The 112941-nt window shown below is 41.7% G+C and overlaps 14 protein-coding genes across 19 annotated transcripts in view; 6 read left to right on the forward strand and 8 right to left on the reverse strand.

Annotated features, from left to right (window-relative positions):
• Nucleotides 1–7649, reverse strand: part of pdgfbb (platelet-derived growth factor beta polypeptide b) — an 11568-nt gene extending 3919 nt beyond the window's left edge. Inside the window, exons 1-4 of the mRNA XM_029509503.1 lie at nucleotides 6796–7649; nucleotides 1744–1840; nucleotides 962–1018; nucleotides 17–210 (exon numbers count right to left, since the gene is read on the reverse strand). Coding sequence (XP_029365363.1) covers nucleotides 17–210; nucleotides 962–1018; nucleotides 1744–1840; nucleotides 6796–6858 — 411 coding nt within the window. The 5' untranslated portion in view covers nucleotides 6859–7649. The remainder of the gene's footprint in view (nucleotides 1–16; nucleotides 211–961; nucleotides 1019–1743; nucleotides 1841–6795) is intronic.
• Nucleotides 7650–25949: 18300 nt separating this feature from the next.
• tmem150b (transmembrane protein 150B) lies at nucleotides 25950–28006 on the reverse strand. Its single transcript, XM_029509284.1, has 6 exons — nucleotides 27942–28006; nucleotides 27407–27466; nucleotides 27154–27221; nucleotides 26728–26855; nucleotides 26462–26639; nucleotides 25950–26161 (listed from the first exon to the last, which is right to left on the reverse strand). Exons 1-6 carry the CDS (start codon nucleotides 28004–28006, stop codon nucleotides 25950–25952), a joined length of 711 nt encoding a protein of 236 aa, XP_029365144.1.
• Nucleotides 28007–28792: 786 nt separating this feature from the next.
• On the reverse strand, nucleotides 28793–34570 carry adsl (adenylosuccinate lyase). Of its 2 annotated transcripts, XM_029508495.1 has the most exons (12): nucleotides 34346–34570; nucleotides 32012–32215; nucleotides 31746–31790; nucleotides 31400–31479; nucleotides 31099–31270; nucleotides 30952–30998; nucleotides 30734–30824; nucleotides 30548–30617; nucleotides 30246–30393; nucleotides 29758–29938; nucleotides 29171–29347; nucleotides 28795–28991 (listed from the first exon to the last, which is right to left on the reverse strand). In XM_029508495.1, exons 1-12 carry the CDS (start codon nucleotides 34487–34489, stop codon nucleotides 28905–28907), a joined length of 1446 nt encoding a protein of 481 aa, XP_029364355.1. In that variant the 5' UTR covers nucleotides 34490–34570; the 3' UTR covers nucleotides 28795–28904. The 2 variants fall into 2 exon arrangements, with proteins under 2 accessions (XP_029364356.1, XP_029364355.1); XM_029508496.1 differs by lacking the exon at nucleotides 29171–29347 and having other exon boundaries at nucleotides 28793–28991.
• Nucleotides 34571–35373: 803 nt separating this feature from the next.
• LOC115048162 (GTPase IMAP family member 8) lies at nucleotides 35374–41576 on the forward strand. Its single transcript, XM_029509479.1, has 6 exons — nucleotides 35374–35875; nucleotides 36689–37244; nucleotides 37890–37987; nucleotides 38163–38294; nucleotides 38509–39099; nucleotides 39286–41576. Exons 1-6 carry the CDS (start codon nucleotides 35845–35847, stop codon nucleotides 39357–39359), a joined length of 1482 nt encoding a protein of 493 aa, XP_029365339.1. The 5' UTR covers nucleotides 35374–35844; the 3' UTR covers nucleotides 39360–41576.
• A 1853-nt stretch (nucleotides 41577–43429) lies between these two features.
• Nucleotides 43430–46298, reverse strand: atf4b (activating transcription factor 4b). Of its 2 annotated transcripts, XM_029508482.1 has the most exons (4): nucleotides 46146–46298; nucleotides 44978–45442; nucleotides 44669–44844; nucleotides 43430–44626 (listed from the first exon to the last, which is right to left on the reverse strand). In XM_029508482.1, exons 2-4 carry the CDS (start codon nucleotides 45336–45338, stop codon nucleotides 43832–43834), a joined length of 1332 nt encoding a protein of 443 aa, XP_029364342.1. In that variant the 5' UTR covers nucleotides 45339–45442; nucleotides 46146–46298; the 3' UTR covers nucleotides 43430–43831. The 2 variants fall into 2 exon arrangements, with proteins under 2 accessions (XP_029364342.1, XP_029364341.1); XM_029508481.1 differs by having other exon boundaries at nucleotides 43430–44844.
• Nucleotides 46299–46518: 220 nt separating this feature from the next.
• On the reverse strand, nucleotides 46519–52425 carry LOC115046994 (pollen-specific leucine-rich repeat extensin-like protein 2). Of its 2 annotated transcripts, none has more exons than XM_029507603.1 (11): nucleotides 52292–52425; nucleotides 51161–51244; nucleotides 50941–51081; nucleotides 50699–50854; nucleotides 50201–50311; nucleotides 49596–49685; nucleotides 48629–48757; nucleotides 48405–48491; nucleotides 48115–48154; nucleotides 47908–47962; nucleotides 46519–47680 (listed from the first exon to the last, which is right to left on the reverse strand). In XM_029507603.1, exons 1-11 carry the CDS (start codon nucleotides 52295–52297, stop codon nucleotides 46936–46938), a joined length of 1644 nt encoding a protein of 547 aa, XP_029363463.1. In that variant the 5' UTR covers nucleotides 52298–52425; the 3' UTR covers nucleotides 46519–46935. The 2 variants fall into 2 exon arrangements, with proteins under 2 accessions (XP_029363463.1, XP_029363464.1); XM_029507604.1 differs by having other exon boundaries at nucleotides 51161–51305; nucleotides 52292–52343.
• Nucleotides 52426–53941: 1516 nt separating this feature from the next.
• Nucleotides 53942–57514, forward strand: napsa (napsin A aspartic peptidase). Its single transcript, XM_029507606.1, has 9 exons — nucleotides 53942–54102; nucleotides 54287–54455; nucleotides 54770–54893; nucleotides 55405–55523; nucleotides 55703–55902; nucleotides 56114–56236; nucleotides 56437–56581; nucleotides 56665–56763; nucleotides 57353–57514. The coding sequence occupies exons 1-9, from the start codon at nucleotides 54035–54037 to the stop codon at nucleotides 57512–57514; spliced, it is 1209 nt and encodes a 402-aa protein (XP_029363466.1). The 5' UTR covers nucleotides 53942–54034.
• A 691-nt stretch (nucleotides 57515–58205) lies between these two features.
• On the reverse strand, nucleotides 58206–63439 carry mief1 (mitochondrial elongation factor 1). The gene is made up of 5 exons (XM_029507605.1): nucleotides 63300–63439; nucleotides 62890–63043; nucleotides 62585–62765; nucleotides 61652–61923; nucleotides 58206–61508 (listed from the first exon to the last, which is right to left on the reverse strand). The coding sequence occupies exons 2-5, from the start codon at nucleotides 63034–63036 to the stop codon at nucleotides 60669–60671; spliced, it is 1440 nt and encodes a 479-aa protein (XP_029363465.1). The 5' UTR covers nucleotides 63037–63043; nucleotides 63300–63439; the 3' UTR covers nucleotides 58206–60668.
• A 3099-nt stretch (nucleotides 63440–66538) lies between these two features.
• On the reverse strand, nucleotides 66539–71672 carry LOC115047264 (uncharacterized). The gene is made up of 4 exons (XM_029508072.1): nucleotides 71229–71672; nucleotides 70713–71117; nucleotides 70347–70444; nucleotides 66539–70124 (listed from the first exon to the last, which is right to left on the reverse strand). Exons 1-4 carry the CDS (start codon nucleotides 71670–71672, stop codon nucleotides 66539–66541), a joined length of 4533 nt encoding a protein of 1510 aa, XP_029363932.1.
• A 4740-nt stretch (nucleotides 71673–76412) lies between these two features.
• Nucleotides 76413–78007, forward strand: LOC115047370 (thiosulfate sulfurtransferase-like). Its single transcript, XM_029508252.1, has 2 exons — nucleotides 76413–76995; nucleotides 77715–78007. Exons 1-2 carry the CDS (start codon nucleotides 76413–76415, stop codon nucleotides 78005–78007), a joined length of 876 nt encoding a protein of 291 aa, XP_029364112.1.
• Nucleotides 78008–78483: 476 nt separating this feature from the next.
• On the forward strand, nucleotides 78484–80708 carry LOC115047369 (3-mercaptopyruvate sulfurtransferase-like). Its single transcript, XM_029508251.1, has 2 exons — nucleotides 78484–79080; nucleotides 79588–80708. The coding sequence occupies exons 1-2, from the start codon at nucleotides 78492–78494 to the stop codon at nucleotides 79884–79886; spliced, it is 888 nt and encodes a 295-aa protein (XP_029364111.1). The 5' UTR covers nucleotides 78484–78491; the 3' UTR covers nucleotides 79887–80708.
• A 1078-nt stretch (nucleotides 80709–81786) lies between these two features.
• LOC115047157 (SUMO-conjugating enzyme UBC9-like) lies at nucleotides 81787–86813 on the forward strand. Its single transcript, XM_029507919.1, has 7 exons — nucleotides 81787–82087; nucleotides 82386–82471; nucleotides 82628–82711; nucleotides 83660–83732; nucleotides 84363–84472; nucleotides 84722–84801; nucleotides 85101–86813. The coding sequence occupies exons 2-7, from the start codon at nucleotides 82406–82408 to the stop codon at nucleotides 85162–85164; spliced, it is 477 nt and encodes a 158-aa protein (XP_029363779.1). The 5' UTR covers nucleotides 81787–82087; nucleotides 82386–82405; the 3' UTR covers nucleotides 85165–86813.
• Nucleotides 86814–90889: 4076 nt separating this feature from the next.
• On the forward strand, nucleotides 90890–97532 carry il2rb (interleukin 2 receptor, beta). 3 transcript variants are annotated; one of them, XM_029508286.1, is made up of 10 exons: nucleotides 90890–91019; nucleotides 91913–92007; nucleotides 92152–92296; nucleotides 92427–92493; nucleotides 92730–92820; nucleotides 92979–93124; nucleotides 93484–93658; nucleotides 93828–93933; nucleotides 94018–94096; nucleotides 95108–97532. In XM_029508286.1, exons 2-10 carry the CDS (start codon nucleotides 91920–91922, stop codon nucleotides 95849–95851), a joined length of 1641 nt encoding a protein of 546 aa, XP_029364146.1. In that variant the 5' UTR covers nucleotides 90890–91019; nucleotides 91913–91919; the 3' UTR covers nucleotides 95852–97532. The 3 variants fall into 3 exon arrangements, with proteins under 3 accessions (XP_029364146.1, XP_029364148.1, XP_029364147.1); XM_029508288.1 differs by having other exon boundaries at nucleotides 93828–93894; nucleotides 93979–94096; XM_029508287.1 differs by having other exon boundaries at nucleotides 90947–91024.
• A 7644-nt stretch (nucleotides 97533–105176) lies between these two features.
• On the reverse strand, nucleotides 105177–111187 carry LOC115047265 (all-trans-retinol 13,14-reductase-like). Its single transcript, XM_029508073.1, has 12 exons — nucleotides 111046–111187; nucleotides 110087–110269; nucleotides 109740–109878; nucleotides 109482–109584; nucleotides 108316–108511; nucleotides 108005–108202; nucleotides 107058–107177; nucleotides 106811–106949; nucleotides 106599–106708; nucleotides 105810–105976; nucleotides 105413–105572; nucleotides 105177–105325 (listed from the first exon to the last, which is right to left on the reverse strand). Exons 1-12 carry the CDS (start codon nucleotides 111185–111187, stop codon nucleotides 105177–105179), a joined length of 1806 nt encoding a protein of 601 aa, XP_029363933.1.
• Between the last annotated feature and the right edge of the window lie 1754 nt (nucleotides 111188–112941).

Consider the following 112941-nt stretch of genomic DNA (forward strand, 5'->3'; position numbering starts at 1 on the left):
TTGTGCAGTTATTTACCTGCAAGTATCTTGTATGTGTGACCACAGGGACACACTGGAGGGCCTTGGTGTTGCAACAGCCAGAGCAGCGCTGCACCTCAACGCAAGGCGGCCACAACATGAAGTTGGCGTTGCTACGGTCCAGCATTGCCCTGGTGATCTCCACCACCTCTGTGCGTACTTTACATAGAGCCTGCTGGGCCGGCTGGGCATCTGAGGAGGAGTATGAGTATGTGCATGAATTTAACCAATTTACTGTTTTACACAACAGAGTCTATGAATTACACATCACAACTATCCTCCACTAAAACCGGAGTTGCCTTAACACCTGAAACACAAGGTAAATACATTCCACTGTACTTTACAAATGTGTATGGCTCAATAAGCTTTTCTGGGGTTGGTACACACAGACACATATAAAAAAGTAGGAAAACTTTACATGAAGATTAATGTCGGGCCATTAGTGCCAGAGGGAATTGCACAAAGTCACCCAGACTGCTGGAGATTGATGGCTAATAATTTAGACATTTGCTTTATCATGATAGTTTCAAAAAGGTCAATGGGAAGGACTTTCCCATAATCACTAAGTCCATACTTTTCACATAAATCAACTCTGAAGAAGGCCTACTGAAGACAGCCGCTGTCCTACACTAATGAGGATGGAGCACTTTAACATTCATGGTGAAAATCAGGAATTCTCCATGTCAGCACTGCAACTGTCCATTAACCTATTTTTGAGCTAGAATAGGTAAATATGTATCCTCACAAACTGATGCATGTATGCTCAGCCATGCCGCAAAGAAAGCCTTTTTTTTAATAACTAAAGAAACCACATGAGGGTAACACAAACAATGTATCACTGTGTTGCACACCTCATCAATACACTGATATTGTGAGTACAACAAGAAACCAGTTTTCTGACAGTGTAGAGGACCAAAAGGGGAAGTGGGAGGGCTTGGCTCACCAAGGCTCCTTGGTAGTCTGTGACCTCCATTGGCTGCTGAAGTCCCATCTTCCTCATCTGAGACAAAACAATAAACAAATACAGCGTTTGACTAAACGTGGCAACTGATTAATGCACAGTCTGTTTCGAGCATGCGCTGTCATATTTTATACAAAGGTCTTCTAGCGCCCCCTGCATGTGAGAAGATAAAACACGAGCCCAGGCCAGGAACAGAGAGGCAGAGAAACAAAGAGGGTGTGGGGGTAGTTAATGTCACATGTGACTGATGAGAGCGTGCATGTGAGCATACACATGGAATGAGTAATTATTGTTATAACCCCAAACATGCGCTGCTGTTGTTGGTTGTCATTTCATCTTTGTCCGGCCACAAATCAAAAGATGGTAAAAACTACAACCTGAAAAATCACAGGAGTTGGAAGAAAAAAAAAACACCCGCTGCAAATTCTTGGATGAAGGTAAAACGTGCCACAAGATTTTCAGGCACACCATAAGTGTCTGGGATTTGGTACAAGGCCCATTTTCAGCATTTTTAAAATTCTGCAAATGTAGAAATTAGCATTTAGATATATATATATATAGTAGTGCCCTAGTCTATGCTGACATAAGTTTAAAACTGGTTTATTTAGTTATGGTTAATTATGAAGTTAAAAGTTATTGTGTTTATGTTAAGATTTAACATGTTGAGACAACACAACTGTTTGTTAGGGACCAATAATAACGCCCAATCCTGAATCGGGTTTCAGATTATTTAAGCGATAAAAGTAGAATGGTTCGATCTTTACCTACGGAGTCAGAGAGTAGCAGCAGCTGAAGGTCCTCTATAGAGGAGATGGGGCTGTTTCTAACCAGCTCCACCAGGGCTGCAGGCAGAGGGTCCCCCTGAAACGCATGAGACATAATATAACAATGCTCCAAACATGAAGATGACCCATAAACATTACAATATGCTTCAGCAGTGAATAAGACCACAAGAATAGCTATTTAAGAGTTTCCCACCCTTCTGCATCCTGCGAAAGGCGTTAGAGTTTTCCAAACAGTTCCTTTGAGGAAATGGAATAACACTGCAACGCTTCTACAACAACCACCTCACAAGTGCTTCAGTGTGTATAGTTGCTGGACTGAGGCACAATAGATGATCAAAATAAATAAACCAGGAATGACCAAACATTCGTCGATGAGAGCAGTCGACCAGGTTTTGACTGGTAGCAAGAAAAAAAATAAAGGACTATACCGGTGTGGAATCATTTAGAGGAAAGGACAGCTCAACAAGTTAGCCGTCACTCTTCAACTTCAAGCACACGTGATTACCTTTTCTGGACGGTCACGTTATTCTAAATACACAATATAACAATTAAATAACTAATGGCATGAATTAACAAATGTAATAATTATCCATTGTGTCAAGTAAGATCTTTTATGATACTCCTTGAGGTTGTGACCAATTTGTTTAAATTTAAAGGAACACAGAAATGTTTTTCCCCATCATAGCTTTTTACAAATGGATGAATATTTTTGAAATATTTCAAAGGGTCAAACTGAGCCTCTGAAAACTGGGCACACCCAATGAGTTGAAGGCAATTGAAGAATTTAAAAGGGCAAGACAGCATCAACCTTTTCCCACATGCACTGAACTAATATTTCAATACTACCACAAGCAAAAACAAGCCGCGGCTCTGCATTGTCCTCCTATGGCTTGACTGTGGATTTAACCCCCCCGAGTCATTAATGGGCAAGAGATCTTGGGGGGGGGGGTGGGGGCATTAACCAAAGCAGGCACACAATGGTCACTAAGAGCAGGGTGAATGACTATTGGTCTTGTGTCCTCTCATCTGCTAACATTTAGGGGTCAAAGGAGCCAGGAAGGAGTCAGGAAGTGGGGGAAGGAGTGATACAGAGAGGAATAGAGAGAAGAGGTGCATCTGAAAAAGGAGGGATAATAGATGAATTAAATACGGGCTGAAATGGATGAGGATCAGACATGGGTCGACACACTTCCTCCCACTGGTTTAACTGTGCGGGACATGCTTCATTTGCTTTGCCACCTCACAGTAAGACGAACCACTGAAGATGACTTCAAATGTGACCTGGCCTACATCAGTTAACGAAATATCTACTGTAATTCACTCACACCATTTTGTTTTTTGTTTTGTTTTGGTTTTTTTTTTAGAATAGAAAATAATTTTATAATACAAGTCCAGTTGGGCGGACAATACCAGTTAGGTCCTGAAGAAAAAAACAATCCCTGGTGGGAAGCACGCTTCAACCAAAGGAAGTAGCCATCCATGCATGAGCATGTATTCTCAGCCTGCCCATACTGTATGCCACTGATTTTCCTCCATTGTTGGTTGTCCTTTCACGGAGTCAAATTATCCAGCAGGGAAATGCTTGCTGTATTACACTTACATCTCCATTGCAGAATTGTCAATGCCCCTGAGGAGTCATCAGGATTATTTCCTTCTCCGCCAACGGAGCAAACCTGCCTGCTTGGCTAATTGTGTCTGATGTTAATAATAGGATGTGTGCCTTTGTTCACAGTGGTGCCTGCTGTCATGACAATTTGTGTCTAAGCAGGAAATATTAAATAAACACTTTGGCTCTGATAAACAAAACAGATGTTAAAAGATTCAAACTGCACAGACAGTATTTTTAATCAATGACTTTTGATTAATTCAATTAATATATCAAACGCTATGTAAATAAGAAAATTCAGGAAAGCCTACGTTAATGTTGCGTGTTTTGTGCGCCCAACAACAGCGCAACCAGGAAGACAAAAAAAGTATACAAAATGTCACAAATGGGAATCTAAAACTGGAGAAACGTCAGCTTTTTTGAAAAACGTGGATTATCAACAATCATTTTTATTTTCATTTACATTGATTATTGTTAACATTTCCATAATCCTACCAGCATTTATCACAACACCATAAAAGGTGGCAGTGGCAGCATCTTATCATCTAACGCTAACTCATCCTTCCCTTCGAGAAGCTGTAGCCTATATAGATTTTTAAGAGCTGATAAATTGCCAATAAAAAGGCAAATGTTAACTTTTGTATCAATAAAAGATGACTTCAATGAGTCTGCTATTATTTCCCTGAGCAGGGGGTGTGATCGAAGTCTATCTCATCATTCACCTACATCTGGAACAGTTGATCTTTTTTCAAATAATGGGCTCCTGATGATGAAGCAGAGAAAACAACAGCTGTTGGATTAGCTCTCATGATGTTAGCCTTTGTGTGTATCTACAGCAACACACAAAACACTTCTGCAGCACCCCTTCTAAGAAAGTGTCCTGCATAACAGAGCTGCTCCATATAATAATAACCTTGTGGTGTCCGGTATAATCTTTGTTGTTTTACATGCTCCAAAACCCCACATTTTGACATAATCCAGAACTTATCACCTGAAGCAAGTTCCCATTCCCTGCGGGTCTATCGGACACGTTGAGGAATGCCAGGTACAGACGGCGGCGGCTGCAATGGGCAGGGGAGGAGAGGGAACATCTAATCATACATAATTAGAGGCTCGGGTTTGCTGTTGGCGAAGCAGCCGTGGTAGCACATGTGTGAGGCTACACCTACAGTCACTGAAACGGCGCCCACACGTGCATGATACTGGAATTTGGACTTCATTAATTCCTTTGTTGTTATTTACTTCTGAGTTAGAAAGGCGCCTGGCACAATTAAGGGTAATAAGGAGTTTGTGATGGCTACAAGTGAACGTCTGCATTCCTCTTTGGTGGTCCGTGGCTGGATGTATACGTTCATTATGAGCAGCGCTTCACATTTGAGTATAAATTTTAATCATCGCTGACTCTTGAGGCGAGATGCGCTTTAAACACATTCCTAATGATAACTTTTTTTAAAGGACATGATTGAACGTACAGATTCCCTGACTAGAACTTTAAAATTAGACATGGGGGAATTCCTGCTCATGTACCTCAAAGCCTTTGTAAGGTTCTCCCTCCGAAACACGTGCCTTGTCAAAGTTGAGCTTTCTTTTACATGTGGTGTCTACAGAGGCCGTAAAATGAAAAGACAAGTTGACGACAGGAATTTAAAGCCATCCATCACAGCTATGTTTCGCAAAATCTGCCTTCATGTAGTCATGGTGATGGTAGACTACACATAGCACTTTCTCTTTCTTCAGCTGATTTAGTGAATGAAAGGAGGAACTGAACCACTAGTGACAGCAGTTATAATGTTTTATGACTCAGGAACAGTCCCCATCCTGCAAGTTCTGTGTTTGTATGTCTTTTCCCCTTTTTATTAATTTTGATTTAACTGAGAGCTTGTAGTTTCCAGCATGTACAGACGTTACTCAGTCCTGGGGCCAAGCTATATCACCTCATCTGAGCGGATGAAAAACACTCAGGCAAAATGGTTGTGCCCTCATTTCTGAGTTGTTTAAAATATCCACTTCCCCATGACTGACCTGTTAACTGTGTTTAGACTCCATTTAGTGTTACAAGTCACTGAAATGGTTGTTTCATTGTGGAGATGAATTAACAGGGTCAGACTTACAGATTAAAATCTGGACGGAGGCAGAAAGAAAGATAAAATCAGATTCACTGTGCATCACAATGCAACCTACAAAACAAAACCTACAATGCAACTTCATATAAGACAAAAAAGGATATGAAATTTGCAGGTTCAGAAGCCTTTCTTTCTGCATCGATTCAGATTCAATTTGTGTTTTTGACTGGCAAAAATGGCCAACACTTCTTTTTTTTTTTTTTTTTCCCCAAAATTGCTTCACTTATCATCAAGCATCACTTGACCTACACAAGACCCTTGGTTAAGTTTTGTCTTCCTGTTTGACCTCAAGCAGTCTGACTTTGTCAGTTTATCATGCTTCTAGATTTCACAACTGCCTGTTCACTTCAACAAGTTTTTAATAAAATATTCAGACAGATTTGTCGCACAGTACAAAATGGCATCAACGGTGCAGAAGTATGTCAAAGAAGGCCGAAACATCGGTAATATGAGTCTACATGGCCATGTGAGAGACTTGAAGAAAGCGTGTTTGCCTTGAAATGCAGAGTACTCCTTGCTCAACATTTAAAAACTCACAAAGTCAAGATGACACTCGATCGTCATTGTGTTGATGCCTGGTAAATATTTTACACTACAACATGCACTGTTGTCACCCAGATACATCCAAGTTAGATAAATATATATAAAAAAAAGCAGTGCCACTTCTTCCCCACTTGTCAGCCGTAACAAACATGTGGCCTCTGCAGCGGGATGTTGCAGCACGATGCCGTTCACTGCCTGATGTACGGCCTCTCGCAACATCTGGAGCAGCATCCATGAATGCATCACTTAAGCACGTGGAGCATCCAGCTGCAGAAGAGCCTTTCATGGCAGTTTCTGTTTCCTGCCTCATCACCCACAGAGGAAGACCTCTGCATGTGTCTGCCTCTGGGCATCCATTCATGAGGCCAGTAAATGGGAGGAATAACAGTTATTTTCTGCAACGGGGTCCCCCCTCAGACACAATGAGGGAGAGACTGGCTTTTATTATGGGAGTAGGGTGAGGCAGGTGCATTAACTCCAAACTTTAACACACACACACACACCTCTGGGTCTCAGGGTGGTCTTCACCCGCTGCTGTTTTAGCTCTGAACATGCATCTTTTTACTTTGCTACTTACAATTAAGGTCAGAAATGAGCCAAATAGACGAATAAATGTTAAAGCGAAACAAAAGCACATATTCATTAACTTGTTTGGAATTGTTTAAGTGGTCACAGTAGTGCATTGTTCTATCAAACCTCCAGTAAAGCCTCACGGTGTGTCTCGGTGGCTTTCTCACACCGTGATTGATGCGAACTCACCTCGGCCACGCCGAACCGCAGACATGCCGCCAGCACGAGCAGCAGCTGTACCCACGAGCTCATCTTGCTGCCCAGCCTCGAGCCTCTTCGACGGACCGGGCATTTATGGAAGCGCGGGAGTCCCTCTCTCCTCGGCACGGCGAGCGGGGGGACAGCGGTCCACACCGGTGTCCACACCGAGGAGGAGAGGGGGGGAGGACAGATAGGAAACCACCGACCTCTTCTCCTTCTTCTTCTGCTGCTGCTGCTGCTGCGTAATGTTCAGGCCACTTTGCGCGCACGCGTGCGGTTTGGGATAAAAACGCACAAATGAATATTAATTGGAGTTTTCTTTTTTTGTCTGTTTGTTTGGTTGGTTGGTTGGTTAGTTTTGTTTTTTGTTTTTTGTTTTTTTTACATCATTTCTAGGTCCAAACTTCACAAGGCAAAACTATCCAGGAGATCAGGGAGAGACAAAGTCAAGTTGCAGTTATTCCAACGGTATCCCGGTTTCTTTCAGTGTGTATTCAATTTAAAATCCACTGGACTCGACCGTCCCCGGGAGTTAACGCGTCTCTTTAACCGTGATGCGTCCCAGCAGTCCAGGAACTAACGTCTCGGGTCAGCTCGGTAGTTGGAAGGTCCTCTTCTTCCAAGGAGTCTTATCGCTCGGCCAAGCGCTGTTTGGCTCGGTGCGCCTCAGCCCTGGAGCCGCCTGATTACGCAGCGGCGGTGATGGTGGTGGCGGCGAAGGGAAGAGCAGATTTCCAAGAGCGAGCTGTTGGTCCGCTGTAGACAGTATCTCTCTCCCGCCCCCTGCCTGAGGAATGGGTGATAATTTGCGCACACAAGTCCACAAACAACCGCCTCGCAGCTGCAGCCCTCAGCAAACGTGAATCGTTTATGCATGTATTCCTGAGACTGGGCCAACTTCTTCTTGCCCCCCCTCTTTTTTCCCCTTATCATTTGAATTTTGGTTTTTGCCACATGATCTGGTTTGAAGCATGCCAACACACGGGGGGGGTATGATAAAAAAAAACAAACAAACTAACATTGTAAACATTGTAACATTTCTATTTTCTGTCACTTTATAGGTATAGTTCTCATGTTGAACTCATTGTCCTTCTCTGACCTCTGCTTGTTGATGTTATTCATACTTACACAAGGCATATAACAAAGAATTCAAAATTTGCTCCATCATTATAGACTGTTTACTCATTAGTGCAGTGTTTCTGTGCAATGATTACTTTTCAGAGTTTCACTTGAGTAAAATGTTTTAATTCCAGACTTACCATAGCACAATATCATTTATTTTGGTACATTAATAAGTAAAGTTTATAAGTTTATGCTTTGATTTTACCAAGGCACTGTCATACCGTGTGGACAAAACTCCTTCCGATGGGTAAATAATTATATTAATAGGTGTAGCACATTCTGCTCAGTGAGTTGTGAAGACTGAAGCCATGCTGGCAGGTTAAAAACTTTAAACATGCTATCATAAACTTGAATTCATTGTTGGGTTCAGGTAAAGCAAAAGATGCTTTAAGCAAATTTGACTTCTTGCATAACCGGCCTTTGTGCAGCCATTATTGCTGGAGAGGTCACAGGGATAGTTGCCATGCCAACTGACTCCTCTTATTACCTCAGTATCACCTCTAGCCAGGCTATCAGGAGGCAAAATGTGTTTCTAAATATCACAGGAGTTATTCTCAGACTCCTGACCTTTGACGGTCACTCGTGTTTAAGGAACATTTTCGAACAATGCCTGACGGTGACTCTGCATATGTAAACTCAGCTGAACCAGGTCAAAAAATAGCTTAGCTGCCAGCCAGCCTGAATCAAAATAACACGAATCATTACATGACGAGGAGAAAGAGCAAGAGCGTTTTTAGTCATGTAAACTGTGTTTGAAAGGTGAAGTAATCGATAAACTCTTGCATTTCTGAATATGAAGGCATTTTATAACAGATCTTCAAAAAACACTGTACAGTCGCTCTGAAGAACATTACTTCAGTCAGTAAGCTCTTTTCTTCCAGTTCAATCATGGCCAAGTGAATAATAGGATACCATTGTTTTTCTAACAAGAGTCAATGGAGGAAACAGCGTGAGCTATGGAGCTATATTTACACTGTGTTTCATTTTTGCACGTTTGGTCAAGGCCACTTGCACTATGGGATAACAATTTTGATTTGGGACACCAATGCAAGACAAAGCTAAGGAAACAGCGGTGATGCCAAGTTGAATAAATGATCATATCCAAAGTTAGTGCGTATATACTGTGGATTTAAATTACTTATCTGTCCATTTGTTTTCATAATAAAAGAAGCTTAATGTGTGTTTTTTTTTTTTTCTTGAGCAGAAACCACAAGCTTAGTGTGACATTTGACTGGTATCAGCTTTGTGTGAAAGACAGCAATAAATCAGGTGCTCGTGAGTATGTTTTTCCACTTTCCTGTGTTACCTTTATGTCTGTACACGTCAAAACATTTTTTATTTTATGCTCAAGTTTCAGCTGAGCATTTGGTTTCTGAGAAAAGGAAAGGAGGAGGAGAAGGAAGAGGAGGATGAGGAGGCGAAGGAAGGGGAGGATGAGGAGGGGGGCAGCAGGTTCTTGACTAGAGGTAGGGATTTTCCCACAAAACCTGTATTCGTATATATCAGAGTTTCTCTCTCACGCTCTCGCTGTCTCTCTCTCTCTCTCTCTCTCTCTCACACACACACACCTGTGAATGTAACAGCTCACCATAATCTCACTCAGAGGTGGTCATTCATCATTCTCTGGAGGCGATAATCGAATAAGAAACATTCATAAAGTTCTGCACACGCACCTGTACCCGTGTAGCTAACGCTCAGTAGTTTGTGTATCCATATGTTTGTGCTTTCATGTATCTTAGGATATAAGTCATGTGCATGCAAATGCAGAGTGCAATTACACATGAAGAGCAATGACACACATTAAAGCATACTTCTGTTCAACAAAATCACAACCCCCCCCCCACATATCAGCTCGCACACGCACATGCTCAATGTCCCAAGCTGAAACCATTTTCAACCATGAATGGAGAACAGAGGTCCCTCTATGTTTAACAATCAAGTGAGAAATGACAGCACTTGCTCAAATATTGAAGAGCTTTTCAGAAGTTCCGGAGAAGGTCACAGCGCCCTGAACTAATCCTCAATTTGAACAATGATGGCATTTGATTTCACACATTTTTCCAAAGTTGGCTGAGCAGCTTCGGTGGTTAATTTGACGTAGTAATCGCATAGCTGGGTCCTCCTCCTAAGGTCAGCTTTTCTAGATAAAAAACATGGAGCTACTGTATTTTTATTGTACAAAGAACCATGGACTTGTGTGCACGAGCGCTATTGCCTGCCTGTATGTGTGTGTGTGTGTGTGTGTGTGCAAGCTGCAGATGTGGGCATTTTGCTGCTGTCAAATGCATCAGAGTCAACAGGAGCGAGTTGACCCTCGATTAGTTGTGGGTATAGCCTCTCCACAGCACGTGTCTCGGAGATAATAGAGGATGGTGTAGACCAAATGGACTAATGGGAAGCCATTAGTTGGCCTCTCAAGCCTGGAGTTTGACCGTTCAGCCAGGTTCTCAGGTTTCACAATCCCAGAGGTGGGAATGTGGCTGAGTCCGATCAAAAACAAAGTGAGCAAATTTAGACACATAGATGAGTTTGTTTGTATTCAGGAAATGAATAAGCACAAAAATGTCCAAAAATTACTATAAAAGTTGTCTGCGTGGTTATAGCAGCTCAAAGTCTTCATCCCTAAGAAAGAATCTGTCAGCAGCAGCTAATGGATGAGTCGGAACGAGAGAGAGACGGACACTGAAGAATTGTTGGAATGCAGTCTATTGAAACAAGGACCAGGAAAAAAGAAGATATAGAAAAAGCAGATAGACAGATGGAGAGAGACTGACAGAGAGTGAGACGCTGAGACATGACAAGCGGCAGAATAGGCTGCAAGACAAAAACAGTAAAAAGTGATTGTTGCTCAAAGAAAAAAAGAGATACCAGTCATTTTGAGGTGGAAAGATTTGGGACTAAATGCCGGATAGAGGGCATTATGTTCAAGAGTCAGCTGTCAGTGTCCTCTCTTCGAAGGCCCAGATTGGACCAGCTCCAACAGCACTCCGTCTGATGTATGCTGCTCTCCATGCCGAAGTGAATTAACACGCGGAACATTCTCAGAGCTGATGTGGACTCTCCCAGGTCACACCCTCGATAACTGCACCACCATGTTCCTCATGGTAACATCAACATGTTTGTTGAGTGCAAAGGAAATATCTTATCTTCTTGAGCGTATTACTCCATACTCGCACAAGTAGCATGCAATGCACCATTTAACTAATGCAGTCCTGATGCACTGACATGTAGTCTGTTACACACATCGCCTACTTTTATTGGGTGTCACTGAACACTGAACTAGTATTAGTATTAGTCAGGACATGTTTTCTGGCTGGACTGATCAACAAACATAATCCATACATTTGATGCAGTTTCATGTAAGAGCAAAGACTACTGATCTCATTATTAATATTTGTATGTAAATGAAATATCCCATGTTGGATCACCTTATACAAAATGTCTGTTTTGGGATTTAATTGGATAATTTTTTTGTATTAATTTGAAGTTTGTGTCTTATTTGGCAGGTTTCTAGGCTGATAATATGACATGTGAATGCAGAAAAGACAGACTGGCAGTACCTCGTTTCTTTTCTATTCTTTCTTTCCTCGAGCTTTGCCAAAATGGGGCAAAACTAAACAATTCACTCAGTGTCAGCATTTCTTTTCTATCTTGTTTTACATCTGCTGGATGAGCACGCTGCTGACGACGACACTGTGAAGACAGTAACAGATGCAGAGAGGATGGACCACACCACACTGTAGAGTATAAACACCTCCATGAGGAATGCCTGGTTTTGTTCAGCTCCAAGCGTCTGTGTATAGCAGCATTCCTCTGCCAGCCTCCCCTCCCTATCCTGGATCTCTGGGGGACTTCCCTGCTCTCTACTGTACCAAAATCATCTAATAAACACCATGTGGGCCTACTATAGGCTAATTAATATTACTGTGCACAGGGCTAATGAATTACCTCTGCCTTCTGATAGCTGGATTCACTATTTAATTCATTTTCACTGCGGCGGGTCAGTTTTATGGAAGATTACTGGAGAGGAGCCGACACTAATGGCTGACTCTGAGCATTTACTTTTAAACATGCATGCGTGAAGTTGTCATCATGAGCCACACCGAAGGGCACTGAGCTACTTGTTGGCAAGCAGTTGAGCTTACAAAGCCAACTTTTAGTGACCAATATGTATACAAACAATGTATTTCTTTTTTTTTTTCATCATACTATAGTTGGGATTTTCATCCAGAAGTGGCAATGATTCCACTTATTTGAAATTGATTACTTCATTGCTCCTGAGCTAATGTTACTGAAAATAATCACTGGATAGTAACTCAAAGGTATTGTATCGTAAGTCATTCTTTTATTTTTCTTTTATTTGTCAAACAGTGCCTATAAACATATGTTGATGGTGGTATTTTTAAGAGTTCATTTAATTTTGTGCAAAACAGGAAAACACGCTGTGGTATTCTGTATTGCAGGGTTCTTATGGCTTGCCTGTCTGTATTGCTTAGTGAGAAGGTAAGAGTCAAGCACGAGGGTGTAAAGATTCATGGCATAAAAATAAAATTGGAGTATAATTAGACTGGGGGGAGCGGGAACAGGATTACAGGTGTATTCCAACGGTCAAGCTAAAAATGCCCACATGAACTCTGCCTCTCTTTTACTGCAAAGAGGCCGACCCGCCTCCCACTCGTTCCTGTTTACAAGGTTGCTTCCTGATGATGTTGTGCTGAGTGTGTCATTGTCCATCATCTGGTATTCCTCTCAAAAATGTATGTGTGTGTGGGCATGTGTGTAACTTCATAAACTGATAATGCCCTTATTAATGACAGAGCCTGCTGATTGTAGATCTTGGATTGGCACTTTCCTCCTCAGCTGCCAGCTGTCCTGTGTGTAATTTACAAAGGTTCACATCCTGGTACTAAAGGAATGATACTGCTCTATGACACACTCAATTGGCAAGTAGGAAATTGTTTATTAGTGAAATGACACAAATGAGCAATTACAATATATCCCGACAATAAGAATAAAACTCTTAACTTACACTACTACAGTTTTTATGGATACAATGTGTTGAAAATTGTTACAGTCATTCAGGCTTCTGTTCTATTTATTATTTTTTATGTTATTTAATCACAACAACAAGAGAGACTGAAGTGTACATGTGAAAATTCACCATCAAATCTATGTTCTCTTTGAGTATGTTACTGTTATATATGTTATTAGCAGACACAACACAGTTACTCATTATTAGGTTTTTTTGTTTTCCACAATTTAAAATACAGAGTTAACAGTTAACAGTTCTGCCTTGTATCTTCTGTATTAGGTCTATAAAGCCAAAAATAAACACTCCAAAGATCTACTGAACAAGACAGAAAAGACAAGGTCAAGGCAATTCTTGTAACCCACCCAGGTTTGACATCTTTGTAATTTGGTCGTGCTTCTCTTTGTTGCTTTGCCATGCAGCTGCTCACTGCGAGCTGAAAATCCTTGGAGTGTCATAAATTACACAGATGTCAAGTCCTCCTCAGTGATTTTTGGAAAGCTTTTATACGGAGTGAATGTGCACACCTGCGTTCACAACCACACAGACAATATAATACACAAATGCATATGTGTGCGCACTCACATAAAGTGCATACACACAAACATACGCACACATGCAAATGCTCGACCATCAATGCATGTAACAGACAGTGTAACAAACACACACTGGACCTCTGTGGTATGTTTTAATGTGTTGCTTGGGTTGGGGGGCTGCAATCAAAGTGAACAATCAGACAGGCCCAGACAGCACAGACATGGTGCACAGGGAACACTAAGCAAATAAAATAAGTGCATCTGAAAAAGGCCTTAAATATGTGAGTCTTACGTATTTGCTCATTACAATTATTAATTACTCATTTTATGGACTGGAGTTTGTGAGGGAAGAGAAGTAAAAGAGTTGGGATGTTGGGAATTCTATTTTGTTGGGCGGTACACTTTTATATATGAATAAGCAAAAATATAGTCACACAGATATGAAATTACAACTGCAAAAGAAAAAAAAATTACACTTTTAACAGGCTGCGACCCAACGGCAGTGATGAAAAGTGTCCGAAACTATAATGATGATGATAAAATGGAAAAATCTTACTTTGTAAATATCCACTATTGGGACACAGCACAGGTAAGCAGAGGGGAGGAGGAAACTTGTAGAATAAAAGGGCATAATGGTTTAAAAGGGGAGGAGAGGAAATGAGAGGAGTGGTGCTAAATGAAAGGGTGAGAGCGAGGTGTTAGTGGTTAAAGAGGTAGGGAGAGTGGAAACGGGGAAATCCAGGCTTTACCTCCCAGAAGACAGCAGTGGGAGGGGTGGAGAGGGAGGGGGGCAGCCATGAAGACCAGCAACCAACTCTCGACTGCCTGTGAGGGTCGTGGAGTACAAAACCGCTTGGCGTCCGCTGCAGCAGTGATTTCCAACCCCTCCTACTTCAGATACAATGAAAATTGTGTCTGAAAACAATGCCATGTGCAGAGACAGAGTGGGAAGAAACTTTGGAGTGGCCCAGTTAAGCTGCATGGCAGCCAGGGAACTGTGTCAAGGATGTGATGTCTGGATGACAATTGACCAGGCATTCTTTGTGCCAGGCCTTGTCTCTTCGAGCAGGGCAGTTTGCTTTGTGACAATCTGCTCTTTTGTTGTTGTCTGATAGAAAATAACAGCAGTCAGTCCATCACAATTCAATGTTTGTCTCAAAGGTCTTGTCTCCTGCCATTATAGAGGTTACAACAGTCTGTCTGTACACAAAGTATTTCAGCTGGCAGTGCAGACTGCACCAGTGCTCACATTTTATGGTTACGAAACACCTGTAACACAACTCAAATCATATTTTTCAAGCTCAGACTCTACTGTGATCGTGTAAAGGCTTCCAATGGCTCTGACTTACAGCTCAGTACTGCAGCTGGACACTTTCAGTATGGAATCATAATGTTTCCCCTTTTCTGCTCGACAAAAATATGGCTCAGTTGTGCCCCCTGTATCCCCCAAGGGCCCTGAGGGATCCCTACGGGAGTTCCAAAGGGTCTCCAGGTGTACAATAACAGTGCTGTGAGTACAACAACAGCATAACCATAATAAGTGTAGTTATTATCAGTAGTAAAAATCAAATAATTAAAATTGTAGCAAAAAAATGGCTGGCAGTGATAAACATGAATGTGAAATAATAATAACATATAATAGTTTCTACATTAGTTTCCACACAAGAATTATTTATTACACCCAGTTTCTCTTTTGGCCAGGCACAGTCCAGTTCTTTATCCCTGTTTCCAGCCTTTGTGCTAAGCTATGCTAGCCAGTTTTTGGCTGTAGCATCACAGTAATTCACATGAAAATGGTGTTAATTTATTTGTCTCCAAGACTATTAATAAGTATGTATCCCAAAATATTGGGCTAACAATCCAAAACTACACATGCTGGCTGTAAATATCTAGAGAAGAGATATTGATCTGCTTTGGCAATGTGTGCATGTGCAGTAAAAACAGTGGGACGTGTGTGGGTGTGCAATATTATATATTATTTCTTCCTCTCTAAAATATTTTCTGCTTCCCTAAAGACATTTCCTCTTTTGTTTTCTGTTTAATATATTCAGTGCAACAGTGTAATGCTGAGAGCACGCACATTTCATTGTACATTTGTACAATGACGAAGAATCAAATCTTGAATCTTGACTCGTATCAATCCTCTTCTCATTCCAATATGAACTAAGTTAGTTTCCTCGGAAAACTCTGAAGCTGTATTTATTTTGGAAGCACAGAGCGATCAGATTCTTTTAACTTCTGGTCCCAGCCAGCTAAATTATAATGATGCTACACTGACGTATGAAGCGGAACTCTCTGCCCCGGCCGTCTTCCTGGACTCAACATGGCTTCGACAGCAGCTGCTCCACTTCTGTCTCTCACTCTCTCTTTAATTCCCCCTCCTCATCCTGCCTCCTCTCTCCCTCTTCTTCCTCTTCCCTCCTCTGGGTTTGTTTGTTCTCCCTCAGCTCCCAGGTGTCTTCCTGCACAGCTCCATGTTCCGCTGAGCAGAGGGCTGCTTAAGCTCCTCTTCCGTTCTGACTCAGGTACACTATGCTGATGGCTTCCACTGGCTGCCACACAAAACGCACAGATCGATATACAGATCAATGTACACAGTCGTGACACACTGTTCACATATTAAAACCCAGCCTGCCGCCACCAGGACCCGCATACACATAGAATTGTTAAATTCACACACAGACATAAATTGCACAATGAACATCGAAATCTCACACACACACTAAGTTCGTCATACATGCGCACACACACACACACACACACATACACACAGCTACTTCACTTTTTCTCCCTCATCCAACAATAACACAACAAACCTTGCTTCCTGTGCGTGGGGGAACAATAGTAGGATAACTTTGATGGCCAGAGCTAGTTTGTTGTAGGTACTCCCTTATCAGCCCCAACATCACCAGATCAGCTATAGATCTTGTCAGTATCCTACTGGATGAACAGCTTTATCCTAACCCAGTGCCAGGATGTCAGGACATTTGGACATGGAACTGCACTAGGAGACAGGCCAGGATAGCATGGCCTGTCTCCTATTAGCAGCAAATGAGTACAAGAGTGCATTGTACAATGGGGTCCGTAAGTTTCTAAATTATAAAAGTGTATCATAATGTGACAAGATTATAGAATATGGTACAACAATATATACTACACAACAGTTTCAATTCATTTGATGGATGTCATGTAGTGTCTTCTTGGGTTATATATGTTATATGTGTTATATATGTTATATTGGGAAACGGTCATCATAACTTTAGTAAGTTCTAACATTGCTTTACACGCTTGAATATATGACCTGTGAACCTTTGCAGACAAAATACATTCATCCTGGTCAGAGTGATTAGTTTAGTTTGCACAAATGTCAAATGTAAGTCCAATATGCTCACACATACTCTCAAGGTTAAAGAATACATTTGCACAGGAAACACACACAGAGTATGCACAACTCACAACACTAATACATCATGAAAGGGAAACGGCATGGTTTTTTTGGCATCAGCATGAAATTAAACACAAACAAATAAAGCTCACAAACTTAGCAACTAAATAAACACAAACACACTGCACATCTCTGTCCTTCCCTCATTTCCCCATTTGCTGTCTCACTCGCTCCATGAGTATCAATACTGCCATTGATTCAATGGGCCACAGGCGTTACCGGGGTCAGAGCTGTGTTGGGATATCAGTTGCCCCTGGCAACATCTCCATTGGTCTGCCCCCACATCCTACATGCAACCCCTGTCTCTTTTGTCCATGCACTGCACTGTACCACCAGTGATGCACCGAATCCGTGTGTGCGTGTGTGTGTGTGAGAGACCAACTGCATGTGTGTTCTGCGTGGGAGAAAGGAGGCGATGAGTCATAGCACACATACCACCAGGACACAACAGCTCCCCCTGTTGCTGGGGCAGGGGAAGCCCCGGAGGTGTGGGTGTATTGTCTGGGAGAACAGAGCTGCCCGTGACATCATAGGATGTCTCGCTCCTACACCAGTCAGCGGAGAAGGTCGGGGAGGGGGAGGAGGGTGGGGGCCGCACCAGGTGGAGGCAGTGGTTCTGTCTTTGTGCCTCTTTTTTTTTTTTTTTTTTTTTTTGTTAGTTTGTTTTGTTTTGATTTCTTTCTTTCTCTTGTTATACAAATGCATGTGCAGCCTACACGATGAGGGTTCATGTGAAAGCAGACGCTGTCACTCACTCACTCTGAGCTGTGCTAAAGCTCAGATAACTGCAGCTATCATCAGCTATGAACTTTTATGAATGAGCCTCACTGTTAAAAGACTTTTTTCTCTGGGATTTAGCAAGACCATCGACTGAGACATGATGCCAACAGAAGAAAATTCCTCCAATTCTGTGTCATCTACTCGCGGTGGGTGACTGTTGCTGTGACACAATATTGACACATTTGAGAGACCATATTCCTTCTGAACGGAAATATGTATGGAAATAGTGTACTCTTCTTTAAAATGTGACTTACTGACAATACACAACAAAAGTTTGCGAAAGCGTTTTAGTTTGTTTGAGTGAGGGAACGTGTGGGTGCAGAAAATGAATTCTTAAAGCGTTCTTCTGTTGGCATCTTTTTTTTAATGACGTCACATCATGTCTGTGTGCTCTCGTGCAGGAAACATTAAGCATTAAAATCACAGAGTCTCTCATCGACAGCTAAACTTGCCAGGATATGATATGAGGAAATATGGAAAATCGTCAGCATTGAGTGTCCCACACTGTGGAGACGGGTCCATTAAGTGTGAAATGGCGTGTAAAACTCCTCAGGTCTCTGTACCTTTGTAGTATGCCAACCTGCTTCTCTATAAGAAAGACGCATACACAGAATTGTAGTATAAACACAAGGGCAAGACATGCGCACATGCATCACATCATACGCTCACTCTAACACATGCACATGTGCACACAAGCAGCTGGGAGAGGAAACTGCAACACAATGATAAGGTCTGAGAACACAATGGGCTCAGCAGTGCACAGACAGAAGCCAGGACCAGTTTAGCTCTGAAAGGTCAACAAGCCTCTCCAGGCTTTCATTCAGTTCCCCCAGTTATTATTGTTCAACATTATAATGATTACTCTGATGGCCTTTATTTTGCAAATGTGGGAGCCATCCGGAAATACCAGTGAAATATGAAAATGCAAGCCAGACCGGAGAGGAGAGGGGAAAAAAGGTTACTTATTTTGGAGGGCGAACTTCTTTGACGTCAAGTTTCCCATGGCCTGTCCCAGGCTTGGGTTGGACTTCAGGTTCATCAGCGATCTCTGATGAGCTGCCAGATCAGTGGACATCTTTGTGAACATTCTGCTGACAGCAAAAACAATAAGAAGGAACTTTAAGTTTTTGGTTCGCAATCAAAACGTCGTTAACCAGGTCTCTTTATTGAAATGATCCATTTTTGATAGCAGGCGACACCAGAAGAGCTTTTCCAGACTAAACCTTTTCATCCACTACAAAGTTCTAATTATAATTATAATAATGTAATTTAATAATGCCACATTATCCCAATACAACTTGGGGTCCAGACCAGGATGCTGTGGAATGTAAACACCTTATCCAAATTTCTGAAATGTCCCGTGCTACCAGAGATGGTGAGAAATCAAGACCGTGCAGTCACATGATCAGAAACCAGGAGATTGTTGTGATCATATAACTCATGCCCAATGTAATCACCCTGCTGTGAATATAATCAAAGGCAGGACGTGGGTCAAACCAGGATAGGCATCCTCAGGTTATTCCTCACTAGGTTTCATTGTACACTGGATTTTACTGGGATACAATCATATCCTTCCTTTGTGCTTTTGTAGGTCGCCATATAGGCTTCTTAAAAATGCTTGTCAGGAAATGAATAATAGCTTGCGGGATGTTTTTTGTTTTATTTAGTTTTTTTTTTTCTTCAAAAAATAGACCATCTTTTAAAATTTGCAATGTAATGCAATGAATACGCAAATGCTTTCCCTGTAAAGGTTTAATCATTTGATACCGTTTGACTAAGGAGTTAATGCTCAGTGAATGTGTGTTGGAGGTTTTAAGTTTGGAGTAATTGTATATTGGACCATGATTTGCTCCAGGCAGCTTGGGATTCCACAAATTCTGTAAATTTGTCAAACTTCCATCGCACGCTTTGAAGTTCAAACACAAAAGTAAAGTAACAAAAAGCAGAAACACATTTTGGAGTGAATTTTCATCATGAATGAGAAACATTGCCAATTTGTCATGTATTGTGAGGCGCTAATAATGATGTCTTTGTTGTCTCACATCACACAGTCCGAATCTCTACTGTAACTCTACTGCTACTGCAGCATCAAGACATCAATTCAGCCCACGAGTGGCGCCAACCTCCAGGGTCGTTCTGAGCACATGTCTGACTGATCCTCAAAGCAGTAAAGGAGTGGACCAAGTCACAGTGCGCCTCAAAATGTCAAAGGCCTTATATAATCCCTGCATGTATTTTCTGTCATGACACACCACCTTTACCCTTGTCCATGCTGTCAAGTCTTCCAATGAAACAAAAAGGTCAAGACATTAGAGAGCAGAGAATGGACCTGGCAAGCTTGTCTCGCAAAAGGTTAGTGAGGACAGTGGGAATTCACAGCTGGACTTTTCTCATGGCTTCAGTGCCGATTTATTAATCGTATCGCAGTTTTGAGTTATCAGCAAAGTTATGTGAGGGTTGTGAAAAGTGTCAATTCGTTTTATATGCCGTATCACCATTAAAGGCAAAACAAAACACAAATAATCAATTCTTTAACTAGTGAACATGTAAACATGACAAAAAAAAAAAAAAAAAGATTTTGAATTCATGTTCCATGCCAATAAATGTGGCCTCTGCCCAATTACGTGTCCTGCCCCCCCCCCTTTGGAAAAATGTTCACTGATGCGCCAAAGCAATGTCAACCTCTGGGGACAAACAAAGCTAAAGAAATTGTTTCCAACATCTAAAAACAGCACGATTAAAAACAGAGAATCTAGTTAATAGCAACCATTTCTACAAAGGCAGCAGTTTCTCATGTCTCAAAAAACTTCGAAAGCCCAAATATAGTTCTGCTGCAGAGGGTTACATGTGAATTCCTTCTCCAAACTGGATGAGAAACTGTAATTGAAGAGGGCGGTTTTTGTAGCTTTGACAGTGATACTTTCTACCATATGAGGATATGTTTGTCCATGTATTCAAAAGCAGTAATCTCCTCGAGACAGACAATTGGAGCCTCGTGAGACCTAATGACTGTTTGCAGGTGTTGAAGGCAAACAGTCACCTGTGGTTATGAGAGACAAAGAGCTTCTTCACTTTTAGAAACATGTATGTGCGGTGGACGGTGTGTATCTCTGTATTCATGTCAAGTGTGACTAAGCAAGAAAGAGAAATAAAAAAAAAAAAAAAAAAAACGGTGCACAGAATGTAAAGAACTTTATTTGCATGTGATAAACTACTTGCTTATGCTTCACTTTATTCTTCTGAAGCTCACAATTGCTTGATTGCTTGATTGTGAGATTGAACTTCTATCTTCTAGAAAATGAAAGGGAGCCCAGAAGCTAAAACATTCTATAAAAAATATAAAAATTCACATGGTCTCTGACATTCACAAAAATCAAGAAGTCAAGCAAAATTAAAAATGACTTTGTTTAATCTGAGTGTGCTGTTCTGGTTTATTCTTTTGGATTTCGTATGAAAGCCTTTTAGACATCAGGAATTAAGGCGCACATTGACGGGACAGATTCAGGGATGTCCCCTTGTGCACCAGAGCACTGATGGGGCTCAGGAAAGTGTTAACAGATAACAGGTGTCATTTTAAGATAACAATAGATGGTAGGCATTTATCTAATGTCATTAATGCACCATTCAAATTCCTGACAGCTGGTTAAGAGATCTTTTTCTGAACAACGATGTCTATTTCTGAAAACTTCAGAAAAATCTCTTTCTGAATCATGCTGAACTGTGTATAGTGGAATCTCAACTGCAGGCCGCACAGTTGAAGGTCAGAGCAGCATTTACTAAACGGCCTTTGCATGGAGGTGTAAATTAATAGGATTGCAATGGCGTTTATTGGACAGCTCGTGTTGTATGGCCCTGAACAACAGCAGCTCTTAATAGAAGCAAAGATGCAAACAGTCTGAGTGTTCGTGACAGCAATACAAGGACTGTGGCGGGAGCCTTTTAACAATGTGGTTAGTAATGTTTATGCTCTGCTAAATTAACTGGCTGCAGCTTCAAATTTATCGTGCAAACATGATAGTGGCACTCCTTTTTCTCATCTACTCCCCCCCCCCGAAAACGTCAAACAGTATCTGACTCATCACCGTGAACATAAAGCCACTTTGCATTTCCCTCATGAGTTTCTGGATGAACTACCAGACAGCTGGAATTTCAGCACTTGGCTCTCTATATTACATGTATGTGGAAACCCTGAAGGAAGGAATATGTCTGTGAGTGCGCAAATACATATCCAACAGCTTTGCATCAGTTGGCCTGCATGCTAGTGGGAAGTGAGCCATGCTTCTTTGTGCTTTTCGCTCGCCCGTTAAAAGCTAATTCCCCCACCACCACCACCACCACCTTCAGCGCCCCCCACCCCCAACTGCCACCCCTCCTCCTTCTGTGATCAACAATAGTCTATTCTGTGCTGTCCCGTGCGAGTGGAGACACACCCAAAGCCAAGGCCACGGCACGAGGGGAGATTGTTGGGTGGTGGCCAGCTGAGACGGACAGTGGCTTGATTCTCGTCTGGGACCATGGATCCTTCTCTGACAAGGGCAGAGACGGCCTTATCTTTTCAGCTGCAAAATGGTCATTTAGCAGAGTGCTTCCCCAACCAGGGGTATTTCTGCAGTTGAGGGGCGTGAGGAAAGACAGAGAGCTCAATCAAATTTAAAAAACACTCATCTATAACACATTTTTTAAGAATATATCACCAGTATGTGCTGCATCAGCAGTTACACTTGGATACTTGCATGTGTTCAGTGTCTAAACAGACAGATAAAGGTAATGGAAGGATGAGTTATTCAACTAGATGGATGAAAATGAAAAAGATGACAGAAGGAATGAAAGTTGAAATCACTGGTAAGTTATACGAATAAATAAAAATGATGGATAGTTGATTCAGCTGAAGTTAGCTAAATTACCCAGTTTGCTGACAAAAATAAATCAACCAATCAGTGAAGAAAAGGTGTAAAAGTTATTGGTCAATAGTTGAAATAGGCTGAAATTTAAAAAGCTGCATTGATGCATTGATCAGCAGGAATGGGGTTGAAGCGGCTAAAGAATTGACCAAAATAAATACATACATGGTGTAAACGTAGCAGATTAAGAATTACAAAAGGTAAAGAAAAGGTAATAATAGCGAATTTAGCTAGGTGGTGAGAAATAATTGATGGATAAATGACTAAAGTCACTCAGGGAAAAGATTTGGTTGATGTTACTTAAAGGTAAAATGTGTTCACTGAGGAAAAATGGCTGGATGTCAAAAAGTAACGTATGTGGTGGATAAATGTCCAACACTGGCCCTTCACATCGCAACACTGCTGACAACACTGACAGCTAAAATGAGCACATCTGGATCATAACAGTGAATATGTATGCTGTGCTACAGCTCAGTGTGATCATCTGCTTTGGTGCTGGTTATCTTAAAAAAGATCCCCACTTCCTATACACATATCACATAGGTATGCACCAAAGCTCGCCCACAGTACATGCCCTGATCCCAGCTGGGCCACAGACTGAAGGTCATTCTATCGACCCGTTATTCTCTATCATGACAATCTGTTCCTAAATGCCACAGCTGGAGCCCCCCACACACTCTGCTGCCTCCTCTGATAAGGGCAGACTCTCTTCATTGTCTGATAACGTAAATATGACACACCAACACACCATCTGAGGGTCCCTGTCTGCACCAGCCAGCCTAATTATATAATTATCCCTTGTCTGATTGTGCCTGTGCAGCTGAGACGAGGGAGGGCCTTTGTGTGGCTGGTGGAATGCCGTGTGCTTGGCATTTTTCAGCAAAAGGGCAGCTTTCTGGAAGAGACTGCCAAAGGAGAGGAGCGGAGGGTGAGATCACGGCTGCTGGTGCCCACTCTTCTTTCTCTCTCTTCCATCTCTATCACTGAGTTCATCTCTAAGGTCGGTCTCAATGAGCAAGCTCTTCCACTTGTCGGCTATTCAATCTCTCTTCTGTGCCTATCAATCTCATCTTGTCACTATTCCTCTGCCACACTAACACTTGATGGCCCAGCCACACTAAGCCTTCAAGTTTGGCAAATTGTCTTGCAGATAAAGTGGCCTTTCAGTGTGGAATGCACAGGATTTGGCTTTCCAAAGATAAGAGCTGACAGGGCACACTGTTAAAGAGAAGCCGAGCTGAAGGTGACCACTCCGATGTCTGATAGCGGACTTGGAGGCGACCGCTCTGCTGCATGATAGGAAAGCTTTGCTATTGTTTCAGCGCAAGAGCTTTTGAGGGGATAAGCGAAACGAAAGCACGAGAAGGTGTTAGGAGAGATTACAGTATAGGCCGAGCAAGCATGGCTGCTATTGCCTCCCACTTGAATGAAAGTCAAGAGTAACAAGGCCGGTGTCAGATAAACCACGTTCTCTTGAACTACAATAGAGGATCCAGACCTTTTTCTAACATTTACATCAAGGGCCTCCCAGTCTTTGCAATTTAATGAGTTTTACTGCTTTATCAGAAGCCCTTAATGCTCACTAATGAAAACAGCAGGGTGAGGGGTATTTTGGCGCCAAAGCTCTCCCTCTGAATTCCTCTGTATGAGCTGCTGCATAATTCAAAACATTTTGTCCTTTCAACAATAAACAAATGCATGTTTTTGCTCAGGAGGGTAGACTACACTTTCAAAATAAGCTGAAATAGTCATAAGCTCGGAGGTGACTTTGTCAAAAGATGGCTAAAAGGTTTTTAAGGGTTTTTTTCTTTAATTTAATTTAATTTTTCTTTCTTTAATGGCCAAAATGCAACTTTGGCAGATCAAAGTGACTTTAAGATTATGTTGCCAGTCAGCTGAAGTAAACAAGTTTATTAGGGACTCTGGCATTGTGAGCAGAATCCCTTCATGCTGTCCGTAGAAGAAACACTGGTAACTAACAGCGGTGGAGAAATTCCCATAGAATTCCAAGCTGTCCGTCTGATCCCCGTGCCCGTTCATCAAAGCCCCCCCTCTGGTGATCACACAGCATGGAGTATGTGAAAGAATGCTGTTGGGACATAGTGGGACACTGGGGGCCCAGTATTCCCATCTCAACCTTTCCCTACACGCCCCCATGTAATTTTTTTCATGACATCAGAGGAGGATGCAAACAAAAGTGAAAATCTGATCAAAGTGCGACCAAAGACAGTGCCAACAGACCCAGAGACAATATGTTTAAATAAACCAAGAACTTGGATGAGAGAGACAGTTGGAGTACTGGAGCCAAGAGTAGGACCTCTCCCACTGTCAGCATTGCTATGAGAGCGTCATTGTTTTGTCCATCTCAAACAGCCCTGACAAATTGCGCTGAAAGTAGAACCTCTGTCTAAACTACAGGCATCTTCCAAAAACATGCTGGCTCAGTGCCAGAGCAACATTTTCCCATCAGAGAGATGATCATCGCGCCACAGCGTCCCTGCTGGCCAGCTCTATTTCTGAAGATGTGAGAGGCATCTTCAGCCTGTGGTTCATAATAATCGCAGGAAGCTGTGTCAGGACTAAATCCCAAGATGAGCAGTCATAAGAGTCGTATCACAAAGTTTTTAGCAAAAGTTTAGGGCATGGAATCAATAAAAAAGCAAGGAAAGGATTTGTCTTATACGTTATGTCATGGGGAAACTTTCCTTTCTGTTCTGCTAACCCAAGATTTCCTTCACACCTCCATCCTCCTTTTCTGTTCGCTTCCTCTGGTGGATTAACCAGCTGACAGGTGGAGAGACAGGCTGAGAATGACCAGATTTTTCCTGGTATTCACTGTCTAGGCACCAATCATGACATCATGTGAAATATAATAGAGTGCAAAAAATACCACGCTGAGAAGTGTTGAGGGGATTTTACTCGGAGGGGAAAAAAACATCAGAAGAAATAACAATACATGCATGAATAATTTTGACACGCTAATTCACACGAAGCAGAGTGAATGACTGTTGAATGGTGCCACCATGTGTTAGTAGGTAATTACTGCTACACAGGACATGCAGGAGTAAAGTAAAGTAGAGTAAAGGAGAGTAAAGTAAAAACAAGTAAAGGTACTAAACTTCTTCATTTAAATGTAATAAAAAAAAATATAATAATGAAAAAAAAACAAAGAAAGGATTGCTCAGAATTAATACAGATTTTCAAAAAAAAAAAAAAAAAAATCATACATTTATGGAAGCAGTCCAAGAGATACATAAATATAATCAGAAACTTTGGGAACTGAAAGACACTGTACGTGTGTGTGTGTGTGTGTGTGTGTGTATGTGTGTTCAGCTGAGTGTATTTGCAACATAACTATTGGTTTTGACTAAGGTAGGGCTGCAGTCATGGGTCAAAGCTTGTTTCTGGACTGTGAGGTGGTGGCAGTCAATGTGTCTGAGCTCAGCTGCAAAAAGGCCAAACAGGCAAAAGAACAACATGACCAAGGCCCATTCACACACAGCAGCCCAAGAACGATGACCTGTTTGGGACAGAACGGCCACTGCAGGAGGGGAGCGCGGTCAAGGAAGAACTCTCAAAATGAAACAAAATGAACTACAACCATATAATAATCTGTTGACGTTTGAGGATGAAATTCAAAATAAAATAATTAAGTTGAAATTGAAGTAAAGTAACGGATTAATAAGAAATGATATAATTAGCTAGTGTTTGTACAACAGGCACATGTCTCAAATGAAACTGTCAAAAAGAAGTTATCTTTGCTTGCTCTTCTCAATCAACTTACCTTGGATTTCGCATCAACCCCTGATTTGACATTAATGCATGCCGGAAGGAAGGATACTAAGTATGACCAGGACGGTGGAGAGGATGCAGCAGGTTGCCCTGGCAGGCCCCACCCAACATCTGTCCTGAGACGGCTCAGCCCTATAGGTTAGAAACAGCTGTGTCCAGAAGTAGGCCAGGCCAAGGAAGAAAGCCAGGAATGCTCCCAAAAGGTGAGCTCCCATCAGCACGGATTGCTAAGTGAAGAGAGCACAGAAAGTGGCACAATCATCAGAGGATAAACACAAATCGTTATTTTTCATTTCTTAATATGTAAGCCGCTACCTGGAAGTTGCCAATGACAGAGATCCCAACTGAGGCAATGAATCCCAAAACAATGCTGGCAGTGTTGGCCTTTCCATGGTTTCCGTAGTCCCTGACCTGCTGGAAACGGATGGCCACAATCCATAGGGCTGAGAGACAGAGAGAGACACAGGCAAGAAGTTACACAGAATTCACATTTAAATAAAGTAACCAAATTACAATTCAGCATGAAAGAAATAAAATTCACCAACAATCAATTTCTAAAACACAAATATAAAAAAAATAAAAATAAACAAATATCAAATAAATGAGTCAATCTGTCCATAGTATGAGAGAGGAGAACAAATGTTAATGTGAGAAAACATGAAAAAATGCTATAATTATAATATTGTTTAATATAATATACGTTTATAAGATTATTTATGTATCATTATATAAAGTCATTACCTAAAACAGAGCAGATATTGCAGATCTGGGAGAAGAGACAGCTCTGAGGGTTGTATGTGCCGCACTTACTAACAGGAAGAGAGAAGCACACAATCAGTGTCACTCAGCACTCAGCATTTTGCTCTGATAACAAGTTTTGAAGGAAAGCCAACAGGGATTTGAGCTGAGAATCAATACACCAGGCTTGTCTGTTCAACTGAAACTGTTAACAATGTCTTCATCATCTCTCAGCACAGACATGGTTTATACCAACCTGATGAATGGGACTCCCTCTGTGAGGTTGACTGATCCGTTTGTTACAGCCAGAGCAAACCTAATGGGAAGAAATGGCTGCATGAAGCACTGAACCACTGACTGAATCATCAGCGGTTCATCTTGGCAGTTTGGACAAACAATTTTTCCCCCGACATTTCTGAGGGACCTGCTTGGTGTAACCAACCACTGAAGCATACTTTAGCCAGAGCACGCTCAGGTACTGTCAGTAGAGTCTAATGAAGAAAGAGGTTTTATTGTTTAATAATATGTAAGCATAATATAGAATAGTGTTAGTATCTATATCATGTATAACTGTGAGGTTAGCACAATTTTGCTTTGCGGTCTGTCATTGCTAACTTATGTTATGATATTGTCAATACTTTCTGATCAGTCTTTTATTTGCTGACATATATTGTCTGTATTGTCTATTGTGGGTATAGGAGAACATTTTATTAGTTCAGTTTTGAGAAAGGGATTAAGATTTAGAAAATAAAGAAATGTGATGAACTACACAGGAAGAGCTGAACACTCACACAGTCCAAATGCCTGCTGTGCCAAAGAGAGCCAGACTGACAGGGAGCAAAGCCCAAAGCCACATGTTGCAGAACAGCTGCTTGGTTCACATGAAGGGAAACACACAAAGATATGAAAGCCAACTCTCGGGCTTTAAAACTGCAATATTAAAGTATGAACTACATTCAGAGGAACAATGTGTGAGACATTTGTACTCACTCTGTCCTGAGGAATGACTCGTGGTGATACAGTCCCTTATATTACCCTCACTAAATGCAACTTCCTTGTCATGACCTGGCAAGACGTGAGCAATGCACTAAAGTACTTTGTCCCCATAGAGTGAGCACAGAGTGACCAGTCAGCTTAAAAGAAAAAACTGATCACATTTGTGTAGTTCAAGCAAAGCAGGAGTTTGCAGGTTATAAGCAATGGAAATCATCGACACAGGTCGGCCGCTGTTCTGTTAAACACGCCAACAGTTTCATTTTAAGGGGCTGGACTTTGAGCTGTGTTCGGGAGGGTTGGGGGTTTGTGCCAGTGGTCTACTCTCTCAGCAGTTCACTTCTTCCTCTCTGTTAACAGAAATAGAAGGTTGAACTTTGGCCAAACTTTAATCACAAGAACTCTGCACACGGCATCGGCATAATCAGAAGATTAATAATTACTGTGCAGATATAAAGTGGGGGATTAATAATTAACAAATAATTCTCAATTTGCATTTAAAAAAAAAAGACGTTATAAAAGCCGTGAAGGCACAAATCACTTTTGTTGCCTTTAAATAGTGATGATAGTTAGCAAAACCAATGCATTTCCTGACAGAATATTTTTAATCAGCTTTTGTATACACTATAAATGCAATAGACTTAAGGAAAACTAAGAAAAATCAATTCAGCATTTTTTCCTTTATTGAGTTACAATACATTGTTCACCATGGCTACACAACACAATGTCTCTCTCTTGTGTGTGAGTCACTGGTCCCTGTGTTAGAGCTCCAGCTCGATCTTAACATCCATCTTTGCTTTGTATGGCTCAAGCAGGGGGCGAACTTCTTCAGACAGGAACCTCGTCACCTAAAGCAGAAGAGCAATGACAAGACAGAACACATGAGGACACATTACTGGTTTCTAAAGATGAAACACCTATAACAGAAGACACTGATGCATGTAATATTCACATGCTCAAAAGTAGGCACACTTATAATTGGAGAGAGCTAGTCTAGGAAAAAGGCGAGTGACCGTTCATGTTGTACCTGTTGTGGTGCACGGCCAATAAAGGTCTTTGGGTCCAGCAAGGCGTCCAGTTGCCCGAGGATGGGGGCAAAGTAAGGGTCTCTCTGGACTCTGGCCAGAAGGTCATTATCACCACCCTCCTGCTTGACTACAGCTGCAGCCTCCTGGGACAGAACACGGATCTTCTCATGACAGTCCTGAGGAAGATGTGCAATAGAAAGATGGAGGTCTGAACACATTGGCGTTATTTTGACGCAATAGACAGGGACAGTATTCACGAAAGCAGTGTATCACCATATACAGTATTAATTGTAAGCTTCCAAACTTATTGCACAAATAAGGAAACAGTCAGCTTCGTTGATTTTTAATGGCATTGATTGCAGAGGAAAAATGTATACAAAATAGATATTTATTAATTATTAAAGTCAAATGAGCTCCTTGTTTCCTGGTGATATAACACTTAAAATCTACAAGAATTCACTTCTGGTTATGCCTCTTATATTTTCTCATAGCTGCATTTTTCCTCTGGAGGGATACATAAATCATTGCCTGATATTTTTTTTTTTATTAGAATGTCAATGCTGGGCCATGGACTTCCTCCTCCTACCTGTCTGTTTCCTCCAGCTTTAACCATGGCCATAATGATGTTCTCTGTGGCCATGAAGGGAAGCTCATGGCGAATGTGTCGCTCAATGACTTTGGGGTAAACCACCAGTCCCTCCGTGATGTTCTGCAGCGTACTGAGGATGATGTCTGCTGTAAGGAAGGACTCTGGTAGGGAGATCCTCCTGCCGTGAATTCAGAATGAAGAAGAGGAATCCGGAGGGGGGAAAAAAAAAAGCATTCGGTATGAGCAACTACCTGGGAACCTTGGCATTTCCACACACATGGAATGGGACAAGTTTGTATTCACCCATTCAAATGGACACATATAAAGATGTCCATAAATACAAATACATCCTTATAAATATATGGATAAAACCTCAACTTTGGAAAGGGTGTTCACTTTGTCTGTAGAAACTAAAGCAAACAGTAGTATATAAGCCATATGATGGTAACTTCCTATGTGGTGAATATGTTTCTAGGGCTGCTGACCTATTTGCACTATCATCCAGCGTCCTCTCTAACCACTGCACCGAAGCCGTCTGCAGTGGGTCGGCCATCAGCGCCACCAGGTGTCGGGCCAGGCTACAGCAACGCTCAGCACGCATTGGGTTTCTCTTGTAGGGCATGGCACTAGAACCTGGAGGGGCAGGAGAACATGGTTCACATCAGCAGATGTTTCCTGCTCATAGGAACTGAATAACAATTTCATGTTCTTGCCACACACACACACACACACACACACACACACACACACACACACACACACACACACACGTTATGAGAAAATGTACCAATCTGCTCTTTCTCAAAAGGCTCCTCAATCTCTTTCAGGTTGGCGAGGAGGCGGATGTCTGTGCAGATCTAAAACAGACAGATGCATGAAAAATGAGCTGCAGCAATTTAACACAGCAGCAACAATAAAAAACAACACTAGATGGAGACAGTTGGCTGTATTGATCATGCTTTTGTGGCCTTACCTTGTGAACAGTAGCTCCCAAACTGGCCAGGTTAGACAAACAGTCTATATCCACCTTACGACTGTAAGTCTGTCCAGTCACCAGGTAAGCTCTGGGTAAGACGGGAACAATATCATGATGGCAAACAGCAAAGAAGTCCCAGTAACCTGTGCTATAACAGCTCCCCTATTCCAATTCCTCAGTTGTATATATAAAGAAGATATAAATAGCGGATTTACTTTTTGAAGCCAGCCATCTCTGTCACCATATTGTCAAGCTGCTCCACCTGCAGAAGAGCATGATCAGTATAATTATCATTAGATCAGAACACAACAGTTCTAAATGAATAAATTCTCAATTTAAATGAGATGAGTAGTAATTAATACCTTCTCATGTTCCCCCTGAAAGAGCTGCAGGAAGCTGGCCTGTGTTCCAGTTGTCCCCTTGACCCCCCTGAAACGTAGATCATCACGGGCTCTCTGCAGGTTGCGCATGTCCATGGCCAAGTCCTGAAGCCACAGACAAGCTCGCTTGCCAACTGTGGTCAGCTGAGCTGGTCTGCAGAGAGAGTAAGAGCGAGAGACAGTCATTTGATTATGGGGCCAAAGCAAACTGATGAAGGGACATGGAAGCATTCCACATTGGAGGAGATGACTGCTAGAGAAGTGTGGCTTTATCCAGACTCACTGGTAGTGTGTGAAGCCGAGCGTCGGGAGGTCAGCATATTTCTCTGCAAAGTTTGCCAGTCTGTCAATGACTCTGGCCAACTGCAGAAATCAAAGCAAAGGCCTGAATTACTACACAGCTCATGCCCATACAACCCTCACATGTCAGAACGTATGCTTGGTTTGTGTTGTTTTTTTGACAAAACACTGCAACAAAAAAATGAGGTGATTATTTCTACACTGTTTACTTGTTACTTGACAGCTGAGCCTTATACAAACACTGAGTTACTAGGGCCTTATATCCACTGATCTCACAGATGCACCACTGGATGGATGTGCGAGTTTTCTGGCAAACAGCTGAGCCTCACCTTGGGCAAGAGAATGTCAAATCCATCACGCAACATAATCAGATCCTGAGGAAGAAAAACATTATGACTTGGAGAACATGAAAACTTTTAAAGAGCCATTTGTACTTGACAAACTACACAAATAATTACACTGTATTGTGTTCTCTAAGCAATGCATACTTTCCCACATGCAGAAAGGCTTGGTAATAAAAATAATGAATCACACTGCATGTGATCAAATAAATAATCTTGGCTATAGCTGTGAATATAACAGTCTTCATGATTACAGTATTGTCTCCGACGTAGCAAGAGGTGGCTCCGAGGTGGATGATGGGAGCAGCAGTGGGGCAGCAGTGTGCAAAGGTGTGGACATGAGCCATGACATCATGCCTGAGCTTTCGTTCCTCTTCAGCCGCCATGGCAAAGTCAATATTGTCTGCATGACTCTCCATCTCCAGGATCTGGGCGTCTGTGATGGGTAGACCCAAAGACTGAGCAGGAGAAGACAGAGAAGCAGTGAGAAAGAGGAGGATTATCCACAGGGGAATTTCTGAATTTACAGTTTCATTAATTAGTTAGATATTTTAAAATAATTTGGGGTTTTTTTTTAAACAGCATTAATCATGTCCATCCTGATAAACTCACACTAAAATTATAACTATGTGGCTTTTTTCCCCCTCAATTGCAGCACTTTCAGCTGTGAGTTTCAGAGTTCCATGGATTGTTTTACATGAAAAAACATAATTACCTCATAGGTAACTATTCTGACAATTATTTTCTGAAATAAATCGATGCATCTATAATATATAATTTCCAGGTATGAAAGGTATGAGTGGATATGTGAACGTTTCAGTTTGTCTTTTGTTTAGAATATTTGAGGATTTTTAGCTAAAAGAAATGCTTTTGAAAGACTATTTACTCAGCTCTGCGACTTCAGTTAATTGTGATAAAAGCACAGATAATAGTCAGATGACAAGCCAAATGATTATCTTTTCTTTCCTCTGAACAGTCTGGATGGACATGTGCTGTCCTCGTGAGAAGACACTCGGGATCCTGATTAGATTTGAGTTTTCTGTGTTGGAACAGAGCAGTCATGTGATGGTCATACAGGACACAGGTTGATTGAGAGACCAGTCCCAATCTGTGAAAATACCACTTGACGTCCATGATAAAACACAATCAAAAGGAAACCTGCAGTGCCATGCAGTCATACTGAAGAAAGCATATAATGACTCAGCACAACAAATGTCACATCAAAAAATATAATGCAGTTTTAACAATAAAACACCCAAACCCTGCCAGAGGTCAGCTTTCTGTTACTAGTGTGGAGTTCTCTAGGTGCCCCCCCGAGGAAAACCTCAAAGTACAGGACAAGTGGGAAAGATGGACTCTGATCAGTTCTGATTAGTGTGTGTACATGTGTGTTTAACAGGCCATGGGAGGTGATAGATGGTCAGATGACAGAGGGTCCATCAACAGTCTGACAGCCCCCCCTGCCCCCAAACATCAAAAATGGAAACCGTCTTTTTCAGTAATTCTAAGAAGTGTGGGATTAGTTATCAGATGTTTTATGAAATTATCAACTACTATGAAATTCTACTCTACTTAAACTCAGTCTTTCTAATACACTTTGACCCAATCCCCCGGGTTGACCCATGGGCAGGGGTACTTCAGAGGGATCGAATAGCAGTTCAGGGATTTAAATGTCAGGAGCACTGCAAGGAGCACTACAAGGACTTTAGACGATGTGTTCTCTCAACCTCTGCAACCATCAGCGCAAACTATGCTGTACGGCCAAACGCATTTCAAAAGAAAAAATCTGACTAATCAAATGCATCCAACTTAAAACACCACATCGGGAAACAAAAGCCACTGCCCCTGCCCTTTGTTATCATGTCATCAGAGTAAAACACAGTCACAGCATTTGTTTTTTCTCCATCACCATCAGCAGTCTTTTTGATCAATGTTTTTTTTTTTGTTAGTTTTTTTAAATCAATCAGTGGGTTGAAGGATTGGCCAGCCAAAAGAAGATTCGTTGAAAACCATCATCATGATTATGACAACTACGATGATAATAATAATAAAAGTCACTTTTAATCATCAGCTATAAAACCCACCCAAATACCTTCTGTTAGATTAATGGCCATAGCAAAACATTCAACTTGCCCACCTCAATTCTAATGAATGTTTACACTATTTTTGTACATGTCTTCCAATCAAAGTCATTGGAAGTTGAGAACATGTTTTCTTATTTCTGTGTGGTGTTGTATATTAAAAGGTCAAAGATTCAACCGATTAACCGATAATTCAAGAATTTATCACCGTGATATAACATTTATTCTGCCTGGAATATTTGAATGAAATGCAGCTCAGCTCACCTCTAACTGTGTGTGTGTGTGTGTGTGTGTGTGTGTGTGTGTACCATGCAGACAGCTCTGTTGCTGGGACCCTCCTGACATCTAAATTTAGAGCAGGAGGGAACTTGATAGGACTCTCTGAAGGCCGAAAACTCTCCTTCTTAAGTATGCTCAGGCTCGATGGTTAAGTGCGTGTTTAAATGCAAAAACACAAAGAAAAAACGGCAAAACACACATGCTGTGGAAGCTGTCACGGTGTCAAACCTTTTCGGCCTTGGCCAGGTAGATCCACAGCCTTCTCCAGGTCGTGAATTTCTTCCTGTCGCTGAAGTTGAAGGCCATTTCCTTGCTGGCGTATCTAGACACCAGCGGGGAGCGGTACTTCGTGAACTCGTCGGCCGCCTCCATGTTTGAAAGAACCGGCTGTGTCCGCCGAAACTCCCGGGTCTGCCCTGCGCCTTCCTCAGCACACACACACACGCGCGCGCGCGCGAGTGTATGTGTGTGCCGCGCGGCGTTCATCTTTGTCGTACCGCGTGGATGCGAGAGCGTGGTTTTACGACACTTTTAGTCTGTATACGGCGTCAGGTCTGAATGTCACATGTCGCCTTTTAAGTGCGCCCCGATCTTTTTCTTTTTCGTACTGAACCACAATAGCTGCTATAAAAGACAAATGTAGACAGGAAACGTGTCACTAAATGCATCACTGTGGCTTCTTAGAAAATATATCAAGGTCGTCCCTTTTCCCGTGGGTCCGTGAATGTGTCTCGTCATATAGCGAATATAATGAACCTGTTCAGGAGCCAAGGATGAGCTCAGACTCTGATTTATGTAATTTCTCTGCCACACATGATGCATTCTTCAGACCTTATTCACACCACGGTGACTGTGCTTTGATAGTGTCTCACAGTCATCGTACTATTTATAGGAACCTTTCTGTATTATATAATCTCAGGCTGCATGTCTTCTATCAATATTTATATTTATTCATGCAGCATACATGCCTCAACTGCCTTACAGTGTTTTTGTGTCTACAGGCTCCATATAAATAGTTGTTAGTGCGTGATGCAGCATCTGGGGAATACATCCAGCTGTAAACAGAGAACACAGTGCTCTCTCCCTCTCTCCCTCTGTCCCTCTAGTCCTGTCTCTCTCACTCTCTCTGTATATCCATCTTTCTATCTGTCCTGACTGCAGTCTGCATACAGTGCCACACTGCTGTTGCTGCTGCTGCTGCTGCTGCTGCTGCTGTAAGATACACGCAAGTGGGAGGAACAGCTCTGTTTTGCCTCAAAAAAAAAGAAAAGCAAAATGACGAGACATCTTCCTGGAACTGCTGCAGCGGGGGTGGATTTGGCTTCCTGTCTCTTGCATTGCACAATATTTCCCCCCTGCTCAGACTGATAAATAAGAAAAAAGAGGCAGTGCTGGAAGACGAGGAGAAGGGGAAAGATACAGAGGAAAGAGAAGAGCCACAGTAAGTTGGGGACGTGTGGAAGAGAATAGACTTCAGGGGGTGTGGGGGGGCTTTAATAACAAGGGAGATAGTGTTAGGCAAAGGGAACAGAAAATAGAGTTGCACCACAGTAGAATGAGGGTTAGAGAGAAAGAGAAAGCCAAGAAGGATTTGAGCTGCCACCCTTTCACACGCTACTCAGGATCCATTGCTTTCTGAAGAGGCAAGAACAGGACCCACCGTGGAGGCGAGAAGGAGAAGGAGGAGGGGGGCAGAGGAGGAGGAAGCCAGAGGTTCTACAAACAAGATGGCTGCTGTGTCCTCTGCTTCTGACACTGGTAAGTAGGTTTTTATTCTTTGCTGCACAACCTCACCGCAGGTCCCATTATCATCGTCACACATCATTTGTTCACTCACAAATTCATCAGTGGCCAGGGGAAAACTCCCAAGGCAATGTTGCGGTTGAACCAAGCATGCACTGTCATGGGAAACTGTTGCTTAACAAAACTTCCCGTCTTTAGAAGCTCACATGTAAGGTGTCACCAGCAGTGAGCAAATCAATAAATGTACTTCCCAGCTCACTACATCTTGCCATCCGCTTGTCATTGCTTTACCATTTATATACATCTTTGTGTTACCAATCCATCTGTTTTTACCCCTCTCTTCTAAGTTTTACATAAAGTAAATTATATTCTGTCCACATGCCTTTCTATCTGAAGGGAGTCCAATCTCCCTCCTCTCTGACCCAATTGTTCCAAAAGCCAAGGACAGAGGAAAACAAAAAGGAAGCATGCTGGGTGGGGAGCTTTAGGTTCAGAGAGGAAGATGAGGACAAGAATGAAAGAGGAGGTAATAACAGAGGAGAAAAGGAGCTCAGATAAAAAGAGGACATCTGGCATCTAAGTAGTGAGGACAGCAGAGATGGAGGAAGAGTGCATGAGTGGGATATATACATTATTGTGAATAGAAAATGTGTCTTTGTCTTCAAAAAGCACAATGGGGAAATGACGAAACAGGATTCAAACAGAATCAAGGATGAAGATCATTTCCTTTGAGGTTCCACCTGCTGTGTTCAGGTGGCACTGCGGTTATAAAATCAACAAACACATCCTATAAAGGAGTTTTGGTTGTGTCTCTCTGTTTTCCAACAGGTGACCCCAGGGGCCGCCACCCTCCTGAGCGCAGACTACTCATCATGGGGGGCCCACAGTCTGGAAAAACCTCTACCGCCAACACCATCCTTGGGGATGAGGCTTTTGATGCTGGGACAGAGACAACTCATAGCAACGTGGGGCAGACAGAGATCTACGGCCGTCGTGTTACTGTGGTAGATACCCCTCCGTGGGTCATCACCACTGAACCAGAGGATGATGCCGAAGCTGACAACAATGACAACACTGGCGCAGAGTCAGATGGCTTGCCGCGGCCCCCACCTAGCCTGGATAGCGAGGGGCCATGCATGGGGGCCATTCTCTGCCCCCCTGGACCCCATGCGATACTGCTGGTGGTGTCGGTCACGCAGCCCTTCACTGACACCCAAAGAAGGGCCGCGGAGGAGCAACTGGGAGCCCTGGGTGGAGGAACCTGGAGGTACTCCATGGTGCTCTTTACTGGGGTGGACAAGTTGCCGAAAGGCGTCTTCATCGAGGAGCACATAGAAAACACTGGAGATGCCCTGCAGTGGCTGGTGGAGAGATGTGGAAGCAGGTAACACGTTGCTTTTTCTTCTTCTTTTTCTTCTCTGTTCTCTGTTGCTCTGTTTGAAGCCCGCTCTCAGCAAACAAGCATAAAATCCTTGTGTTGTGTCAGGGCTTTGTTAATACTGTGCACCTGGAACATCGACAAATAAGCACTGAATCTGGTGGTTGGAGCAGGCAGCCTAAAGAGGAACAGGACCAGTTTGATACAGAAAGAGTTGTTCTTTGATACAAGCTCAATGTGCTCTCAAATGATATGAAATAACCAGAGCCAAAGAAGATACTCCAGGCGCTTCAGATGAGGGATGGTGCCTGGATGCATGCAGGAATCAGATACAGAGCAGCTAGGACTGCTCTTGGTGAGCAGATTAATACAACCACTGGGTCTGTCCAATGCTTAGACACTTTTGTTCACACACGCAGCTCATCTGAGTATTGTCTTTGATTCATCTGCACACCTGGTCTTCAACTCACTCCTGTCAGCCTCAAGCCAAAGACAGCCCTGATGACATCACCATGAGATTTTTGATGTGGTTTTCAAATGGTGGGAATCTGAATGAAAACAACAGGCTGACCAGTACACCTCAGAATGAATAAACTGGAATGTGTGAAACTGGTGAAATGCACCTTTAAAATTGCATTTTTCTTAATGCAGGTACCACGCCTTTGATAACACTCGGAAAGAGACAGAGGACAACACACAGGTACCTGAGCTGATGGAGAAAGTGGAGGAAATGATCACTGACAACCAAGGTTAGTTCTTCACATGCTTGTTGTGCTTGTTGTGAGTCACCGCACATCCTCATGTCTGCAGTCTCTATCTTCAGATTGGGTCAATATTAATGAACAAAACAGTCGTGTTATGGAACTGAAACAGTCGATTGTTGCTGTTGCTGTTGCTGTTGCTGTTGCTGTTGCTGTTGCGCAGGTTGGTACTTTGAGGTGAATGAGCTGATTTTACTGGAGGAAGAGCAGGCCAGGAGAGCTCTGGAAGAAGAGAGGATGAGGATGGAGGAGCATGCGAGGCAGAGGGAGCAGATGATTGGAGGACCTCCCAGAGGTGTGTCTGCTTGCATCTGTGTGTGTGTGTAAGGGAGTGGGTTGTGCAATGAGTGAGATGATTGCACAAAAATTGACTTTCTAGGAAATACCTTACTCATTATTGGTAAATCCATATAGTTTTTCTTTTATTCCTAATGGCCTCTGTTTCTCCGCTTTCATAGTTTCTTCATTTGTTTCTTTTCTTCGTCTGTCTCTGTCTTCTCCGTGTGCAGAATTGAGGTTGCTGTTGCTGGGCTGGAAGGGCGTTGGAAAGAGCTCAGTAGGGAACGCCATCCTGGGCCGTCGCTATTTTGAGTCAGGGCAAGAGACAGAGCTGTGTCTCAGGAGGCAGGCGCTCGTATCCGGTCGACGGATCACCATTGTCGACACCCCGGGGTGGGACTGGTTCTCAGTGAGGCGAACACCAAAGAGAATCCGTCAGGAGTCCCAGCGTGGGGCTGCCCTCCTGCGGCCTGGACCCCACACCCTGCTGCTGGTCCTCCCCGTGGTCTCATCCCTTACAGCCAGGAAGAGGCGAACGCTCCTTTCTCACATAGAGACTCTATTTGGTGACAGTGCATGTCTCCACACCATGGTGCTCTTCAGCTGTGGTGACTGGCTGGGCCGCACACCCATTGAAGAACACATTCTTAGAGGTGGGCGGGAGCTGCAAAGACTACTTGAATACTGTGGAAACTATTACCACGTCCTGGACAGTAAGACGCCTGGAAAAGACAGGAGTGTGTCAGTCTTACTGGATAAGATAGAGGAGATGATCAGGGAGAACGGTGATAAGGCCTTCCTCCCCATCCAGACTGAGTGGTGTAAGTCTCTGTTTTATCTTCATAGATGTTTTCCAAAGTTAATTAGTATTCAGTGATTTTTGTCTGGTGTTTCAGGTGGAGCACACCTATCAAAACATATATGTATTTTTCTTCTTGCTTGTCTTGTGTCTTAATGTCAAAAGTCCAAATTTAACATGTCTAATAAAACTGTTTTGCATTTGACAGTGAGTGAGGAGAGCTCTTACTCTTCGGACAACACCGAGCCCGAGGATGACTGTCGAGGATGCCAGCTGCAGTGATACAATCGAAGTCTTTGATAGGCCCAAACATCACCTCATGTAACTTGAACCTCATGTAGACATCCCTGTCCAACTCTGAGGAGTTTAAGGGGGACACAAACAGTTTGGAGCAGGAGTCTCATAATGAGTAGCTCTTTGTTCGAAATGAAAAAAGTGTACTCACTGATCACTGGGCAAAGCCCGGTCTGGACTGACAGTGCAGTGAATAAATACGAGAAGAACAAAAGTCTCCTAAAAGCTAAAAGGAGGAGAAATATTCTGCTTTTACATCAAATGCTGCTAAAGAGACCCTGTTTCAACACTGCAGAGTAAAGAATTACTCATCATTGTAACTCTGTGTTCAAACTGCACTGATAAGATTTGTATTGCAAGTTGGATAAAAGTTGATATGACCATGACCAGGAAGATTCAGGGGTTAGGGTTCATGTCTGAAGCAAGTGAGTCATTCTTGGTTATTGGAGGACTAAAAGAAAGGTCTCCTGTATCCCGTCCTGTATCTGTTTTGGGTGGATTTTACTGTATAGCCATCCCTTTCTACATCATGTGCCAAATGACGAGATAGAAATATATAGTGGAACATCTGTGCTCCAATGTCACGCAAGAGCATTGGGAGAATTTGGACTTGTTTGTGGTCATCGTTGACCTTCAGACATGAAATGTAGTATATCCCTGATCCCTCATTACAGCGATATTAACATTTTCCTCATTAATATTTGATCAGTGTGGCTCAGGGAATCAGGGTTGATTCCTCCAGAGCAAAATCTGGCTCAATTACAGAAACACTGATTAATGCTGACGTGGCTCACATATTAATTCAAACTGGAGCTTTTGCTTTAGTTTGCTGGAAGTAGAAAATAGTCAATCTTTGCGCTTTGGTTGTAATTGGTTACTTTGTTTCTCTTGTGCTAAAAAAGAATTAAACAGTTGAAGCAGTAAATATATATTTTTATTCCATCTTTGGTGTGGCATCCATGCCCAAGAGAATTGCTAAAAACAGTTGAGGCTGAGATCAAACCATGTGCAGGCTCAGATCCCTGCGGAGCAGCCTGGGCTAGCAGGCTTCGCTGTCTCTGGTCATGAATTTATTGACAAGGTAGATTTAGCTACGTGCCTCAGCATCAAAGCCTGAGAGTGGGAGTACAGCCCTGCAGCAGGGGAAGTATCATGTAGGTTACATCAAGGTTTCGCATGCTACAGAAACAACATAACCTCATGAACCATTTGAGCTCACTTAGGGCCTTTATTACCTTTTTCTACACATTAAGACATCTGTTGCTGTCATCTAAAGTCGTATTTTGAAATATTATATATTATATATACATATGCATATGTGTGTATATATATATGACATATATATACACACATATGTACATATATGTGAGTATATATATATATATTCAGCTCTCAGAGGCATGTTAAGACGCCGCATGCAGATAAATGAGTGCCTATGGAGTTGAAGGCAACCTCACTTCTTATTGCTCTATATGAATTTCTAGTACATCACAACCCTCTACCTTTTACAACTGCAAAAAATTTAAGAAAAAAGTGTAAAACAGAGAATTCACACTCTGAAAGGTACAAGAGAAAGCATACACAGTCCAGACTGTAAGTATTAGGTCAGCTACACAGTGTGTTGTTTTCCAGGCTCCAACAGTTTGGGAAAAAAAAATATATTAATAATGATAATGGATATGTTGACGATGGGCTTTCAACAACATCCGCTTTCAAAAATGACTGTTGTGAAGGACGGAGCCTTCAGTACAAAAACGTGTAATTGTTGTAATATTTGTGGTCTGCGCTAACGTGACCGAAACCACTGCCATGCTGTAAAATCGGATTTTATACAATTGATGTAGCCTATAGAAGAAGCTCTGATACTACTTCCCCTTTGCTTTACTGACTGTGCTTCATCTAGTGATGTAGTCTACCGCAGCACTACTTAGTGTGACAAGCATGACTCTACAATTTCACATGAGGATGTTTCAAACATTCGATCAGAGCCTCATTCCCACTCCACCTGTGAAAATATTGTATAAGCAGTGTATATAACCAGTGTACAAGTTGTTACAGTGAAGCTTTTAGCAAAGCATTTTGCACTGTGTACCACTTTACTGTAGCCAAAGTGACATTACCTCCTGTGTGGTCCTTCATACATGGTGATCACATCATCAGTACTCTGTTCAACAATAATAAAAGGTGTGGCTATATTGTTGTGTATTTTTTGGCTTTAATCTCATCATTTCACGTCTTTCCAGCCATGCCTTTTGTTCTCATCGGTGGACTGCAGTACAAGACAAGAGCTGTTCTCATGCTGAGCTCACCACCTTGGGGAGGGAGCAGTAATTGTGCAGTACTGTCAGTGCTGTAGGTGACGCTGTAGCAAGTAGATTTGTCAGCCACTGCTCACACAACACATATAGAGATGGCACATAAAAAACAATGTAAAAAATTTCTATCTTCAGCTGCATTATAACCAATAAAGTGTTTCCATATCAGGCAGTCTGAAGCACTTGTCCAAATGTTGTCCTTTTTACATCTAATTGTGGTCACTATCTCACTGTATAAATTCACACATCTAGTTTTCCTTGGCCAAAACCAAAATATGATGGCTTATGCTTAACATCACTGTGGAAAATGTACTTATGAATCTGGAAGGAATAATGAAAATAAGGTTTTTCATGAATGTAGTTTATCTAATTATCTTTATATTGCTTCTTTTCCCCCAAATACAGCACTCTGATAACAGTGAAGTAGTGGAAATTAAAGCAACTGAGCATTATCAATATGTTTTAACCCAATATCTACTTTTTATTGTGCAAGTCTAAAGTTTCATTGCTAAATTATAAAGCTCTAGCCGTCTTAAAACAAATGTTACTGTTGAAAAATGAGGGCATTTACATAGGCAGCATCCAAGGAAGTTTGTGTTTCTACAGGGGAAATGTTTTTCTCTGCACCATTTTCACTTTGGCAGGGCTCCATGTATAGATTGTCCCAAAGCTATCTGGAAGAAAGCCTGGGCCAATTACAGTGTGCAGACCAAGAGCTGGTTAGAGACTGAAAGTCATTTTTCTTGGAAATATTATTCCAGCTTAGCCAAAGTCAGCACCAGTCAGCACTCTCTTCCCTCACACGCTCCTCTGTTCTTCTACATGACAGTATACAATATGTCTTCCTTAATGTATGCAGACACATCGGAGAACAGCAGAGGGAGAAAAATAGAATAAAAACCAGAACAGTTTGCAGTCCCAAAATGCCATCCTTAATATGGTAATTAATGGTCTCCAAAAACCTCACATGACTGTCAGTTGATTGAATGCACGTGTCGCAGCACACTGCTGGTCAGGCGGCCTCCATTATCCGCGAGCTCAAGAGGCGCCACTTAGATGGACGTCCACGGGCTCATTGTAAAGTATTATCCGACCACAAAGTCTCTTTGTGATTGGGACATGGTTAAATTCTGAACAAATTGAAGGGTCTCTACGTGTCCAACCTTGTCCATCCCTGGGCTAATGCCATTCCATTGTTTCGTTTTGTTTTTTTGTATTTTTTTTCTATACACATAAAGGAGCATATAGTGTGTCACAGTCTTATTTAACATTTTTGAAATAAATCAAGTGCATTTTTTTTATTGGAAAAAGGGAAACAATGACAACTAGATAGTTGACTTTTCAAACATGTCATGGCTATTGTAATTGTGTGTGAAAAAAAGCCTAAAAAGACTTCCCAACTCACAAAGTGACCTGCGGGAGGAGTGGATTAACACACAAGAGCAGGATATTAGCTGCTGCAAAAATAATACTTTAAAGTTCTCTGTGAAAAGAAGTCAGGAAAATAGGAACTAATTTAAAAGGTGCCCAAACCTATGCACTATTTGGGGAGGGGGGGTTCACCTGTGAGAAGCTGTTTTTTGTACATCTGCTTACTTTTGATTTTGAAAGTAGGTGTGTGTTCACACTCTGATCTCCAGTTTAATGATGTTATAATGATTTAAACAGCCATTTCAGAGAATACATGATCCAACTCTCTCCTGACATTAGGTCTGACAAATAACCACAACAAATTAGAGAAAATAGGTTTAAGACTCTTTATTAAGAGATTGATAATACAGGTAGTCTGGATATACTATAATATACACATTTCAAAACTTTAAAAAGACTTACTTGCAGGTTACTAAGGTCCAGATATAGGAAAATATTGCAAGCACACATGTGGATATACTGAATGGAAAATGTTTCCATAGAACTACTCTTTACATGAAAAACTAATATTTAATACCATTGATCAAAAGGTTAAAATGACATATTCTGACATACAGATGTTTTTTTGGATTTATTGTGCGTCAAAGACATGCTATGACGACAGTACACAAGCTATACTGACACGTTTGGAAAAAAAATAAAATCTGCCACGCCCACCTTTCTGACAGCCTACTGTTTACAGCTCACACTATCTGTTATGTGTTTCCCTAACCACTAGGGGTCAGCACTAAGGCCTTTATTGATCCTGGCCAGGCGGACCTCCTCCATCAGCTCTTTGAGGTATTCGATCTCCCTGGCCAGGGACTCAGCCTTTTCCACCAGCTCCATATTTCTCCTCTCCAGCAGTGTATGTTCTGCAGTGAGAGCATCTTGCTCAGCCCTCTTTTTCTGCCTGTAGCGTGTGGCTGCTGTCTTATTCTGCTCCATCTTCTTTAGTTTCTTGTCCTTTGGTGCCTTCAAAGTCACTTTTTCTTCAACACCTGAACCTCGCATGGACTTGACTTTAACACTTTCTGCACTAGGAGAGGGTGGGCTAGCTTTGTATTTAAGATCAGGATATGGTCTACTTCTAGAGGACCTTTGTGGAGGGGCAGCAGGAGGGGAAGTGTGAATGACGTCTGATGTGGTGGCCACAGTAGTGGTGGTGATCCCAACTTCATTTTTAGGTGCCAGCACTAGGACAATGCGTGTTGGTGACAGGGAAAGTACAATCCTTGGGACCTGAGAGCCCACAGTAGCTAACACTGGCTTCACCTCACTCTCTGAGACATCAACCTCGCTGCCTAAGTCCAGGGTGTAGACTGGAGAAGAGGGAGATTCAAACAAGGGGGGTGATGGGTCTGGAGAAGCAGGTTCAGATTTTATTTCAAGCTCCTCTTGTGGCTCTGGGACACATGGTGGAGGGGAAGGAACACCCTGCCCATCAATGTGGGATTCAGTGTCATCCACTGTAATAATTGAAGCATCTTCGCTACATACAACAGCGGCAGAGGGAGAGGGAGGTGTGCTCTGAAGAGAAGCAGAGGGAAGACCTGACGGTGTAGGAGTTACAAGTGTTGGCGTTGGGAAAGAGGCAAGCTCCATCTGACAATCTAGGGAGGCCAGGAGGTCTTCTGTAGAGCTGGCGGACTCTTCAGGGGGACTGCATGAGCCAATCAGAGACTCCAGGTCAAACTCGCTCAGATCCATCTTCTCAGCCATCCAGTCCAGGTCACAAAACATTTCCTCTGCAGAAGCAAACGGACAGCTTTGTTATTCAGTTGAAAGATTTCCACTTAAAAGTTGGTGATCTAAATGTATTTTACATGTCAAGCATGTTTTCAACCTTTGTGTAACATTTCTGTGCTTCACAATCGTTACCTTTCCTGTCATCTGAGACTGTCTGGCTACATCTCAGCTGATCAGGGTGGCCCAACAAGGGGACGGAGAGCAGGCCAGACTCATTCCCGGCTTTGTCCCCATGGAGGAGGACAGCCGGTGGTGAGGGAGGAGGAGAGTAAAAGGGAGGAGGAGAGGAGGAAGAAGACAGTGATGAAGAGGTGAGGGGTGACACAGGTGAAGTGTCACCCTCCTGTGAGGGCCCTCCTCCTTCCGGGTGCTCTTCTTGGTCAGGGTTAAAGAACAGGGAGCCCACGGCGTCAGCCATGGGAGAGGAAGGCCCCCAGAGAAGGGCCTCCATGTCTTCCAGGCCAAACTGTGAGTTTGTCATCATCATGGTCATAGTGGCTGTTGTTGGTCACAAAAGGAGTGCGTGACGATGCTAGGAGAGCGTCGAATTCGTTTATGCTGTCGAATGCAGCAGTGCTGAGAGTTTCCACGTAGGACCTGATGTCGAGGGGAAAAGAAATGAGACATTTGTGATGAGTATATAAACCCTGATAGTGTAGGAGATACTATCACTTAATCCAATTTTAGACTTGTTTTGATTGACAAAATCTGTTAATCTTTCAGCATGATACACACAAAAACTGTTTGCAACACTGCCCCCATCCCTGCAGTGTAAATGCTACACGTCACGTGTTTCTTTCCCGTCAGTCTTGTGGCTCTGACGTCAGCTTATCTGTAAATAGGTCACAGAGCCCGCCCACTCCTCACCATGAACAGGACCGCTTTTGTTCTCACTCCGCCATTTTGACACAAGAAGGAAATTAGCTGTTTTCCACCAGTGCCACGTCGGAGCTCCAAATCAGACGCCATCATTTCACTTAAGTGTGATGCAAATGTTAACATCTGTCTGCGGCTTCAATGTCGATACAATATAACCGGACCATCTGAGCCAATGGTCCTAAATCTAATGTTCTATGTTCATGTGTGTGTTACGTCATCCCAGTCCTATAAAAGTTGTTGAATTTTGCTTTCATTCAACAATAATAAAGGACATTGAAGCAGACGACTCGACAAGCTGGTTTACGTCGAGGAAGTCGTAAATGTTAAACCGTCAAATGAACAGAAAAGCTTCCTGTCATTAGTGCTGTGGCCGCTACAGACCGGACATCTGTCGACCAAACCACATGAAAATAATACTTACGACATTTTGCTGAATGAGAAGTAACTCAGTGCACTGGCTGGATGCACTGTTTTGTTGGCTGCTGCTGGGTCGCTGCACACTTTACACTGCCATTTCGGCCAATAATTCGATGTCCGACAATGCTTCTTCTCCGTTTGTTGTCCCTCAGAAAGAAAAATGGCGCAGGCTGAGGCGTGGTGCAAATATAAAGTTAGGGCCAGGACAGGCGGTAACCTTCCGCGGGGCGCACATTATCACTCCGCCTGTTTTTGATCTTCACATTCCTTTCTACTGTTCTCTCTAAAGGGGACTAAACTTTTCAAAATTACATTACATGGTTGATTAAATCAGCTATATATGTGTATATATACGAATGATTTCTACCAATTCTTCCAAATCAAATCAGTTTTATTTGCATAGCATCAAATCATAACAAAGTTACATCAATGCACTTTATACATAGAACAGGTCAACAGGTCTAGATCAAACTCTTTATAAAATTATCTAAAGAGACCTAACCAATCCCCCGATGAGCAAGCACTTGGTGACAGTGGCAAGGAAAAACTTCCCTTCAGAGGCAGAAACCTCCTGAACCAGGCTCGGGGGGGCTTTAATAAATCACACACAAAGTTTTACAAGTATAAATTGTTTCTATAAATTAAAATACATGTGGCAAATCAGTCATTATTTACAATAATGTAAATATTCTACAGTATATATGCATACACATTGACACGCACACTCTCTTTCTCTCTCTCTCACAGACACACACATACACACACAAAAACACACATACAATGAGTTCTTAAGCTCAACTAAACATTTCCCACATATGATTCAGGTGTCCTAGTTCCTCCTGCAGATTTTCCGCCAGTAGGCGAACCCGGCCCGAAAACCTGCTTTTGTTCGATTTCTTCAGCTTCTGATCATCTTTTTCTGTAAAATACAGATCTAGTTCCTTAACAAAGGACAGCAGTAGTCTCTCGGATGACACGCCACCAGTCTGTGCAACAGAAGTCCTGTTTTTGTTGTTCATGTTACTCCTAAACACAGCGTGGGACAGATGAGCTATCTTCAGTGCGTCAGGCTGGGCTCCTGCCCTCTGTAGCCTCGGAATGTCATGTCGTCGCAGTTCATTCATCCCAGACAAGATAAAATCCAGACAATGATCCAGGTCAGCAACATTTGACTTGTAATCGTACACCAGTTTCTCAACTGTCATCCTGTTCACAATCTTCTTGTTGGCCTTGATACTGTGTGCACCCATGCCGGTAGCAGATGCCACCATGCCAGCACCAACAGCTGTAGCAATCAGCGAGGCACCCATGGTTACTGGAGCCAAAGCAATGCCCACCACTGCAGTCACCCCTCCCACAGCACCTGTAGTGCTTCCAGCGATGCCCATGGTTTTGGTCGTCTTCTGCAACTTGTCCAGGCAGTCTGAGATGGAGTTGAACTCTGTGATGGCTTTCCGCAGACTTTCACTGCGCTTCTTCATGAGAACATTGTAGAGAAACAAGGCTTTGCTAACATTCGTGGCTCTTTGATTAAATTGTCTGCAATAAAGACAGAACAGGGTTTACAAGCATCTGTTTCCTTCATCCAGTTTATGGACTTGTAGCTCATGAACGTCTATTGTCACATGCAAATGGCCACCTGTTCACCAGCAAAGTGTAGGTATTTCACATTGTACCTCAGAAAAGATGTTCATTACTAGAAATATTACAACATGAGTTTAAAGACACATTACTAGTTCAGGTGAGAGAAACCTTGTGATAGTTACCTGATCTCTTCTTCTATACTGAAGCCATACAGTGATGGAGTCATCTGCTGGGATTCTGTCAGAGTCATCACACATGATAAATTACACAGGCTAGACATTGATAATGCTCTTATCACAGATGCCGTGAAGTTAAAACCCGTGCACAGTAATTTTTCGCTGCAATTTACAATGAGACCCTACTTATCTAGGAGACAAATTTGTGCATACTTGTCACTCTTGTCAACCACCTCAACATCGCACAGAGATCCTGAAAAAAACAAACAAAAAAACAATGATTTTCTTATCAAAAATAACTTTATATGACTGAAATAATCCGAACAAAATACTGATATGTAACTTAGAAATGTTGTAATTTTGATTAAATTATGAAATTATGTAATTTTAGAAATGTTTTCTGTGAAAGGAGCAACATCCCACTTCAAATGTAGTTAATTCAACAGTGTAGAAAAAATCTATCTTTAGCACAACTAAACTATCTAATAGAAGAAACAACTTACATCTTCGTTTTCGGGAGTCTGGTTGCATGAAGAGAAGCAACCACTCTGGTAGCAAAGTCCAGAGTGAGGTATTTTCCTCACCTGTGTCTGGCAATGTGTAATGGAGAACAAACGGAAACATTATTGGTATTTTTGGAACATATTTTTAACATATACTATTGTTTTGTTGTCTATGCAGTTTTGGAGCATATAGGTGTTTGTTTCAGTGTCCGTGTTTATCTCACTATCTTATTTTCATCCTCGGGAAGGACATCCAGGTAGGGATGAGTCTCAATCTCACTGTACACTGCCTCTGATGGTGTCCCTGTTGAAGGTGGTGGCGGCGGGTTGAATGGAGGAGGTGGCGGTCTGATCTGTTGAGGATTTTAGAATTTTAATAACATTTTATATATTAATAGTAATGCACATTGAAACAAGCTTGTGAACTTGGGAAATTTCACAAATCTGTAAATTTCAAATACTGTCATATTTCTGCAAATTATATCATTAGTTATTTAAGTCAGTGGCTTGGCTTGTGGTTTGATATGATTCAGTTCGCTGCAGACAGACGTGATGGCCAGAGAGTAACTCTTACTGACTTTTTTTGTGGAGATTGAAAAAAAAAGAAGGAAATGTTGCCCTGGAAGAAACATATGTTGTTTCCTTTCACATCAATTTGGTGATTTTAAATATCCTAACCATCTCAGTGGTAGAACACTCACTTTCTCCTTTTTCCATCCACAGTATGTACGTATATATTCTTCCTAACATCTAAATTAGGATGCTTGCTCAGTGAAAAGTGGGAACAAAGTTAATTAAAGTCTCTCAAGGAAATGATGTGGAGGAGAATCTGCTGTCTTTTTCCCGGACAGAAGTGGAACAATTTATCAAGTAAATAATCAGATCACTCAAGCATCAGATTTCCTTGCTGTCTTTTCTGCTGACTCACTCAACAGTACAAGAAGCTAACTCTCCCCATGGTCATACAGGAGCTCATTTTTCATCAGGCCTTAGTCATTATTGAACAGGTCTTGCCAAATTCTGCTTTGCACACTAACAAAGCTGTTTTAAGACAGGACAAAAAAGTTTAACTCTTTTGTATCAGATCTTCCATGACAACATGAAAAATGCATGCATTTCTGCACCTTTTGTTTCCATGTTGACAGGTACCTGTCTTAGTACAGTTTATCACATGTACATGTCAGTTCATACCTGGTGGGGCGAGGTTTCAAACACAGAGCGAGGGAGGGAGGACTGCGTAAGTCGAGGTGGAACTACAGGTCTGCTTGTACTGTCCATGGCCTGAAAGTCACAGGCATTCACATGCAGTCAAGTATAACCAAAACACTGAATGTACGGCAACATTAAAAAAAAAATTCTGAGCTTGCATGTTGTTGATTGCTGAGTAAGTCCCAAATAAAATAATAAATATACTTTCCCAATACAGAAATTCAGTATCAATAACTAGCTAATGGTGGTTTGATGGATGATAGATAGATATATACTTTAGCTATCCAGAAGGAAATTCAACAGTCTGTTACTCACATAAATGCATCAGTCACACAAAAAACAATGAGACATAAAGAAAGAAAACACACACACACACACACACACACATACATGGAATATAAATAGTGAAAGAATAAAGAAGAAAATAGTGAAGGAAATAGTTTAGACTTCTCTGTACAGTTCTATCCAACAAGTGAGATAAAACAAAGTGATATTGATTATTCAGTCCTCAATGCGTATAAGGCTTTGAAATTATGTCAAACCCCTGTCTCCACAAATCTGACGTCTGATATGTATCAAGCCCTTACCCTGGATTGAATCCCCACTGTAGGCTGTGATCCATCATAATAGATGGACAGAGAAGGGGGGCGTTCAGGGCGAGGAGGCCTCAGAACATCCCCAGGACTGACAGCTGGCGGCTACAGCAGAAGGAGAGTTAAAGGTAGGTTCTCCCACAGCACAATATGATGCCAACCAAAACAATCAGTATAATAATCACAGCACACACTGTTGTAATAAAAATAAGAAAATAAGTATATACTTATATTATTTCATATGAATACGTATTAAAAGTATTAATCATAATACTGGGCGATCTGTCCCTTCACAGCAAGAAGGTTATGGGTTTGAACCCTGGACCTGGGACCTGAGTTGGTATGGTCTCCCTATTCATGAGTTCTCTCAGGGTACTCCTGCTTCCTCCCACAGACCAACGACTCCACCATAACAGATAATTGGATGGATAATAATATTCACAAACGTCCAGCAGCCTTTGAATTAGGCCTTTGTATTGTAGTATTGTATACCTTCACAGTGGGCTCTGTATTTGAATTCATATGTTGAGTTCCTTCGTTGACAGCTAGTCTGTGTTTATGGGGGGTCGAACCATTTGGAGGTTTTGGAGGGGCACGAACAGGATAAAGCCTCACATATTCTGTTGGATGTGCAGGTTGTTTGGAACTCTGATGACAAAAAAATATATATTATATGAAAACTGATAAAGGTTGTCATTCATTTATTTATTAAATTAATCAGCTGCTCAACTCACTGCATTGGTTTCATTGTTAATCTTGTCTCCAGAGTCAATTATGTTGTTGGTGTCATTCTGGACTCTTGGTTGTAGTTTCAACCTGGGACGAGGTACAGGCTTGACTGGAGTCTCTGGCTGGTTTATATATGTGATGGTAGGCTGACAGAAATATAGGCTGTGAATCAAACTTCGTAATAATGCACAAGAAATTAACTGATTATCTGCAATGTGTATTTACCTTCACCACATTGGGGGCTGGCTTTGGGATGTCATAAGAGTTGCTGATGGTGGCCATGTAGTCTGTCCTGGCAGGTTTGGTTGGCTATGGGTTTTAGTCATGACAAACTGAGCTCTTTCAGTTTTAAAATATGATACAAGGAAATCTAAGCAGGAAAACGGAAATCTTTTACAGGAAAATAGATATTTTTTTAAAGTTCCTGTAACCCAGAAACACAACTGCAGTGGCGATCTGCCAGAAAACGACTACAGTTCAAATCAAATCAAACATATCTGATGAAATAATTACCACAAGTGCCCTGAAATTCTGTGTTTTTGTGTTTGTGTTGATCAACAGTTTCAACTGTCATGTTCAGATTAAGCACAAAACTGAAAATACTGACAGTAATGACAGATATGAAACAATTGTTTGACACCATCCTTCAAAAAAGACCCTCAATAACAGCAATTCAAGCAGAACCCACTCCATCGTGGTAGTTTTGGAGATTTAGAGGTTCCCAAATTTTGATTGAACGGAACGACCCCTGGTCAGTTAACTCAGATTGAATACAGAGCTTTCACTTGGCCAATTAGTAATCCAGAAGTGGTCTTAATTTTAGCAGGACACTAATGTCATTTTGTATTTCTTGCAGTATAATGTAGCTAGTCAAAACACAGTGGGAACTTAATCATGAAGTTATTAATGATAATATCATGCATTTCTTTAAATGAAAATTGTTAAAACAAAATTTCTTATGTGATCTGGTTAGTTTAGTGCAACTGTCTTCTTATCATAAAACCACTATGTGCCACAGAGTTTAGCTAATCAAATCACTATTGTGTCTTGTTGCTGGGTGATGGAGCTCTTGCTGTGTAAGTTTTCTGCTATTTTAAATCATGATTGGCCACTTTAGTCAAACACCTATTGATCACGTGATTGCTTAACTTAATAATGTAAAGAGCGTCAGATTTTACATCCAATTTCCAACAATATTCCTTCCATACATTTAAACTACTGTGAATGTAAATGGTGGAAGAAAGAGGAGCCAAAGAGAATTAGACAAAACTAGGAATGTGACTGTAAGTTAAGAGCTTATATTAACAAATACACATTTGACTATCTGTATACAGAACAGAAAGAGGGATTTCTTACCATCATGCTCCAGTCTAGAAGCTGCCCTCTCTATTCATTTTATCCTTGACTGTAGCTCTGATACAAGAAGTGACTCAATGTTCTTCCCATGCCTTTACATACCTGAACTCCTGTCACACACCAGGTAGCATGAATGTCTGCTCCACCTCTTTTTCGCTTTCTCAATGTCCGATTCTCTCTCATCCTGTTTAAATCAGTCAAAAAGGGAGGGAGTTCCCTGCAGCGTCATAACAGAGAAAAAAAAGTCAATGGTTGGATACACTTTTTGCACAGCCTTAAAATATACATACAAATACAAGCATGCCAACACTTGAGAACACTTATGAAACATACACACACACAAAACCATGTCATCAACAGAGAGAGCAAGGGTTTGGACATCTAACTCGTGGAGATTCAGATTTCCACTACTGATATCAAATACAAATAAAACACTAAACACTAAACTAACTCTAATCTCATCCAAATCACAACTCTTAAAATAAAGGATTTAATGGTAACCTTTCACAGATTTTTTTATTGTCAATAGCCTGCAGTCCAAGTGATGATGATGGAGGGTGTGTACTTTTGTATGCATGTAAGTGTGTTTGTTTTCTGCATTGAGGATGTTATCTAAAACTTGCTCAACAGGTCTAGTCAGTGTCTCTCCTATGATCACATATCAAGCTGCTAACACACAATTTGAAACTCTTCTTATGACGTCAAAGTTATTTGGGAGGGTTTTCATTGTTTGGAGTCAAGATTTTTTAATCAATAGTCAGGCCAGAAGGTTGATACCTTTCTCATTTCGACCTGATAAATACATAATGAAAGTAGGAGCCAGACATAAGCAATACGAATGGTCTTTGTGAAAACAACATTTCACAGCTTGTTGTTGCATAACGAAACAATATGAAAAACCACTTCTCATTAAAGGAACATTGGGCTTTTTCCACTTTGCTTTCATTAATAATTACACAAATTAAATATATTTTCAGTTTTTGATTTTATAATCATCAAAGGGAGATTAACTTTCTAAAGTAATAACAACCACAGCAACAATAATAATTATAATAATAATGACCCTGCCATTGGGCTTATTTTGTACTGGGGTTAGAAGCAGTCATTTTTCCTTTACATTTTCATATTGTAAATTAGAAAAAACAAGTTGAATTTGAAATAGCAGAAGTAGGTTGAGTATGAGCCACAGTTTTTGTTGGACACGTCCTGCTGAGTGGTAAATCCCCATGGCCTTCAAGTCAACTTCCCCAGTTAGCCACAGTTATAAATGTCACTTGACTTGACTGCTCTAACTGCCCTCCCTCCAGAGTAACACTGCAAAACAGCCACAACCTCTGGCCTGAGATGCTGTCAGGTTGCATTGTGGGAAGTGTAGGAGCATGTGTGGGAGGATACCTAAGCCTCATCTTTCTCATCTTCATAACGTTTATAATCTAAATGCAGCAGGATTAGATGTATGTGTTAGGCATTGTTTCCCCAGCTGGGCCCTCTCTGTGTTTGTGTTTGTCATACTCAGTCACACAACAACTCGTGACAAACAAGTGCACCCTCCTCAGCCAATCAGAACCCTCCTCTGATTGTTTCTCCTCCAATCACAGAAACCCATAGCTGAAAAAAAAAACGAGAAAAGGCGGAAATTGCCGAAGCACTTTCCCCTCGCCTCAGTTGTAAGAGCTTTCTGAGTGTGAAACAAACGGAGCAGCGTTGGTGCCAGTTTGTGTGTATTTACCACCGGGGGCAGACATGGCGCGGCTGGAGATGCTTCACATCATCGGGGCGCTGCTGATAACTCAAAGCGTCGCCATTATCAGGTAAACGCAGTGTGTGGGTGATGAGCTTGTTTTGTCGGTGCAGCATCGTTGAATGGGGCTGCTGCTAACTTCCTTTTTATGATGGCGGCCGTTATAACTAGCCTCAGGTGATCCCGCCTCCACCTGTTGTAGCTCATGAGTCTGGAACCGGAGGCACAAACGTTTAGTGAAACTGTGTGTCCAGGGTTCCCCTCCACAAAACCCGGAGCCTGCGCCGCCTCATGAGCGACAACGGGATGACGCTGAAGGAGCTCCGGGAGCTGGCTGTAAGCAGCGGGGCCCCAGACAGCGGCCCTCCGGTCAGCGGCCCCTCCTCCGGCCTGCCTGTGGAGCGGCTCACCAACTTCATGGACGTAAGCACACCACTCATACAGTCCCCTGTCAAACACTGTCCCGTCCCTCTGATGGGGGTTTATGGCCTACACTTTGTTGTAATGTTAAAGAAAAGAATACAGAAAAACTGGACACTATTCGAGCAGCACTGGCAGTGAGTAGCATCATATTTGATCATGATACTGTGGGTTTACATCCATTCTAGCTCACAGCGTAAATGACTTTGGCCCAGGCTAACATGGAAACACAACCCCTGATCTCCACCCCTGCTCCTAAGTGCCAGGGAACTGAGTGGATGATTTTCTTCTTCTTCTTCTAATGGTTGCCTCCTCAGGCTCAGTACTATGGAATGATCAGCATTGGGACGCCACCACAGAACTTCACTGTGGTCTTTGACACTGGATCATCCAACCTATGGGTCCCTTCCATTCACTGCTCCTTCTTCGACGTGGCCTGCTGTGGGTTGGCTTTTTTTTTTTGTGGAAGTGGAAATTCTAATTTGACTCATTCAATGTGAAACTACTCTGCATACACATTTGGTTTCTGAGAAAAAACAAAACACTAATTACTTAACTTAAGTATCACAACTTTGGGCTGCTTCAGCAGTAGTATACATACAAACATGTTCACGGGGCTCCATTTAATAAAAAAAAAAAAAAAAAACTTGCCATGAATATCATCAGGGCACAGACTTTGGTACAGATTCAAATCAAAAGGAACAGGGGGAAAAAAGTAAAGGCTCAGATTCTTGACATTGTTAGACTGCTCATTGTTCATATTTAGATCTTAGAGTAATATAAGATAATACTGTTGAAGGAGCAGAGACATTTAAAAGGCTGAATTGTTCTTAGTTTTTTGTGGTCTCTTTTGATTGGAAAATGTCCTCATTGGTGTATTGTCACAAACATTCTTTCCAAGGTCTCTGAACTCCCGGCTTTTTAATTGTGACCCCCTGTCCTCTCTCAATAGGGCTTCATCATCGCTACAACTCAAAAAAGTCAAGCACATATGTGAAGAATGGCACAGAGTTTTCCATCCAGTATGGCAGAGGCAGCTTGTCTGGCTTCATCAGCGGGGACACAGTCTCTGTGAGTTTGAGAAATTCACATCCTCCTGCTCTCTCACAGAGCTCTGTGTTTGACTGCATTCCTCTGTGCTGGTGGTCATGTCATTCCTATTATTTTATTAAAATCCTTTTTTTTTTTTTTGAGGGGGGGTTGGTATCGGTCTTGACATGTTTCGCTTCTTCCTTTTCCTCTGCTTATAGGTTGCAAGTCTGTCTGTTCCGGGCCAACAGTTTGGTGAAGCAGTGAAGCAGCCTGGCATTGCATTTGCTGTGGCACGGTTTGATGGGATCTTGGGTATGGCCTACCCCTCCATATCTGTAGCTAATGTCCGGCCAGTGTTTGACACAGCCATGGCTGCCAAGCTGCTGCCTCAGAACATCTTCTCCTTCTACATAAGCAGGTTGGTTTCTGACAGTCAATCTAAGGTTCAGCCGGCTCTATGTTCACTGCCCCCCCCCATCTGGTTTAACTCATAACTCTGGCTTTGTTTTTTGTTTTCCAATAACATTAAACCATAGCCAGTTAAATTCTGGGAGTTTTCTTTTTTTTTTTTTTTTTTTTTAAATCTTCTAGACAAAGTGAGTTATACTTTTGTGCACCCTGTCTCTCAGAGATCCGACAGCAGCAGTAGGAGGTGAGCTGACGTTGGGGGGAACAGATTCACAGTACTACACTGGAGACCTGCATTATGTTAATGTCACACGCAAAGCTTATTGGCAGATTAAGATGGATGGGTAAGAAACAATGTCTTGTGGCTTTACTGTTATGAGGACACTGATGCTATAGGTGTATTTTGTGTGGACTCACTTTCTGGTCTTTCAGTCAGACTTAGTTTTTCTGTTTTGGTCTTGACATCAGTTCATCTTAATAGAAGCTTGTCCCATGAAGAAAGTGAACTAATGCCATCTCTTTTCCGCTCATACCTGCTCTCTAGAGTTGCAGTTGGCAACCAGTTGACTCTTTGCAAAGCAGGTTGCCAGGCTATTGTTGACACGGGAACGTCGTTGATTGTTGGTCCTCGAGAGGAAGTCAGAGCACTGCAGAAAGCCATTGGAGCTCTGCCACTGCTGATGGGAGAGGTAGTGGGAAAATACAAGGCCACACAGTTGCTTGTTTTTTCTTGGTTTTGACAGATCATCTCTATTTCCTTTCCTTCACTTAGTACTTCATTAACTGTGACAAGATTCCCTCTCTCCCCATAATCTCTTTCAACATTGGAGGGAAGATGTTGAACTTGACCGGAGAGGATTATATCATGAAGGTAAATTCAGTGTTACATGAAATTAACTAAATCAATTTGCATTCACTTAAGACTTATCAAATGATCACATGAAAGTCCTTATTTGGATAGCCAAAGTCTCCAACAAGTAAAGGCACATTAAGAAATGACGCCTCAGTCTCTTATGATGAATGGGTACTGCATTTGTGTTCCATTCAACCCCCCCATACATTGTCCTGGTGTTAGACACACTAAATGACCAAAAGTGAATAATAATAAAAGCGAAAAACATGCTCCGAACAAACACTACTTATCCTTATTTCAGGAACATTTGCTGAAAATACACTTATTGTTTCAGGTTATTTGGGCTTTTTAAAATGGGTATATCTTAAACACAAAGCCCCACACAGGGTGTTAAAGTCAGCATATTTATGTTAAATGTTGTGATACCAGCAGTGTCCTGGTCTTTGATTATATTGACATTTCTGAGCATCATTGTAAATTGAGGGTAGCACAATTTCTACTAACCTGAGGATGTCTTGTATATCCCGATGAGCTGAAATAGTGCTATTGTCTCTGCAAAAGTTAGAACGTGCCTTTGCTGAAAATGAAAATTGTCTTTTACTTGCAGGAGTCTCAAATGGGTGTGTCAATCTGCCTGTCTGGATTCATGGCCATGGACATCCCACCACCTGCAGGGCCCCTGTGGATCCTGGGAGATGTATTTATTGGGAAGTACTACACTGTGTTTGACAGGAATGCTGATCGTGTGGGCTTTGCCCCAGCCAAGTAGTGACAGAACATGGTGTCTTATGACACAGCTTTCAGTGTTCACTGCCTGGTCCTTGTGGTAATTTGACTTTAAAAGATTGGTCACAAGTGTCAGGGTTTTTTTTTTTTTTTTGGGTATGTCATTGAAAAGTCAGGCTCACCACAGATTTCTCAGTTCTACTCTGAAAAATTAAGTTTATATGGAAAAACTGGTATTGAATGAAGAATGACTTTTAGAATAATAATCATTGCTACATATTTAGCACAGTGCAGGTGTTATGCTGATGAACAAAGGGACTGCTTCAGTTTCTTAGACTTGTCTGTGAAGTTTCTTTTGATTTGAGCTTTAACAAGATCACTGGTATATGGCAACATTCAGTCAACTATGCATTTTGATGTTTGTGCTCTTTGTTACTTGGATGCTTTAATGCACAAAATGCACACCTTTTGAATGTCTTTGTTTGTTTTTTTTTTTCCTCTCAGCAACTGCTGCATCTTCCCAGTTCCACATTAGATTTCTAAATAAAGCTGAAGCTGCTTTTGTACACTGAATAAATATAAGGCTGCTTTAAGATGCCTATGTTAATTTTATAACAAAACCTTTAAATAAAAATGAATTGTTCCAATTGTTTTTTTTTTTTTTTTTTTTTTTTTTTTTTGGGTGGGTGGCATCAGAAGTCAAACTGAATAATCAAACATGACCAAACAGAACATAATTTGAAACATTTAATGATGTATACAAAGTGCTGCTTTGTTCAACTCCAGAGCTGAACTTTAAAAATAAAAAGGAAACAAACACTGCAGGGAAATATACATAGCATGCAACACAGTGTAGGGCTAGGATGCACTCCACAAGGTAGAGGTAGTGATCTACTTTGGGTTTCGGTTTACAATGACAATACAGGTGTGGCACAGTGATTCCCCTCACATCAGCAGTTTGTAACATAAATTAGGCCTGTGAAGGAAAATGCTTAATATGCACACAAGATCTACTGTGGCTTGGCCTTATCTGTACATCCAGAACAAAGCACTTCATGAAGTACAAGAATTGATACTTCACATATAGCACTGAATCATTGCAAATAAATAGCTCTTTTTGGTTACAAATGTACAATAAATACAAAAATATTCACCTGTTTCTCCATTATTATCTGAATGATTATTTTAACTGAATGCAGTATACACAAATATACACAACCATTGTGGCTCAGCTTTGTATGAGACACAAACTGGGACAGTTATTGAGGGGACACCTGCTCTATGTCACTGCATTTTCTTTATTTATTTTTTCAAATTTATTCTAAGGCTAAAAGTGAGAACAAACAGCAGCCAGGTGATTATTTTGGACAACATTGTGATTAATTTAGAGAAGAGCCTGAATAAAATCAACTGGACTGGCTGGAATTTATTGAAGTTAGTCTCCCCAGGGTCAGTGAAATGACAGTATGGGGAACGGTGCAGTTTCAGTTTAAGAAGCTGCACTGCGTACCGGGCTAATCTAATAACAGAAACCTTGGCCATCAAGGCTGCTGTTACACAACTGATGATCTGTGAATAGATCCCCCTGATCAGATCATATTCTACAGAGATCAGCACCTGTGATCAGACAGAAGCTGACTGGAACTAGTGATAGTCCCCACAGGTCACATGGTTGGTCCGCAGCATGAGTTGTAGTTGCAGCACTTACAAGTGGCAGCCATTACTCTTTCAAACTTAGTGATGCAATCTCCTTGTATGACACTAATCCACGTCTGGCTACATCCTTGAGACAGATTGGGCCAGATCAGTACCTACAAGTTAATCAGGGATGAATGTGGACTTGAAACGTGCACAGGCAGGCGCACAAATACAAACACAGTGCTACCAAGGTAACGGGCTCCATGCTCTAAAACAGAACTCAAGACAGGAGCCGGAGTTAAGACCAAGTCTAGTTCACAAAACAACCTGCAGGTTAGTTCCAATGATGTTCACAGCAGTAGGTTATTGTTCTGATACTGTGCTACAAAGCTCTAGACCAAACCCAAGCAATATTTTACTATTGTAATGATCTACACAAAAGAGGACCTGGACTGATATCCAACAATAGCACTTAGTGTGCCAAACTAACTTTTTCGTCCAACATTGCTGCCATCCTGCTTCAAAACAGTTTACCAGAGCAAAATAACTCGTGACAGTTGTGCAACACAACAATGAGTTAATAGAGCAAATCAAATCTGTGCGCTCAAAAAAAAAAAAAAAAACAAGACTGGAGGAGAAACGAACTGTAGGCAGCAACAAACAAAAGAGACTGTATGCGACAGAGTCACATGAGAACATTTCCTTCTCATGTCAAAATAACTATGGTCTGTCTTTGTTGAATATCACAACACAGGAGTGGTCAGAGCAGGCAGTGCATATTCACGCGTTTGGTTTTTGGATTAGAAAGCAAACATGCAAACTGCAGACATTACTGACACAGTCTAAGGTTTGCTTCCACATACAGTATCACTGGAAACATGTAAAGCATACATCTTGAATGTGAACACTATTGGGTTTTTTTTTCCAAAAAACAAATTTTGCATTGTATAATAGTTTACCTGTTTATCTGATACAAAGGCATGAAAAGCTACTTGTCTATAACTCAGGAATGCTGAGTCATGGTTGATCAACAATTTATTAACTTTTGGGTTGGCATACACACCATCACCGACCAATCTTAAAAACAGTCAATGTGGTAACCTAATCAGCATTCCACGTGTGTTTCTAAAACTATGCATCCAATGAAAAGGGCTCATTCAAGTCATTATCCATTCTCCTGTGGATTGCTCACACGGAGCTTAGTCCCTTCACTTGTGTATCGAGCCCTACACAGCATGCTCACTTAGCTTCCTTAATGCAATATGGAGAGCCATGAATCCAATGACCCTTCACTTTGCTCTGAGAACCAAATATGTGGATGATCATACCATAGTTTTACAGAAACTGATCAACACAATGTAACTGCTACTGTGTGTATCACAGATGTTTGCAAGACCGCAGAGAAAGTGAGAGATCATGTTTTGTTTTCTTTTTAATGAGAAAGGATGATTCCATGCAGATGCATTTTATCCCAGGATCCTCATTTTGGCTTGAGGTCACCGCTGCCCACAAAAACAGCGATAGACATTTCACTGCCACGTTGTGTAGTGTTGCGGTCCTCAGGGATGGGGTGGCTGTGCCATGGCAGTTCTCAGCAGTCCCTCAGGATCTGAGAGGGCACAGTACAGGGTGTAGCCCAGCTCATCCACTTCCTGGTCCGTCAGCTCACAGAATAAATTAACCTTAGGGCTGAGGGCACAGGGAAGCCTTCCAGCCTCTAGGTGTCCCACTAATTCTCGTAGCAACTGCAGAAAACGATCAGCCAGTGCTTCCTCGGTCCAGTCACCCTCTTTACCACTCAGCAACAAGATGGCGTTTGTGAGCTGGCTGGCATTGATCCGGCTAAGGGCAGGGTTGAGCTTGCACACCGCCTTTGCCACCTTCAGGCAGGTGCATCTGCAGCCTCCATCCTCCTGATCCAGAGCCCTGAGCCGTGCTGTCTCAGCCACACGGAAGCTCTGCCGCCACAGGTTTTCGTGGCGCTCAGCAGCAAGCCGATGTGGTTTAGCAATCAGAGAGGTTCCATCTTCCATCACAAGTAATGGTAGAAAGTCGACATAAAGCTTCCTGTGTGTTTCATACTGAACCTCCAAGGTCAGTGTTTCCGATGGAACCACGGGACGGATGACGTAGTCTAGGACACTCCCGATAGCTGGCCAGTTGATGGAGCCAGCGACAAGCTTGTCAAACACCTCAAGGACTGATTTAGGGGAGAGGTAACCTCCGACCATGCAGCGGTCCCAGTAACTGCTTTTCCGTGGGAAATATTCCAAGTTCTCCCTTCGGACAAGACAAAAACCTGGGACATTCATGATGGTGTCCTCCCCTGGGATTGATGACCATAGGTTCTTCTCTAAGATGAGGGGCACCATGAGCTGAGCATGATCTGCTGTAACAACCTAAGTGGTACAAAAAAGGGGAAAGGAAGAAAAAAATAAAAAAAAACAACAACAGCAACTTACTCTCATGTCATTATTATTTTTGAAAAGGCTAAAATTCAAGTTCTTTTGTCTAAAAGCATCAATAAAATGAAATATCCTACCTGCAAGTCATCATAAAGACTCCCACTCAGATACATCTCTCTGAGAGGCATGTCAGGAAGTTTGGCATGAAGAAACACTCTGAGCTCTGCACAGATGTCCAGTGCAGCCCTCCTGGCCATAGCCTGCTCCTCAGCGGGGATGTTCACATTATTCTGATAGAACTCCCACAAATGTTCCTGGAGGGACAAACGCATTCGGGCCCTCAGCAGGTCAGATTGAGTGGTCCCACTGCCTCCAACAGCAGCTCGACCCACAGCCCTGCGCAGACAGTCTAAAGTGATTGAATAAAATGAAAGTTAAGCGGTTATATGCAAAATTTTGTGGCCTTCCTTCCTGTTGTATATCAAATAACTTTCAAGGGAGGTGCAGTGGGTAAATGTGCAAAAGGTAGGCCGCTGAGTCATGGGTGTGTACTTTAAAATTAGGCTGCACAACTAATTAGAATCACAATACAGCAATGTGCAATATATGAAAACACATGAACTGTGGAAAAACAATGCAGGCACTTCAATTATTTGATAAAGATTCAATTTGGTTGAAATCAATATCCCCACATGCAATATCTGCAAAGGAAATTCTACATGTATGATAAAACACGCAAACAAATTCCTTTAATCACATTCTGCAGCACCTGCTTCAACTACTGGATGCTGAAACACTCTACGATGAATAAATAAAGTACCTAATACAATATTAAAAGAAGCAAGACTCAACTACGTCACTATCAAACTAATACAGAACAGCTGGGTAACTAAACAGTGCTAAGAGAAAGCTAACACCCACTGTAAAGGAACAGCAATAATCTTCCAATTAGGCTGTCTGTCAACAGATTAAAAAAAAAAAAAAATCTTAGTTGACTGAAGAGTCTAAGCCACAAAACAGGAAACTGTGACATTTTAAACAAAGTCAACAGTTTAATGGTCATGTCTTACCTGGTTCAAAAGCATGGGAGGAAGTGGGCAAAGACTGTAGTGACCTGCTAACTGTGGACTTCATGTCATGGTTCAGTACCCGTGGTGACGAACCCATCCAGGCTGGCTCCTCCCAGCTTCTCTTTCCCGTCTGCTCCATCTTGGTGGGACTGGTGGGAGCACTTATAGCACGGTCATACATCTAGACAAAAAACAATTGTGTGCATGTTGTGCATATTGGTATTGATGCTTGTGTAAGTGCATTTCCATCATTACACACAGGAGCATGAAGTAGGGGTAACATGTTTTAACTTCTTCCAACTTACTCTTTTGACAGCTAGTGTTGCAATGCCAAGCATGGCTGCTCCTCCCACCCCCAGCACCAGTTTAGCATTCGAAAGCATGAAATCAATGGCTGTGCCAATCCCATTGTCATCTTTCTTCCCTTTACGGTCTCCATTCACCCCTGCCATCCTGCAACTGAGAAGGAGAAAAGGAAAGAGTCAGAGAGGAGGAGACTAATAGGAAGATGACAGAAGTTCTTCTTAGGTAAAAGACTAATATGTCTGGGAACTGCATGCTACAGTTGTTTTTTTTTTTTTGGTTTGGTTTTTTTTTTAACTGGAATTTTATAGAATCCAACTAAACTAAGTAATCTTCCATTCCTCACACAGAACATTTCTGCCCTGAAGTATCACAGCTGACATTCAGAGCAACTTCCTTCTTATAAACCCACCTGGGAGATACACCTCCTGACAACCTATAATCCTCCTCCAGATGACCTGCAACCCCTTTGCCCTACATAAGCCCACCCAGTCTGCTGTTGAGGAAGAACTGGCCCCTCTTCAGTGCGTCCTCCTTGTCTTCAGGTACTGTCAGGGCTTGGCACCGGCGAAACTCGCGAGCTACGGCACGGCGATAGTAGTTGCGGTCGGTGTACTGAAGGTGACGCCCTGCACGGAGCAACGCCCGGTACAGCTCCAGCACGGCACTACGAGACCAGCCGCCCATTAGGGACCACTCATGGAGAGGGGGGACACCCTGGTACCTGGGAAAAGAAAAGCAGGATGTGTGTGTTCAAGGAACGGAGGAGGGTGACACAGCATATATACATATAGAGTATATCTAACATACAAGTCTGTTGAGATGGGCCAAAAATTCATGTGATCATCCATGATTGTAACTAAAAGGAAGTTTGAAGTTGAGATATAGAACAGACTGGCGTGCCGCAAAACAGATGGAATAATGTCTTGGACTCTAGGACCACTTATTGACACACAAAAGGGAACTTTAGCTGTTTTTTTAGAAGTGTCATAAATTGGTCGATAAATTATAATTCACTATCTGCTTTTAGAAATAGCAAAAAAAAAAAAAAAAAGCTTTGGCGTTTCAATCTGTGTGCTACAAATGTTTAAGCTCAGACAGCCTGTCACTGTCTGTCTGTTAGCTAACGTTCATACAGACTGTCCTCTGGTCTCCACCGATTGTTAACATCACCAATGCTACCAAAGAACAGAAAAAAATACAACACGTCGAGCTGCCGAGCCCCCTTGTCTTCAGAAAATGGCTGGCTCAACGCAAAGTCACACATCTCACGACTAGCCTGTTAGCTTAGCGCGCTAACCGGCTAGCTGTTGGGCTCGGAAGCGTTGACCTTACCTTCAGCTCACCCCGCAGACAACACAAATTCATAAAAATGGTGGTTTGTAAGGTGGAAGCAAAAACACAAAGGAGTGACACGAACAAACCTACGTCTGAGAAAAGAGACCCAAGAGTCGAAACAGTCTTCAGACAGAGGCAGGGACCTGCTCAACGCCGGGGGTCAGAGTCGACTGTGAGCCCGGACACTAATAGTTTGCGCACATTGTACTTCCGGGTTATCATGTATTTGGTTACAATCCGTTCAAAACAATGTTTTATATTATAACCTAATACTATTATTATATCAACTGGATACATACCGAGTTCATTTCCTTTTATATGATGCACCGGAGAAATAAACCTGTTTCATGTTGTAAAAGATAATTAAGACAACCTTCTTAAGGTTGTGGGTTCGGTTCCCAGCCTGGGGCCTTTCTGTGTGGAGTTTGCATGCGTGGGTTTACTCCCACCATCTAAAGACATCATGTTTGGGTTAACTAGTGACTCTAAATTGTCTGTAGGTCTCAGTGTGAGTGTGAGTGGTTGCTGGTCTCTGTGTGTCTCTGTGTGTTGGCCCTGTGATGGACTGGTGACCTGTCCAGTGTGACCCCGCCCCTCACCCAATGTGAGCTGGGATTGCTTCCAGCACCCCCCGCGACCTATGAATGAATGATTGAATGAAGATGAAGTGATAATCTAAAATGACAGTAGTGCTAATCCATAATTAAAAAAAAAAAAAAAAGTCCACCTTCTAGAAGTCCTCTGTGTAAATACTGTAAATGTAACTCAATAGCTTGCTTTCCTTGCCATTTCTAAATAATTGATTAAATGCAATATGTTGCAAATTATACAATCAACAAAACAATCGCTGACAGTACGCACAAATTTTAGTAAACTGTCACCAAGGTGTCATTCATCAAAGTAGTGAGCTGTAGTGTTGTGTGACTTTTGATCTCTTTCTTCATGGTAATTTTCTATAGGTGAGGTTCAAGCAGTTTGCATAGCTGATATTTGAATTCGAATTTTGGATGCAATGAAACCCTTTGTGGTTTTTTTTTTCATGATTTTGAAAGGGAGTACATGTTGCTTTATGTGTTGGCAAATGTCGGAATAACCACATTGCAAATCGCATCAAGCAATATGTTTATATGTATATGTATATTCTGGCTACTGGTCACAATGAAGTTCATTACGCCTCAGTGTGCTGAAATATCATCTAAAGCTCTGCACCAAGTGTTATCTGATGGCTTTAAACCAATGACATGATAAGAGACTCACATAGTGATGCATCCCATTGGACTGATCAGTAATCCATACAGATTGGTAACTGCGATTTATTTGGTTTGTTACATTTTGAAGAATTAAAAATCATTATTACTCCATGAAAGACAACAGATACATGATCCATATCACTTGGACAATAATCCTTTCCATGAAACAAAATTATGGTAAACATAAGACAAAAAATTGTTTGTACAATTGATTATGCAACATGTATTGCCAAGATTTAACAAACATGTTTCCATATAATGTCCTTAAAAGGAATTAAGAACTTGAAGACAGGTAAGAAATTAGACAAATATATAGTAGTAGAGAAAAGTGATGGAAATGTCCCCATCCATGAGTAAGCATAGTTTGAAGAATGAAAATACAAATCACCAAATCTTAACTAAACTATACACCTTTCAGCCATTTTAGACCTGCATGGAAACAGCACTCTCCATTAATCAAAACACCCAATGAACAAATTTCTTGAGGAAGGAGGTTTTTTTCCTCCCCTGCACAGAGAAAATGAATTCCAGGGAAATCAAAGCTGCTCTTGAAAAAAATGGTAAACCTCTCACTAAGTCACTTTATGCTGGTTTCTCCTTCAATTTTACTATCTATACAATTTATATCATGTGACAAATGATTCAGACAAAGATCAATAAATCCAGCCTGTAAAGCACACTTACATCAAAGAATGAATAAACTCAACAAAATAATTGTACTAATTTAGTTTAACATTATATCACTTAAAGAATAACAAATTGCTTAATTTGAATAAGTGTCATCTTAACTTTCTATGCAACACTATACTTGTCTTTTTTTCTGCAATGGCACCTTTGGTTTGTAATGCATCTCTAGAAAGCTACAAAGGCCAGGTGGATCAAATGGCTGTAGGAAATGTCCTTTGTCAACAGACACAGCAGGGAGGATTTTAAGAAATCCAAACTTGGATGAAAGTCACCAACTCTAGATTGTTGAGGCAATAGTAAAAATCCATGCTCTGTAATCTTTGGCCCTATCAGTATATTCCATCTAATGACCTGGAAATATAATATAAGGTTATCATCAGGGCATGAACTTCATTCCTTTCATTCTAGGTATGATGTGTATGTCTCTAATGTCATCGTGCTGAAGTAGCCAGCACAAGTAGCGCTCTGTCCCCATGCCCCAGCCACTGGTGAGGAGTGGTTTCACTTGGCGCATGTTAATGTACCACTTGTAAGACTGCTCAGGCACTGCATGGTGCCTGAGGGCCTCCTGTACCATCTCAGGGTTTGAATGACGTTCACCAAGGCCCACAGTCTCACCCAGCCCCAGAAGAAGGTCAGCAGCTTTGGCTTTGCACTGCCCAGTGCCCTCCACATAGGCCTGGTAGAAGGGAACTCCCAGATGGTCCATCTCAGTCAGCCAAACAGCTCCACCATATTTCTCTATCAAGACCCTTTCTCCTTTGCGTGTTAGTTTTCTGCCAAACTGGGGCTGACCATCTTGGACCCAGTCCACACAGTCATCAGAGGGCATCATAGGAATGGCCTGGTCCAGAGGGACTCTTGGCAGTGAAGTTTCCCCATCCAACTTACTCAGCAAGGCTGTGACATGGTTAAGGGTGCCAGCAGTGTTGAGAATTATATCTGAATGCTTCCTCAACATGGACTTGGTGAGATGGGCCACATATCCCTCTGCTGTGGAAATGGCTTTGTCAATGTCTCCCAACAGTTCACACTCAACGTGGTAGAACTGGTTCAAGTGTGTGGCATCAGGATCTTCCCCTCTAAAGCTGGGAGATATGTAGTAGGCCCCTGGCAGGTTCTCCTGAAAGCGAAGGAAGTATTCAAGAACAAATTGCATTGAGTCGGCTAAGTAGACATCCTGGCCCAACAGGTTAACACATACTGGTTCTGAGTCAGACCCCAGACCCATTGGTGAAGAGATGGTGTCTGTTGTGAGAGGCGTCAGTGCGTAGGAGTACTGGCAGGAATTATGGAAATATTCCACTGTGCTGTGGAAAAGAGTGTTTTGAATCTGGAACATGTTGCGATACCACTGGCTAGTAATGGCAAGTGTGGAGTGGGAATTCGGATCTTTCCACAAATGAGGAGGACTGCAATCAATGATTTGTGAGTGGACTGTTTTGAGGGTCTCGGCATCAGCAGCTGGTCCATCCAGCGATGAAACATATCCAGGATAGCTTTGAAAGCATTCTGGTTGCAGCTCAACAGCCTTGGTACCATCTGGTGAAGGTAACAAAGGGATCAGCTTGGCATGAGCATAGTCGATCTCAAAGCCCTCAAAGATCAGAGCAACACCTCGAGCTCGCATCCCCTCTTCCAAAAGCCGGGAAACCTTTTGAGTGGCTAAGATAAGTGCTTTGTAGTTGGCCTCATCCAGTTTAAAGATGTCACTGGACAAAGGCTTGCGTGGCACCACAACAGTAAGTCCAGGAGTGTTTGGGTATGGTGTGAGGAAGGCAACATGCTCACTGTCTTCCCACACTCTCCACTGTTGCTGCTCTCCACGAACAATACGGCTGAAAAGGTCATCATTGGAAGGGTCACCAAAAAAGTCAAAGCAAGAAGGTGCATTTGGTGTTGGCAGTCCACTTCTAATCTTGGCTTGAACCCGGGTAAGTGCCTCATCATCCCAGCGTGGGCCACTTTTTGAGGTGCAGTATCCAGGATCATAAGCATGGAATTCCTCCTCACTAGCGAGATGGGGGTGCCACTTTGGCTCTAATCCATGAAGTGGGAGCAGTTTGATTTGTGCTGGATGATCAGGGGTTGGATTGGAAACCAAAGCAACCCGCTCCACCCTCAAACGCTCACGTACTAAGCTTGCTACAGCTCTTGCCACTTGTAGCATAGCCACAAAATCAGGTGTGGCTAAGTGAAAGATGCTGCTTGCCCCACTAAGAGTTTTTCTTGTCAGAATGGTTGACCCAGGGATCCAGGGATTGGGATTCAGGTAAGCAACCAGTTCATCTGTTTCAAAAATCACATTAGAGAAGCTTTTCAGAGGCCTGAGCACCTCTACTCGAGACACCCCACTTATCATTGATGCCACAAACATCACGCCAGCATTAGTTTCGATGATGGCATCACCCTTGGAGTCCACTGCAATGACGCCTGCACAACTCCCACTTAGAATTTCATCCATCACTTTTTTACTTGCCTGTCTAAGGTTATAGCCTTTGTGATGATAGAGACTAGCTATTTTCTGGGCAACTGTGTGCCTCAGAAATACATCTCCATCTCCTGAACAGGTGATAGCTAAGTTGTCATCAGCATATATTCCAGCTCCAACTACTGCTGTATCCCCAACTCGCCCTTTCAACTTCCCCACTAATCCACCTGTGGAGGATGCAGCAGCCAACCCACGCCACTGGTCCAACGCCACAGCTCCAACTGTTTGAGGGTGATTGTTCTTTGAGTTATTTCCACCATTGAGCTTTGCATTTAACTCTCTGTGACGTATATCAGTGTAGAAATACTCAGCCCCAACAGGCTTTTCCTTTTCTTCCAGTCCTTCCAGAAACTCCTCAGCCCCCTCTCCCACAATGAGTGAATGTGAGCTTTTCTCCATGACACATCTGGCTGCTTTTATAGGGTTCTTCACAGTTTGCACACAAGCTACAGATCCCGACCTCCCTGCACTGCCATCTACAATGGTTGCTTCCAATTCATTTTTGCCATCTTTGTTGAGTACAGAGCCTTTTCCTGCATTGAAAAGGAAGCAGTCTTCTAGAGCTTCCACTGACCTCTGAACTGCATCCAGACTCCTGCCACCTTGTTGAAGCACTTGGCATCCAAGAGTTAATGCTGTCTGAAGGGCAAATTCAATTACCCCAATCACATGGGTGTTTAACATCATCTCTTCTCCAGCTCCGCCATGGATCACCAGAGTATAGTCTGGACTCATGCCTGAGGTGGAGTCAACTGTACTTTTTGTATTGTTTGTGCTCACCAGACAGGGATGTGTCCGCCCACTAATTTTCTCTGTGTGACCCTGTTGGAGTAGACACTCCAGGGCTCCCATCTGGTTTGCAATGGCATATCTAACAGCTAGAAGCATCACCAACTTCAGGTTTGCCTTCAGGTGTTCTTCAAGCTTCCTCAGTGTCAGAGCAAAGCTTCCTTTCCCATTGAGGACTATACGAACCTTGTCCCTTTTTCCGAGGTAGGTCACAGCCAGCTGATCTTGGGCATAAACATTCCCTACACCACACTCTACACCCTCCATCACATCTGTACCAGTAAGGTATACAGATGGACATCCAAAGGGGTCCAGAAACTTCTTCAGTGGATTGTCAGATGGTAAAAATCTGCGCAGGGCAGCTAGATGAGGACCAACACCCTGACCTCTTTTGGTCTTTCTAATGAGACCCTTATGCTCCAAAAATGCAACATGGAACAAACATAGGAGGTCAGCAGTGTATTGCATTGTGTCATCAGGGTGAACACAGGACGCCAAGGCACCTACTAACTTGCGGGAATGCATAGTGAGTGAGTATGTAGGATCACATCTGCCATGTTTGTAGTGGCGCATATGGCTAGGTGTGACAAGTATGTAACTATCAGCAGATTCACCAAGAGTTTGCCTCAGAGAGAGCTGCAAGGAGAAGTTTATCCAAGCGTCGTACAGGCCTCTCTGCCCTCTAAGAGTAGAGAAGACATCAGGATAGGAGGACACATCAAAAGTAAGAAGTGGATGTGTTGCCATTAAGTCTGGACTTGGTTTGGGGGGGTTTACCCCTTTCAAAGGGAATGTTAACGGAGTAGGACAACCGGAATTTACACTGTTAAGTGTGACAAACCCATTCACATTTTCTGGTTTAGTACAGACGAGGTTTAAGTCAGCAGTCTCAGATAGACTGTACACACGCTCAGTCATGAGGCCAGCCACCATCCCATCCACAACGCTGTGCTCATATGTCATCCCAGCTGTACCATCCTTAAACACCACCAGGTTTACTACCTGTCAAAAAAGAGACAAACAAAAATTTGGTTGTTTTTATTATGTACTCAAAGTGAATATGCAGCATTCGTGTGCATTTACGTATCCTATAAAATTTTCTGTCCAAGTCTAAATCAGAACCTTTTAGTAGAAGTTGTAATTCGAGATCTGAGTAATTATAACAGAATGACCTGATATTTGTGAAATAAGAGGGAGGAGAGAGACATCAGATCTGGGGTCATTCAAACAAATCTGGGATTATTTAAAATGTTCAGTTTTTCTCCTTTACCTTATCATAGTATCTCAGACATGGAGAAGTACCGCTTCTTCCTCCCAGCCTCACAGCATTGAGGATATCAGCCAGTTCACAAGGTGCGTTCATGTCTTCCAGACAGAGCGTTAACACAGCACTCTCCATCAGCCCCAGTGATGCTGCCGCTTCCCCTCCTTGTTCCAGGATCTCTTCTCTGATGGCAGCCCAGGTTTTGCGGTGCAGAGCTGAGAATTTGCAAATGGCAGAGGGATCAGTCTGGTTCCCTGCTCCAGGTTGATCCATCACCTGAGCCAACTGGTTGTAGATGTCAGTGAATGGCCGAACGGAAACTGGTTCATCAGTGCTGGAACGGCACAATATGTCAACAGGAAACACTCCTCCAACGCAGGTGATGATAGCATGGAGGCTATCTGGGTAGACCTGGAAATGATAAAAGGATGGATGAATATGGGATAACTAATCCGATATTCTCTGCACGGATCTTAACTCTGGAAACTTCAAACCCGCTCCCGATGTGTCCTGTTATATTACCTTAATTTGATCTTGAGTCCTGCCAGGGATCCGGCTGGCAGCAAACACCTCAGACTGCTGTGTGCGCTCCATTAGCACACCGCCCTCCAGCAACATGGGCTCAGTGTATAGCTTTGCGGCTGCCCAGAGTAAAGCAGCTGCCCTCCCCAACTGGGTGCATCTCGTTGCTTTGGATGGAAGAAGAACAACAGGGAGGGCTGTGGAAGCGGGCAGAGGGTCAGCACATGACAGCAGGCCGCCCTTGAACTGCTCTGTCACCCAGTTCTCCTGGTCTGAGGCTCTCATAGCTATTTCCTGCTGTGCCTCTTGAAGGAACTTCGTCTGCTGTTCCAGTGCACTTTTGAACTCAGGGTAGATGTCAGGACTTAAAGTGAGCTGCAGGACACGGCTCACTTCTTGCAAGGTTACATCCAACTCTGGAACGGGGTAGTTGGGAAGGGCCATCCTGTTGGTATCAAGGAGGCTTAATAGAAAAGGACAAAATGAGGGAAAGATTCACACCAAATACTTTATTTGTAGAGATGCATACAGTCTTATATCACTAGATATTGAAGTATTTGAAGAGCACAAAGAGAAAACCATGTGCATGCGAGGAATATAGTATACATGCACAGCATTTACTGATGCTTGAGACATTTCATATCATCTAAGCAAACAGAACTATTCAGCCTTCACAAGCAAATGACAATTGCACACAACCTGTAACAAAACAGCAATAATTACAGTTGCTGAATATGATTTCTTATTCTAAACAGATTAGTTAATGAGTCCTAATGAGAAGTAGTTAATATATTTAACCTTCATTTTTAGTAGGATTAGCTTTACTTTAGTCTAAGATGTAAATCCAAGTGATTTTGGTGATTACTTAATATTTCATCCAGTGAAACCACAAGTTTCACGGTTTAGATTTTTGCCCATTTCAAATATCTCAACAAATACAACGTGGATTGCCATTAGACAGACATTCCCATCAGTCTCTGCTCAGTGTTTTTAATGCAAATTAGAAAATGGCATCAAAATAATATGATAAATTCAGACATTGGGTGAAACTGCCTCTCAATGGCGACGGCTCAACTCAGCTATCTTATTTATTTATTTTAAGCTGCACTGACACTTTTACTGCTGCTGTTCTTGACCTTTTAGATATGTCATATATTTCTTGGTGTTATTTTCTAACACCAAGAAAAGTTGAGTCAAACGGAGTTTCAGTGTACATATTGTATAATGATAGTTAAGATGAATTAATCATTCATTCAGTCATTCATCATCGTCTTAGGAGTCCCACTGTCAACATGCTGGTATTTAGCCCAAAGAGTGTTGTTCCAGAAAAGGTTTAAGGGTTTTACAAACTTGACCTCAGACCTTGTACAGACACACACAAAATACAATCAGAACGATTTCCTTTGCATGAAGTCCAACATTTCTCATATTAGTGGAACTAGTAACCTAAATCAATTATTTGGATTATGGTGAAGAGGCTGCAGAGTCCAACATAGGTCTCTTTGTCAATTAACATTGTAAACACAAGTGGACTGCATTCAGAGTTTACCTCTGTGTGAGACAATAACCCCCTGGAACTGAGTAATGACTGATAACTAAACCCATCTGCTCACACGTGGAAGCAGTTATTCCAGTTTTGCCACGCCTCCAAAGTTTGGCTTTTTTTTTTTTGTGTTGTTGGTTGTCAGGAAATTAGTTCCTAGCTGTATGACTGAAAATTAGATTTCTCTTGATTTCATCCACACAGAACTGGCTGTCTGTGCATAGAATCCGTTTCTGTGAGGATACCAGTCTCATGACACCACTCGCTCAATTAGAAGTGCAGACAGCTCTGTCAATGTCACCATTGCATACTATAATAGTTTTTAGCATTTTATGCTATATATATAGAATATATATCTATATATTCTTTACGTTTCAAACAATCATATTAGGTTAAACTGCTTCAATCAGTCCTTTCCTTTCAGTCCTTTCACAAAATAGTCAGTGATATCGCTCCATGCACATGTTTTCAATTATATTTGCTCTGGTTTTTTCTTTTAGGAGTCATTACCCCACTACTTCGTAGGACAAGGGGTTTTAGGTTGTGCTGTCCAGACCAGTGAAAATTAAGGAAATATTTGAAAAATGCCAGTGGGCATATTTCTTCTCACAAACATGTTCTAAAACAATTGAAACATGAATGTTGGTAATCACAGAAACTCTTAGTTTTGTCTCAGTCACATCAATCTAAGCACAATTACCTTAAAACTCTCTATTCTGTCAATAAAAGTGAGAGAATTTGTCTTTATTTTTTCATTTTCTACATTAACCAAAAAATGTATTTTATTTGGGAAAAAATCTTCTTACCTCAGTATGGAAATGACTCCAAGGTCTGGCCGGTTGGTAGGATGGAGGAACAGTCAGTGTGAGGAACACCTGATGGACTAAGCCAAAGGGTCTATAATGTAGAAGCAGTGACTCCAATTAAGCAATTTCAGTTCCTCTCTCTCTCTGTCGCTCTCTCTCTCTCTCTCTCTCTCTCTCTGTCTTTGCCCATCTCATTCTTATTTGTTCATGTGCTTCATTGCATGTCTGTTCGATAGTTTAACATTTCTAAAAAATAATAATAAAAAATCAGTACAAATAGTTACTAAATTATAGCTGTAACTAGAACAGTAAATCAGTGACAGTTTGTCTGGAACTGAAAGCATCATATTAATATTTTGATTATTTTGATTTGTCCTTGTACTGGACTCCTTTTTCATTGTTACTTTTACCTAGGTAAAGGATACTTCTGCAACTGACAGTGACCAAGTAATATTATTTTAGCAGAATTTAATAATAGGAGAGTGACAATCCCATTTGATCAACATGATTCCATGCAATGAATTAACTTGGCCTTTTAGATTGCAAAAAACATACTGGTAAGGGTACTGTATTGGAAAATTATATTATTGTGGCAGAAAGAAATGGATCGCAGAGGAATCAGATGGGGAATCTCTTTATTCACAGCGGCCCTACTAACAATGTAGTCAGAGACAAAATTACAGAACATGATATACCTTTTTATACTAAGGTCAGGCTATGTGTGTGAATTGAGTGGATAGGCTTCATCCTGTTTACCAGACCTTTTTGGCAATCTCAACTTCCACAGGAGGGGGGATACATTTCCTAAAATCATTTATCATGAACTTTAGCGTGTTGGTTGCACAAACCTATGTGTGTGTGTATTGGTGCACTTCTCTCTTACCCAAAGCTCCACATGTTTCCTCACTTGTTATTCTGACCTGTTCAACGCCAGTATGGATCATGGTGACCTGGCTCTCACCTGTGACGCCTGAACAGGGACAATATCCCTGGGCACTGTCACTCCACTACAATATTTTGGTGCAGCCTGTTTTTCTGATCATCATTGTTGAGTTTCTCCATTCTGCTTGACTCTGCGTGTTCAAATGGAATCTGAGGAAGAAGGTGTGGTCTGTATCCCGGTATCACAGAGAAGAACCCCACAACCCCCACATCCTCTAACATAGTTCTACTTCTTCATCAGGGGTAGTTATTCTTCACTAAGACAAGTGCATAAGCTGGGCCACGTGAATCAGCCGTGGATAGTAGTTATTATCTTCTTCTGCCCTTGGTTAGGCGGCATCTACTTCTCGAATGCAGTCAAAAAAGGCAACTATTATAACATTAATGTGAGTGTAAGCAGTTTCATATCAAGCTGTATCCATTCCAGTAGGTTGTGCTATCCTGCTTGGACAAGCATACAGAGCCTTAAAGGTCAAACTGATGTCTGGAGTATTAAACTTTCATTGTTCATGAGTCTCCACGATTCTGCAATGAGCAGTAAACAAAATGTACACATTCACATTTCAGCAGTAAATGAAATATATTCACATCATGAACAGTCTAACACTTGTGTAACCTTGGGTTGTGTCTACACGTATACTGGCCTCTATGCAATCCTTTTTGCTTTTAAGTTTTGCAGGTTCATTCCAGTGCAGCTGTCTGATGCAGAATGGCAACTATTTGCCTCACTCTGGTTACTTCCGAGAAAGTTTTTACCACAAGCTTTTCTATGTAGAGCTACAAAAAAGATCGTATTAAATCCTGTATCTTGCCATACTCTGCAGACTATTTGTCAATCTGTATGAATGTCTGGTTTTCCTTGCAAAGAATAAAACACACAGACAACCTGTCTGACATTATCAACTAAAATTTTCACAACAGGTACCTAATATCTGTTTGACTTATGAGGATGCAAATTCTTTGCACAGCACGTTTTCTGGTTTCCCACAGACGCTAGCCTCCCCATATCAGCTTTCTGGTGTGCCTCCTTATATAAGGCCATATGAGAAAACAAATAGCGTACAGTTACGGTATGCAAAAGATGTCAGAAAAGAATTTGCCTTTTATTTGCTTAGATAAGTGTTATAAAATAAATGAAAAATAAATGAAATAATTCACTATATTTGCTTTAATTTAACATACAATTAGTTCATATTAGTGAAAATATCACAACTTTTGGTGTTATGACTAACAAAGCAGAAACACAAGATGTAATATCAACAAGAAACTGTATGGTAAGACAAGGGCCAGTGCAGAGGGACAGTGGAGTGCCTGCATGAATGACATTTATGACAGTACAGGAGCTGTTCTAAACCCTTAAACATTAATAGGAAGTTGGTCCCCTCTTTTCAGCCGTACCAGCTTCCATTCTTCTGGGACACATTTTGACAAGATTGCCCGGTTACTTATCATCCAGGAATCCCATGATCCTCTGTGGAACTTTACTGTTGGCACAAAACAGCCAGCTTTACATCTTTGTTGATTGTAGGGCTTCATGCAGCCGTTTGGATCCCTGCAGTTATTGTATCAGCAGATCGCAGACACCTTTTAAACCCTATGGGCCTCTGCACCTGGAATCCCCTTCCTGTAATTAAAGACTTGAACTCAGTGAGCTGTTCAGAACAGATGTTTGTAAAAGCAGACAGCATGGAGAGGTGCTAGAGTTTATACACCTGCGGCAGTAGGAAACGCCTGAATTGAAGCTTTTGGGCCTTGATTTAAATTTCTGAGGTACTTTCACTCCACTTGTTTGTTTTACTGCCTGCTTGTTTGATGGGGACATTGCACTGAGTCTGTTTAATCAAATAACAGGGGCAGAAGTCGAGGGCTGTGTCATTTCGCCCTGCAGTAAACATGGCAGAGCAGACGTTGGTTTCTGCTGAGTGGCTGGCTGACATGGTCAAACGGGGCCTGGTCGGGCCGCGGCTCCGGATCCTGGATTCGTCCTGGTATCTCCCGATGACAAAACGAGACGCCAAGAAGGAGTTCGCACAGTCTCACATCCCAGGAGCGTCCTTCTTCGACATCGATGAGTGCTCAGACAGGACGTCTGCGTTTGACCACACGCTGCCATCAGAGCAGTTTTTTGCAGAATATGTCGGCGGCCTAGGTATTGGAAATGACAGCCATGTGGTTGTTTACGATGCCAGTGACCTCGGGGCATTTTCCTGCACCAGGGTTTGGTGGATGTTCCGCTTGTTTGGCCACACTGAGGTGTCGGTGCTGAACGGGGGCTTCAGGAGCTGGGTCAGAGAGGGACACCCGGTCACAGGGACGCTCACCCGGCCTGAACCGGCCCACTTCACCGCCACCATCAACCGCGCCTGGGTCAAGTCTTTTGAGGACATCACCGACAACATCACGACTCAGGGTTTCCAGGTGGTGGACGTGAGGTCCTATGCCAGGTTCTGGGGGACAGAGCCAGAACCAAAAGAGGGTACACCTCCTTTTTGTCCACTCACATATTTGTTTAATCCTGATTAATGTGAATTTTCTTGAAACCAGGAGCTCAGTTTTTGTTATGTAACTATTCTAGATCTAAGAACGTAGTACAAATATAACCACAAGTGACTATAGGGCAGTTGTTTGTCTGTGTCAAAGGTTAAGGCTCTTCTCCATGTTGCAGCCCATCTCATCTGCACTGTTGACAGTATCAAAAGGAACCCATTCCAAACATTACATGTGTAATCCTGCTGACAAATAGCATGCTGATGAGGAGAACATAACTTCCTTAGCAAAAGTTAACAACAGAGCTTAAATAAATGATCAGACTGACTCAAAGTTAAAATGTATTGAATTTCATAATATTTTATATATTTGCGCAGTCAGTTTGACAGCAGTGGTTGTTATGTCGCCACAACTGCATGATGTGACTTGACAGTTTCTAAACATAAGCAAACAGCATCACACCTACAATGAGATTGTTGAAAATTTTCTTGCTTGTTGTTGTGTTTCATGCATGGAAACTAATCATATCAGTGAGACGAGAGATGTAAGAAATTGAAAGCAGCTAGACAAGCCTCGTGATTTTTTTTTTTCCCATGCATAGTAAGAAGCTGATTGAGGTAATGGATAATTTGGCCCTCATTGTGTGTGAATGCCTACTGTGCTACGTGTGAGTGCAGGGAAGTTAAATAATTTATAACTGTCCTTCAGGTATCCAACCGGGCCACATCCCTGGCTCCATATGCATGCCGTTCTTCAGGTTTCTCGATGACAAGGGAATGATGCTGTCCACAGATGAGCTGAAGGAGTTCTTTAAGCAGTCACAGGTGGATTTGAGTAAGCCCCTCTGTGGGTCCTGTGGCTCAGGTGTGACCGCCTGTCACATGGTTCTGGCTGCCCACCTGTGTGGCGCCCCTGGGGCTTCTGTGTATGATGGATCCTGGTATGAGTGGTTCACCAAGGCTCCACCAGAGCACATAATCTCTGAGATCAAAAGGTCTTAGCAGGCCTTTAAAAGTCAACTTTGATTGAATGATTCAATGCATTGGATCATTTGACCTCAGATCTAAGCATACATAAATAAACCAGAAATGTCTGCCTGCTTAGTTGAGGATTTGATTGAAATCAACATATAGGTCTCTCTTGATGTTCCACTCTGCTGCTCTTCAGGAGCATTATTTGAAGAGAATGGTTATGTAATGTCCAGTTTTTTAGCTTATGAAATCATTGTGAAATAAAGAAACAAACATTGTTGGAGAGCTTCTTTGAAAAGGCAGAAACACCCAGTGATGAGACAGCTGAAGATCCCAAGACTGCCAACGAAAAGAAAGCTGCAGGTAAAAGAAAATACCAAGAGTTAACTTAAATTAGATTCTCATCTCAATCGGCGGTTCCCATACTCTTACATATTACAATGCGTGTGGGGCCCTGGTCCTGAGGAGCACAGTTTCCCTCTGGAGGTCGGAGCTGGTACTGCAGCGCCTCATCATGGCAGTACAAACCCAAACTCTGGTTTCCGGACGGTGGCTGGCAGACGCCATCAGCAACAGCCTGATCGGCCCCAGGCTGCGGGTCCTGGACACCTCATGGTACCTGCCGAAGATGAAGCGGGACCCCAGGGCCGAGTTCGTGCAGAGGCACATACCGGGCTCCGCTTTCTTTGACATAGATGACTGCTGCGACCGGAGCTCTCCGTTTGATCACATGCTGCCGACTCCCAGCCACTTCTCCCGGTACGTCGGCGACCTGGGCATCGGGAACGACACACACGTCGTTGTTTACGACACCAGCGACTTTGGCTCGTTCAGCGCGCCCCGGGTGTGGTGGATGTTCCGGCTGTTCGGCCACACCCTGGTGTCGGTGCTGGACGGAGGCCTGAAGAAGTGGCTGGCTGACGGCCATCCGCTGACGGATCGATGCTCCGCTCCGGAGCGCGCAGAGTTTAAGGCCACGTTGAACGGGTCCTGGGTGAAGAGCTACGCGGACGTGCTGGAGAACATCCGGACGCAGCAGGTCCAGGTCGTGGACGCCAGGTCCGCCGGCAGGTTCAGGGGGACTGAGCCGGAGCCTAGAGAAGGTGTGAAAACCTGGTTCCTGTAGCCAAACAGCTTTTCTTATATATAGCAAACAAATATAATAAGTTAAATGGCTTTTGTATGAGAAATCAAAATTCTGACCGATTATTGTTTAAGAAACGAAATAATAGAAAAAGGCTCATTTCTGGTCTCTTCCATGTTTGCCTTTATGTATTTGGCGCAGGACATGAAATAATGTAACTTTATGTTGTTTGCACTTTATGATAACTGATTGGCTTACCACGTTAATAAGTGGAGCAAATTTTTTTAGCAGTCCCAAATACCATTTGCTAGATTTCTTCTTGGCCTTTTTGTCGGCAGATAGATTTTTCTGTAGAATAAGTCAGCCTTCTCCTTGCTGAGGGCCAAGAGGTGTGGCTGATAATTGTTTTAGGAAATATATTTAGGAAATATTCACTGGGGGCAAAAAAACAACCTTTTCCTAATTTAATGATTTTATTTCCCTGACACTTTAATAATATTTCTCACCCTGTATCTCACCCACACAGACACACTGCCAGGCCATTTCCCTGGTGCAGTTAATATGCCATTCACTTCTTTCTTGGACTCCTCTGGAAAAGAGCTGGGGACTGAGGGCCTGTCCGAGCTGTTCAGAGGTGCAGGGGTGGACCTGGAGAGGCCACTGTGGGCCACCTGTGGGTCCGGTGTCACAGCTTGTCACATCGTTCTGGCTGCTCACCTGCTCGGTCACCCTGGGGTGTGTGTTTACGACGGCTCCTGGTCTGAATGGTTTAAAAGGGCAAGTCCAGAACATATCATCTCAGAGGGAGAGGGTAAGAAGGTGTGAAGGAACAAGAGAGGGGAGGCGGTGGACTACAGCAGACAGGAGCAGGATGTGATGTTACTTTTACAGGGGAAAGCAGTGAGTGACTTAAAAACATATTAAACAATTACTGAGGAGATGGTATTAAGTTTGTTATGAAAGCTAACTGCGACCTTAACAGATACAAGTTTCACCAGCAGTCTGAAACCTCTTATGAAAACCTCATGCACATTATGAAATAGATTATTTATTTAAAAAAGGTCCAGACATATCATAATAGTTTGAATATATTTGTTTAGAGATATATTTGAAAAGATGACACTATTGTTTAATGACTTTTGGGATTATCTGATGAGAAATGTATGCAAGATTAAGACAGATGGGCTCTATAGACTTTGTTTATGGGAGGACATTGTGGATGTGCTTTTTCTAAATAAATAGTACAGCAAATGTGTTTGAGGTTCTTTTTTTGTCCTACAAACAATTGATCTGCCGTGGTATTTCCTGTGTTTCTATTTGATTAAGGAAAAACAAATGTATTTAGTAACCAGAAAGATATATATTTAACCTGTTTGGAAGGGTGTCGAAGATCGCAGATACAATTTATGCTGATGGAGGGAAATTCAATCATTCAAATCAAGATGTTTTGCAATCTTATTTTCACCTCATTATATACTTTAATGTTAGAAAGTCATGTCATGTAACATAAATATAGCAGGAAAATGCAATGAAACAAAATAAAAATTCAAGCAGATCAGAGTTACACACAAACATTTCACCTGTTGCCAGGAAGCTAGGTCACCCACACACTACGACAAAAAAAAAAAGAAAAGAAAAAAAAAAAAAGGTGGGTGGGGGGTGCTGACGTTGAGGAAATCAAAACCAGTTCAGTCCTGTTCTTGTGCTGGATTTGAGGTGTCTGGCAAGATGCCTGATTTTCAACAGAAAGGTTGTGTATTTTAGCTTTTGTTAAGCTTTGGTAATACGATGCATTGTTCTCTGCATGCTGTAATGGGAACTAAGGTGTGCTAAAAGAAAAGAATTGTATCAATTGCTTTAATAGCATGCCCAGTGTGGTGTAGAAGATTGCAGTTGAAGCTTTGCACTTATTCCCACCTGCAAACTATCAAATTTATTAAGCAAGTGCTTATATTATTTGTGATGCCAGCTGTGGCTGCCATTGTAGTAGAGACACCTTGGAAAAGGAGCATTAAGACAGGGAAAAAGACGATGAACCTTTGCAGCAGTTCTTGAATAGATTACGATCTTGTGCTGTATCTGCTGTGGCAGTTATAGCTTCATGTAAATCAATCATCACACTCCTCTTTAGTATTTACCCGACTTCTGACCCTCCCAGCTGACACCCAAGTCAACTGATCATTTGCATAGGATAATATAAACTCTTAACCACAATAATCCCTCCATGTAGCCCTAGATTTCCATCCATGACTAGAGCAAACATGCAGTATAAAAGTACTGACTGCATGGAAGGTGTAAGCCAAAGACACAACAGCAACTATAATATAAAGATAATTCTTTGCATTTTATGTTTTTTTTTTTCCTGCAGGTCACAGTAGCCAAATACCATTCAATGCAACAAACAAGTGTGGTATATTTGAAAATGTTGAGCAAAATAGGGTCAAAAAGATGTTTTTCGTGTTTTAATACACTGGAGTTTATAAAAATAAATGCAATTGCAAACCTCTCCACTTAAATCACATTTTATAAGCTACAAATATACGTACAAGAACAATGAATAAACTAATTCTAAGAGGCGGTTATATTAGGACGAGACTGTGATTGCGCCATCGAGTTTTGAATTTTTCCAACACGCTTGCCACAACAAAGATGGCCGACCTCTTGTGACGTATGTCACTCGGATGTCCCGTAAACTGCCTGAAGGTCCTAACGAAATAAACAAATTGGGGTCCTTTTTATCGATAGGCTAGCTGCCGAAACAACATCACGAGTCACATTGCTTTTCACAACGGCGGCGAACTGTGAAAAGTAACACCGATATATTTCGACAAGTGTGTTTTAGGGATGTTGCTGAAGTAGAAGATCCAGTTGGCTCTGTCTTTTTCGCCCTAACTGGCTCTGCAGTTTTGTCTTTGAACGTCGAAGGGTGTGTTTGTTTGCTCGGCCGTAACGTTAGCGCTAGCCAAGCCAACTAGCTCGTCCTCAAAACCGACGTAATTCTGACATTTTGCCAAACAAATTAAGAGGTAAGTTTGACCTAAAGACTGGAATTAAACGCAGAAAACAGTGTGGATGAGCTGGTGCTGGTGCACGGTCTGCTGTGGTTGTATATCCTGCTGCTTTCGGTGGCTCGTACAAGCTAAATAAGCCCTATCGTTTCTCCTGGACTCTGATGGAAATGAATTAAGACAGTTAAAGTCAGCGGGATAAGTCATAAGTTCTCAACTTGTCCTCCAGTTTTGGGTCAAACTGTGGAGGCCAAATTACTGGATTGTTGACAGCTCGAATTGAATAATTAATTTGTTTTGGGTTGTTTTTCCACAGGGAGGCGTTGATGAGCAACAATGTCTGGCATCGCTCTTAGCAGACTGTCCCAGGAGCGCAAAGCCTGGAGGAAAGACCACCCATTCGTAAGCAGCCCCGAGATGATGATTGTTATGCAGTAACATTTTGTCCCCCTTTCTGAAGTTTTCATAACGTTGTTTAGGGTTTTAACGAGATAAAAGGCAGCAAACTAGGACAGAAGTTCCAACGCTGATGTTTTGTGTCTCCTATGAACCTTGCAGGGTTTTGTTGCTGTGCCTACGAAGAATCCTGATGGGACCATGAACCTGATGAACTGGGAATGTGCCATTCCTGGGAAGAAAGGAGTAGGTTAACTTCAGGCCTACCGTCAGCCCCAGTCTGCCTGGTTGCACATTAAAGTAGAAGATTAGTTTGCTATGTTGGTCAGTTTTGCTTGGGTGACCAGCAGTAGATTATTTTAATCAATATTTGACATTCAAACTAGTCCTCAAACCATATGTGAACCCTTTTCTTTACTGACTTAACCACTCTTACCCTCTCACCCCTGTTAGTTAAGCACAGCACAGTAAAACACATTTTTCAATGTCTGTGTCATGCAATTGTAATGATGACCAGACCCAGTGGCTTAATGTAAGTATGTTTACGCAGGTACAGTTTAAAAATGCTTGGTTTACAGAAGTCATTACTATGTATGTACCCATATTTTACTGCATTAGTTATTAAAAAAATTTCTGTCAGATTGATCAAACAAAATTGAAAATAAATCATAATGTATTAACATACAATGAATAATTAATATTTATTTATAAATATAAAATGCTAGATTTCATGCAGATGTTCTTTTCTACTTCGAAAACAGTACTTGCCAATAGCTGCACATCAGGCTTCTATTTTGAAAATAGTCAAACATCAGCATTTTGGTATATGTTACCCTGAATAGTCCCATATGTCAAAAGGCAACATGTAGTATGGGAGGTTTCTGTTTCAAGCAGTGGCAATAGTGTTAGCACAACTTGTGCAGGAATTAATATTTATCCTTGCATTTTTTTCTTCGTTATCGTTTCTCCTGCTTATGAAAAGCAAGTAGGATCCATGATTGTCTTCATTTCCAACACGTACAACGTGCTTTTCATTTTAAGTTTGATAACAAAAACATTTTTTGTTTTCTTGTGGCTTCAGACTAACTGATGTGTCATTCCTTTTTTGTTACTTAAGTTTAGTTCTTTGCTGGTGTTTTGGTTTTTCTCATTGAGTTTGCAAAACTATGAATTATTTCTTTATTATTTTTCTAGACTTTGTGGGAGGGCGGACTCTACAAACTCCGAATGCTATTCAAAGATGACTACCCATCCTCACCACCCAAATGTAAGTTCAGTTGTGCATTAAGTACACACTTTCATTTTACAGTAAATGCCAAATATTTGCATAAAGCACTGGCTTGTGTGAACGGTCAACCTTGAATACATGATGGCTGCCTTTTTGTGTTGGTAAAACATGTTTTCTTTACATTTGGTGTGAGTGAATGTGGAAAACATTTTTAACGTTTTCTTATGCAAACATGATGGTCACAGTTCTGCATAGTCTTGAAAACATGTAATTTGTTGTTTTATCAGTTACCTTACATCCATTGATGGATGCAGAATTCCTTGGTGTGAAGTAAGGCAAGAGTAGAGTGTGATGGTTTAACTATTCAATTTTCTTAGTTCATTTTTTCGGTTTAGCCTGTCAGACATAAGCATTCCTGTTCATAAAGTTGAGTGGTATTCAGACCAGCAGCTGGATAAAGAGAGAATTTGTTTAATCAGTCAAGTCAACTGGAAGAGAAATTGCAGTTTGTTATGGGAAGATTTCTAACTTGTCAGCACTTGGCCCAGTCCTTTTTCGTTTTAGAAATATTGAGTAACAAACTCTCAGTAATAGCTTCTTTGTATGCTGTCAACTTGTTTTGCTTCATGCCTTAAAATACCTACCTTCTTTTCAACAATTTCCTTCTAGGCAAGTTTGAGCCACCAATATTCCACCCCAATGTCTACCCATCAGGCACTGTGTGTCTGTCCATCCTGGAGGAGGACAAAGACTGGAGGCCAGCCATCACCATCAAACAGGTTTGAATACACTCATAGACTCTTATCAGCAGACTGTTTGGCTGGTTACTTATTTATATTAGGTTATTCCTCTTATATTGTGCTTTGTGAGTATAAATCTCTTTACCCTGTAAGTGCAAGTAAAACTATTTGAGTTGTGTGGATCAAGGATGAGCACACCTGTTTAGGGATGAATCCCAAACTAGCCTGGTTTGAGCCAATAAACCATCAGACTTCCTGGACTCTGACTGGAACATTAACTGTTTTCAGATCCTATTGGGTATCCAGGAGCTGCTGAATGAGCCTAACATCCAAGACCCAGCACAAGCAGAAGCTTACACAATTTATTGGTAAGTATATGTGCCTTGCTATATTATTACTGATATTTCTACATTTGCAGCCAGTCAGTTTAGCTTTACTTGGTTAGAAAAGGAGAAGTGAACTGTCAGGGCAGTCATCTCTTTCTATAATATCCTTCAGAAACCAAAAGGGAAGTCATAAAAAGAAATAATAGTCTAATTTCTTTTTCTTTTATACTTCACACACACTTGTGAGAGCTCTAAAAAAATGCCGCCACCCCCCTCCAAAAAATGTAAGTAATGTTAGCATAGTTTAAAGTATCCAAATATCGTTGTTTTCTGTTTTTCAGTCAGAACAGGATGGACTATGAGAAGCGAGTAAGGGCACAGGCCAAGAAGTTTGCCCCCACATAGATTGGAGTGCTGGCATCTATCCTGCCAGAGCAGCCTGAACTGATAGAGGTTACAAACAGGCCGACGGCACCAGAAGGACCACTCCGATAAGAATCCACTTTTGAGTATTATTATACTATTACACAGACGACAAGTGAGCCTGTTTTTCTTTTTTCTTTCTTTTTTTTTTTAAACAACAAAAGATCATAATTTTAGTGTGTTGAAGAAATATTTATGCATTTTAATGCATAGCTGATGATCCTAGAACTCTGCTGTCGACATGACTTTTGCTTCTTGTAACTCTTGTATAATCGATATCTCCAGTTTTGTCATGGGTGCTGCTGAGCACACTCATGCCTCCATACATTCTGTAAATCAGGCTAATGTACAGAAAGATTTTCAGTCGAACCCACTCTCTGTGTAATGTAGGACTGCTGTGGCAGAGGAACAGTGTTTTCTTAACCCTCCAGTTTCTTCTTCTTATTATTATTATTTTTTTTTTTTTTATCAAAGCCCAGAAATATTGTAGATAGTGTTAAATAACAGTAAGTGGGACAGGATCAAATTCACAATGGAAGTCATTCTTTTCTTTGTGCTGCAAATCCCATTTTTTTAAATTCTTATCTCATAGCCATCCCATTAGAGTTTCCAAAGAAAGTTTTCAACAGAACATCATCAACACACCAAATTCATGCTTTCAAGCAGTTCCATAGGTAAGAAGTGGTTCTGTGTTCATGTCAGAGGAGGGCAGAGCCACAGATAGGAAACAGGATCATTGTGGTCCATCACTCCCCCAGGAACTTGCTGTGTGGGAATGAAACTATTTGTCAGTTACGGTAATGAACCAAAGTCGCATTCAACATCAGTGGTTGTCATCTATTTCCCAACGATGAGGTAAAAGAGAAGCTACATAGTAAAATAATTGAAAACGGTTACTGTGTTTATTTAGACTCTATTCATTTAGTAATTTCATCCCACAATCCAAATCCAAAAATCTACAAGTCCAACAGAAGCTGAAGGATCTTCTTTGAAATGGCTTCTCAACCAGCAAGGAAGGCAGATGAAAGTGCACTTGAGAGTAAGCAAAGGCCTGAGATTTTTTTGCCTCTAAATAAATGAGTGCATGTACATAATATAAATAATGACAAATTGTGGAACTTATGTTTTATATTGTTTTACCCAGGTGACATTTGTGTGTGGTATTATAACAGAAAACACAATAAATGACATACAATTGTGAAATAAAGTTGAATAAAAGAACTGAGAATATTTGTTTTTTACTTCTAATGTAATTTTTTGTTTTTTGAAACGATGTTGACGAGGGTTATGATATAAAGCTATCTGATAGTGAAAACAGCATGACTAAGTATTATCACCCAATTAAGTAGGACCACATGTTGGTGGTATAAGTCATTCTGTATTAGGGTTAGGGTATTACTGCCCCATGATGATTTTATTAAAATATTTTATAATGAAATTTATATTTTTTTTATAACGCAGACTGTTATTCAACACAGCGATGAATGCTTTGATGTGAGCTCATGTCTCCTGCGTTATGGTATGTATGCATCTTTGCATGCCCTTGCTGAGCTGATATTCACTGAGAAAAATATAAAATACTGAAAATTTCTTGCTGTTGAAGTAAAATAAAAAGGCGAGGGACTGAATAACAAACAGCAAAATAACAATGCAGGTGTGAATATTTTTTTCTTTTTTTTTTCGGAGGTGAAACCTGATTTCGTGCTTGTTCTTAAGAAATGTAACACCTTTTGTTCTGCCCCACTCCTCCTGTGGTTTATAATGCAATATCAACTGCCCAAATGGACACAGATGACGAAGGTCCACATGAGAGTTGTTTATTGTGGTTTTTCCACTCAATGTGGGTCCTTTGCTTAGTTTCCTCTGAACAATATTGGGTCATTGTTGAGGGTCTCGAAAAGTCCTCTTGCACCACATCTGTTCCTGCCTCACTGTGTGTGTGTGTGTGTGGACAGTCCTGCTCCTGTGATTGCTCACCTCCAATGATTTCATATTCTCCAAACATCGCATGGACATGGTGTTGGAGGAGATCAATAGAATCCTGAAGAGCTGAGACAAAAATCTGCTTCATCCAACTGAAAAATTCAGTATATTCAGTGTAAGAAACAAACAACTCTTCCTCTAACCATTGAGAAGCTGAATTAATGAAACATACCTACTCTCAATTCAATAGACAGATGGTATCTTATGGTGACTCATCTTAATATATATAATCTATAATCATACCATGGAGCCATCCATGGGGTTTGGTCTCAGAAATAGTACTAATCACTTCTCAGTATTACTTTGTCCCATTACTGACAGTTGCTGCTTGCCGAGCTCTGACTCTCCCAACACTCTGTGCAGCAATACTTTTTAACATGGACCCTCATCTCTAGTTTGGCCACAACACAAATGAACTAGGTGGGTAGGTGCTTATTTTTCTCGTTAGGCTCTGTTTATGTATATATATATTTCCCTCCCGTTCTTCGCCTCTGATTGTACTGATGTGCTTTTCTTTCACCTTTATTTTTCACTTTTACCATCTGCACTTCAGTGGACGGAGAAAAACATCATAAACCAGAAGTTCTGCAAGATGGCGACGGATTTGGAAAAGAAGGGCAGTACAAAATGGACTCCCGCTTCCTTTCCAAAGGCTGCAGCGCATGCACCACCCTTGCAATTAACCTTCAGTTACTTTACATAACCAGAAAAAACTGTCATTGGCATTGTTATGTTTGCTGCTACATAGTACTAACCAACAAGAGGATAATTATGCTGAGATGAAATATCATCAGACAGTGAAATCTGATATTCCTTCAGTTTAGACCTAACTGCGCTTGTGTCGTGTGCTATTTTGTACTTTTTTAAAAGCTTATTTTTTTTCTCATGTCTTTTTTAATACCAATGTGCTGTTATTGTCTGAGTGGAAGTGTGGTTGTTGTTTTTATGTTTTTGATGAGGTGCTGGACAGTTGAGTTTCCCTCCATCTACGTATCTATCTATCTATTTGGTCACTACAGCATGGCAGTAGCTATATGGTGAGAGTGTTCATAACCATGTTTCAAATTGTTTATAGGATATTAAAACTAGTGATCACTTAGTGTCAAATGATTTTATTACATTAACTCCCTTTCTGACACACACAAATCCCTCTACCTAAAGCTAAAGGACCCAAACCACTGAATGCTAGCAACAGCTGATGGGGTTATTTATAATTTTGTGTGATGTGTAAAGGCAACCGAATGGAGGTGGTTTCATCAGAAACCACTGAAACAAGCTGCTGTTTCTCCTGTCAAGTCAGACCGGTTTAATGAGTATCTGCAGCTCGCTACACCAGGAAAAGGTTTAAGTTTCATACAACTGCCCTGTGATCCCAGCTGAAGTCTCCACTGACTTCTAGTTACTCGCGATGTACTGCGCAAACCCGTATGCAGCTGATGATATGTGATTTTTTTTTTTTTTTTAATGTAGGTGTCAATAGATGACATCCCTGCTGCTAAAATTAAACAGGATAAGCAATAAAACGAGGCAGCTGACGGGACCGAGCCAAAGGCACTGCTGTGCACAGAGCTGCTAACATGGCTGTCGAACCTTTGGCTCTTCAGGCGACGCTGTAATATGTTGTGCTGGCCGTTGGGACTAAATATTAATGAAAGCAGACTCATATGTGGCGTCATGCAGCAGCATACTCAGTCGACTCTGGACTGTACCAACAGGAAGTAAACATGTTTTGGCACTTAACAACAGTGAATAAACAGGGCAGATGTGCCAGTAATCGTAATTATTTTAGGTCAAACATAACTCTATATTTGGTGTGTAAAGTTAAAGTGCTGCATCGTGAATATGTTTATACAGGTCCAGGTTTTGCATTTAAGTGTACCCTCCCTTGTTTTTGTTCTCACCTCTACCCAACTGAGCAGCCCCCCCTCATTTTGTGGTCTGTTGATGGAGACTTTTCTTGTTGCTGCTTGAGAACAAACATCGCTATGGTCTTCTTTGCAGCTTCCCACCTCAGGCACAGCAGACTCTGACCTTTGACAAGAGCCGTAGTCTCTTCTTCCTCCCACACCTCCTCTGCACGCCTCAGCCACCTCCCGTGCCCCCAGTCTCTCCTGTTAGGTGCTGCTGACACCTTACGAACAGCAGGAAGTAAACAGGCGGCCACATCAGATCACCCCTGGCCCGTTGCATTCTTTAGCCCACTCAGGCACCAAAACCAGGCTGCTGCTGACTGTTCAGTTCAAAACATGTTGTATGTGTTGAATGCTTTGTGGCTTGTAGAACTATATAAATATGATGCATGGATGTGTGTTACACAACGGCCTTTTCTTGAACTTTAACACGTAGATGAACACTTGGATATGACAGCAGCGAAAGACCTAAATTGATATAATCAGTTCAGTTTACTGTGCCAGACTTAGTTCACTCAGACAACAAAGGTTTAAATGTAGCTAAGTGAAAATATAAATGTTTCTGTTACACTGCAGTTGCTCTCAATGTGCTAGAGTTTCCATGTTTAGACTGATTTATAGCATTATATATTCATGTTTTAGTTGATTATCCAGATATCCAGGCTTAACCCACGAGCTTCATGGAGACAAATCAAATCAAGGATTCTGTTTTCATCATCAGCAAAAAAACATTTTTGTTGTTGATATATTTTTATATCAGCTCTCTTCAGACCGGGTGAATGCAAATCTATAAAGACAAAAATAAAGCCCCTTCCAAAAAGAAGAAAAAAAAAAACTCTCTTGCCCATCTCCACAATAATGTTCATATAATCCCACAGGATCAGTTGTATGGGAAACAGAAAGATTGAAAATTTCTAAAAAAATATTCATATTAAAACACATTAAATACAACCAATGGTAATTACAAGGAAATACTGAACCTAAAGTCAGACAGGTCTTAGCTGCTTATTAAAGGATAGCAGTAGGTTTGACAAACTCATACAGTGAGGAAATTTTTCTAGGCCTGTGGCCTAAGAAATGAAATGTTTAATGACCTTTAAGTGTTGAACAGGCAGCCGCTTAGTTTTAGAACTCCTTCCCTCTTTCCTCCGTCTGCACTGGCGTACTATTCATATGCTTCTGCAGTGGTTGTGGCTGTCACAGCAGCGGTTTTGCCACTGTGCAACTTTTTTCTTGTGTGCTTGTTTGCATCTTAAATAACCAACGTGGTTCTAAATCTGGTAGCTTTAGCCACTTTAATCCTCTAAATCTTCAGTTTAAGCACAGTTTCATTGACATAAACCACTTCATAGGACGATCTGCAAGTTTCTCTTTTTACAACCCACTTTACGTTGTGATTGAAACAGGATGTGGTGTTGCTTTGTATTTCTTGTTTTCAGTACGAATATTGTGTTAAAAGCTGCAATCGGGTCCAGGTAGCCACTACTGGTGGTGAACAGGGGGGCGGTGCTCTACTCTATGGCCAGGAAGCCCCCCTTCCTTCCCCTCCTTCCCTCCATGGCCCATCTCTCTGTCTCTCTCTCCCTCACTCTCTGTTTCACCCGTTCTCTCTCTGTCACCCACAGGTTCAGCATGTTTCCTGTAAGCCCCAGACATGAGCTGTGGTTACAAGTGGAAAATGTCATTGGGCACTTAAAAGAAGAGAGCAAAGTGAGAATGAGGAGAGGGATGATAATAAGTAACAGAGAGCGAGAGAGAGAGAGAGCGAGAGAGAGTGAAGTGGGAGGAGATTGTTTAAGGGTGTGAGGGAGTGATGTGTGAGTAGAAAGAAAGGAGGACAGAAAAAGAAAGAATCTTTTAAATTGGTCTGTCCAGAAGTGAAGGTGATGTGTTTCTTTTCAAGGACCCGCTGCTACCTTTTCTGACAAAGACAGATGAGATAATGTAATGTATGAGTTTTAATTTTCTGTTCAGAACTTTCCTTCAAAAATATATCAGAATTTCAATGCAATACATATATACATTTTATATTATGTTTGTGTATGTGTTTGTATATATCGGTATATACATATATATATATATATATATATATATATATATATATGTATATATATAGTCAGTTGATAGATGTTAAGTCTGTGCTTCTGCTCTTGTTATTGAGAAACTGTGAACATTATAACTTGCATGTCAGTTAAAACAATACATCTGGACCTTTCATAAAGTTAGGCCTACGCACTTATGCACTACAGACTAGAAGCGGAAAAAAACTGCACTGGCTGATGACTCAAACTGATGAGAAAAGGTGTGACTTAATGTGTAAATCCTTCTTCTTTGCTTCATGCTGTCATAAATAACCCTAATCTGTAGCCTGGGCTATATAGTTCATTTTTAGTTTTATTGGCACATTGTGTGATCCCTTAATTTTCTTCCATGTAACAGACAAAGTAAATCACAATAATCTAAATAAGGTCTCATCAGTCTGGTCAACAGGAAGCTCCAACGGCAACTCACAGTCAGTATATTCTGTGTCATCCTCCAGCACAGGTGTTGGTCTTTTCAGTTGGGTTTCACTTACTTTTTCAATATCAGTATTTCATTCGGCGTGGATATGTCATCGCTTTCTCACTCTCATAAGTCTACAGCTCTATGCTGAGAGTAGAAACACGGTTAGTTTTTATCAGTCAGCTGAGTTAGGCTCATTAGAAGACTTCATGCGTTTTGGATTTTGAAACATCTTCCTCAGTTTGCCTTGGATACATTTGTGAGCATGTTTCTGCTGATTATGTAATAAATACTATATCTAATGCAGAGTCTGTACTGATCTTCCTCTCTCGCAGTCACATTATGGTCATGTTTAAGGAGATGCTGTGGTCTTTATTCATCCTCGTTGTACCTACAGCCCACGCAGCCCACTCTCACAAAGGGTCACAAGGTAAGATGTTTTTGTCGCAGTGCAGAGAACATGTACAGAGACGAGAAATCCACCTGAATGTCCTGTATGACTCGAGTGTCCTGAGACACCACCCTTATCTCTCTCTCGCTCTCTCTCTATGTTGTTATGTCTGTGGCCCTCAAGGACTGTCTTGTGTGAACGACTTTGTCAACAATGTCAGCTGTAGCTGGAGCGGCACTCCAGCGGCCCCCAATGAGGACTGTTGGATCTTTGGTGTCTTGACGAGTTGGCAAAGTGTGAACAGCAACAGAAAGCCCATAGAAATCACGTGAGCTATTACAGATGTTGCATTTGAAATTACAAGTATTTGCTCCATCTTTGAGATTCCATAAAAGGAAAATAAACTTGTTTGAGCAAAGTTCTTTATGACTATTATTTTTATTTGTTATTCTTATTAGCCGAGGCTGCAAGCTGAAACTATCGGGAAGCTCTCCTCCAGGATGCAGTTTTGTCTTTGAAAACGAAGTAAGTCCCAAATATACAATAGATTATTCATGAGAAGATTTGAATGTGTCAATCATCAGAATCAGAATCAGAATTAAATGGAAAAATATTTCCTTTTACTAAAATCTCTGATGAAGAGTTTCCTTACAACAATCTAAATGTAATAATCAACAGTCAGCATACCACATGTTTATATTGCCTTGGACATATAGTCTTTGTCCTCACTTTTTAATGGCTTACATTCTGGGTCCCTCCAGGAATTTGCCTATTTTGCTAAAATCTCCTTCAATGTGAAGTGTAATGGCACATTGGTGGAGAAGCTCACAGACTATGAGCTACACAGACATGGTGAGTGTGTCCTATTTCTTCATTTTTGCTTTCAGTTGCTTCTAAAAAGTTATTCACAAATCTGGCAATAAAAGACTTTTGATGTGAAATAATTAGATGGTTCTTTGTGCGTGTGTATGTGTGTGTGTCTGTGTGTGTGTGCGCGTGTGCACCTACAGTAAAAATGAATCCTCCAGGTGTTCCCAATGTCAACAGGACTGCTAATGAGACCTGGATCTCATGGAATCCAGGCCGTCCTCGCTCTGACTACATTGATGCCTTTGACTTCCAAGTTCAGCTTAAACAGGAGACACAGATGTGGAAGGTAAGTGGCTATGAACATGAGCAGACATTTTTAGGAAAGTACCATCAAGAATTGCACAAATAAAGATGTGTTAAACAAAGCTTCAGTTTCAATCCTTAGTTCAATAGTTGAGATATTTCACTCAGATGGATCCACATCTTTTCTTTGTCTTTTCCTCAAATTGCATTTCATTGTGACTTTGCAGCATAAGAATGATACCATAAAATAACAGTAACATCATCTTCTCCGAAGTTAAACTTATGTTACTTCACCTTTTAATAACATTTAGACTTCGCTTAATGCGCTTCAATTTATTTGGCTGCAGTGTGGTTTCACACATGGAAATGCTTTTGAGGCTATAGTTTTGTTTCTCTTAACAGGACGCACGCAATTTGTCTACACAACAGCAGCACCTAAAAATACCTGATTGTCAGGAAAAGGTGCACTGCCAAGTGCGGGTGAGAGTCAAGACCAGTAAAACAAACTACAACAGCACCTGGAGCAACTGGAGTCCGACCACAACTTGGGTGGGAGCTGCAACATCACAGGATGAAGGTAACCACATGAAAAACCCTTTGCATGTGAGATTACTAAAGAGTCCAGATTTTGAAGTTCCTCTGGGGTCCCACATGATACTGAACCAGAAGTAAAATGTATGCAGGAAAAGTGTCGTGTCCTTACAGGGTCGCTTGGGAAACTACAATTTCCCATGTCTCTGTTTTAGGTTGGCCTCTGCAACACATATCCCTGTTAGTGCAGGGAGTGATGCTGAGCATAGGACTCCTTGTTGTGTTGCTGATCTTATTGGGCTTGAGTTTCCAGACCAAGAGGTAAGTGTGCTGTGTGCTTATTTTTATGTGCGTGTGTGTTGTAAGCATTATATCTAGTTTAATCGCTCTCCTGTGCTGTTACAGACATCTCAAGGTGAAGCCCGTACCGAACCCTTCCAGATACTTCCCCACTCTTCAATCTGTCCACGGAGGAAATCTGAAGGTGAAAATCCTTCCATCCTTATTGAGCAGTAGGGGAACATCACCCTTTGGGTGGTCATAATAATGGTTACACAATAAAAACGCACCTGGTTGATGTCATAAAGCAGATGTGGTCATGTGGCATTCTGAGGTCATTGGAGAAACAACTGGTGCCGTTGTTTGTTAGTGGCTTACCATAAGGTTTTCCTTTTTTGCTGCTGGGACCATTCTTTTCTTTATGTCCATTCTTCTCTTCACGCTCCACACAATAGTTGGCTTGGCAGTTATTCTCTTTCACTTTAAAAATCAGATCTCTTAACCGCTTTTCACCTGAACTCATACATTTCGGTCCTTTATCTTGTAACTTCGCCGCTTTTAAAACTGATGGTCTGTGTACTACTCAGCTGGTCATTGTGGTTATGATATCTCAATCTCCACTGCTTCAATTTTTCTGATGCTAAAAAGATCTGGCTTATTTGTGCCCTTGAGTGCTTCCGCCAAAAGCGTGTTTCTGGTTTTTATTTACATCCCATCATGCAAATGTTGAACACATTGCTCGGGTCCAATCACAGACACCGATACCATATCAAGTCTCCTTGATAGTTCTATTTTCCTCTAAAGAGCATAAATTCACCTGCAAGTCTTCCTCACCAAACATTTGGGATCCTGCTCATTTTCCATTCACCAAGGCTGAACACTAACGAATACTAACCAAGGCATGCGCTGTTTGGGACCTGTTATCCACCGAATGACAGACTTGTTTGCAGCTCAGGTTCAGGTTAATAAGAAATTAGGTAGCATAATTTTCTGCTCACCAATGATTACCAGAAAAAAGGAAAGGGTTGCAGCCACAGTTTGTCCCAGATTAGAGAAATCAGTCTTTTAACCACAAGTACATGTTTCTTGGTGTGGTTTGTCTGTTGCTTGTATTTTTAAGCATCACTGACAGTTAGGCTTGCACACACCAGACAGGATTTTAATGCTCTCCTTCAGAAGCATGGCTCTAGTCTAAATGTCTTTTTCTTTTCCCTAGAAATGGCTGAATCCTCTGTCGGCCTCTGAATTGTTCTTCACAGCTCAAACACGTGACCCCATCTCCAAGGTGGAGGTGTATGAATCCTGGGATGTGCCAGCTTCTGCCGCTCCTTCTTCCAGCTCCACTAGAGCTCTGCTTCATGGCAGCAGCTATTCCACTGCTGATTCTGACACTAGTGGGGTGTTTGATAACTCCTCCTCTTCATCCTGCTTCTCCAACATGGGCTACTTCATGTCCAACGCCTCCAGCAGCCTAGCTCGAACCGGCCCCATTCCTGCCTACTTCACCTATAAGGACGATTGCCACAACTTCCAGCTCTCCCTCTGCCCTTCCTTCACCGCTGCTCTGACTTATGAGAGCTTGAAGAGGGAGCCGCAGAGCCCAGACTCTGGCTTCAGCATCGGACAGGAAGATGAAGAGGACAGCAAAGATGAAAACAACATGGCTCTAGAAGAAATTTTAAATGACCACCAGAGCTCACCTCTTCTTATCCTCCCCCTGCATCTTCCTTCCAGGGCATGCCCTCCCTCCTCTGCTTCACCCCCGCCGCATCCTCCCAGTCCAAGCTTTGGGAACCAGGAGCTGGATGACGAACCCGAGGCACCTGCTTGTGGGAGCTTTGCCGCCTGGCCCGTGGCTGGATTCATGAGCAGGTCTTCCTCACTGCCTGTCGAGCCCTGTAAAACAGGCTACCTCACCCTGAATGAACTACAGACCACATTCAGCAATAAATCCATCTGAAAATGTGCAGTGTATGAGGGAGAAAGCCCACACAGCCGATTTCAATTCAGTTTGTTTGTTTATATCACAAGAAACCTGCCGCATTGATGTGTAAATACGGAGTGCTACTGTGCAGTTTTGACGAAGAAGAATAATGGCATTTTTTACAAATTCTATCATGTTTATACTTTAAACTGCATTGATTAGTTCTGGTCACAGGAGCCACAGATGAAGTTTGTTAGCAAAATGATGGATTTGGGTTTCTGTTCACCCGGGGAACACAACAGTGCTTTTTGCCTTGAAATCCAGAAAGAAATATAAAGCTCTGTAGCTGCTAAATTCTCCACTACGTTCTCAAGTTAGTCGCTAACTATTCTGTCTACCTTGTGCTGTTGGACATGTAGCCTACAATAGCTTTATCTGTGGTTTGTCACTGAAAACAGCTGCCTGGGAACAAATAAAATAATACAGTGTAAACAGTAAAGATTGCCAGGAAATCAAAACGAGGAGCTGGATGATGATGATAAACTGTTTCCATACAAACCTTAACTTTGACTATCTCTATCTAAAGTAGCTTGCTTGAGAGTGTGACTCAAAAACATTAATTCAGAAGTCACGACTGAACGCTAGACAAGGGCGCTAAAGATACTACATTTTGGTTCTGGGTCCTTCTGTGACCTTGGCTATAATATTTCACACAAGCATTTGATTGAATGTATTAAGAAAGTCATTTACAGTAATGTGTCACAATGATTTTATCCATGTAAAGCAACAATGACATTCAGACACAGGCCTGCCCCATTTTGCAGTGCGTTTTAATTCTGACGCAAGCAAGCGAGAGATTTCATTTCTCTTTTGGATGTACAGTAAATGTACATTTAGAACACATTTGATTTGCTTTTATTGTTTTGACATATCATGAACTAGTTTTTGTCGTACAAGGAACTAAATCATTGTTTTGGGACATTTCTAAGTTGTGGGACCTTCTGTCTAACTAATACTTGGGGAAAGCATGATTCTATCATTACAATTCTCCATTGGCTTAACAACTACAGCAATTTTCCGAAAGCTGCTGTAAAAGTTCTGACCCAGAGTTAGTTAAGTGAACATATTACTCCAGTTCCCTGGTCTTTGTATGGGTTTCTAGTCAGACATAGTCAAATTTATAGTTTTATTTATCTATGTTAGTAAATATTCCAGGACCAAAATATAATAAATATAATACACATCAACCCCCCCCCCCTCCCAAAACAATAGCCCATTATTGATTACATGACTAGGAATAGCATTGCTTTAGAGTCAGCCCATTACAGCAGCATTTAATTATCATTTGCTCTCTGAGCTGATGAAAGAACGAGTAACTCTTCAACTCATCTACTTAGTGACTGATTTTCTATCCGAGTGAAGGCAGCTGGTTTGCCATGTTTTTATTTGTTGTTGTTGTTGTTGTTGTTGTTTTCTGGGTTTTTTTTTGCCTTTTTTGAACTAAATACAAGATTTTGAATCTCAACCTATGATTGTTGCTGAAGCAAATGGATTCACAAAAATACATTTTCTTAGCTATTGTAGAGAAATGTGTTCATTATGTTGTTTATTCTGCATTCATGCAAGTCACTGAGGTCAGTGATACATGTTGGCAATCTCTACACGTGCAGTATATTTCCATTGTGCTTGGTGACACCTGTGCCGAGACCAATCAAAATAAAAGCTCTTTTAGAAAATGGGTCACCCTTTGACTTCCTGAGTTGTGTGGAATGAGGGCTGAGGGGTGGCCATGTGAGACAATGTAATGAGGCGGGTGAGTGACACCCCCAATCCTCTGTGTGTGTTTCTGTGTGTTGTTTTCAGTGTTTACATGTCCTGTCAGGTGGTCCTGGTGGTGTGTGTTAGAGTGTGTGTATTAGAATGTGGTTTGACATTTAAGTCTGACACAGCCAGCAACATCCGTTCACCTCACAGAGAATTTAGAATATTTAGCCATGTATGTAAGAAACCACATAAGATGTTGCTTTTCATCTCTATCTACAGACTCTTCTTTCCATTTTGCAACTGCTTAACACACAAAACTTTGCAAGCAAATGATGTTGCGCTCTCTCACTTAATTCCACCGAAAATGTACAAGTATTTATTGCAAAGAGAGCGCTTCTGTTCATCTGCTCAGAGTGTATTGGAGGCCCGATAATAACACAAATTGAAAGAATTATGTAGAATTGAGATCTATACAAAAATGAAAAGAGAAGCATTAGATATTATGCTAAACCCAGTGCAACAATCAAATCAAGCCTATGGGTTATTCATGCCACAAAAAGACACAGCAACCAGTTTCACCATCAGCCAGTTCAGAATGAGATCAGTCCCAACCACCACAGGAGCCAAACGGTGAAAAGCATGGAGGCCAATCCGCTGCCTGAACAATGTCATTACAATTACATTACAATGTCCCTGGTAACTTTGACCAGTGCTGTTTCTGTGCTATGATGAACTCCAAAACCTGACTGAAACTCTTCAAACAAGCCATTCCCATGCAGGTGTTCACATAATTGTCTCTAAACAGCTTATTATTGTAGGAATTTTAAAACAAAAGGACGCTTAGGTATGGGTCTGTAATTAGCCAAATGATCTGGATCAGGATTAGGTGTTTTGAGGGGAGGTTTAATAACTGCAATCTTGAAAGACTGTGGTACATAACTTCTTTGTCAGTCTCTGTACGTTGGCTCGCTGTGATGGCTGGCACCTGTCCAAGGTGTACCAAGCCCTCACCTGGAACGTTGGCTGGGAGTTGATCCAGCATCCCCTGTGAGCTGGAAATGCTTAAGCGATAGAATTTAGCTTTTATATCGGTTAGTAACATGAGCATGGGCTGGGATCAACTCCAGCACCGCCAGAGATTGGTAGACTTTTTGGTTTTCAGTTCCTCTCTAAGCCCTGAAAGCACTGGGAAGTAACATTTTCAAAAAGATGGGTTAGGGTTTATTCATCAACAAAAATAATAAAAAACCAGGATCGATTATATATGCCACTGGAACTTTACTAAGAACATGACAGTATTTTTTAATATGAACATATTGTCTATTTGATCAAATAAAATTCATTTTAATTTGTATCAGGTGCTTAAAGACACAAAAGTGTCCCCTCAGTCATTACAGGAACTAAGACTAGTTACCATAACAGCCATAACTTATCCAATCTGGAATTTGAAGGCAAAAAAACTGAAATGTATTTAACGGAACAAAATTGACTACTTTCTAATGTTCCCCCTCACCTTCAACAGAATCAAGTCCAACCTCCATCATCCTTCTCCAGAGCTGCCATGTCCTCTCTGGCCTCAGAGCACCCTCCTCCATACCAGTGGACAAAGGCACGCTTAGCATGCATCAAATCAAACTCGTGGTCAAGTTGAGCCCAGGCCTCTGCAGTAGCCGTGGTGTTGCTCAGTGCACAGAGCCCTTTGCACCTTGGCCAGGTCGCCACAGTGGAACTACAGTGGGTGCCATGGACAATGATCTGGTGTCCTCTGGTGGTGGAAAGGTAAACTGCAAAGGTAAGCTGCACAATAAATGCAGGTACATCATCTAAATCATTATAATGTAGTTATAATTAAAGTGTAATATCCAAATCATTTTTTTTCAGCAGTGTGGTGCAAACAAACACACACCCCTCCCAAAATAAATAAAAATCAATTGATGCTATCATGGCAATTCATGACAGTCTCCTGGCTGTCACTCACCAGTTTACAGATCCTGTCGAGCACTAGGTAAAATATTTCTTTGCCAGTGCTGTAGTGTCGCACTGATCAGCTGCTCAGGGTGAAACAGTTGCCGGTACGTTCCAGTGCACGCCTCATCTGAGCCAAATATCAAACTGCAAATGAATGTAATCTATATGTTCTGTATGTGTTCATGGGTTTACCAATAACAGCGGGTTCCAGGTCCACCAAAACAGCCCTGGGACAGCTTTTCCAGCTGCTGAAGGAATCATCCCCCCCTCTAATCCTCTTGTCACTGAGCATTTGACCATCAGGTTGGATACCATGCTCCAGACAGTAAAGCGCCCAACAGGCATTGCCAATCTGGACACCAGTCTGACCAACGTGTTTTAACAGCAACCCTCATCAAGACAACACTCCCTTGGGATCTCACCCTTGAGGTCCCATTCCCGTGGGACCCCCGGCTGTATCTCACAGTGCTGTCACAGTCCGGTTTAAGCACAACAACATATATTCATATGAACGAAACACCAGGCACAGGTAATGCAGAACATAGCACGAGTTACACACCAGAAGTTTCCATCACAGACCTGAAACCAAAACCTCAACAGATACTGGGAATCATTTCATTAGTAACTTATTCAGATCGTACAATTTTAACTGGGGAGCTCACTCATTCAACTCACATAATCATTTCATGAGTTACAATATATTTATGTTTTGTTTCAATTGTTTGTACATTTAATACTCTGGAAAGAAATGTTAACACTGACTGTTAGAGAACTAGGTTTAAAACTCAGACCCTTATAAAAACCAAGTTTAAAACTCTGACCCGAATAAAAACCAAGTTTAATACTCTGACCCTTACAAAAACACGGTTTAATACTGTGACCCTTACAAAAACACAGTTTAATACTGTGACCCTTACAAAAACACGGTTTAATACTGTGACCCTTACAAAAACATGGTTTAATACTGTGACCCTTACAAAAACACGGTTTAATACTGTGACCCTTACAAAAACATGGTTTAATACTGTGACCCTTACAAAAACACGGTTTAATACTCTGACCCTTACAAAAACGCGGTTTAACACTCTGACCCTTACAAAAACACGGTTTAATACTCTAACCCTAACAAAAACATGGTTTAATACTCTGACCCTTACAAAAACACGGTTTAATACTCTGACCCTTACAAAAACATGGTTTAATACTCTAACCCTAACAAAAACATGGTTTAATACTCTGACCCTTACAAAAACACGGTTTAATACTCTGACCCTTACAAAAACACGGTTTAATACTCGGCAGTAAAGCTTGTTTCAGTGCTCCAGGTACACCCTGCAGGGTGTACCTGAAAGCTCTTTCTATGCAGTTAAAGTTAATACCACTATTAAAAATGAGTCTTATTGCATTACTTAAACAGTATGAGTATGTGAAGAGAGTTTGAGATAGTCATGGAGCGTACTCATTTTTGTATCAGTTTTTACCTCAGGCCACAGTGCTGCCCTGTTGTGATCGGCCCAAAGCTCAAAACAAGTCTGTACTTGTCCAAGTTGCCACTTTCAAATCTAACAATTTAAGGTCTTTGCACTCGTCATGCTCCTCTGACAACACAAGTCCTGCCTGCTTTCTTCAGTTTTTTTCAAGTTTGAACAGGACATTTGCCTGCCGTAAAGACCATATCCTGCCTGAGTGAGGTGAGTACTGCATGCTCAAAATTAGAAACTGGAACTTTTGTAGTTCGAAACGTTTACAGTACATTTTAATATGTGCAAATTTGAGGTTGACTGAGGTAAATTTTGAACATTGGACATTTGCAGCATTGTATTTTTAGAGTAATTCTCTCTACGTGCGTGTTTACACTTTTGCAGCAGTAAATTCTTTTGAAAAAATGCCCACTTTTAAGCCTCATTTGCCACAATATTTTTGTTTAAAGCAATATTAAAATGCTTTGGAAATGCAAGTACTGCCCTGCCATCTGTGAGAAGAGAGCACAGCTTTTTAAACACTGCAGGCTAAAACATGGGACTGGGCAAGAACTGAGCCCTTACCTAGCATCAGGAATGTATGTCTACATTCAGGTCTCTCAATGCACTCCATAGCCACTTATCCCGTTTTCACCCCAGAAGTGTGGCTCAATCACAAACTCAAATTGCATTTCGCTGTTTGTCATGTGAATTTTTTGAACCCTGCACTGAAACTGACTACTCTGCTCATCTGCAGAGTACTCACTTAAAAGTAGATCACAAAATTGGATGTCCTTATGAAGACTGTAAATTTCAGAGCAGCCTATACTCCACTTTCAATGCACACAAAAGTAACACACATAGAGAGCATACTTTGAAGAATTTCAAGTCTGAAATAATTGTCAGTATAACCAATGATGCTTGTGATGAAGCAGCCAGTGAAAGTCAAAGTGAGCTTGAGCAACTGGCATCTTCTGACCACTAAAAATCTTCTCAAGAAACTGCGTTCTTCATCCCGGTCAACAGCACACCTGAAGAGTAATTAACCCTTTCTCTATCTTTACCATTCCCATATCACATTGTGCAATACACCACCTGCTGTCACAACATGGGACCTACACTACAACAGACGCCTGTACATGAGCACACAAAATGCTTCTGTTTGTTTATACAACATTATCTAGAATAAAACCGCTGTGAATTATAAAGATAATAATGTTTGTGAAAGCCATACAGCTGGTTGTAGACAACTTGCTGTTAACCTGTATATTCTATGTGATTTTGGCGCTATACAAATAAATTGATTTGATTTGATTTGTTGTTGTTGTTGATGGGTTAGTGTGATAAAGAGTCTGTGATAAATGTTCTGTTGTAATTTAACTGAAATAATTCTACAGTTTCAGAGGTTTTTTTCGAGCAACTCAGGTCCTCACTGTATAGTTCTTACTGTCCGATTGTAAGATTGTTTTTAGATATTTTATTTTTTACATTTTGTAAAAAAAAAAATAAATTACACAATTCAACTTAAGTTAAGTTTCCTTTGTTATCCCTTTAGATCAACATAAAACAGACAGCTTTTCCATTTGCACTTGAAGTAAGCTGCTACTGTATGGTCCGTGTGGTGTTTTTTTGTTTTGTTTTTTTCAAACTTTAAAACTGTTCACTGGGCAAAGAAATTTAATTGGAATTTTCTCATCCCAACAAATTCATATTTTCAATAAAACTAGGATTTCAAGTGTATTTAACTTAAAATATTAAGTTTAGACTATACTACTTTTAAGTGGACTTTAAGTTTATATAACTTAAAAATGTTAAGTCATGACTACTGCAAACTTCAGTTGACTACTTGAACAAAAGAATTTTCTCTACTTTCACTTACTTAAACCGTTTAAGGCAATCACTTGATGAAAACGGTTTAAGATAATCAACTTATCTGGGTTTACAGTGTGACTAACCCCAGCTAACTGTGATTGTTTTCTGTCTTGCTCTGAAATAAATTCAGAGTTGATTGATAATTGATAATTTTCCACTGATTGCAGTGTACACATGCACAGTGAATTTCTGAGGTCCTGCCACCCACCCCTGACTCCTGTTGACTTGGGAGAGCACTCTTCATGAAGACTGCCAACACAGATGGTGGAGCTGTTGGTGTGCTCACTTACGATTTCCTCAGCAGGTATGCAGGGCAGTCCACCAAGGAAATAGCTGTCAGGTTCTCTGTGCCTGATGATTTCCACATGAGCTCAAACTGGTTTGCAGGGGGAGTCATCGACCAGCACAAAGCATGTGATTAGGATTGGTATTATCAAATGGACACATTCAATAGACAGAAGGCAGGTTCTGTTGTCAGATCAAGTTTTGATTGCGGCAAATCTGATCCTTATCAATCTGTTATCAAGGTTGAAGTAAGACCGGACACCTGAGAAGAGAAGATGTAGGTACTTCATATTCTAACAATATATAGCTTTGTCTTTCATTCTGTAATTTTGATGACTCATCTAATCCTCCTCTTAGCATTTCGACTTAGTAGTGTAAGTTTGATATGCTGCAGTGGCTTCAAACAAACTTTAATATGTATCAATTGTGATCAATCACAACATCAGTGTCCTTAAAATGGGAAGGAATAAATCGCTTTGCCTTGTTTGTTGCATTGTGTATTCAGTTGTAATGCTTTGTGATGGCTCTTCTCTGAGAGAGCTCATACTCAACCATTCATTACATTTGTGAAAAAAGTCATTTGCAATGTGATTAAGCCAGAAAAGAAATGTAATGTGTATGCAATGGGAAATGTACGTTTTGCCATTTAAGCCTCTTAATAATTTTGGTGAGTCACAACTTGACCTTCTCCTGATTGTTTATCATTTCAGCACTTTGTATTTTTTTCTGCATGCTCTCTTTTTTGTATGAAGTAACCAGATATAAATAAGGGAGAAGACACTGTGCCGAGAATGAGCCTGCATAGTTGTACTGTTCCAGAAACATCCGCTGTTACCTCACTGCAACAATCTGTAACTCGTTGCTTTGCAAAGGTTTGAATAAAATATACAAAAAGCAGGCTGAATATGACATCAATGTTTAGATAGTTTTGCTCGCCATTATTCGTGCTGTCAGTTAAATATGTTAATCCACGTTATTCTGCTCCTTATCATGCTCTTTGGCTCCTAACTTGGCTCTTTTTTCAACACTGATCTTCAACAGGCTCTTCACCCGTCTCTTTGGTGTCACCTCTTCAACAGTCCATCTTTTTGCTGCTTCACTTTTTGTCTCTGTGTTGTTTGTCTTCCTTCTGCTGTAACTTTTTCCAGAGTCTCCATATGAGAACCTTTGCTTTTATAAGCCGAGTAAATCAACTGCATCAAGCGACAAAAGTGCCTCTGAGTATCTTTGTAATAATAAAAATAATAATCTTGAATTAGAGCATTATCTTGCATCAGCCTGCTCGACACTGCCAGATAACACAAGTCTGCCCACAGTCACCGGCAGAGAAGCCCAAGGATCAAGAGTATCCCAGAAAGAAAGCTGACTAATGCTGTGAGCACCAAACTTCCACTAGGCCTAAAGGCTAGTCTCGTGCTTTAGAGGCAAAGGGCCCTGCACAGTGTTTACTCCAGATGTAAATTTGCTGAACTTGTGTAACCAGCAGAGCAATGCTGGCTACATCAGCCATCCTGTCTGTACAGGCCTCAGCAGGTGGTCTCGCTGCTTTCAGTCACTGACTGAGCTGAGCAAGTTGATTACCACAAATTGAAAAAGGAGCATGAACTTAATGTGGGGCCTTTTACCACAGAGAGGTTAACAATGAATTGGTAAAGACTTGAGAGGGAGACCAGGCTCTAATGTGCAGGATCGGCTTGTGTCAGTCAGCAAAGTGATCGTCATGTGGGCGAGTGAGTTGGAGAGTGTTAGTAGGCCAGTATTTTAAATTAGTTCACAGGATATTTGACATGTCACAAGTGGCTCCGTTTGATTTCCACCTGTCAGTGCCATAGTAAGAGAAATAGTTTGTTGGTTGAACGATGTTGGTAGTAGTACAGGGATACAGTGTTCCAAGGGAAAACAAACAGTTTTCCTAAAATTGTGTATATTTGTGGAAATGCTGTTACAGAGTTTGAGGGAGAGGTAAACAGCATTTATGTGCATTTATGCCCTCCAGTACAGCTGTGTGGCAACTAGGTTTTCTTAAGCTTGTTGTGTTTGCGTTTGAGGCGGGTCTTCAGGGCTAGAAGGTCAATGTAGAGGATCTGATTCAGGACAGCAGAAGCGCAGAGCAGGCCGCCATGCAGAGCTCCAGCCATGCCGTTACAGAACACGTCCTGACCTGCACACAGACAAACAAACACTGAGCAGGTTTGTCCATCTCTGTCGAATCCACAGCTGAAACCCGCCTGTAACTCTGTCAAATCACCTGAAAGGTAAAGTCCGTCGACCGGTGTCTGTGATCGCGTCCTAGCAATTGTCTCTGGTGTGAAGCGCTCCAAGTTGTGTTCAGCGCCGTACATCTCACCCCTTGGAGCGCCCAAATAGTGGACGTTGGTCAGAGGTGTGGCAGCATCCACCATCACCACCTGCACACATGTAACATGTAACATGTAACAAGCAAAAAATGTCCATTTACAGATGTTTCATGGCCTCCTGCAAACAGCCAGCAATTTTAATTCTCATTGATATAGCAAATAGTAACCCACGGGGCTAAAGACTAGACTTAGCTGGAGAAGTGTGAGCTCCACCTACTGTTCCTCTGAGCGTTATTAGCTATGGATAAATAAATATGGATGCAGGAGAGCAGTGTAAATGACATGTACCTTGTCTCTCAGTTGTGGGAAGATGGTTAGTGCCCACTCCAGCAGCTCTTGGGCCATGCTGTTCTTCAGATCCAAGTAGTCCTGTCCCCTCTTGCCGAGCTTCGTCCCCTCCCACTCCTCAAACCACTCATAGCGGGCCATTGTCAGCAGTGTCATACAGGACTTACCTGCAGACAGGAAGGAAGGCCGCTTAAAATTGAATGATAGAAAATTTCACACTTCATTTAACTTTTATTTCTTTGAATCAGTCACTGGGTGCTCGTTGACCTCACACTTGCAGCTGTATTGTAAAATTCTGTGTAGTGTTTGGGTATAGTTTTAGTAGCTTTATCTAATTCCATTAATCCGTGGGGGTCATAATGTTTTCTGAAAACTTGTTTAAGACAGAAACATCCACTCTGTGTGAGTCCGGCGTTTACAGTATTGATTGCTGCTTTATTTTGTTCATCGTTTGCCAAATGTATCAGTTATTTCTCATCCAAGTAATTTACATTTGTAATAGTAATGAAAACTCTTTTGAAAATATTAACATTTAAGCATAAATCTAAATTCTTCTCAAAGTACTCTTTTGATGGACAGAATCCAAACCATTCAACCCTAATTTTGTTTAGCGCTCTTTGAAATTGAACACCTTAGCCAACGATTTACAACGTTTACATTGTAAATTATGCCAATGTTGTGATAAAGTTGCATATCCGTTAGAAAGAAACATAAAGGCTCTAGGAGAGCAGGGAGGATGCATAGATGATGAAGCCCCTGAGTTGGAGGCCGGCATCAGGGGGCAGCTACCTGGGTGTCTGATGCTGGATGTGGGATCTTTGGCCGATGGGAAAGTGATGAACATCATGGGAATGTTCCCTAAAACTTCATCTCTGCTCCGGGAGGAGTATCGCTCCATTCTTCACACAACGTTTGATGTAGAGAAATGAGACCGAGACAAATTCAGATATTAACACTGAATCCAAAAGGATACAAAAAACTAAAAGTAAATAAACCCTTACAATGAATCCAAGTCATTGTCTTTATACATCCAGAAGTTGGTAGACACGATTCCAAGCTCTTCTTTGGTTCCATCCAGACCAACGAAAACCAAGAAGGAGCCCATACCATGACGTACCATACCCAACAGGGACTGGATCTCTGCAAACACAAACAGACATAAGAGGAAATGTGCAGCAGAACAAGAAGACAGCAAGAATAAAAAAGAGTACAATGTCTGCAGTAAAATGGCAGCATAAAGTACACTACCTGGTTTTTGCTGCACTTGCTGAGGCAGAAACTTCTGGAAGGTGTTGAAGATGCCAGCGTTGGAAATGACAACAGGGGCATGAACCTCGAGCTCTTGTTGCCCTTTACGCACTGTCACACCTGGCACAACAAAGCAAACACTAATAGGCTTAATTTCCAAGAATCATCTGGCATTTCTTTGTAGAAAGTCAAGTTCTGCTCGGTGCTGGCGATAACTGATTCTGCTAGGCCAGCAGGCTGTAAGCAACCCTATGTGCTCCATGAGTGTGATAAAATATTATTTAATGTGGTGTTTCTCGAACTGCGTGAGAGTGAGCGTAGAGCCGGTAAGCCAGCAGTTTAGAGCTAAATGCCGTTTTCAGCATGTTGATTTGACATAGCTCCATCAGTCTGGAGTTCGTGTTTTGTTTATGTCAAAAATGACCAGCGTGACATCAGAAAGAGTAAACAGTTGGCTGCTTTATGTCAGCTTGCTATGGGGTGGAGCTGGTTGTCACCAGTTATTACCAGCTTACTCAGCAAACACTCACATTGGACAAGATGTTTGACTGGAGGCTTTAGACCAGGTCATGTAAGTTAAGGTTATTTAAGACTCGCTTGAAAAGTTTTACTGTGATATGATCACCATGGCTGAGACTTGGAGGGTGTTAAATGAAATTTGGACAGTGTTCATTCACATGAATGAGCAGCTCTTGGTGTCATGGAGTAGCAGCACTGTTGGTTTTGGTGATGTTTGGTAGAGAAATGATTAGAGAGTTTAAAGCCATCGGTGTCAGAGAGCTGTAAAAATAGTGCTGGACTTAAGACCAGTTTACTACAGCTAATCTGACATTATCAGAAAGAAAATGTGTCGGTTTAATGTCACTGTGCTCATGAAGGCTTCTGACTTGACTTGGACTTGTCCTGGAAGGCTGAAGAAACAGTTTTTACTGAAACAATTTTCTCACCACAGACACTGCCCTGCTGGTTGAGCAGGATGCGCTGCACAGGAGCCCTGACCAGCACTGTGCCGCCGGATTGCTGAATGACAGGGATGATGTGAAAAGCAAACTCACTGGCACCTCCTCGTGGGTAGTACGCACCACGTTTGTAATGGTGAATAAGGAGGGCGTTAATGAGAAAGCTGGAGTCTTTTGGTGGGACACCTAGAGCGGGGATGTCAAATAAAAAAGAGCGTTGCTGAAGTATTGCTCTGTGAACGTGATCTTTATGAATGCATGTGTGTGTGTGTGTGTGTGTGTGTGTGTGTCTCCAGCACCATAGAACAGGTAGGCAGACAGTGCCTGCAGGTCCTTATTCTGTGTGAGGCGGGACATTATTTCTGAATGGCTGGTTGATGCCAGGGAGAATACTGATGATATGCGATGCAACAGGCCAGTATGAACCAGGAAGTCAACCAGCCAAAAAGGCATCATCTTCAAGACGGCGATAAGTGGCGTCCTCCGTGCGGCTAGCTGCAAGAGGACGACAGGACAGCTAATTTACTCAACCTACTCAACAAGAGGTCAACGGGAATGTGCATGTGAAAGTGCATTTCTTTTCGTGACCACGAGTCCATGACTCTTCAACAATCTCAGCTTGACCCAGTGACACGTGAGCATCAGAAACTGCAGAAACCGTAGGACAAATTCTGTGGCATCTCTCCCAACCCTGAGTGACATCTGCGCCAAGAGATGTACCAGGAAAGCAGGAAAAAGCTTGGCTTACCCGTCCCATCATCACCTCACCTCTTTACACGTCTCAGGTGCGTCAGAGCAGAGACAAACACACTGAACAGCAGCTTCTTTTCCTGTCCTCTTCCTCTACATGGACAAAACCAATCCCACTCCACTCGCATTAGTTCTATAAGCACTTTACAGTTGCACTTTTAGCTTCTTAAGGAGCTGCTAGTTTGCTGTCTATTCTTCGTTCTTTGTCTCTCCACCATACCTTATTTCATTTTAGTCTTGTCTTTATGACTGTTTTATAGACTTTGATGATTATTTTATGACTAATCGGTGGGGCGCCGTATCTCACCTCCATCTATGCAAATGAGGGTATTTGGATGTGGCAATAAAACTGAAAGACTGAAATGACATATGGGCTGATGTCACTTCTTTGTTAAAATGGACTGGGGTGTTTGCCTGTTTGCATCACGTCTGCCAGATGGCATCTCATTATAAGGATAACAATGATTAGAAATGAGAGGTAATATTTACATAATATTTACTGTAGGGTCAATCAAAGAGACTGGATAGCTTTCTCCCTTTGAAAGAGGCATATTATTTAATTCTACTACGCACAGCTGTGTCATCTGCATTGTCATGAAACGCCCCCCTGAGCATGTGAATGATGTCCACTAGTGCTAGTACAAAAGGACAGAAGAGCAATGGACTCAGGGTTGAGCCTTCTCTGTCTCCAATTATTGTAGATTTAAATTTGTACCTTCATCAGTCTCATGAACTCATCAATGGCCTCTTCCTCTCCTGGAAACTGTTTCTTTAAACTTGCTGCCATCTCAGTCTTCCCTGCATGGATATGATACGCTCTGGGAATGACAGAGAGGTAAGGCTGGACGCATTCTTTCAGGATGTGGAAAAATAAACACATACTACATGGAACTAAATGGATGATGATGGCACAGATCCCGGTGGAGTTCTGTTGATCCATTATGATGGTTGGTTACTCGGGACGTGGCCTTACCTGCGCTGGTCAGGCTGACCCAGGAACAGCGTGTCGAACTGCTGCTCCAGACGTGTGAACTGCAGCTGTCCATCTGTGATCTGATCGAGAGCAACCTTCAGCAGGCTGTTCTCATGAAGCTGGCCCAGGTAATGGATACCTGGTGGTGGAGGGAAAGGGGGTCAAACCTACTTCATTTATTTAATACTTCAAAATAGAAAACATGAGACAGATCTATCTTTGCAAATTCATTCTCAAAAAATGTGAGGTAGTAATTCTTGCTGAATTATTATGATATTATGATGAGAAGAAAAATGACATTAGGGAATGTGTCCTGATGTGTCCTTGTCACGTGAAACTTTTCTTACCTACGTCAAACTCAAATCCTTTATTCTCAAAGGTGTGTGTGCACCCCCCGGCCTGGTCATGCTGCTCCAGAACTAAAACCCTCTTTCCGGCTTTGGACAGAACCGCCGCTGCTGTCAGGCCTCCCACACCACTGCCAATCACCACGGCATCCAGAGCAGGGGGAACACGATCCACGGAAAAACCTGCAAGGAAGAACACATTGTTTTACGGAAAAAGCCTGTTAGACGATTTTTAATGGCATCACAGCTTTGTGAGAGTGTGTCTGCTGTGCTAACAGGTCAGCTGCCTGGCCATGGAGGGAGAAGAACCCCATTTTAAACACAAAAAAAACTTCTCCTGATAGGTACAATATCTTTAAGACGTATTAAATATTAATGTCAAAAGCATTTGACATTACAGCAGTCTACAGTTTTTTCTGGCTACAGCAGTCGCAGTTTTTTCGCAATGACGTCATGTAGACACGAAAAGCAGACGCCTTTATCGCAAAAGAAATTATTAGAATAGTACATGTATGGGAAACATTTGTGGCTCAATCTTAGTTACAGCTGCTCGTAGTAACTGTGATCTCTATAATCATAATGACTTGAGATGAAGAAAAAAGTTCAACATCTAAGGTCCATTAAAAGCCAGTAAGTGACCATAAAAGCCATGCGCTTGTGAACAGCCACAGGAAAAGCTCATCTGATGAATACATTAACACTTTATACTTCTGTTTCTTACAAATGAGCCTTTGTGTTATTAGAAATTGTTGAGCAGTTATGGACAGGCCATGGTTGCTCCTCTTTTTGCCCATAAATTCACAGTATTTTCTTTTGTTCAGACATTTACCCATTCAAGGAAAAACAGTATATGAAATTGAATAAAACTGAAAATTACCTATTTGCATCAGGATTGTAATACAATTTCTTAAATAGAATATCATTAAGAAATGATTGATTGATTTTTTTTTTTTTTTTACCTTTTTTCAGCCTCTCGTCCCTTTGTTTGCGGTCAGTGACCAAAGGTCCTGGTGGCCTCAGACATTTCTCGCTGAACACCTTGTAGCGTGGCCGAGCGGACAGGAATAAGAAAAAGACGAGCACCACCAGCACACAGGCCATTACAGTCCACCACCACCACATTGTAGAGGAGAAGGTGGAGAGGAAGGAACAGGGTAAGCCGAAGTACGATATGAAGTCGAGAAAGAAGGAGTGAGGGATTAGTGGGTGAAACCAGAAAGATGAAAACTTCTGAAAGACTAAACTGCCTTCCGTCAAAGCCACAGAGAAGAAGGTTAAAGTGAGGGGTGCAGTGAAGGAACAGCAGGAACGATGGTTATTGAGAAGCCCAATAAAAGCTCATACAACACATGATATTTAGAAAGTTCTGATTTCACAAAGTCTCCACACCAAGGTCACGAGATTTCATCAGACTCCATTCATGTTTCCACGGCCGGTTAGTTGCTCATTAGCGAACTGCCTGAGGATGGCTGTATTTACAGAAATCTCACTGTAGAGTCGAAATCACCACAGTTCCACTGGATGATGCTGTGGCGGCCAAACGGCCATGAAGCTGTCTGAGTTGAGATGCATGTGTGTGTAGGGAAAGATTTCTGAATATTACAATTCCCAGAATCCATGAGTGTGGCTGGTTCAGAGAACAGCTCAAATATTCATTTGGTTCTGATAACCATGTAAGATGTTCATTCATGATTTACTATTCGCACGATGCTCACAAAATGTGAAACGAATGTACACATTTCACAACTGTAAGTCAAAGAGGAGCTACCTCTGATTCCGCCAAGAACCATTTTGAAAGATGGTGCTTTAAAACGCATGTTGGTAAATTTGAACATTTAAAACCCTTTTCAAGCAATCATACATTTCAAATGAACACGATATCTAAGCTGTTAAGCATGTGGCCGGACATAGCTGCTGACATTTTGACTTTTTTCCCTTTTAGCTCTTTTTATTATATGTATTTGTGGAATTGTGTGTGTACTGTTCATGCATGGAGGAAGTGTGGAGTTGCTAAAAGGGAACACTGTAGGGAAGAAGAAAATAAATAAATAATAAAGAACAATCTAAATTTGATTGATTTTGTTCTTGTTTCAGGCAGAAAATACAACAGTTCTTTGGTGGACGGATACGAAAAGCAAGTGAAAGCATAAAAAATTCTAAATGAAAGACATAAAAGTGTTACACTTAAACACGCACAGGATCTATTCCAGGTTTGATACATGATGGCTTACAAACACATTGCAGACACCTTTATGCTGCTTTTTCCTTCAATGTCACCACGGTGGCATTATCAGTTTTAAGAAGCGTATACGTCTATTCCGATGTCTTTATATTAGAGAAACATTTGTTAGAAAATGAACAATATAGTTTCTTCATTCATTGATTTAGCTTCTGCTGACACAGTGCGAGGGAATGGTCTATTTGGATGTATGAAGAGGCAAATGGTTCACACAGTATCTCAACAATAAAACACAATATTGAAATGAAATACAAGTTGGGGAAACGCAACGCAAAAGCTGCTGATTGTTTCAATCGAAGCAATAATTTATTCAGTATAGACAGAAGCATTAACAATATTTGACTCTACAATCATAAGTTCTACAGTAAAAATACAAGCTTGTTCACTTTGAGAGAAATGTGTCATTTTGCGTTGAGAAAAACTTGTTTATTTTGTAAACATGTTTCATTATTGATGGTGTTCCATTCCAAGATAAGATTTGAAGCTTAGACATTTTTATAAAGGGCTCCTGCACTGATTATACACACAGGGGTTTAATTCACTGGTCATGGGGAGAACTTGGCCTGTGGAAACAGTTGGAAGAGCTATCCTTTTCTCAGAGGGTAGTATGCCAAAA

The sequence above is a fragment of the Echeneis naucrates genome, chromosome 8, assembly GCF_900963305.1.
Source record: "Echeneis naucrates chromosome 8, fEcheNa1.1, whole genome shotgun sequence".
NCBI lineage: Eukaryota > Metazoa > Chordata > Actinopteri > Carangiformes > Echeneidae > Echeneis > Echeneis naucrates.

Excerpts from the sequence above, each read along its gene's own strand:
- tmem150b (XM_029509284.1), bottom strand. The coding sequence starts at position 28,006 with ATGTGGCTTTGGGCTTTGCTCCCTGTCAGTCTGGCTCTCTTTGGCACA. Across the intron at positions 27,222-27,406 it reads GAGGGAGTCCCATTCATCAG|TAAGTGCGGCACATACAACC; the intron begins GTTGGTATAAAC and ends TCTTCCTGTTAG. Across the intron at positions 26,162-26,461 it reads CACCGTCCTGGTCATACTTA|TGGCCGTTCTGTCCCAAACA; the intron begins GTATCCTTCCTT and ends CCCCTCCTGCAG.
- adsl (XM_029508495.1), bottom strand. The coding sequence starts at position 34,489 with ATGGAGGCGGCCGACGAGTTCACGAAGTACCGCTCCCCGCTGGTGTCT. Across the intron at positions 30,394-30,547 it reads TTTTGAGAAAGAGCAGATTG|GTTCTAGTGCCATGCCCTAC; the intron begins GTACATTTTCTC and ends CTGCCCCTCCAG. Across the intron at positions 29,348-29,757 it reads AAGCTGGAGGAAACAGACAG|GACTGTCATGAGAAGATCCG; the intron begins GTAGGAGGAGGA and ends CATCTTCCTCAG.
- LOC115048162 (XM_029509479.1), top strand. The coding sequence starts at position 35,845 with ATGGCTGCTGTGTCCTCTGCTTCTGACACTG. Across the intron at positions 35,876-36,688 it reads GTCCTCTGCTTCTGACACTG|GTGACCCCAGGGGCCGCCAC; the intron begins GTAAGTAGGTTT and ends GTTTTCCAACAG. Across the intron at positions 38,295-38,508 it reads GATTGGAGGACCTCCCAGAG|AATTGAGGTTGCTGTTGCTG; the intron begins GTGTGTCTGCTT and ends CTCCGTGTGCAG.
- atf4b (XM_029508481.1), bottom strand. The coding sequence starts at position 45,338 with ATGACCATGATGATGACAAACTCACAGTTTGGCCTGGAAGACATGGAG. Across the intron at positions 44,845-44,977 it reads AGTCTCAGATGACAGGAAAG|AGGAAATGTTTTGTGACCTG; the intron begins GTAACGATTGTG and ends TTGCTTCTGCAG.
- LOC115046994 (XM_029507603.1), bottom strand. Across the intron at positions 48,492-48,628 it reads CCGAGGATGAAAATAAGATA|ACACAGGTGAGGAAAATACC; the intron begins GTGAGATAAACA and ends ACACATTGCCAG. Across the intron at positions 47,681-47,907 it reads AGTATAGAAGAAGAGATCAG|ACAATTTAATCAAAGAGCCA; the intron begins GTAACTATCACA and ends TCTTTATTGCAG.
- napsa (XM_029507606.1), top strand. The coding sequence starts at position 54,035 with ATGGCGCGGCTGGAGATGCTTCACATCATCGGGGCGCTGCTGATAACT. Across the intron at positions 54,894-55,404 it reads CTTCTTCGACGTGGCCTGCT|GGCTTCATCATCGCTACAAC; the intron begins GTGGGTTGGCTT and ends CTCTCTCAATAG. Across the intron at positions 56,764-57,352 it reads GAGAGGATTATATCATGAAG|GAGTCTCAAATGGGTGTGTC; the intron begins GTAAATTCAGTG and ends TTTTACTTGCAG.
- mief1 (XM_029507605.1), bottom strand. The coding sequence starts at position 63,036 with ATGGCAGGGGTGAATGGAGACCGTAAAGGGAAGAAAGATGACAATGGG. Across the intron at positions 62,766-62,889 it reads CAACACTAGCTGTCAAAAGA|ATGTATGACCGTGCTATAAG; the intron begins GTAAGTTGGAAG and ends TTTTTTGTCTAG. Across the intron at positions 61,509-61,651 it reads GTCTTTATGATGACTTGCAG|GTTGTTACAGCAGATCATGC; the intron begins GTAGGATATTTC and ends TGTACCACTTAG.
- LOC115047264 (XM_029508072.1), bottom strand. The coding sequence starts at position 71,672 with ATGGCCCTTCCCAACTACCCCGTTCCAGAGTTGGATGTAACCTTGCAA. Across the intron at positions 71,118-71,228 it reads GGACTCAAGATCAAATTAAG|GTCTACCCAGATAGCCTCCA; the intron begins GTAATATAACAG and ends TATCATTTCCAG. Across the intron at positions 70,445-70,712 it reads GTCTGAGATACTATGATAAG|GTAGTAAACCTGGTGGTGTT; the intron begins GTAAAGGAGAAA and ends CTTTTTTGACAG.
- LOC115047370 (XM_029508252.1), top strand. The coding sequence starts at position 76,413 with ATGGCAGAGCAGACGTTGGTTTCTGCTGAGTGGCTGGCTGACATGGTC. Across the intron at positions 76,996-77,714 it reads AGAGCCAGAACCAAAAGAGG|GTATCCAACCGGGCCACATC; the intron begins GTACACCTCCTT and ends ACTGTCCTTCAG.
- LOC115047369 (XM_029508251.1), top strand. The coding sequence starts at position 78,492 with ATGGCAGTACAAACCCAAACTCTGGTTTCCGGACGGTGGCTGGCAGAC. Across the intron at positions 79,081-79,587 it reads TGAGCCGGAGCCTAGAGAAG|ACACACTGCCAGGCCATTTC; the intron begins GTGTGAAAACCT and ends TCACCCACACAG.
- LOC115047157 (XM_029507919.1), top strand. The coding sequence starts at position 82,406 with ATGTCTGGCATCGCTCTTAGCAGACTGTCCCAGGAGCGCAAAGCCTGG. Across the intron at positions 84,473-84,721 it reads CAGCCATCACCATCAAACAG|ATCCTATTGGGTATCCAGGA; the intron begins GTTTGAATACAC and ends AACTGTTTTCAG. Across the intron at positions 84,802-85,100 it reads GAAGCTTACACAATTTATTG|TCAGAACAGGATGGACTATG; the intron begins GTAAGTATATGT and ends TCTGTTTTTCAG.
- il2rb (XM_029508286.1), top strand. The coding sequence starts at position 91,920 with ATGGTCATGTTTAAGGAGATGCTGTGGTCTTTATTCATCCTCGTTGTA. Across the intron at positions 92,494-92,729 it reads GTTTTGTCTTTGAAAACGAA|GAATTTGCCTATTTTGCTAA; the intron begins GTAAGTCCCAAA and ends GGGTCCCTCCAG. Across the intron at positions 93,659-93,827 it reads TGCAACATCACAGGATGAAG|GTTGGCCTCTGCAACACATA; the intron begins GTAACCACATGA and ends TCTCTGTTTTAG.
- LOC115047265 (XM_029508073.1), bottom strand. The coding sequence starts at position 111,187 with ATGGCCTGTGTGCTGGTGGTGCTCGTCTTTTTCTTATTCCTGTCCGCT. Across the intron at positions 109,585-109,739 it reads GGTCAGCCTGACCAGCGCAG|AGCGTATCATATCCATGCAG; the intron begins GTAAGGCCACGT and ends TGTCATTCCCAG. Across the intron at positions 106,950-107,057 it reads GCAAGTGCAGCAAAAACCAG|AGATCCAGTCCCTGTTGGGT; the intron begins GTAGTGTACTTT and ends TTGTGTTTGCAG.